The sequence below is a fragment of the Patagioenas fasciata genome, chromosome 22, assembly GCF_037038585.1.
Source record: "Patagioenas fasciata isolate bPatFas1 chromosome 22, bPatFas1.hap1, whole genome shotgun sequence".
Lineage (NCBI taxonomy): Eukaryota > Metazoa > Chordata > Aves > Columbiformes > Columbidae > Patagioenas > Patagioenas fasciata.
Genome location: NC_092541.1, coordinates 5,382,213 through 5,497,634, shown reverse-complemented (window position 1 = coordinate 5,497,634; position 115,422 = coordinate 5,382,213). Strand labels below are relative to the sequence as shown.

Below are 115,422 nucleotides of genomic sequence, written 5' to 3'. Positions count from 1 at the left end.
TCCCAATGGCATTGCTAGCAAGGATTGCAGGAAAGATGTTTTCTCTCTCATGGGAGTGCTGCAATGAAAAAATTTGCATATGGTGACGTTACAATTCAAGAACATGAGCGAGAGGATCATGAACTCAGTGACAGTCAGGAAGATGGGAAAACATCACAATGACTGTGCCCGGAAGCAGACAACATACATGATTTTCCTCAAGGCAAGGAAAGTCTCCATCATTTTTGACACAACAGTGGTGGTCTACCAGGTCTCCACCAAGGAAATATGAGGAGGAAGAAGAATGAAGGTCATTCTCTTCCAGGATTCGAAGATACATGGAGAAGATAATGGCACATGAGGGCATGTGCCCACCCGGGGAGGGATGAAAGGCCCAGGAGAATGAGATCAATTACAGGTGTCTTGTTCTCCATTGCCACGGTCCAGTACATGACCAGAAGGAATCAGCTGTCCAGACAAGAGGGAAGGAGCAAAGCCATGGTGTGTTAAATCTACTATTTTAATTCCTTTCAGAAGGACAAACCCCCTTTGTTTCTGACTGAGAGAAACCACTTACCCCATATAATGGTCTGACATACTAGGGCTCAGGTGTGGAAATGGACCACAGTAGAAAGAACCTGGCAGAGATTTGACCAACATTTCTGCTCTGCTGGAACTCACCATTGCCGTGAAATGACTGATTCCCATTACACGTAATTGCATGTGTGACAGTTCCTGGGTGCATTGGTTTCTTAATTGCCTCATTCTTAATTGTTTACTTTAAATGACCACAGTGCCTATTAGGTCTAACGTGGACCGTGGCTGGAGATTACATCAGGTGTGACTGGGAAGAGCAGAAAATGTTGGTGAAGAAATGCCTATGTCTATGCTCAAGGGAGCAAAGCAAGGCTGAGACACCCACTAAGTTGACTGTCCCTCACGAGCAACTCCACTCCATTTATTTATGAAAACATGGAATTGATTTACTGTGTTGCAAAGTGACAAAATCCACTGCAAAGAGTCTCACCCTCCCCTTCATTCACCTTTTCCCTGAGAAGACTGAAAGAGTTGCTGAAGAGCAAAAGAGGACTCGGAGGCCCAGGCTTGGATGAAGCACAACTTTAATGAGTCTCAAGAAGGAAAGGAGGTGTCTCAGAAGGAGCACCACATGTAGCCCCAAGGATGTGGTGAAACTCCTCAAGAGCGAGAGAGAAACAGGTCACTGCTAGGCTGGCCTTGGAGACAGAGTCAGCAAAGGAAAAAAACAGAGATACAAGTGGAAGAAGGAAACAATGGTTCAAAGCTCTGAATGCAATGCTGCGAAGCTCTCTCTCCTTTCAAGGACCATGTTCTAAGGTCTTGAGAGGTTCTTGCCCAAAGTAGTTGTCAGCAGCTTTAGCAGGGGCGACATCTGCTGCCACAGTAGCGGCTGGTAATGCAGGAGAGGTCAAAGCCCCCAGAGTTGATGGGTACTCCCTCACAGCTGAGGATGCTGCCAACAGCAGCAGAGGTGGAGGAGCCCACAACAGTGTTCTGTGGGAAGGAGCTGAGGATGGGGCCAGGCAGGGTCACCACCACGGAGGAGGGCTCAATGACAACGGTGGAGCTCTGGCACTGCCTGCAACAGGGCTCATTGCAGCTGTTGGCCAGCGGGGTCGGGCCACAGGGCTGGCAGGGCAGACATGGGTTGCAACAGGACATGTCTCTTGGCTAAAGGTTCACCTGAGAGAGAGGGCAGAAGGAAATAGAGCATGAGGCGTTGCTCTTGACAAGCAACACTGCACCAAAACACCTTGGAGCCAAGGCAGCTCCTGGCCCAGCATACGCTGCCCACCTCAAGTCCCAGAAACCACCTCCACTAAGCCCCAATCTCTCTCTTCAGAAGACCTTTCCTCCACTTCCCTCTTCCACGGGAAAAAGCTCCCATCAGGACAGACCCTTTCAGATGGCACACACATTGAGGAAAGACACCTGATCCAGAAGCAGGTGAAGAAGAGACCTCACACTCACCTGATTCCCAAGGAGAAGGAGGCGAAGGAAGTGGATGAGAGAGCAGGGTACTGGGCTGATTTTTATAGGAGTCCTGCACTGCCTCAGGCTCAGGCACCCTTTGTGGAAGTAATAATTTTCTGACAAGCTCATGGTGAATGCAAAACACACCAGCTAATAGTATGGACTGTGTCCTGGTTTCCTGCACTGCTGCCTTTCCATTTCCTGGTATCTGCCACATATTTTCCTATATGAAGGCTTTCTCTTTAAGTGCCGGGATTAGAGGCCTGAGGATTTCTGGGTTGGACACATGTTGGCATGTATTTCTTTTTAGTTCACGTCCATTCTGTCACAGACGCTTCTTTAGAAGGCTGGATGAGAAATCCCAGGATTTCCGGGGCGAGGATGAATCATTGTGTTCAGAAGACAGGGACTAAGAGCTGGAGGGTCCAGTGGAGGCAGGTGGTGTCATCCTGGGGAACTCTGCTGGGTTCTTTTGTATGATCTTGCTGACAGCAAGGGCCCCAGCTGCTCCCAGCACTGCAATCCTTGACTTGTACCCAAAGACTCCTGTGACTGTGTGCACTGCCCTCTGTCATTCTTCCTTGTCTCCTTCCACCAGTCTCTGGCTCTCATATTCCTAGGAGGGTGGGCTGCACTTCATGTTTTCATCTCTCTTTGACTCTAAGCTGCCCTCAGGAGGAAATTGCAACCTATTTGGCCTCCTCCTCTCTCTGGGCACTCCATGGATCCTTGAGACTCCTGAAGCAATGCTGCCAGTGCATTTGTCCTGCTTAGAGTGCCCCGTCCCTGCTCTGGAGGTGACGTCCCTGGCAGGTCTTCAGTCACGTCCATTTCTATGTGCTCATCTGTAAGAATGTGCCTATTAGCGTGACTGTGTGCCAGTCTGTTTGATTCCCTACATGCACATCTATGTGCTTGTCTGCCTAGCTGTGCACACACCTGTGTGCCGCTGGTGAGACCGTGTTTCTATTTTCCCGTACAATTCTTTGCACGTCTCTGGCCTCGTGCATATTTGGTTGTGTCTATGCATCTCTGAGATTCCTGTTGCACACGTGAGCATGTTGGATACGTGTTTAGTGCATGTGTGTGTGTGTGTACATAGTTGTGCCTGACCATTCTGAGTCCCGCCTTGGCACCGCAGTGTGTCAGTACCAGGCATTGACACAGTCTCAGCCCCTCATCTAAGAGGTCAGGGACAGTGCCACAGTACTCTGGTCTCAGTGAGGAGAAAGCCCAACCCTGGACAACTCATTTTATCTTGGCTTCAGGCAGCTTCAAAGAGCTGAGCTGTTTCCCAGGGTCTTTGCATCTGACTCTTGTAAATACTTTGATGTTACAGGATTCACCTGGCTCTGTGAATGAGACTTGCCCATAGCCAGGAGCTATAGGAAAAAGAATGAGAGCCTGGGGAGGCTGAGAGTAGGAAGATGGTGAACAAGAGGCATGTAGGCAAGGGCATCAGTAAAGAACACCAACGCTGGACAGAGCCAAGGATGCCAAGTGCCAGCAATACTAGATAAGTCCAGCAGTGCTGTAAGGTCTCTTTCCAAGCCTCTAATGAGACACTGACTCCAAACCGTTCTTACAAACTATTTGGTCGTGGCTGAGATGCAGGAGATGTAGCTTCTTGGTCCTATGGCCTGGAGAAGGAGAATGGGATTCAAACACCAGCTAACATCACCACGCAGAGGAAAGCAGCGGGTCTCCAGAGAAGGAGACTCCAGAACCTCTCTGGACAGCCTGTTCCGGTGCTCTGTCACCCTAGAAGAAGTTATTCCTCATGTTCAGATGGAAGCTCCTGTGCTTCAGCCTGTGCCCGTTGCCTATCATCCTATCACTGGCCACCCCTGAAAGGATTCTGGTAGCATCCTTTTGACATCCACTCATCAGATACTTGTAAACATTGATAAGATCACCTCTCAGCTTTCTCTTCTCCAGGCTGAACTGAAACAGCTGTCTCAGTCTCTCCTCTTCAGAAAGATGCTGTAGGCTCTGATTGTCTTCCTAGCCTGCCGCTGGACTCCATCCAGTAATTCCTTGTCATGCTTAAACCGGAGGACCAGAACTAGATGCTTTTCCTTAAATGCAGGCATTCTGGCCCACACCACAGTGGCTTTCCTCCTCCCCAAATGATGGAGAGAAACACCCTCCTCAGGGTCCTCAAAGTGTTCTGGGAGATGGCGCATCCCCTGCATAAGACAACTCTCAGCAGTAGACAGAGGAGGGGACCTCTGGACTGGCCTAGCTGGGGTTCTTGACTGTGCACTGCTCCACAGCTGCCTCCCATCAGGTAACTGTGCGGAAAGTGCTCTTCCGTTGTGGGATTTGGGGTCCACTGAGACACGTCAATGAGTTTTGAATGCTGCAGTGAGTGACCAGTGGTGTAAAGCCACATGGGAACGCTGCCTGCCTTGAAGAACCCTTCCCATACCACTTGTGCATCCGCAGGTCCAAATAAAAGCTTTTTCACTATGGAGGTGCTCAAACACTGGTAGAAGTAGTTCAAAGTGATCCTGGGGACCACTGTGCTAGAAAAGGATTCAAGTTCCAAATAGAAAACCAGGCGCCAAACAATCTCCTGGCATTTCCTGAGGACCTGCAGAGAGTATAAGGAGAGGACATGAGGCAAAGGAGCCCAGTAAAATCATCCTGAGAGCACTGTTAGTGTCGTAATAGTATCAGACACTCCTAGCAGAAGCCCACCTGAGTCCAACAATGAGCGACCATCAGAGAGGTGGAGGAAACAAGAGAAAAGGATATGGCATGTTGTCCCAAATGTCAGTCCTTGGTCAGCGGATGGGAAACATTACAGCGTTGCCCTTTTCCGGACAACTTTGCCACAAAGGAGCCCACAGTAATGACCCAGATGAAAATCACCTACCTGCACAGGATGCCACCAGCAGTTAGACTGAATCTTCTGCCCGCGCTGACGTCTGTCTACCCTGGAAATCCTCAGACATTTCATCCTGGCACTTACAGAAAAAGTCTTCATATGGGAAAGCACATAGCAGAAAACAGGAAATGAAAAGGCGGCAGTGCACGAAATCAGGACACAGCCCTTGCCATTAGCCTATGTGTTTTACATTCATCATGAGCTTGTCAGAAAATTATTGTTTCCACAAAGGGTGCCTGAGCCTGAGGCAGTGCAGGACTCCTATAAATGACCGCCCAACTCCCTGCTCTCTCATCCACTTCTCTCACTTCATTCTCCTTGGGAGTCAGGTGAGTGTGAAGCCTCTTGTCCTCCTGCTTCAGAATCTGGTGTCTTTTTTCAATGTGTGTCTCAGCTGATATGTTCTGTTCTTGCCCTGCGGTGAGAGCTGCTTCCGTTGTGGGATTTGGGGTCCACTGAGACACGGCAATGAGTTTTGAACGCTGCAGTGAGTGACCAGTGGTGTAAAGCCGCATGGGGGTGCTGCCTATCTTGAAGAACCCTTCCCATACCACTTGTGCATCCGCAGGTCCAAATAAAAGCTTTTTCACTGTGGAGGTGGCAGAAGTAGTTCAAAGAGGTTGTGGAGTTCAAGTTCTGGAGATACTCCAATCCTGTCTTGATAAAGAAAATGTGCTCTAGCTGACACTACTCTAGTAGAGGCACTGGGCGAGGTCATGTGCAGAGGTGCTTTCCAACCTCAACAGTTCCATGATTCTGTGAAATGCAGAGCACAAGGTGCAGCAGCAATACCAGGAAATTCAGGTTTCTCTCCAGGTCAACACACAGGGACCCTGAATTGAATTGCCCCCCATCACTGCAATGCTATCCTGGCCATATCTTCCTCAGGCCTATGCTGAAGTCCAGCAAAGCTCTTGCGATCACCCCTTCAGGAGACACCGCTGCAGCCCAGCCCTGTCCAAAATGTCTCTCCAGAGCTACTCTCACTTCTTAGCCAAGTACCCTTGATGGGGCACTCGGCGTGGGAAATCAAAGGCTGCATAAAGAGAAACAGCAGCACGTGTGATGTCATTACCTGCAAAATTACCATTCTTTAGGAGCATGCAGGAAAATTGTAGCTTATGCAGTGTGTGCCTTTTGGCCTGAGGCCATGTGAAGACAAAAGAAAAACTAGTTCAACTGGTCACTCCCTCAAACAGTTCAGTCACCTCCACATTAGGAACCAAGTGAATGAGAACTCCGTTGTCTCCTTGCCCTCCTCTTATAGGAAGAGGTCCAGCCTTCAAGGACAACTCACTTGATACCTTTCCCTTGGTCCCATGTTAGTGCTCTGAGATTGTGATTATGGGAGAGAGCAGAGGAGAGTTGGTTTGTCATGGAGAGGGGTTGAGACTGGGCTGAGGTGGCTTTGTGGCTACAGGCCATGCAGGAGGATCCCTGGCCTCAGGAAAATAAACCCATGCTCCCCACTGCACAGTATCTACCTCTCTTCCCTTCAGGTGCCCAGGGTTTTTTTTTGGTGGGGTTTCAGCCATTCCTTTGCTGTATCTCTGCTTAGAAATATTCCCGTTGGCCTCCGAGCATGCCTTAAGCATGGTGAACCCGACTTGTACTGTGTCCATGGGAAGACCCCAGTGCTTCAGGAGACCCTGGGATGACAGCAGCATCATAAGCATTCGAGGTCATTCCTCTTGGTCTGGATGGAAGTGGTCTTGGGCAGGAGGCTCAAATACAGAAGATGTCTGCACGGATGTAAGGAGAAGATTGTAGGAGAAATCGTTTTGGCCAGAGAGGCTCATCGTGAGCTTCCCAGCATCTCCAGAATGAGGGGGCATGGCAGGCAAAGAGATCGTATGTCCTGGGTACACGAGCACAAATATCAGTTGACATTACTGCTAATCAACCCTACAGCAGAGCAAGAGCAAGAGCAGGAAAAAGAGACTGGTTGTGATAGCACAGATAGAAAACATAAATAAAGCACGGAAATGACAGACACTCCTGGTCACTTTTAACTGCCGTAACTGTTGCAAATCCAAGAAGACCTTGGCGGGCTTCCAGGCACCCACCCTGCTGGCTACTGTCTCCTTCATCTACGGGACAGGTGGAAAACATAAGGTGAAAACCGTTATGGGTCCTGGTAAAGACAGGGGTATTACTCACCAATGATCATTAGGGGCAAAATAGGCCTGACTTGGAGAAGAATAATTTAAATTGGTAGCAATAAGAAATGAAGCAGGATGGTAAAAACCATCCAAAACAGCCTTAAGAATTTACCCACATTCCTTAACTCTTGTTAACAGATTCAACTTCAATCCTTCAATGCAGGATTCTCTATTTGATTCACTCTTAAACAATCCACTGGGATGCAGAATATGGGGTTGTGGTCAATACACAACAGTTCCTTCGTGATCGAACACTGACTTTGACTAACCTACCTGTGAAAACCATCAGAGTGTTTGTGGTTTTCCCTAATACACATGTCCCTGCATTCTCAGACACACCTGCTGGGCCCTCAGACTCAGTTCTTTTATGGGGATGTGGAAGCACTGGTGCTTGAAAAACAAAGGATTTGACTGAAAACTGTTGGGCTCTCCCTAATGCATGCAGAGACTTGGTCCTCCATGTCACAGCAGAGCTACACCTGGACCCCAGTCTAATACACATTTGATGAGAGCTGTCAGCCACTGCCTCACTCAGCACCAGGCTGACCAGCTGCAGAAATACATATAGCATTGTCATGGACATGAGGAACCTGTGTCCCACCCCAGTCACCAGCAACACTCCACCAGCAGGGTATCACCCCAGGGACAATGTCCTGCACTGCTAGCTAGGGTTTCTTGGACTTTCTCCCTGTTCTTACATTAAGAACGGGAGGGTGTAGGAGGCAGAGATTGCATTTCAGCTCTCTGAGAACCTCTCTGCCAGGACAAAAGCACCACCATCAGCTTCAGATGGGCTCCTTTTGGGAAAGGCAACCTGCTCCTCTACGGTGCTCTTGGACACACCAGGGAAGAGTCCCCTGCTACGAGATGTACGTGTCTTCATGATGAGGGTCACAGAGGTACAGAGGGACACAAGTGTGCTCGTGCAGGTCTGCATCAAACCATGCAACAATCTGTATGCTCACAGAAAGCCAGAAAGCCATCAGCAAGTGTGGACTTTGTTGAGGAGATCCTGGAGACCACTGTGCTAGAAAAGGATTCAAGTTCCAAAGGGAAAGCCAGGCCCCAAACAATCTCCTGGTATTTCCTGAGGACCTGCAGAGAGTATAAGGAGAGGACATGAGACAAATGAGACCAGCAAAATCATCCTGAGAACACTTTTAGTGTCGTAATAGTATCAGACACTCCCAGCAGAGGTCCACCTGCATCCAGCAATGAGCGACCATCAGAGAGGTGGAGGAAACAAGAGAAAAGGATATGGCATGTTGTCCCAAATGTCAGTCCTTGGTCAGCGGATGGGAAACATTACAGCGTTGTCCTTTTCCGGACAACTTTGCCACAAAGGAGCCCACAGTAATGACCCAGGTGAAAATCACCTACCTGCACAGGATGCCACCAGCACTTAGCCTGAGTCTTCTGCCCATGCTTACGTCTGTCTACCCTGGAAATCCTCAGACCTTTCATCCTGGCACTTACAGAAAAAGTCTTCATATGGGAAAGCACATGGCAGAAAACAGGAAATGAAAAGGCGGCAGTGCACGAAATCAGGACACAGCCCATGCCATTAGCCTATGTGTTTTACATTCATCATGAGCTTGTCAGAAAATTATTGTTTCCACAAAGGGTGCCTGAACCTGAGGCAGTACAGGACTCCTATAAATGTCCACCCAACTCCCTGCTCTCTCATCCACTTCTCTCACTTCATTCTCCTTGGTAGTCAGGTGAGTGTGAAGCCTCTTGTTGCCGTGTTTCTGGATCAAGTGTCTTTCCTGTATGTGTGTCTCAGCTGATGCGGTCTATCCTGGTCCTGGGGTGAGAGACATTTTCTATGGGAGAGAGAATGGGAGAGCAGGTCTTCTGCAGAGAGATGCTGGGACTTGATGATGGTGATTTGATCTGGGATTTGATGATGGGATTTGTTCTGGGTGCAGTGCTGCGCCTCATGTACACGTCATGCTTTGTTTCATCCTGTCTTCTCTGTCAGGTGAGCCTCTGTCCCAGAGACATGTCCTGCTGCAACCCGTGCGTGCCCTGCCAGCCCTGTGGCCCAACCCCACTGGCCAACAGCTGCAATGAGCCCTGTGTCAGACAGTGCCAGAGCTCCACCATCGCCATCCAGCCCTCCTCAGTTATTGTGACCCTGCCTGGCCCCATCCTCAGCTCCTTCCCACAGAACACTGTTGTGGGCTCCTCCACCTCTGCTGCTGTTGGCAGCATCCTCAGCTCTGAGGGAGTGCCCATCAACTCTGGGGGCTTTGACCTCTCCTGCATTACCAGCCGCTACTGTGGCAGCAGATGTCGCCCCTGCTAAAGCTGCTGGTAATATCCCTGGGCAAGAACCTCTCAAGACCTTGGAACATGGTCCTTTAAAGGAGAGAGAGCTTCACAGCACTGCATTCAGAGCTTTGAACTCTTGTTTCCTTCTTTGACTTACTCATGTCTCTCTGTCTTGCTTTTGCGGATTCTGTCTCCCAAGGGCAGCATGGCATGGACCTGTTTTTGTCCCTCCCTCTGCCGGGCAGGCAGACTGACACTCCGCAGGAGTTTCACTGCAATCTTATGGCTGTCCATGGTGCTCCCTCTGAGCCACCTCCTTTCCTTCTTGAGTCTCATTAAACTTGTGCTGCATCCCAGTCTGGGCCTCTGAGTCCTCCTTTGTTCTGAGGCAACTGTTCCAGTCTGCTCAGGGAAAATGTGGAGGAAGGGGAGGGTTGGACTCCCTGCAGTGGATTGTTTTATGGTCTTTTCTTTGGAGCTGAACAAGACATTAATGCATAATGCTACAGGCAATGGCCTTAAGTGAGTAAAGGGTTCCAGAGTGTGGCAGGAGTGGGGCTGCAAAACAGCAAGTCCTGGGGACAATCCACACTCTCATCTCTCTCATTCCTTCCCCTCCATTACCTGATCTGGTGTGCATGGTCAATGTACATGGGCACAGACAGTGAGACAGAGGAACCTCATGCAGTCCTTCAGCATCTGGCAGGGCCCAGTTGCTCTCCAGACACTGGTCTGCATCCAGATCATACAATAGCATAGAATAATTTTGCTCAGGGGTTCAATCAGATACCTCCCAGGAGTAGCTTGCACCTATTGCACCTCGTCTTTTCCATGTGATTACTTGAAAAAAGGGAGTCTGCATCTTCATTCCAGGCACTCTTATAATCCTGGAACATAGTGCTGAGGTCTCCCCTATGCTTCTCCAAGCTGAACAACTCCAGTTCTCTCAGCCTTTCCTTATGCTGCAGATTCTTATTGCATTGATCATCTTTGTGAGCCGTCACTGGAGTATTTCCAGTCCGTCCACATATTTGTTCCATACCAGTGACCAAAATTGAACACAAATTTAAGATTTGGCCTGACAAGCTCTGAGTAGAGTGTGATAATGACTTCTTTTGTCTCCCCTGGTGATGCCCTTGCCAATGGAACCCGGCATCCTGTTGGCCTTCTTGGCTACAGCAAGACATAATTCGCACCTATTGAGTTGCCTGTCCACTAGGACCCTTAGGTCCCTTTCCACAGAGCTGCTCCCCAGCCAGCTATATCCCAGCCTGTGCTGGGATTGTTTTCCTATGTGCAGCACCTTACACTTAGCTGAGATAATTCCCGAGTTGGGATTTGTATCGGCCACACAATGGAGTCCCCACTTCCTGTGAACCTAATGACCCTAAGGTCCACCGCAACCCCACGACAGCACTGAGTGTTGAAAGGCACATTTTCTGGCTATTATCCTGTCATGATTTCACAGAGAGTGACTGGGCAGATGGCTTGCATGCCAGGGTCTTCCCAGCAGTGCATTCCCTGGTCGTTGGAGAGCTGTCCTGCAAGAGACCCTGCATGCCCCTGGCAACCCCATGGGCACGCCAGAGTGCTTGGCCCTGCCTTCATGGTAGGACATCTCTCCCCCCACCAAGCTCTGCAGTGTTGGTGGTTATACTGTAAGGAAAAGTTTTGGTCCTCAACCCAAGAAGACAAACCCCTTGCATGGTGCCATGGATCTGTTCTGCCCCGAAGCCCAGGCAATGGACCCCAGAATGGAGCATCTCCATGCACATGGGAGCTGTTGCCATGAGATGGCTGATTCCCATTGCACATAATTGCATGTGTGACAGTTCCTGGGTGCATTGGTTTCTTAATTGCCTCATTCTTAATTGTTTACTTATACTGACCAAAGTGCCTATTAGGTCTAATGTGGACTGTAGCTGGAGATTACATCAGGTGTGAACGGGAACGGCAGAGAATGTTGGTTAAGAAATGCCTATGTCTTTGCTCAAGGGAGCAAAGCAAGGCTGAGACACCCGCTAAGTTGACTGTCCCTTACGACCAACTCCACTCAATTTATTTACGAAAACATGGAATTGATTTACTGTGTTGCAAAGTGACAAAATCCACCACAAGGAGTCCCACCCTCCATTTCATTCACCTTTTCCCTGAGAAGACTGGAAGAGTTGCCAAAGAGCAAAAGAGGACTCGAAGGCCAAGGCTTGGATGAAGCACAACTTTAATGAGTCTCAAGAAGGAAAGGAGGTGTCTCAGAGGGAGAACCACAGGCAGCCCCAAGGATGTGGTGAAACTCCAGAAGGGCGAGAGAGAAACAGGTCACTGCTAGGCTGGCCTTGGAGACAGAATTGGCAAAGGAAAAAGACAGAGACACAAGTGGAAGAAAGAAACAAAAGTTCAAAGCTCTGAATGCAATGCCGTGAAGCTCTGTCTCCTTTCAAGGATCATGTTCAAAGGTCTTGAGAGGTTCTTGCCCAAGAACTTTGCCAGTAGCTTTAGATCAGGTAATGGAGGGGAAGGAATGAGAGAGATGAGATTGTGGATTGTCCCCAGGAACTCCTGTTTTGCAGCCCCACTCCTGCCACACTCTGGAACCCTTTACTCACTGACTGCATGGTCAACACACATGGACACAGACAGTGAGACAGAGGAATCTCATGCAGTCCTTCAGCATCTGGCAGGGCCCAGTTGCTCTCCAGACACTGGTCTGCATCCAGATCATACAATAGCATAGAATAGTTTTGCTCAGGGTTTAAATCCGATGTCTCCCAGGAGTAGCTTGCACCTATTGCCTGGTCCTCAACCCAGGAAGACAAGCCCCTCACATGGTGCCATGGACCTGCTCTGCTCCGGGGCCCAGGCAATGGACCCCAGAATGGAGCGTCTCCATGCACATGGGAGCTGTTGCCTAGAAGACCTAGGCAATCAAGACAGTCCTCTGGATACATGCATCTGCCACTCTAGATGGAAGTCTCATATGGACCTTCTGACTCACATTTTGGGGGTTCTCATTTCTCTTGATTGTGACTGTCCTTCTAGAGAAGAAGATCAAAGGTTCGTGTCCCTCTTTGCTATTCCCTGCCTGCAGAGTATGTCTTTTACAGTGAAGAAGTCTCGGAAATGAAGAGGGCAATAACCGTGCACTATCCTATTTTCTCTGAAAAAGTGAATCTCAATTGCAATAAGCTCTTTTGGAATGAGGATTTTCTTTTTTTTTTTTTGTGATGGCAGTGATGCAGCAGAGTGGATGACATATTGTGACATAACGATTGAAGGGTACCACTGGGAGGGACAGGGAATCATAGAATATTGAATACTGGAAGTGACCTTGAATGATCACCTGGTCCAAACTTTCATGGCAGAGAGAGACAAGATGAGATTAGCTACCACCCTGTCCAATCACATCGTGAAACTTGCAGTGATAGGAACTCTACCACATCCCTGGGACGTCATTCCAGCGAAGGATTGGTCTTACTGTAGCAAAGGTATTTCTTATGTGAAACTGAAACCTCTCCCAGTGACCCTTGGACTCGTGGGCACTTGTCTTCTCCATGTGGCTCCTTTGAATGAGAGAGCTGCCATCCTCTCTGTAGATATTATTTAAGTACTAGAATAGGTTGTGGAGGTCTGCCCAAGCCTTCTGTTCATCCAGCAGAAAAAGACCTATCTCCTTCAGCCTTTCCTCAGAGATCAAGTTCTCCCACCCTTTGGTCCTATTAGATGCATAGACAAGAGTGGTGGTGGCTGTCAGATCAGGATCAGAGAAGGCTGAGTCGGGGGACTTGGATCCCAGCGGTGGCTTTCTTGATGCAGGAGGGCCAGTCAGCAGAAGTGGCAATGGTGTGAACATGACCACAATCCCAATGCCATTGCTACCAAGGCTTGCAGGAAAGAGGTTTTGCGTATGGTGACATTACAATTCAAGGACATGAGTGAGAGAATCATGAACTAAGTGATAGCCAGGAAGACTGGAATACATCAGAATGACTGTACCCAGAAGCAGGCAACATAAATGATTTTCTTCAAAGCAAGGAAAGTCTCCATCATTTTTGACACAACAGTGGTGGTTTATCGGGTCTCCACCAATGAAATATGAGGAGGAAGAAGAATGAGGCCATTCTCTTCTAGGATTCAAAGATACATTGAGTCAGCTGATCGGAGCCAGCGCAGCGAGAGCCAGAGCCGGCGAGGTTCAGTCGACTAAGAGGTTTAGCCGAGATTAGAAAGCCCAGAGGAAAACGTACAGGGACAGCGTGACTCCCGGCGGTCCCGATCCCTCCGAAGCCCCGGTAGCCATTGCGAGAGAGCGGCTGACGTGGCGGGGGGCGTTCCCACGGTGGCGGCGGGAGGTTTAAAAGCGGCTGAAACTCGAGACTAGCATTGAGTCAGCTGATCGGAGCCAGTGCAGCGAGAGCCAGAGCCGGCGAGGTTCAGTCGACTACGAGGTTTAGCCGAGATTAGAAAGCCCAGAGGGAAACGTACAGGGACAGCGTGACTCCCGGCGGTCCCGATCCCCCCGAAGCCCCGGTAGCCATTGCGAGAGAGCGGCTGACGTGGCGGGGGGCGCTCCCACGGTGACGGCGACCACACCTCCTCCTCTTGCCTTGAAAAAACCTTTGGGAGGGCAGCGACTAGTCACCAGGTGCAGAGAGGAGCAACTAGCTAGCGCAGCGGGTGTGGCAGCTAGCTCAGCGGGTTGCAGAGAGCACTTGTTGTTTGTCATTCCCACCGACTTATTGCCAGCGTCCCAGACCGCTGATGACCATGGTCGCCTCCAGAAGGAGAGCATGTCTCAAAAAGACTGTGGCAACGCAGACTGAAGTTCTGTCCCAAACGGTGGCTGTTCAGGTCTCCGGCTGCAAGGAGTGCCAGAGCCTGCTGCTGCCGGAGGAGGGAGGCCAGCACTCTACTTGTGTGAGGTGTGAGCAGGTGCAAGATCTGCTCGACATGGTTGTGAAGCTTAAGGAGGAGGTTGAGACGCTGAGGTCCATCAGGGAGTGCGAAAGGGAGATCGACTGCTGGAGTAACACCCTTACGTGCCGGTCGGAAAGGCCCCAGGGAGGTACCCCCGAAAAGGAGATGGACCTCCTGCCCTCCCGGACGGAGGCGGAGGTCCTGAGACAGCCCCACCCTTGTCGCTGTCGGGCAGAGGTAAATGACCTAAAAGAAGATGAGGGTTGGAAGCTTATTCCAGTTCGGCATCACAGGCAGCCCCCCTCCCTGCCTGATTTGCCTCCCCAGGTGCCCCTCCGTAATAGGTTTGAGGCCCTGGATCTTGAAGAAGAGGTAGGTGAGGAGGTGGTGCCAAGCCTGCCTACAAGATCACATAGGAAGAGGCGGTTGACTACACAACTGAAGACTACCTCTGATAGGAAAGATAGAAGGGTGATTGTAATAGGAAATTCCCTTCTGGAAGGAACAGAGGGCCCAATATGCAGGGTTGACCCTCATCTTAGGGAAGTCTGTAGTCTACCTGGAGCCCGGATCAAGGATATTGCTAGAGAGCTCCCCAGACTGGTGCACCTGACAGACTACTACCCGCTGCTGGTCTTCCAGACAGATGGGGAGGAAGTTGCTTCCCGTAGTCTGAGGGGAATGAAGAATGACTTCAAGGTCTTGGGAAGGATGGTGAAAGATTCAGGGGCTCAAGTGATCTTCTCTTCACTCCTTCCCTCTTCAAGTGACGATGTGGGGTGGAATGGGAAAATTCAATCTCTGAATGGTTGGCTCCAAGACTGGTGCTACAGGCAGGGCTTTGGTTTTTTTGATAATGGCTGGTTTTATAAGACTCCAGTCCGGACAGTGTTATGCAGGAAAGGCTTATCTCGCAGAGGCAAAAGGATGCTGGGGCAGGAATTAGCTGGGCTCATTTGGAGAGCTTTAAACTAGGCTCAAAGGGGGATGGGGTTGTAGTTGGGCTTGCCCCAGTGGGGCAGCATTCTAAAACAGATGAGGACCGGGTGGCCTCCTGTGCCCCTAGGGAGAAATTGGTGTGCTCTGTTCGCTCCCTGAAATGCCTGAACACCAATGCGCGCAGCATGGGGAATAAGCAGGAGGAATTAGAATCCTATGTTTGGTCGGGAGATTATGATCTGGTGGCAATTACAGAAACATGGTGGGACAGTTCACATGACTGGAAAGTGGTCATGGATGGCTATGCCCTTTTCAGGAAAGACAGGCCAGCCAGGCGTGGTGGTGGAGTTGCTCTCTATGTGAGAGAGCAACTGCAATGTACTAAATTCTGCCCAGGAGCGGATGAGGAACGAGTTGAGAGTGTATGGGTCGGGATCAAGGGACAGGCTGGCAGGGGTGATACTGTTGTAGGTGTCTATTACAGGCCACCAGATCAGACTGAGGAAGTTGATGAGGCCTTCTGTGCGCAGCTGAGAGTGGCCTCACAGTCACAGGCCCTGGTTGCTGTGGGTGATTTTAACTTCCCTGATGTTTGCTGGAAGGACCATTCAGCCAGCCAGCCACAGTCCAGGAGGTTCCTCCAGTGCATTGATGATAACTTCCTCATGCAGATGATGGAGGAGCCGACCAGGAGAGGTACACTGCTGGATCTCATCCTCACTAACAAAGAGGGTCTGGTCGAAGCAGTAAAGGTTGAGGGCTGCCTGGGTTGCAGTGACCACGAGATGGTGGAGTTCAGCATCTCGTGTGGCAGGAACAGAATAGCAAGTAGAATTGCAACCCTGGACTTTGGCAGGGCTAATTTCGGCCTTTTCAAGCAATTGCTGGGGGAAATCCCATGGGCAAGACTGCTTGAAGGAAAAGGGGCCCAAGAGAGCTGGATTGCATTCAGAGATTGCTTCTTCCATGCTCAGGATCAGAGCATCCCCACACGTAGGAAGTCGAGGAAGGGAGCCAGAAGGCCTGCGTGGTTGAATAGGGATCTGTTGGGTATGCTCAAGCAGAAGAGGCGAGTTTACAGGTCATGGAAGCAGGGACTGGCCACTTGGGAGGAATATAAGGCTGCTGTTAGAGGATGCAGGAAGGCAGCTAGGGTAGCCAAGGCCTCCTTAGAATTACAGCTGGCGAGAGGGGTCAAGGACAGCAAGAAGAACTTTTTCAAATACATAGCAGATAAAACTAATACCAGAGGCAATGTAGGCCCACTGATGAATGAGGTGGGTGCCCTGGTGGCAGAAGACACAGAGAAGGCAGAATTGCTGAATGCCGCCTTTGCCTCTGTCTACTCCGCTGGAGGCTGTCCTGGGGAACCCTGTACCCCTGAGACCCCGGATGAAGCCAGGTTAATGGAGGAGTTTGCTTTAGTCGATGAGGACTGGGTTAGGGAACAATTAAGTAGTCTGGACGTCCATAAATCCATGGGTCCAGATGGGATGCATCCGCGGGTGCTGAGGGAGCTGGCTGAAGTCATTGCTAGACCGCTATCCACCATTTTTGCCAAGTCTTGGGAAACGGGAGAGGTGCCCGAGGATTGGAGGAAAGCAAATGTCACTCCAGTCTTTAAAAAGGGCAAGAAGGAGGACCCGGGTAATTATAGACCGGTCAGCCTCACCTCTGTCCCTGGGAAAGTAATGGAACAGCTTATCCTTGGTGCCATCTCAAGGCACATCAGGGATAAGAGGGTCATTAGGGGCAGTCAGCATGGCTTTACCAAGGGTAAGTCATGCTTGACCAACCTCATAGCCTTTTATGAGAATGTAACAAGGTGGATGGATGATGGCAGAGCGGTGGATGTGGTCTACCTTGACTTCAGTAAAGCCTTTGACACAGTCCCTCACAGCATCCTCACAGCTAAATTGAGGAGGTGTGGTCTCGACAATAGAGTAGTGAGGTGGGTTGCAAACTGGCTTAAAGAGAGAAGCCAGAGAGTGGTGGTCAATGGTGCGGAGTCCAGTTGGAGGCCAGTATCTAGTGGAGTGCCTCAGGGGTCAGTACTGGGGCCAATATTATTCAATATATTCATTAATGATTTAGACGAGGGAATTGAGTGTACTATTGGCAAGTTTGCTGATGACACTAAGCTGGGAGGAGTGGCTGACACGCCAGAAGGCTGTGCCGCCATCCAGCGGGACCTGGACAGGCTGGAGAGTTGGGCGGGGGATAACCTGATGGAATTTAACAAGGGAAAGTGTAGAGTCCTGCATCTGGGCAGGAACAATCCCAAGTTCCAGTATAGGTTGGGGCATGACCTATTAGAGAGCAGTGTAGGGGAAAGGGACCTGGGGGTCCTGGTGGACAACAGGATGACCATGAGCCAGCACTGTGCCCTTGTGACCAGGAAGGCTAATGGCATCCTTGGGTGTATTACAAGGGGGGTGGTCAGTAGATCGAGAGAGGTCCTCCTTCCCCTCTACTCCGCCCTGGTGAGACCCCATCTGGAATATTGTGTCCAGTTCTGGGCCCCTCAGTTCAAGAAGGACAGGGAACTGCTGGAGAGGGTCCAGCGTAGGGCAACAAAGATGATTAAGGGAGTGGAGCATCTCCCTTATGAAGAAAGGCTGAGGGAGCTGGGGCTCTTTAGTTTGGAGAAGAGGAGACTGAGGGGTGACCTTATTAATGTTTATAAATATATAAAGGGTGAGTGCCACGAGGATGGAGTCAGGCTCTTCTCAGTGGCAAACAATGATAGGACAAGGGGCAATGGGATCAAGCTGGAACACAAGAGGTTCCACTTAAATTTGAGAAAGAACTTCTTCTCAGTGAGGGTGACAGAGCACTGGAACAGGCTACCCAGGGAGGTTGTGGAGTCTCCTTCCCTGGAGACATTCAAAGCCCGCCTGGACACATTCCTGTGCGACCTCACCTAGGCGTTCCTGCTCCAGCAGGGGGATTGGACTAGATGATCTTTTGAGGTCCCTTCCAATCCCAAACATACTGTGATACTGTGATACATGGAGAAGATAACGGCACATGGGGCCACGTACCCACCCTGGGAGGGTTGGAAGTCCCGGGGGAAAGAGATCAATTACAGGTGTCTTGTTCTCCATTGCCATGGCCCAGTACGTGACCAGAAGGAATCAGCTGTCCAGACAAGAGGGAAGGAGCAAAACCATGGTGGGTTAAATCTACTATTTTGGTTACTTTCAGAAGGACAAACCACCTTTGTTTCTGACTGAGAGAAACCACTTAACCCAGATAAGCCTCTGACCATACCAGGGCTCAGGTGTGGAAATGGACCAGAGCAGAAAGAACCTGGCAGAGTTTTGACCAACATTTCTGCTCTGCTGGAACTCACCATTGCCATGAAATGGCGGATTCCCTTTGCACATAATTGCGTGTGTGACAGTTCCTGGGTGCATTGGTTTTTTAATTGCCTCATTCTTAACTGTTTACTTTAAATGACCAAAGTGCCTATTAGGTCTAATGCGGACTGTGGCTGCAGATTACATCAGGTGTGACTGGGAAGAGCAGAGAATGTTGGTTAAGAAATGCCTATGTCTTTGCTCAAGGAAGCAAAGCAAGGCTGAGACACCCACTAAGTTGACTGTCCCTTACGACCGACTCCACTCAATTTAATTACCAAAACATGGAATTGATTTACTGTGTTGCAAAGTGACAAAACCCACTGCAAGGCATCCCACCTTCCCCTTCATCCGCTTTTTCCCTGAGAGGACTGGAAGAGTTGCCAAAGAGCAAAAGAGGACTCGAAGGCCCAGGCTTGGATGCATCACAACTTTAATAAGTCTCAAGAAGGAAAGGAGGTGTCTCAGAGGGAGAACCACAGGCAGCCCCGAGGATGTGGTGAAACTCCTGAAGGGCGAGAGAGAAACAAGTCACTGTGAGGCTGGCCTTGGAGACAGAATTGGCAAAGGAAAAAGACAGAGACACAAGTGGAAGAAGGAAATAACGGTTTAAAGCTCTGAATGCAATGCCGTGAAGCTCTATTTCCTTTCAAGGACCATGTTCCAAGGTCTTAGCAGGTTCTTGCCCAAAGTAGTTGCTAGCAGCTTTAGCAGGGCCGACAGTAGCGGCTGGTAATGCAGGAGAGGTCGAAGCCCCCAGAGTTGATGGGCACTCCCTCAGAGCTGAGGATGCTGCCAACAGTAGCAGAGGTGGAGGAGCCCACAACGGTGTTCTGAGGGAAGGAGCTGAGGATGGGGCCAGGCAGGGTCACCACCACAGGAGATGGCTGGATGGCGATGGTGGAGCTCTGGCACTGTCTGACACAGGGCTCATTACAGCTGTTGGCCAGTGGGGTTGGGCCACAGGGCTGGCAGGGCACGCACGGGTTGCAGCAGGACATGTCTCTGGGGCAGAGGTTCACCTGAGAGAGAGGGCAGGAGGAAATAGAGACTGAGGGGTTCCTCTTGACAAGCAGCACTACACCAAAACAAAACGGAACCAAGGCACCTCCTGGCCCAGCATACGCTGCCCACCTCAAATCCAAGAAGCCACCTCCACTAAGTCCCAAACTCTCTCTGCAGGAGACCTTTGCTCCACTTCCCTCTCCCACAGGAAGAAGCTCCCATCAGGACAGACCCTTTCAGATGACACACACATTGAAGAAAGACTCCTGATCGAGAAGCAGGAGAAGAAGAGACCTCATACTCACCTGATTCCCGAGGAGAAGGAGGCGAGAGAAGTGGATGAGAGAGGAGAGCGTTGGGCTGATTTTTATAGGAGTCCTGCACTGCCTCAGGCTCAGGCAGCCTTTGTGGAAGTAATAATTTTCTGACAAGCTCATGGTGAATGCAAAACACACCAGCTAATGGCATGGGCTGTGTCCTGGTTTCCTGCACTGCTGCCTTTCCATTTCCTGGTATCTGCCACATACTTTCCTATGTGAAGGCTTCTTCTTTAAATGCCGGGATTAGAGACCTGAGGATTTCTGGATTGGACACATGTTGGCATGTATTTCTTTTTAGGTCATGTCCATTCTGCCACCGACGCTTCTTTAGAAGGCTGGATGAGAAATCCCAGGATTTCCGGGGCGAGGATGAATCAGAAAGCCACCAGCAAGTGTGGAGTTTGTTGTGGAGATCCTGGGGACCACTGTGCTAGAAAAGGATTCAAGTTCCAAAGGGAAAACCAGGCCCCGAACAATCTCCTGGCATTTCCTGAGGGCCTGCAGAGAGTGCAAGGAGAGGTCATGAGACTCAGGAGCCCAGCAAAATCATCCTGATAGCACTGTTAGTGTCCTAATAGTATCAGACACTTCTATCAGAAGCCCACCTGCATCCAACAATGAAGAACCATCACAGCTGTGGAGTAAACAAGAGAAAACAGTATCGCATGTTGTCCCAAAGGTCATTCCTTGGTCACTGGATGGGAAACATTACAGCCTTGCCCTTTTCTGGACAACTTGGCTACAAAGAAGCCCACAGAAATGACCCAGGTGCACATCGCCCACCTGCACAGTATGCCACCAGCACTTGGCTCGAGTCTTCTGCTCGTGCTGACCTCTGTCTGCTCTGGAAGTCCTCAGTCTTTCCATACCAGCACTTACAGAAGAAGCCTTCATATGGCTCAGGTCCCTTTCCACAGAGCTGCTCCCCAGCCAGCAATATCCCAGCCTGTGCTGGGATTATGTTTTCCCATGCGCAGCACCTTACACTTGGCTGAGATAATTCCCAAGTTGGGGTTTCTATCAGCCACACTCAGGCTGCATAATGGAGCCCCCACTTCCTCTGAGCCCAACTACCTTATGGGCCACCACAACTACAGACAACACCAAGAGTCCCAAGACCAATTTTCTGGCCATCATCCCCTCCAGAGTAGGAACAGGGCACTGTAAGCAGGACAGATGCGCTGGCAGCATTGCTCTAAGTGTCTCAGGGATCCATGGACTATCCAGAAAGAGGAGGAGGCTAAAGAGGTTGCAATTTTCTCCTGGGGGCAGCTTAGGGTGAAAGAGAGATGAAAACGTGAAGTGCAGCGCACCTGCCTCTGAATTCAAACAACTGACCACTGGATCAAGCCGGGAGGGAACCAGAGAGCACATTGCCCATGCTAAGAGGAGCCCCTGGGGACAAGCCAAGGATTACAGGGCCGGGAGCAATTGCAGCCCTTCCTGTCAATAGGATTATGAAAAAGATTCACCGGATGTCCCCAGGCTGACATCACCTTCTTCCACCAGACCCCTCTGGTCTTCTGCCCACCTTGATGCAACCTTGCTCTGGAAATCCTGGGAATTCTCATCCCAGCACTCAGAAGAGGCATCCATGAGGCACTGGTCATGACATAACCATTTAATACATATGCAACATAGAGGGAAACAACAGCAGGTGCCATGTCATTATCTCAGATGTCTCCATTCAGTAGGAGCAGTCAGGAAAACTGTGGTTTTCTCCTCCCCCTTCTCTTATAGGATGGGATCCAGTCTTCAAGGATACTTGAGGTTATATCAGCTCCTCGGTTATTTGTTAGTGCTCTGAGATCATGGTCGTTCAATATGATAGAGGAGAGGCAATTTATCACTGAGAGAGGAAAATGGTGAGCTGATGTCACTTTGTGGCCACAGGCCAGACAGGAGGATCTCTGGGCCTGGCTCCTAACAGAGGGACCCTGCTGGGCTCAGTCAAAGAAGCGCTTGTTGCCCCTGCACAGCATCCTGCTCCCTACCCAGCAGGTGCCTTTGCTGTCAAACCTTAAGTAACGTCACAAGGTGATTGACATTGTTCATTTTTTTCCATCCCAGCTCACATGGGCTGCCCTGGGCAATGACACAGTTAGGAGGAGTTCAAGGTGAAATCAGGGGTGTCTCATTGTCCCAACTCACACTCTGGTCAAGACAAGAACAATGTTGTTGCTCTACAGTGCCCATGGTCAAATCAGGGGAGAGTCCCCAGCTGTGATCTCCACATGTCCGCATGATGAGGGTCACACAGGTACAGATTGAAACAGGTGTGCTCATGCAGGCCTGCATGGAACCACGCAAAAATCTGTACACTCACAGAAAGCCGAGAAAACATCAGCAAGTGGGGACTCTGTTGAGGAGATGTTGGGGACCACAGTGGCAGTATTCAAGCATCCCAGGTAAAACCAGGCCCCAAACATGATCCTGTCATTCCCTGAGGACCTGCAAAGAGTGCACAGAGAGGACATGAGGTAAAGGAGTCCAGCAAAATCATACTGAAAGCATGATTAATGTTGCTCTAGTGTCAGACACTCCCACCAGAGGACCACAAGCGTGCAACAAGGAGCAACTATGAAGAAGGTGACAGGAGCTACAGAAAAAGATAGGTCTTGTTGTCCCAAATGGCAGTCCTTGAGCACCAGATGGGAAACATAAGAGCATTGCCCACTTCCAGAAAACTTTGCCACAAAGAAACCCACAGGAATGACCCAGGTACACATCACCTGCCTGCGCAAGTTGCCACCAGAAATTCGGCTACAACTTATGCCTGTGCCTTTCATCCTGGCACTTACAGAAAACTTCACATGGGAAAGAAAGAATGTGCAGGATGCCAGGAAATGAAAAGGTGGTAGTGCAGGAAACTAGGACACAGCCCATACCATTAGCTGGCGTATTTTGCATTCACCATGAGCTTGACAGAAAATTATTACTTCCACAAAGGGTGCCTAGGCCTGAGGCAGTGCAGGACTCCTATAAAAATCAGCCCAACTCTCTGCTCTCTCATCCACTTCTCTCGCCTCCTTCTCCTCGGGAATCAGGTGAGTGTGAAACCTCTTGTTGCTGTGCTTCTGGATCAAGTGTCTTTCCTCTATGTGTATCTCAGCTGATGCGGTCTGTCCTGGCCCTGGGGTGAGAGACATTTTCCATGGGAGAGAGAAGGGGATACAAGGTCTTCTGCAGAGAGATGCTGGGACTTGATGATGGTGATTTGATCTGGGATTTGATGATGGGATTTGATCTGGGCGATGTATGTTGGGCCAGGAGGTGCCTTGGCTCCACTGAGGCTGGGTGCCATGCTGCTTCTCATGGTCAATTCCTCATGATATATTTCCTCCTGCCCTCTCACCCAGGTGAACCTCTGTCCCAGAGACATGTCCTGCTGCAACCCGTGCGTGCCCTGCCAGCCCTGCGGCCCGACCCCACTGGCCAACAGCTGCAATGAGCCCTGTGTCAGGCAGTGCCAGAGCTCCACCGTTGTCATTGAGCCCTCCCCCGTGGTGGTGACCCTGCCTGGCCCCATCCTCAGCTCCTTCCCTCAGAACACTGTTGTGGGCTCCTCCACCTCTGCTGCTGTTGGCAGCATCCTCAGCTCTGAGGGAGTGCCCATCAACTCTGGGGGTTTTGACCTCTCCTGCATTACCAGCCGCTATTGTGGCAACAGATGTCCACCCTGCTAAAGATGCTGGCAACATCCTCGGGCAAGAAACTCGGGCAAGATAAATCTCCATGACATTGCATTCGGAGCTTTGATCTGTTGCTTACTTCTTCAACTCTCATCTCACATTCTTTCCTCTGCTGATTCTGTCTGCAAGGCCAGCCTAGTAGGGACATGCTGGTATCCTATCCTCTGCAGGGTAGTAAGACTGACACTCTGCCAGAGTTTCACCGCATCCTTGGGGCTGCCCGTGGTGCTCCCTGTGAACCAGTTCCCTTTCTTCTTGACACTCATTAAAGTTGTACTGCATCCAAGCCTGGACATTTGAGTTTCCCTTTGTTCTGAGGCAACTCTTCCAGTCTGCTGAGGGAAAACAGTGGTGGAACGGGAAGGTGGGACTCCCTGCAGCAGATTTTATTTTGTGTCCTTTCTCTTGCATCTGAGGAAACATTCATGGCTAATCCATAGCCAGTGGCCTTAAGTGATGAAATGGCTCCAAAGGGTGGCAGGAGTGGGGCTGGGAAACAGCAATACCTGGGAAGAGACTACAGCCTCATCTGTCTCATTCCCTCCCCTCCATTACCTGACCTAGTGTGCATGGCCAGCACACCTGGGCACAGGTCGAGACATATCTCATATATTCCTTCAGCACCTGGCAGGGCCCTGCTGCTCTCCAGGCATGCATCTGCATCATCATCATAGAATACCAGGATGAAACAGACGAAAAGGATGTCCTGGACCAACCTTTCTTGGCAAAAGCACCGGCTAGACAAAATGGTCCAGTACCCTGTTTAACTGCATCGTATAGGTGTCCAAAGTTTCAGAATCCAGCACTTCCCTGGAGATAGTATACCAGTGTGTGCTTGTTCTCATCATGGATAATACTGCTCTGGTGTTCAGTCAGATTCCTCCCAGGAGTGGCTTGCACCTATTACCCATCATTTCTTCCATGTGACTGCTTGCAGAAAGGGAGTCTCCATTTGCTTTCTAGGCACCCGTGAAATACTGGAGCATGGTGCTGAGGTGCCCACTTAACTTCTCAAAACTGGGCATATCTAATTCTTTCAGCCTTTCATTACGCTGCGGATTCTTATTCCATTGATCGTCTTTGTGACCCTTCTCTCTTTAGTGCAGTCTTTGGCGGTTGTAGAGCTGTCCTGCAAGAGACCCTGCTCACCCCTGGGAACCGCATGGGCACACCAAAGTGCAGGGCTGTGCCCTCATGGTAGGACATCTCTCCCCACACCAGGCTCTGCAGTAAACAGCACCAGTCTTGGTGGTTACACTGGGAGGAAAACTATTTGTCCTAAGCCCAGGAAGCCAAGGCCCCTACATGGCGCCACGGACCCACTCTGCCCTGGGGCCCAGGCAATGGACCCCAGCATGGAGTGCCTCAGCGCGCAAAGAGAGCTGTCACCTAGAAGACCTGGACAATCAAGACACTCTTCTGGGTACCTGTATCTGCCACTCTAGATGGAAGTCTCTTGTGGACCTGCTGACTCATCTTTGGGGGTTCTCATTTCTCTTGATCATGATTGTCCTTCTAGAAAAGAAGTTCAAAGGTTCATGTCCCTCTTTGATATTCCCTGCCTGCAGACTATGTCTCTCGGTGAACAAGTCTTGGAAATGAAGAGGACAATAACCATGCATCATCCTATTTTCTCTGAAAAAAAAAAAAAAAAAGTGAATCTCAATTACAGTAAACTCTTTTGGAATGTGGATTTTCTTTGCAATGACAGTGGTGCGGTGGCATATTGTGACATCACAATTGAAGGGTATCACTGGGAGGGACAGGGAATCAAAGAATATTCCGTAATGGAAGTGACCTTGAAAGATCACCTCGTCCAATCTCTCATGGGAAAGAGTGACAAGATGAGATTATCTACCACCCTGTCCAGTCACATCCCAATTCCCGTGCTCCAGGGATTGCAAGAAGCAGATTTTCTCTCTCATGGGAGTGTTGCGACGGAGAAGTTTGCATATGGTGACATTACAATTAAAGGACGTGACTGAGAGGATCAAGCATCAAAATGACTGTGTCACCCAGCAGACAACACAAACTGTTTTCCTCATGGCAAGGAAAATCTACATCATTCTTGACACAACAGTGGTGGTGTATCAGGTCTCCACCAAGGAAATATGAGGAGGAAGAAGAATAGAGGTCATTTTCCACCAGGGTTAGAAGATACATGGAGAATGCAATGGCACATGGGGCCATGTGTCCACCCTGGGAGGGATGGGAAGCCCAGGGGAATGAGATCAATTTGCAGGTTTCTTGTTCTCGTTCGCCATGGTCCAGTACATGACCAGAAGGAATAAGAACCCAGACAAGAGTGAAGGAGCAAAGCTGTGGTGGGTTAAATCTACTATTTCAGTTGCTGCCAGAGGGATAAACTACCTTTGTTCCTGACTGAGAGAACCCGCTTACCCCAGATAAAGGCCTGACCATACCAGGGTGAGGTGTGGATATGGTCCAGAGCAGAAAGGACCTGACAGAGCTCTGACCAACACTTCTGCTCTGCTGGAACTCACCATTGCCGTGGAATGGCAGATTCCCTTTGCACGTAACTGGATGTGTGACAGTTCCTGGGTGCATTGGTTTCTTAATTGCCTCATTCTTAATTGCTTATTTTAAATGAGAAAACTCCCTTTTAGGTCTAATGCAGATTGTTGCTGGAGAATACATCAGGTGTAACTGGAAAGAGCAGAGAATGTTGGGTAAGAAATGCCTATGTCTTTGCCAAAGAGAGCTAAGCAAATAGACTGTCTAAATCATTAAGTTGACTGTCCCTCAAGAGCAACTCCATCCAGTTGAATTACGAAAACTTGAAACTGATTTACTGTGGTGTCAAGTGACCAATTTCCACTGCAGAGAGTCCCACCTTCCCCTTGATCCATATTTTTCCCTGAACAAAATGGAAGTGTTCTCTATGAGCAAAAGAGGACTCGGAGACTCAGGATTGGATGCAACACACCTTTAATGAGTTTCAAGAAGAAAAGGAAGCGGGTCACAGGGGGCACCATGGACACACACAAGGATGTGGTGAAACTCCTGCTGGGAGTCAGTCTGCCTGCCCTGCAGAGGGAGGGAGACCAACAGGTCACAGCTAGACTGGCCTTGGAAGACAGAATAAGCAGAGGAAAGAGTAAGAGACTTCAGTGGAAGAAGGAAACAGTGGTTCAAAGCTCTGAATGCAAAACCGTGGATCTCTGTCTCCTTTCAAGGACCATGTTCCAAGGTCTTGGGAGTTCCATGCCCGAGGATGTTGAGAGTATCTCTAGCAGGGGCGACATCTGCTGCCACAGTAGCGGCTGGTAATGCCGGAGAGGTCAAAGCCCCCAGAATTGATGGGAACTCCCTCAGAGCTGAGGATGCTGCCAACAGCAGCAGAGGTGGAGGAGCCCACAACAGTGTTCTGTGGGAAGGAGCTGAGGATGGGGCCAGGAAGGGTCACAATAACTGAGGAGGGCTGGATGGCGATGGTGGAGCTCTGGCACTGCCTGACACAGGGCTCATTACAGCTGTTGGCCAGTGGGGTCGGGCCACAGGGCTGGCAGGGCACGCACGGGTTGCAGCAGGACATGTCTCTGGGACAGAGGTTCACCTGGGTGAGAGGGCAGGAGGGAAATAGATCATGAGGAACTGATCATGAGAAGCAGCACTACACCCAACCACAGAGGACACAAGGCACCTCCTGGCCCAACATACACTGCCCAGATCAAATCCCGTCATCAAATCCCAGATCAAATCACCATCATCAAGTCCCAACATCTCTCTGCAGAAGACCTTCTATCCCCTTCTCTCTCCCATGGAAAATGTCTCTCACCCCAGGGCCAGGACAGACCGCATCAGCTGAGACACACATAGAGGAAAGACACTTGATCCAGAAGCACGACAAGAAGAGGCTTCACACTCACCTGATTCCCAAGGAGAAGGAGGTGAGAGAAGTGGATGAGAGAGCAGAGAGTTGGGCTGCCTTTTATAGGAGTCCTGCACTGCCTCAGGCCTAGGCACCCTTTGTGGAAGTAATAATTTTCTGACAAGCTCATGGTGAATGCAAAACACGCCAGCTAATGGTATGGGCTGTGTCCTGGTTTCCTGCACTGCCGCGTTTTCATTTCCTGGCATCTGCTACATACTTTCCTATATGAAATTCTGTTCTGTAAGTGCCGGGATTAAAGGCCTAAGGATTTCCAGGTTGGACTCATGTCACTATGTATATCTTTTTAGTTCATGCCCATTGCCTCGCAGATGCTTCTTTTGAAGACTGGATGAGAAATCCTGGGATTTCTGGGGCAAGGATGAATCATTGTGTTCAGAAGACAGGGACTAAGAGCCAGAGGGGTCCAGTGGAGGCAGGTGATGTCAGCCTGGGGAACTCTGCTGGGTTCTTTTGTATGATCTTACTGACAGGAAGGGTCCCAACTGCTCCAAGCCCTGCAATCCTTGACTCATCCCCAAGGGCTCCTGTGACTGTGTGCAATGACCTCTCTCATTCTCTCCTGGCTCCCTCCACCAGTCATCGGCTGTCATATTCCTGGGTGGGTGGGCTGCAACTCATGTTTCCATCTCTCTTTCACCCTAAGCTGCCCTCAGGAGGAAATTGCAACCTCTTTGGCCTTCTCCTCTCTCTGGGCAGTCCATGCATCCCTGAGACTCCTCAAGCAATGCTGCGAGTGCATCTGCCCTGCTTATAGTGCCCTGTCCCTCCTATGGAGGGGGTGTCCCCGGCAGTTCCTCAGTCACACCCATGGCTATGTGCTGATCTGCAATAATGCACCTGTTCGCATGATTGTGTACCAGTCTGTTTGATTCCCTACATGCACATCCATGTTCTTGTCTGCCTGGCTGTGCACACACCTGTGTACCTCTGGTGAGACCGTGTTTCTATTTGCCCGTACAATTCCTTGCGTGTCTCTGGCCTCGTGCATATTTGCTTGTGTCTGTGCATCTCTGAAATTCCTGTTGCACACATGAGCATGTTGGATACGTGTTTAGTGCATGTGTGTGTGGACATAGTTGTGCCTAACCATTCCAAGGCCCTCATTGACACTCCTCTGCTTCAGTGGCAGGCCTTGACATAGTCTCAGCCCCTTGTCTGAGAGTGAAGGGACAGGGCCACAGCACTCTGTTCTCAATGAGGAGAATGCCTAACCCTGGACAACTTATTTCATGTTGGCTCCAGGTAGCTTCAGAAGGGCTGATTTGTTTCCCAGGGTCCTTGCTCCGGACTCCTGTAAAAGCTTTGAAGTGACAGGATTCACCTGGCTCCATGACCGACCCTTGGCCAGAGCCAGCAGCTACAGGAAAGAGGATGAGGCTTGGAGAGGGTGGGAGGAGAAAGGTGGTGAACATGAGGTATGTAGCCAATGACACCCGTAAAGAGCATCAACGCTGGAAAGAGCCAAGGATCCCAAGTGTCAGCAACATTAGATAAGTCCAGCTGTGCCATAAGTTCTCTTTCCAAGCCTGTAGTGACATACTGACTCAAACCAGTTCTTACAAACCTTTAGCCATGTCTGAGATGCAGGAGATGTAGCTTCTGGGTATCATGGCCTGGAGAAGGATAGCGGAACTCCAGCATCAGCTAGCATCAGCACATAGGGGAAAACAGCCACTGGTGCTCCTCTGAAGAGATTTTGACAGAATCACAGTACGTTTGGAGTTGGAAGGGACCTCTGCACATCTTCTACTCCATCCCACTCTCTTAAGCAAGTACACCTATAGGAGATTGGACAGGAATGTGTCCAGGTGGGTTTTGTATTTCTCCAGAGAAGGAGACTCCACAAATTCTCTGGGCAACCTGTTCCAGTGCTCTGTCACCCTAGAAGAAAAGAAATTTTCCTCATATTCAAATGGAAGCTCCTGTGCTTTATTCTGTGCCCATTGCCTATCATCCTATCATTGGGCACCACTGAAAGGATTCTGGTACCATCATCTTGACATCCACATTTGAGACGTTTGTAAACATTAACAAGATCGTCTCTCAGCCTTCTCCAGGCTGAACTGACACAGCTGTCTCAGTCTCTCCTCGTAAGAAAGATGCTCTAGGCCTTGGTCATCTTCATAACCCACCGCTGGACTCCCTCCAGTAATTCCTTGTCCTGCTTAAACAGGGGGCCCAGAACTGGATGCTATTCCTTAAATGCAAGCACTCTGACTTACACCACAGTGCCTTTCCTTTTCCCCAAATGAGGGCAGAGAGACTCTCCTCAGCATCCTCAAAGTGTTCTGGGAGATGGTGCATCCCCTGCATAGGACACCTCTCAACGGCAGACAGAAGAAGGCACCTCTGGACTGGCTGAGGGTCTTGGCTGTGCACTGCTCCACACCTGGCTCCCATCAGACAGTTGTGGGGAAAGACCTCTCCCCTTGTGGGATTTGGGGTCACTGAGACACCCAGTGAGGCGGGAACTCTGCGGTGAGTGACCAGTGGTGGAACGGGGCACAGGGGTTCCGCCTGCTTTGCAGAACCTTACTGCTATGTCCCATCCCACTTGCTCATCCACAGGTCCAAAGAAATGCTTTTTCACTGTGGAGGTGCTCAAATTCGAAATAGGTTGTTCAGAGAGGTTGTGGAGTCTTAGCTGTGGAGATACTCCAATCCAGTCTCGACAGAGCTCTTTGCCCATGTGCTCGAGCTGACCTTACTCTAGCAGAGATATTGCGCAGGGTCATCTGCAGAGGTGCCTTCCAACCTCAACAATTTCATGATTCTGTGAAATGCAGAGCTCTAGGTGCAGCAGCAACACAAGGAAGTTCAGGTTTCTTTCAGGGCCAGCACACAGGGACCCTGAATTCAGTTGTCCCCCATCATTGTATTTCTCTTCTGTCCATGTCCTCCCCAGGACCATGCTGAAGTCCAGACAAACTCTTGTGCCCAGCCCTTCAGGAGACACCGCCGCAGCCCTGTCCAAAATGTCTCTCCAGAGCTACTCTCACTTCTTAGCCAAGCACCCTTGATGGGGCACTTGAGGCACTGTGAGACCCTGTCATATAGCGGGAAATCAAAGGCAGCATAAAGAGAAATAGCAGCACGTGTGATGTCATTACCTGCAATGTTACCATTCATTAGGAGCATGCAGGAAAATTGTGGCTTATGCAGTGTGTGCCTTTGAGCCCAAGGCCATGTGAAGACAGAAGAAAAACCAGTTCAACCGGTCACTCCCTCAAACAGTTCAGTCACCTCCTTCACCTTAGGAACAAGGTGAATGGGAACTGCCTTTAGACCAGGCAGGAGGATCCCTTGGTTCAGGCAAAGAATCTTTTTCAGCTTCCCAGCATCTCCAGAAAGCGGGGACATAGCATGCATCAAAGCAAAGCGATCATATGTCCAGGGTATAGAAGCACAAATGTCAATTGACATTATCACCCACCAACCCCACAGGGGAGCAAGAGCAGGAGAAAGAGACTGCTTGTGATAGAATATATAGAAAGCTGAAATAAAGCATGGAAATGACAGACACTCGTGGCCCTTCTAACTACCATAACTGTTGCAAATCCAGGAAGATCTTGGTTGGCTTCCAGGCACCCACTCACCTGGGTCTCTCGGACCACAAGCAAGATGCTGCTGCTGAGAGCCCCCCTCCCCAGGATGGAGACTCTGCTTGCCTTGCCACCATGTGTGTGAGTAAAACTTCTCGCAGGATTGCGAGTATATTTATACTTTCCGTTCACATATGCACGTGTAACTGTCCGTGCTCAATATGAGCACGGGTAAAATTAATCCTCGCATAATCGCAGGTGTATTTTCCTCCCATGCTTCCACATAAAGACGTGCAACTTTCCGTGCACATTTGCTTGCGTACTTTCTGTGCTTAATACAAGCACGTGTACTTTCCGTGTACATTTGCACGTGCAGCTTTCCCTGATCAGTGCGAGCACGTGTATAAATTATTTCCTCGCACAATCGCGAGTATATTTTCTTCCCGTGCTTCCACATAAGCACGTGTAATATTCCGTGTACATTTGCGCGTGTAAGTAAATTAACCCTTGCAGGATTGCGAGTGTATTATAAATTTACCCTTGCAGAATCGCGAGTGTACTAACTTTCCGTACTCACTACGAGTACGTGTGTCTCTTTAAGAATAATCCCGCACCGTGTTCAGGCAAGTGTGTATTCCTCCCAGACTCAGAGACGGTTCCGGCATTGTTTTGGTGAAGCCACGTGCATGCACTCTGTGGACTTCCTGTTGTATTAGTTGCTGCCCCTTAATAATTTTCCTTAACTGATATCCGAACCTGTATTTAAGTCACTTTTGGAGTGCTAAAATGCTGCTTGTCACTGGTATAATAAAAGTTGTTTTGGACCCCATTGTCCCTTAAACGAACCTCGGGGTGCCTCTGTGGCAGTATGTTTTCCTAAATGGCAGTCCTAGCAAACAGGTGGGAAACATACGAGTGTTGCCCATTTTCTGACAACTTTGCCACAAAGAAGCCCAGAGGAATGACCCAGGTGCACATCAGCTCCCTGCACAGGATGCCACAAGTACTTGGGCTTAAACTTTCGCCTGTGCTGACGTCTGTCTCCTCTGGAAATCCTGGGCTTTTCATCCCAACACTTACAGAAGCCTTCGTAATGAAAGCACGTGGCAGAAGCCAGGAAATGAAAAGGCGGCAGCGCAGGAAACTAGGACACAGCCCATACCATTAGCTGATCAGTTTTGCATTCACCATGAACTTGTCAGAAAATTATTACTTCCACAAAGGGAGCCTGGGCCTGAGGCAGAGCAGGACTCCTATAAAAGGCAGCCCAACTCCCTGCTCTCTCATCCACTTCTCTCGCCTCCTTCTCCTTGGGAATCAGGTGAGTGTGAAGTCTCTTGTCCTCCTCCTTCGGGATCAGGTGTCTTTCCTCAATGTGTGTCTCAGCTGATACGGACAGTTCCTGCCCTGGTGTGGAAGCTGCTTCTCATGGGAGAGGGAAGGGGGAGAGAAGGTCTTCTGCAGAGAGATGCTGGTACTAAGTGGAGGTGTCTCCTGGGATTGGAGGTGGGCAGCATATGCTGGGCCAGGAGATGCCTTGGCTCCATGGTGGTTGGGTGCCGTGCTGCTTCTCATGTGCCTCCTTGTTGCAATTCTCCCTGTCTTCTCTGTCAGGTGAGCCTCTGTCCCAGAGACATGTCCTGCTGCAACCCGTGCGTGCCCTGCCAGCCCTGTGGCCCGACCCCACTGGCCAACAGCTGCAATGAGCCCTGTGTCAGGCAGTGCCAGAGCTCCACCATCGCCATCCAGCCCTCCTCAGTTATTGTGACCCTGCCTGGCCCCATCCTCAGCTCCTTCCCACAGAACACTGTTGTGGGCTCCTCCACCTCTGCTGCTGTTGGCAGCATCCTCAGCTCTGAGGGAGTTCCCATCAATTCTGGGGGCTTTGACCTCTCCGGCATTACCAGCCGCTACTGTGGCAGCAGATGTCGCCCCTGCTAGAGATACTCTCAACATCCTCGGGCATGGAACTCCCAAGACCTTGGAACATGGTCCTTGAAAGGAGACAGAGATCCACGGTTTTGCATTCAGAGCTTTGAACCACTGTTTCCTTCTTCCACTGAAGTCTCTTACTCTTTCCTCTGCTTATTCTGTCTTCCAAGGCCAGTCTAGCTGTGACCTGTTGGTCTCCCTCCCTCTGCAGGGCAGGCAGACTGACTCCCAGCAGGAGTTTCACCACATCCTTGTGTGTGTCCATGGTGCCCCCTGTGACCCGCTTCCTTTTCTTCTTGAAACTCATTAAAGGTGTGTTGCATCCAATCCTGAGTCTCCGAGTCCTCTTTTGCTCATAGAGAACACTTCCATTTTGTTCAGGGAAAAATATGGATCAAGGGGAAGGTGGGACTCTCTGCAGTGGAAATTGGTCACTTGACACCACAGTAAATCAGTTTCAAGTTTTCGTAATTCAACTGGATGGAGTTGCTCTTGAGGGACAGTCAACTTAATGATTTAGACAGTCTATTTGCTTAGCTCTCTTTGGCAAAGACATAGGCATTTCTTACCCAACATTCTCTGCTCTTTCCAGTTACACCTGATGTATTCTCCAGCAACAATCTGCATTAGACCTAAAAGGGAGTTTTCTCATTTAAAATAAGCAATTAAGAATGAGGCAATTAAGAAACCAATGCACCCAGGAACTGTCACACATCCAGTTACGTGCAATGGGAATCTGCCATTCCACGGCAATGGTGAGTTCCAGCAGAGCAGAAGTGTTGGTCAGAGCTCTGTCAGGTCCTTTCTGCTCTGGACCATATCCACACCTCACCCTGGTATGGTCAGGCCTTTATCTGGGTAAGCGGGTTCTCTCAGTCAGGAACAAAGGTAGTTTATCCCTCTGGCAGCAACTGAAATAGTAGATTTAACCCACCACAGCTTTGCTCCTTCACTCTTGTCTGGGTTCTTATTCCTTCTGGTCATGTACTGGACCATGGCGAACGAGAACAAGAAACCTGCAAATTGATCTCATTCCCCTGGGCTTCCCATCCCTCCCAGGGTGGACACATGGCCCCATGTGCCACTGTATTCTCCATGTATCTTCTAACCCTGGTGGAAAATGACCTCTATTCTTCTTCCTCCTCATATTTCCTTGGTGGAGACCTGATACACCGCCACTGTTGTGTCAAGAATGATGTAGATTTTCCTTGCCATGAGGAAAACAGTTTGTGTTGTCTGCTGGGTGACACAGTCATTTTGATGCTTGATCCTCTCAGTCACGTCCTTTAATTGTAATGTCACCATATGCAAACTTCTCCGTCGCAACACTCCCATGAGAGAGAAAATCTGCTTCTTGCAATCCCTGGAGCACGGGAATTGGGATGTGACTGGACAGGGTGGTAGATAATCTCATCTTGTCTCTCTTTCCCATGAGAGATTGGACGAGGTGATCTTTCAAGGTCACTTCCATTACGGAATATTCTTTGATTTCCTGTCCCTCCCAGTGATACCCTTCAATTGTGATGTCACAATATGCCACCGCACCACTGTCATTGCAAAGAAAATCCACATTCCAAAAGAGTTTACTGTAATTGAGATTCACTTTTTTTTTTTTTTTTTCAGAGAAAATAGGATGATGCATGGTTATTGTCCTCTTCATTTCCAAGACTTGTTCACCGAGAGACATAGTCTGCAGGCAGGGAATATCAAAGAGGGACATGAACCTTTGAACTTCTTTTCTAGAAGGACAATCATGATCAAGAGAAATGAGAACCCCCAAAGATGAGTCAGCAGGTCCACAAGAGACTTCCATCTAGAGTGGCAGATACAGGTACCCAGAAGAGTGTCTTGATTGTCCAGGTCTTCTAGGTGACAGCTCTCTTTGCGCGCTGAGGCACTCCATGCTGGGGTCCATTGCCTGGGCCCCAGGGCAGAGTGGGTCCGTGGCGCCATGTAGGGGCCTTGGCTTCCTGGGCTTAGGACAAATAGTTTTCCTCCCAGTGTAACCACCAAGACTGGTGCTGTTTACTGCAGAGCCTGGTGTGGGGAGAGATGTCCTACCATGAGGGCACAGCCCTGCACTTTGGTGTGCCCATGCGGTTCCCAGGGGTGAGCAGGGTCTCTTGCAGGACAGCTCTACAACCGCCAAAGACTGCACTAAAGAGAGAAGGGTCACAAAGACGATCAATGGAATAAGAATCCGCAGCGTAATGAAAGGCTGAAAGAATTAGATATGCCCAGTTTTGAGAAGTTAAGTGGGCACCTCAGCACCATGCTCCAGTATTTCACGGGTGCCTAGAAAGCAAATGGAGACTCCCTTTCTGCAAGCAGTCACATGGAAGAAATGATGGGTAATAGGTGCAAGCCACTCCTGGGAGGAATCTGACTGAACACCAGAGCAGTATTATCCATGATGAGAACAAGCACACACTGGTATACTATCTCCAGGGAAGTGCTGGATTCTGAAACTTTGGACACCTATACGATGCAGTTAAACAGGGTACTGGACCATTTTGTCTAGCCGGTGCTTTTGCCAAGAAAGGTTGGTCCAGGACATCCTTTTCGTCTGTTTCATCCTGGTATTCTATGATGATGATGCAGATGCATGCCTGGAGAGCAGCAGGGCCCTGCCAGGTGCTGAAGGAATATATGAGATATGTCTCGACCTGTGCCCAGGTGTGCTGGCCATGCACACTAGGTCAGGTAATGGAGGGGAGGGAATGAGACAGATGAGGCTGTAGTCTCTTCCCAGGTATTGCTGTTTCCCAGCCCCACTCCTGCCACCCTTTGGAGCCATTTCATCACTTAAGGCCACTGGCTATGGATTAGCCATGAATGTTTCCTCAGATGCAAGAGAAAGGACACAAAATAAAATCTGCTGCAGGGAGTCCCACCTTCCCGTTCCACCACTGTTTTCCCTCAGCAGACTGGAAGAGTTGCCTCAGAACAAAGGGAAACTCAAATGTCCAGGCTTGGATGCAGTACAACTTTAATGAGTGTCAAGAAGAAAGGGAACTGGTTCACAGGGAGCACCACGGGCAGCCCCAAGGATGCGGTGAAACTCTGGCAGAGTGTCAGTCTTACTACTCTGCAGAGGATAGGATACCAGCATGTCCCTACTAGGCTGGCCTTGCAGACAGAATCAGCAGAGGAAAGAATGTGAGATGAGAGTTGAAGAAGTAAGCAACAGATCAAAGCTCCGAATGCAATGTCATGGAGATTTATCTTGCCCGAGTTTCTTGCCCGAGGATGTTGCCAGCATCTTTAGCAGGGTGGACATCTGTTGCCACAATAGCGGCTGGTAATGCAGGAGAGGTCAAAACCCCCAGAGTTGATGGGCACTCCCTCAGAGCTGAGGATGCTGCCAACAGCAGCAGAGGTGGAGGAGCCCACAACAGTGTTCTGAGGGAAGGAGCTGAGGATGGGGCCAGGCAGGGTCACCACCACGGGGGAGGGCTCAATGACAACGGTGGAGCTCTGGCACTGCCTGACACAGGGCTCATTGCAGCTGTTGGCCAGTGGGGTCGGGCCGCAGGGCTGGCAGGGCACGCACGGGTTGCAGCAGGACATGTCTCTGGGACAGAGGTTCACCTGGGTGAGAGGGCAGGAGGAAATATATCATGAGGAATTGACCATGAGAAGCAGCATGGCACCCAGCCTCAGTGGAGCCAAGGCACCTCCTGGCCCAACATACATCGCCCAGATCAAATCCCATCATCAAATCCCAGATCAAATCACCATCATCAAGTCCCAGCATCTCTCTGCAGAAGACCTTGTATCCCCTTCTCTCTCCCATGGAAAATGTCTCTCACCCCAGGGCCAGGACAGACCGCATCAGCTGAGATACACATAGAGGAAAGACACTTGATCCAGAAGCACGGCAACAAGAGGTTTCACACTCACCTGATTCCCGAGGAGAAGGAGGCGAGAGAAGTGGATGAGAGAGCAGAGAGTTGGGCTGATTTTTATAGGAGTCCTGCACTGCCTCAGGCCTAGGCACCCTTTGTGGAAGTAATAATTTTCTGTCAAGCTCATGGTGAATGCAAAATACGCCAGCTAATGGTATGGGCTGTGTCCTAGTTTCCTGCACTACCACCTTTTCATTTCCTGGCATCTTGCACATTCTTTCTTTCCCATGTGAAGTTTTCTGTAAGTGCCAGGATGAAAGGCACAGGCATAAGTTGTAGCCGAATTTCTGGTGGCAACTTGCGCAGGCAGGTGATGTGTACCTGGGTCATTCCTGTGGGTTTCTTTGTGGCAAAGTTTTCTGGAAGTGGGCAATGCTCTTATGTTTCCCATCTGGTGCTCAAGGACTGCCATTTGGGACAACAAGATCTATCTTTTTCTGTAGCTCCTGTCACCTTCTTCATAGTTGCTCCTTGTTGCACGCTTGTGGTCCTCTGGTGGGAGTGTCTGACACTAGAGCAACATTAATCGTGCTTTCAGTATGATTTTGCTGGACTCCTTTACCTCATGTCCTCTCTGTGCACTCTTTGCAGGTCCTCAGGGAATGACAGGATCATGTTTGGGGCCTGGTTTTACCTGGGATGCTTGAATACTGCCACTGTGGTCCCCAACATCTCCTCAACAGAGTCCCCACTTGCTGATGTTTTCTCGGCTTTCTGTGAGTGTACAGATTTTTGCGTGGTTCCATGCAGGCCTGCATGAGCACACCTGTTTCAATCTGTACCTGTGTGACCCTCATCATGCGGACATGTGGAGATCACAGCTGGGGACTCTCCCCTGATTTGACCATGGGCACTGTAGAGCAACAACATTGTTCTTGTCTTGACCAGAGTGTGAGTTGGGACAATGAGACACCCCTGATTTCACCTTGAACTCCTCCTAACTGTGTCATTGCCCAGGGCAGCCCATGTGAGCTGGGATGGAAAAAAATGAACAATGTCAATCACCTTGTGACGTTACTTAAGGTTTGACAGCAAAGGCACCTGCTGGGTAGGGAGCAGGATGCTGTGCAGGGGCAACAAGCGCTTCTTTGACTGAGCCCAGCAGGGTCCCTCTGTTAGGAGCCAGGCCCAGAGATCCTCCTGTCTGGCCTGTGGCCACAAAGTGACATCAGCTCACCATTTTCCTCTCTCAGTGATAAATTGCCTCTCCTCTATCATATTGAACGACCATGATCTCAGAGCACTAACAAATAACCGAGGAGCTGATATAACCTCAAGTATCCTTGAAGACTGGATCCCATCCTATAAGAGAAGGGGGAGGAGAAAACCACAGTTTTCCTGACTGCTCCTACTGAATGGAGACATCTGAGATAATGACATGGCACCTGCTGTTGTTTCCCTCTATGTTGCATATGTATTAAATGGTTATGTCATGACCAGTGCCTCATGGATGCCTCTTCTGAGTGCTGGGATGAGAATTCCCAGGATTTCCAGAGCAAGGTTGCATCAAGGTGGGCAGAAGACCAGAGGGGTCTGGTGGAAGAAGGTGATGTCAGCCTGGGGACATCCGGTGAATTTTTTTCATAATCCTATTGACAGGAAGGGCTGCAATTGCTCCCGGCCCTGTAATCCTTGGCTTGTCCCCAGGGGCTCCTCTTAGCATGGGCAATGTGCTCTCTGGTTCCCTCCCGGCTTGATCCAGTGGTCAGTTGTTTGAATTCAGAGGCAGGTGCGCTGCACTTCACGTTTTCATCTCTCTTTCACCCTAAGCTGCCCCCAGGAGAAAATTGCAACCTCTTTAGCCTCCTCCTCTTTCTGGATAGTCCATGGATCCCTGAGACACTTAGAGCAATGCTGCCAGCGCATCTGTCCTGCTTACAGTGCCCTGTTCCTACTCTGGAGGGGATGATGGCCAGAAAATTGGTCTTGGGACTCTTGGTGTTGTCTGTAGTTGTGGTGGCCCATAAGGTAGTTGGGCTCAGAGGAAGTGGGGGCTCCATTATGCAGCCTGAGTGTGGCTGATAGAAACCCCAACTTGGGAATTATCTCAGCCAAGTGTAAGGTGCTGCGCATGGGAAAACATAATCCCAGCACAGGCTGGGATATTGCTGGCTGGGGAGCAGCTCTGTGGAAAGGGACCTGAGCCATATGAAGGCTTCTTCTGTAAGTGCTGGTATGGAAAGACTGAGGACTTCCAGAGCAGACAGAGGTCAGCACGAGCAGAAGACTCGAGCCAAGTGCTGGTGGCATACTGTGCAGGTGGGCGATGTGCACCTGGGTCATTTCTGTGGGCTTCTTTGTAGCCAAGTTGTCCAGAAAAGGGCAAGGCTGTAATGTTTCCCATCCAGTGACCAAGGAATGACCTTTGGGACAACATGCGATACTGTTTTCTCTTGTTTACTCCACAGCTGTGATGGTTCTTCATTGTTGGATGCAGGTGGGCTTCTGCTAGAAGTGTCTGATACTATTAGGACACTAACAGTGCTATCAGGATGATTTTGCTGGGCTCCTGAGTCTCATGACCTCTCCTTGCACTCTCTGCAGGCCCTCAGGAAATGCCAGGAGATTGTTCGGGGCCTGGTTTTCCCTTTGGAACTTGAATCCTTTTCTAGCACAGTGGTCCCCAGGATCTCCACAACAAACTCCACACTTGCTGGTGGCTTTCTGATTCATCCTCGCCCCGGAAATCCTGGGATTTCTCATCCAGCCTTCTAAAGAAGCGTCGGTGGCAGAATGGACATGAACTAAAAAGAAATACATGCCAACATGTGTCCAATCCAGAAATCCTCAGGTCTCTAATCCCGGCATTTAAAGAAGAAGCCTTCACATAGGAAAGTATGTGGCAGATACCAGGAAATGGAAAGGCAGCAGTGCAGGAAACCAGGACACAGCCCATGCCATTAGCTGGTGTGTTTTGCATTCACCATGAGCTTGTCAGAAAATTATTACTTCCACAAAGGCTGCCTGAGCCTGAGGCAGTGCAGGACTCCTATAAAAATCAGCCCAACGCTCTCCTCTCTCATCCACTTCTTTCGCCTCCTTCTCCTTGGGAATCAGGTGAGTATGAGGTCTCTTCTTCTCCTGCTTCTCGATCAGGAGTCTTTCTTCAATGTGTGTGTCATCTGAAAGGGTCTGTCCTGATGGGAGCTTCTTCCTGTGGGAGAGGGAAGTGGAGCAAAGGTCTCCTGCAGAGAGAGTTTGGGACTTAGTGGAGGTGGCTTCTTGGATTTGAGGTGGGCAGCGTATGCTGGGCCAGGAGGTGCCTTGGTTCCGTTTTGTTTTGGTGTAGTGCTGCTTGTCAAGAGGAACCCCTCAGTCTCTATTTCCTCCTGCCCTCTCTCTCAGGTGAACCTCTGCCCCAGAGACATGTCCTGCTGCAACCCGTGCGTGCCCTGCCAGCCCTGTGGCCCAACCCCACTGGCCAACAGCTGTAATGAGCCCTGTGTCAGACAGTGCCAGAGCTCCACCATCGCCATCCAGCCATCTCCTGTGGTGGTGACCCTGCCTGGCCCCATCCTCAGCTCCTTCCCTCAGAACACCGTTGTGGGCTCCTCCACCTCTGCTGCTGTTGGCAGCATCCTCAGCTCTGAGGGAGTGCCCATCAACTCTGGGGGCTTCGACCTCTCCTGCATTACCAGCCGCTACTGTCGGCCCTGCTAAAGCTGCTAGCAACTACTTTGGGCAAGAACCTGCTAAGACCTTGGAACATGGTCCTTGAAAGGAAATAGAGCTTCACGGCATTGCATTCAGAGCTTTAAACCGTTATTTCCTTCTTCCACTTGTGTCTCTGTCTTTTTCCTTTGCCAATTCTGTCTCCAAGGCCAGCCTCACAGTGACTTGTTTCTCTCTCGCCCTTCAGGAGTTTCACCACATCCTCGGGGTTGCCTGTGGTTCTCCCTCTGAGACACCTCCTTTCCTTCTTGAGACTTATTAAAGTTGTGATGCATCCAAGCCTGGGCCTTCGAGTCCTCTTTTGCTCTTTGGCAACTCTTCCAGTCCTCTCAGGGAAAAAGCGGATGAAGGGGAAGGTGGGATGCCTTGCAGTGGGTTTTGTCACTTTGCAACACAGTAAATCAATTCCATGTTTTGGTAATTAAATTGAGTGGAGTCGGTCATAAGGGACAGTCAACTTAGTGGGTGTCTCAGCCTTGCTTTGCTTCCTTGAGCAAAGACATAGGCATTTCTTAACCAACATTCTCTGCTCTTCCCAGTCACACCTGATGTAATCTGCAGCCACAGTCCGCATTAGACCTAATAGGCACTTTGGTCATTTAAAGTAAACAGTTAAGAATGAGGCAATTAAAAAACCAATGCACCCAGGAACTGTCACACACGCAATTATGTGCAAAGGGAATCCGCCATTTCATGGCAATGGTGAGTTCCAGCAGAGCAGAAATGTTGGTCAAAACTCTGCCAGGTTCTTTCTGCTCTGGTCCATTTCCACACCTGAGCCCTGGTATGGTCAGAGGCTTATCTGGGTTAAGTGGTTTCTCTCAGTCAGAAACAAAGGTGGTTTGTCCTTCTGAAAGTAACCAAAATAGTAGATTTAACCCACCATGGTTTTGCTCCTTCCCTCTTGTCTGGACAGCTGATTCCTTCTGGTCACGTACTGGGCCATGGCAATGGAGAACAAGACACCTGTAATTGATCTCTTTCCCCCGGGACTTCCAACCCTCCCAGGGTGGGTACGTGGCCCCATGTGCCGTTATCTTCTCCATGTATCTTTGAATCCTAGAAGAGAATGGCCTCATTCTTCTTCCTCCTCATATTTCACTGGTGGAGACCCGATAAACCACCACTGTTGTGTCAAAAATGATGGAGACTTTCCTTGCTTTGAAGAAAATCATTTATGTTGCCTGCTTCTGGGTACAGTCATTCTGATGTATTCCAGTCTTCCTGGCTATCACTTAGTTCATGATTCTCTCACTCATGTCCTTGAATTGTAATGTCACCATACGCAAAACCTCTTTCCTGCAAGCCTTGGTAGCAATGGCATTGGGATTGTGGTCATGTTCACACCATTGCCACTTCTGCTGACTGGCCCTCCTGCATCAAGAAAGCCACCGCTGGGATCCAAGTCCCCCGACTCAGCCTTCCCTGATCCTGATCTGACAGCCACCACCACTCTTGTCTATGCATCTAATAGGACCAAAGGGTGGGAGAACTTGATCTCTGAGGAAAGGCTGAAGGAGATAGGTCTTTTTCTGCTGGATGAACAGAAGGCTTGGGCAGACCTCCACAACCTATTCTAGTACTTAAATAATATCTACAGAGAGGATGGCAGCTCTCTCATTCAAAGGAGCCACATGGAGAAGACAAGTGCCCACGAGTCCAAGGGTCACTGGGAGAGGTTTCAGTTTCACATAAGAAATACCTTTGCTACAGTAAGACCAATCCTTCGCTGGAATGACGTCCCAGGGATGTGGTAGAGTTCCTATCACTGCAAGTTTCACGATGTGATTGGACAGGGTGGTAGCTAATCTCATCTTGTCTCTCTCTGCCATGAAAGTTTGGACCAGGTGATCATTCAAGGTCACTTCCAGTATTCAATATTCTATGATTCCCTGTCCCTCCCAGTGGTACCCTTCAATCGTTATGTCACAATATGTCATCCACTCTGCTGCATCACTGCCATCACAAAAAAAAAAAAAGAAAATCCTCATTCCAAAAGAGCTTATTGCAATTGAGATTCACTTTTTCAGAGAAAATAGGATAGTGCACGGTTATTGCCCTCTTCATTTCCGAGACTTCTTCACTGTAAAAGACATACTCTGCAGGCAGGGAATAGCAAAGAGGGACACGAACCTTTGATCTTCTTCTCTAGAAGGACAGTCACAATCAAGAGAAATGAGAACCCCCAAAATGTGAGTCAGAAGGTCCATATGAGACTTCCATCTAGAGTGGCAGATGCATGTATCCAGAGGACTGTCTTGATTGCCTAGGTCTTCTAGGCAACAGCTCCCATGTGCATGGAGACGCTCCATTCTGGGGTCCATTGCCTGGGCCCCGGAGCAGAGCAGGTCCATGGCACCATGTGAGGGGCTTGTCTTCCTGGGTTGAGGACCAGGCAATAGGTGCAAGCTACTCCTGGGAGACACCGGATTGAAACCCTGAGCAAAACTATTCTATGCTATTGTATGATCTGGATGCAGACCAGTGTCTGGAGAGCAACTGGGCCCTGCCAGATGCTGAAGGACTGCATGAGATTCCTCTGTCTCACCGTCTGTGCCCATGTGTGTTGACCATGCACAGTAGATCAGGTAATGGAGGGGAAGGAATGAGAGAGATGAGATTGTGGATTGTCCCCAGGACTTTCTATTTTGCAGCCCCACTCCTTCCACACTCTGGAACCCTTTACTCACTTAAGGCCATTGCCTGTAGCATTATTCATTAATGTCTTGTTCAGCTCCAAAGAAAAGACCATAAAACAATCCACTGCAGGGAGTCCAACCCTTCCTTTCCTCCACATTTTCCCTGAGCAGACTGGAACAGTTGCCTCAGAACAAAGGAGGACTCAGAGGCCCAGACTGGGATGCAGCACAAGTTTAATGAGACTCAAGAAGGAAAGGAGGTATCTCAGAGGGAGCACCATGGACAGCCATAAGATTGCAGTGAAACTCCTGCGGAGTGTCAGTCTGCCTGCCCTGCAAAGGGAGGGACAAAAACAGGTCCCTGCCACGCTGCCCTTGGGAGACAGAATCCACAAAAGCAAGAGAGAGAGACATGAGTCGAAGAAGGAGACAAGAGTTCAAAGCTCCGAATGCAATGCTGTGAAGCTCTCTCTCTCTCAAGGACCATGTTCTAAGGTCTTGAGAGGCTCTTGCCCAAGGACGTTGCCAGCAGCTTTAGCAGTGTCGGTATCTGCTGCCACAGTAGCGGCTGGTAATGCAGGAGAGGTCAAAGCCCCCAGAGTTGATGGGCACTCCCTCAGAGCTGAGGATGCTGCCAACAGCAGCAGAGGTGGAGGAGCCCACAACAGTGTTCTGTGGGAAGGAGCTGAGGATGGGGCCGGGCAGAGTCACAATCACTGGGGAGGGCTGGATGGTGATGGTGGAGCTCTGGCACTGCCTGCAACAGGGCTCATTGCAGCTGTTGGCCAGTGGGGTCGGGCCACAGGACTGGCAGGGCACGCAGGGGTTGCAGCAGGACATGTCTCTGGGACAGAGGCTCACCTGAGAAGACAGGATGAAACAGAACATGACGTATGCATGAGAAGCAGCACTGCACCCAAAAACAGAGGACAAGAGGCACCTCTTGGCCCAGCATATGCTGCCCACATCAAATCCCAGGAGCCACCTTCGCTAAGTCCCTGCCTCTCTCAGCAGAAGACCTTCTCTCCCCTTCCCTCTCCCATAAGAAGCAGCTCTCACCCCGGGGCAAGGACAGACCCTGTCAGCTGAGACACATGGAAAAATGACACTGGATCCTGAAGCAGGAGGTCAAGAGGCTTCATACACACCTGACTCCCAAGGAGAATAAAGTGAGAGAAGTGGATGAGAGAGCAGGGAGTTGAGCTGCCATTTATAGGAGTCCTGTACTGCCTGAGGCTTAGGCACCCTTTGTGGAAGCAATAATTTTCTGACAAGCTCATGATGAATGTAAAACAGATAGGCTAATGGCATGGGCTGTGTCCTGACCTCGTGCACTGCCTCCTTTTCATTTCGTGTTTTCTTCCATGTGCTTTCCCATATGAAGGTTTTTTCTGTAAGTGCCAGGATGAAAGGCCTGAGGATTTCCCGGGTAGACAGACGACAGCGCAGGCAGAAGACTTCGGCCAAGTGCTGGTGGCATCCTGTGCAGGTAGGTCATTTTCACCTGGGTCATTACTGTGGGCGCCTCTGTGGCAAAGTTGTCTGGAAAAGGGCAACGCTGTAATGTTTCCCATCCGCTGACCAAGGACTGACAATTGGGACAACATGCCATATCCTTTTCTCTTGTTTCCTCCACCTGTCTGATGGTCGCTCGTTGTTGGATACAGGTGGGCCTCTGCTGGGAGTGTCTGATACTATTATGACACTAACAGTGCTCTCAGGATGATTTTGCTGGGCTCATCTGCTTCATTTCCTCTCCTTGCTCTCTCTGCAGGTCCTCAGGAAATGCCAGGAGATTGTTTGGGGCCTGGTTTTCCCTTTGGAACTTGAATCCTTTTCTAGCACAGTGGTCCCCAGGATCTCCTCAACAAAGTCCACACTTGCTGATGGCTTTCCGGCTTTCTGTGAGCATACGGATTGTTGCATGGTTTGATGCAGACCTGCACGAGCACACTTGTGTCCCTCTGTACCTCTGTGACCCTCATCATGAAGACACGTGCATGTCGTAGCAGGGGACTCTTCCCTGGTTTGTCCAAGAGCACCGTAGAGCAGCTGGTTGCCCTTGCCAAAAGGAGCCCATCTGAAGCTGAATGGTGGTGCTTTTGTCCTGGCAGAGAGGTTCTCAGAGAGCTGAAATGCAATCTCTGCCTCCTACACCCTCCCGTTCCTAATGTAAGAACAGGGAGAAAGTCCAAGAAACCCTAGCTACCAGTGCAGATCATTGTCCCTGGGGTGATACCCTGCTGGTGCAGTGTTGCTGGTGACTGGGGTGGGACACAGGTTCCTCATGTCCATGACAATGCTATATGTATTTCTGCAGCTGGTCAGCCTGGTGCTGAGTGAGGCAGTGGCCGACAGCTCTCATCAAATGTGTACTAGACCGGAGTCCAGGTGTAGCTCTGCTATGAGATGGAGGACCAAATCTCCGGGAGCATTAGGGAGAGCCCAACAGTTTACAGTCAAACTCCTTTTCCTTTCAAGTACCACTGTTGGAATGATAAAGGACTCGGCACTCCAATTCAATGTGAATCACGCAAAATCATTTATTACAGAAACATGTCTCCTTATATACAGAACTATTCTCTAATCACGAATCCACGCTCCAAGCATGGATTCGCTAAATGAACATCATGGGCAGTCCACACGCTGGAGCCCCACCGATGACAGGTCCGACAACTCACGCCATGCTGAGGTCCTGTTAATGAAAAAACGCCCCTCTTTCTCACAGCAGATTCTGTTCTCAGCTTCTTCAAGTGACCTTGAGATTCCTTTGGACCTGACTAATTCAACAACATATCTCCTTCTAACGAAACCCCTCCACAGTTCCCCCTTTTTGTTCTTGAACTAGTCAGGCCCCTAAAACAGCATATTGAATCATCTTTGAAATACACTGCAACATAGGACACGTGATTAATAACATAATTACAATTACATATAATGTAGCTAAACCTTCCTTAATAAGACTAAACAACTATCTGCTTATACTGAAACCTTCATATCATATGTAAGACCTTAATTCTACTTATGACAACCTTACCAATGCACTATTTTAGAATAGTCAGACAACTTAATACCATATATTCTCTTAAATTCCTAAAAGATCTATAACTGTGCAGTTTATAGAATAACATGCTTAATACCATCAGCATATGCTAATTATTGACTTAATATCTTAAAACTTATATTAACCTATTTAAAAGATCTATAGCTTAATCTTAATATCTCTTTTAAAACCTTACCAGTTGCTAAATTAGGTTACCATGGTAGAAATATCTTATACTTTTACCTTATCTATGCATAGATTATCTAATTGTAATATCACCCTTTTGGAACTCTTACTATCTGTTCAAATTAGCATTCTTGATGGAAGGTACCTTATCTGTTTACTAATAAGCTTCTAGACCACTGGGTTTAGGAGCATCTATAACACTGAATAAGAATTCACGGTTTACATTTGAGACAATTCTCACAACTTATCTCCCTCCTGTCCTTCCGCATCTGTCTAATCTTTGTTGTCTTTATTCAGCCATGGCTTGATCCATTTCGCAGGAATCCATTTTGATCCTCGGTCTGTAATGACACAAGCATAACCCTTTCCCCAAGTTATTAATTGGAAAGGACCCTCCCATTCACCAGTAACTCCATTGCGTATTTTGACCTGACATTGATTTTCTCTAAGGTCTGTCAAGTGTTCTTTTAAGCTTGTTCCATGACGAATCATAGGTAGAATGTCGAACCCTTGTGGAAGGTGTAAAAAGTTCAAGACATTTAATGCTTTGCTTAGTCTCTTATGTGGAGTAGTACAGTCAGTTCCCCCTTTTTGTTTGTCAAGCTGATGCTTGAGAGTTCGATTCATCCTTTCTACCAAGGCCTGACCAGTAGGAGAATTTGGTATCCCTGTAATATGCTTAACACCCCATAATTGAAAAAAGGTGACAGTAGCTTTGGTGATATAACCAGGTGCGTTGTCTGTCTTGACCTGTGCAGGAACTCCCAAAGCTGCAAGAGCAGAACGTAAATGTCGTTGCACATGTGAACTAGTTTCACCAATCTGAGCAGTGGCCCATATGGCAAAAGAATATGTATCAATAGACATATGCACATACTTTAGCCTGCCGAATTCAGGGACATGTGTGACATCCATTTGCCACAATTCCAAGGCTCCTAATCCTCTTGTATTGATTCCTGCACCCAGCCCTACTGAGATGCGCTGACAATCTGCGCAATTTTTAACAATACCTCGGGCTTCACTTTCGGACAATGAAAATTGCCGCTGTAAGACCTGAGCAGACTGATGGAGGAAACTATGAGAGCGTATTGCTTGCCCAAAATGGAGGTGGAACCCAGGCAGGAGATACAAGAAAATCAGCTCGGCGGTTTCCTTCAGCTAAATCGCCTTGAATTGTCAGATGACTACGGATATGTGTTATGAAGTATTGGTGTTGTCTGTCTTCGACCAACAACCATAATTGCTTGAACAAAGACATCAGTTGTGCATCCTGAACCTCTTTGAGCAATGATCTTTCAATGCGAGCTACCACACCTACCACATACAAAGAATCACAAACAATATTCACTGGGCTATGAGCAAATTTGATAAACACTTCTATTACAGCCCTGAGTTCCAAATGCTGAGTTGATCCTTTCAGGTCAGTTAGTATCACATCATGCCATTTTCCATCTGTTTTCCATGTAATTGCAGCTTTCTGCATTTTACCCCCTGCGTCAGTGAACACTGTGGGTCCTTTAACAGGAAATTCTGAGAGAAGAGGGGGACACTCCTCCATTGATCCCATATTCAAAACTGACATTAACTCGTGTGGAGGGGAAAATATCTTAATTAAAGCTTGAGAATCTAATAACACAATCTGAAAAGGTAAGGAGTTCTGCAAAGCCCACTGTAAATATTCTGAAACGAGGGGAACAATGATGTATGCAGGCTCAGCCCCTGAAATTTCAACTATTCTCTGCCTACCTTTCATTATAACCTGAGCAAAGACCTCAACCCTGGTTGTAATGGTTCGTTTGAGTTGAAAAGGCAAAAACACCCACTCTAAGATCTTTAACGGCTCCTTATCAGTTGTCCATTGCATTATGAGAGCAAAAGGATAGTTAGTATTGTTTACAATTAATAGTCCGATTACGTAATCTGGGTTCCACCTATGGCTGAAAGCTTTTACAAGTTTGGACATAATCTTTTCCAGAGCAGCTTCTGCCTCAGCAGTAAGCGTTCTAGGAGAGCTAATGTCACTATCCCCTTTTAGCAGTTTTACAATTAGAGCTAAATCCTCATTAGTGATCCCACAAATGGTCCGGACCCAATTCAGATCACCCACTAGTTTCTGCACATCATTTAAGGATTGAATGACAGGCCGACATACTATTTTCTGAGGTTTCACTGTGGACTGAGAAATTTCCCAACCAAGATATTTCCATGCTGGTTGAATTTGTACCTTTTCTGGAGCAATTTGCAATCCTCTATGCTGCAATGTATCAGATACTTCATTTATCAACAAATCAGTCGAAAAAGTTTCCCCAGCTATTAATATGTCATCCATGTAGTGGTAAATCACTAACTCAGGATGAGATTTTCTGATAGATTGCAAGGTCCAAGCTACATAAATTTGGCACATAGTTAGGGAATTTTTCATTCCCTGTGGCAAAACTACGCATTGATATCTTTTTGCAGATTCAGCCTTATTTACAGAATTTATGGAAAATGCAAAACATTTACAGTCATCAGGATGCAAAGCAATGATGAAAAAACAATCTTTTAAGTCAGTTATTAAGATCTGCCAATTTTCTGGAATCGTGACAGGGGATGGTAATCCCGGCTGTAATGCTCCCGTGTCTTCCATGGTATCATTAATTTTTCGAAGATCATGTAACAACCTCCATTTGTTTGATTTTTTCTGAATAGTAAACACAGGAGTATTCCAGGGACTTGTAGACGGCTCTAAATGCCCTTTTTCAAGCTGTTCCTGTACTAACTCTTCGACATGGGTGAGTTTTTCTTTACTGAGTGGCCATTGATTTACCCATACTGGATCATCATTTTTCCACTGTAATTTCAGTACTGGTCGCCCATCATCCATGGCCGCTTCTAGAAATGCTGCTGTTTTGTCACCAGAGTTGCTCCTAGTTGTCCTAACACATCTCGTCCTAATAGAGAAACGGGGATAGACATCACATTCATGCAGTAAAGAACTAAATTACTCATGTTCTTCTGTATTATCACAAAATGCACATTTTGAGTCAACGGAGTCTCATGATTTAACAGACTGTGAACTTATCGTACCATATAACAAAGACCTACCAAAATTGCAACATGCTTAAACAGATACCCACAAAGAAAACAGGTTAATAAGGAAAGCTTCTTGCAGACTTTAACAAGTTTTCTGACCTGTGTGTTATCAGTTAAGTCTCTCTCAGCTTGTTGAAGTTCAAATCGCCCCGCCTGTAAAACTGTCTGAAAAGATTAAATGATTTCTTGTCCGCGTGCTTTTGTATGTTTTAAAACACCTCCCAATACCGTTTTTTTTAGGAACACAACTGAAAACAATCATTCCTGACCCCATCTTGCAAGTAAAAACCTTGGTGGGGGGGAGGCGGGAGGGAAGCACAGGGCTGCTTGCAGCCTGAGTGGGAAGAGCAGGCAGAAGGTTTTATGGCGCACTTAAAAACAACTAGTAAAACAATTAACTCACATTCCTGACAAGCTGCTTGATTTTCAAAGAGACGGTACACAGGAGCACATAATATGTACTGTAAAACTCGCAAATAACATGCTGATAGCAAACATTAGCATTCTCTACTACTAATTTCAACACCAGTGCTTCCTTAATTTCTAAGTTTTCAACCTGCTTATTGATGGTCTCTTGAAGGTGGTCAATAAATTGCATGTAATTCTCAATGGGACCCTGATTAATAGTTGCAAATGATTTGACTGCTTTGTTGGTTTCAGGCACCTCTCTCATAGTTTGATATTGCTGACTGTTGGATTCACTCGCTAATAGCTGATCTGATCTTTCACACAGTTCTTTTGCCCAGTTCTTATCCGGCGACTCCTTCTGTTCTCTTGTAGGAGTTAGAAGGGTAGAAGGTGGTGAAGGCGGACACGAATCAGTAAAAGAATTGATACTACACTTATTTAGGACTTTAGCATTCTCAACTTTCACCAGTCCTTTTGGCAAATTATCTCACTCCAGTTCTTTGGGCTTTTTGGTCTCTCTAGGGTTGTGTGATGGTACAGGAGGCCATCCACTCGGTAATTTTCCTCCCTCCACCCAAGACTGTTGTATCATCAGGGGTGCCGAAGGCACAACAGGGCATGGAGCAGGAAGGGTATTGAAAACACAAACTGGGTAAGCTTCACAGTTATTTTTAGAGTTCTTATCAGGCTGCAACGCTGCAAAAATTCCAGTAACCGCAGCCCGTTCAGCCTTAAATTCTTTTAAGGTGGAAATTATAAGCTTCCATGTAGTCACTAATGATTTAGCTTCTTTATCTCCATCGCTAAGCTTATCCCATAATTTCTGCCCTATATTGTCCCAAAGTTCAATTTTAAAAGCTTTCTCAGCTTCTGTCGGGTAGCTGTTAGTTCTACACCAAACCAACAGTCTACGTATGTTACTTTCTTCATATTTAAGTCCTCTCATAGAATATGCAGGAGGAGTTAACTATAGCTTCTTTCTCAGAGGATATATTCTGCCCCATAACTTCACTCTTCCCTTCTCCTGCTCCCAGCCACTCACCTTTTCCGGGGCCTTCTTCAACAAAATTTATCTGTGGAACGTCCGTACGCCTCCGCCCGGTTCTCAGTCCAGCTGATCCGCCTCCGGCTGGGCCGCTCCAGGCTTTTCCCCGACCTTAGTGAGACGCTGTTCGGAGTATCACGTTGGGGTCACCATTTGTTGGAACGATAAAGGACTCAGCACTCTGATTCAATGTGAATCACGCAAAGCCATTTATTACAGAAACATGTCTCCTTACACACGCAACTATTCTCTAATCACGAATCCACGCTCCAAGCATGGATTTGCTAAATGAACATCATGGGCAGTCCACACGCTGGAGCCCCACCGATGATAGGTCCGACGACTCACGTCATGCTGAGGCCCTGTTAATGAAGAAATGCCCCTCTTTCTCACAGTAGATTCTGTTCTCAGCTTCTCGAAGTGACCTTGAGATTTCTTTGGGCCTGACTATTCAACAACATATCTCCTTCTAACGAAACCCCTCCGCACACCAGGGTTTCCACGTCCCCATAGAAGAACTGAGTCTGAGGGCCCAGCAGGTGTGCCTGAGAATGCAGGGTCATGTGTAGTAGGGAAAGTCACAAACACTCTGATGGTTTTCACAGGTAGATCAGTCAAAGTCAGTGTTCGATCACAAAGGAACTATTGTGTACTGACAACAACCCCATATTCTGCATCCCACTGGATTGTTTAAGAGTGAATCAAATAGAGAAGCCTGCATTGAAGGATTGAAGTTGAATCTGGTAACGAGTTAAGGAATGTGGGGAAATTCTTAAGGCTATTTTGGATGGTTTTTACCATCCCGCTTCATTTCTTATTGTTACCAATTTAAATTATTCTTCTCCAAGTCAGGCCTATTTTGCCCCTAATGATCATTGGTGAGTAATACCCCTGTCTTTATCAGGACCCATAACGGTTTTCACCTTATGTTTTCCACCTGTCCCATAGATGAAGGAGACAGTAGCCAGCTGCGTGGATGCCTGGACGCCCGCCAAGGTCTTCTTGGATTTGCAATAGTTACGGCAGTTAAAAGTGACCAGGAGTGTCTGTCATTTCACAGTATCACAGTATCACAGTATGTTTGGGATTGGAAGGGACCTCAAAAGATCATCTAGTCCAATCCCCCTGCTGGAGCAGGAACGCCTAGGTGAGGTCGCACAGGAATGTGTCCAGGCGGGCTTTGAATGTCTCCAGGGAAGGAGACTCCACAACCTCCCTGGGTAGCCTGTTCCAGTGCTCTGTTACCCTCACTGAGAAGAAGTTCTTTCTCAAATTTAAGTGGAACCTCTTGTGTTCCAGCTTGATCCCATTGCCCCTTGTCCTATCATTGTTTGCCACTGAGAAGAGCCTGACTCCATCCTCATGGCACTCACCCTTTATATATTTATAAACATTAATAAGGTCACCCCTCAGTCTCCTCTTCTCCAAACTAAAGAGCCCCAGCTCCCTCAGCCTTTCTTCATAAGGGAGATGCTCCACTCCCTTAATCATCTTTGTTGCCCTACGCTGGACCCTCTCCAGCAGTTCCCTGTCCTTCTTGAACTGAGGGGCCCAGAACTGAACACAATATTCTAGATGGGGTCTCACCAGGGCGGAGTAGAGGGGAAGGAGGACCTCTCTCGATCTACTGACCACCCCCCTTGTAATACACCCAAGGATGCCATTAGCCTTCCTGGCCACAAGGGCACAGTGCTGGCTCATGGTCATCCTGTTGTCCACCAGGATCCCCAGGTCCCTTTCCCCTACACTGCTCTCTAATAGGTCATGCCCCAACCTATACTGGAACTTGGGATTGTTCCTGCCCAGATGCAGGACTCTACACTTTCCCTTGTTAAATTCCATCAGATTATCCCCCGCCCAACTCTCCAGCCTGTCCAGGTCCCGCTGGATGGCGGCACAGCCTTCTGGCGTGTCAGCCACTCCTCCCAGCTTAGTGTCATCAGCAAACTTGCCAATAGTACACTCAATTCCCTCGTCTAAATCATTAATGAATATATTGAATAATATTGGCCCCAGTACTGACCCCTGAGGCACTCCACTAGATACTGGCCTCCAACTGGACTCCGCACCATTGACCACCACTCTCTGGCTTCTCTCTTTAAGCCAGTTTGCAACCCACCTCACTACTCTATTGTCGAGACCACACCTCCTCAATTTAGCTGTGAGGATGCTGTGAGGGACTGTGTCAAAGGCTTTACTGAAGTCAAGGTAGACCACATCCACCGCTCTGCCATCATCCATCCACCTTGTTACATTCTCATAAAAGGCTATGAGGTTGGTCAAGCATGACTTACCCTTGGTAAAGCCATGCTGACTGCCCCTAATGACCCTCTTATCCCTGATGTGCCTTGAGATGGCACCAAGGATAAGCTGTTCCATTACTTACCCAGGGACAGAGGTGAGGCTGACCGGTCTATAATTACCCGGGTCCTCCTTCTTGCCCTTTTTAAAGACTGGAGTGACATTTGCTTTCCTCCAATCCTCGGGCACCTCTCCCGTTTCCCAAGACTTGGCAAAAATGATGGATAGCGGTCTAGCAATGACTTCAGCCAGCTCCCTCAGCACCCGCGGATGCATCCCATCTGGACCCATGGATTTATGGACGTCCAGACTACTTAATTGTTCCCTAACCCAGTCCTCATCGACTAAAGCAAACTCCTCCATTAACCTGGCTTCATCCGGGGTCTCAGGGGTACAGGGTTCCCCAGGACAGCCTCCAGCGGAGTAGACAGAGGCAAAGGCGGCATTCAGCAATTCTGCCTTCTCTGTGTCTTCTGCCACCAGGGCACCCACCTCATTCATCAGTGGGCCTACATTGCCTCTGGTATTAGTTTTATCTGCTATGTATTTGAAAAAGTTCTTCTTGCTGTCCTTGACCCCTCTCGCCAGCTGTAATTCTAAGGAGGCCTTGGCTACCCTAGCTGCCTTCCTGCATCCTCTAACAGCAGCCTTATATTCCTCCCAAGTGGCCAGTCCCTGCTTCCATGACCTGTAAACTCGCCTCTTCTGCTTGAGCATACCCAACAGATCCCTATTCAACCACGCAGGCCTTCTGGCTCCCTTCCTCGACTTCCTACGTGTGGGGATGCTCTGATCCTGAGCATGGAAGAAGCAATCTCTGAATGCAATCCAGCTCTCTTGGGCCCCTTTTCCTTCAAGCAGTCTTGCCCATGGGGTTTCCCTCAGCAGTTGCTTGAAAAGGCCGAAATTAGCCCTGCCAAAGTCCAGGGTTGCAATTCTACTTGCTATTCTGTTCCTGCCACACGAGATGCTGAACTCCACCATCTCGTGGTCACTGCAACCCAGGCAGCCCTCAACCTTTACTGCTTCAACCAGACCCTCTTTGTTAGTGAGGATGAGATCCAGCAGTGCACCTCTCCTGGTCGGCTCCTCCACCATCTGCATGAGGAAGTTATCATCAATGCACTGGAGGAACCTCCTGGACTGTGGCTGGCTGGCTGAATGGTCCTTCCAGCAAACATCAGGGAAGTTAAAATCACCCACAACAACCAGGGCCTGTGACTGTGAGGCCACTCTCAGCTGCGCATAGAAGGCCTCATCAACTTCCTCAGTCTGATCTGGTGGCCTGTAATAGACACCTACAACAGTATCACCCCTACCAGCCTGTCCCTTGATCCTGACCCATACACTCTCAACTCGTTCCTCATCTGCTCCTGGGCAGAATTGAGTACATTGCAGTTGCTCTCTCACATAGAGAGCAACTCCACCACCACGCCTGGCTGGCCTGTCTTTCCTGAAAAGGGCATAGCCATCCATAACCACATTCCAGTCATGTGAACTGTCCCACCACGTTTCTGTAATTGCCACCAGATCATAATCTCCCGACTGAACATAGGATTCTAACTCCTCCTGCTTATTCCCCATGCTGCGCGCATTGGTGTACAGGCATTTCAGGGAGCGAGCAGAGCACACCAATTTCTCCCTAGGGGCACAGGAGGCCACCCGGTCCTCATCTGTTTTAGAATGCTGCCCCTCTGGGGCAAGCCCAACTACAACCCCATCCCCCTTCGAGGCTAGTTTAAAGCTCTCCAAATGAGCCCAGCTAATTCCTGCCCCAGCATCCTTTTGCCTCTGCGAGATAAGCCTTTCCTGCATAACACTGTCCGGACTGGAGTCTTATAAAACCAGCCATTATCAAAAAAACCAAAGCCCTGCCTGTAGCACCAGTCTTGGAGCCAACCATTTAGAGATTGAATTTTCCCATTCCACCCCACATCGTCACTTGAAGAGGGAAGGAGTGAAGAGAAGATCACTTGAGCCCCTGAATCTTTCACCATCCTTCCCAAGACCTTGAAGTCATTCTTCATTCCCCTCAGACTACGGGAAGCAACTTCCTCCCCATCTGTCTGGAAGACCAGCAGTGGGTAGTATTCTGTCGGTTGCACCAGTCTGGGGAGCTCTCTAGCAATATCCTTGATCCGGGCTCCAGGTAGACTACAGACTTCCCTAAGATGAGGGTCAACCCTGCATATTGGGCCCTCTGTTCCTTTCAGAAGGGAATTTCCTATTACAATCACCTTTCTATCTTTCTTATCAGAGGTAGTCTTCAGTTGTGTAGTCAACCGCCTCTTCCTATGTGATCTTGTAGGCAGGCTTGGCACCACCTCCTCACCTACCTCTTCTTCAAGATCCAGGGCCTCAAACCTATTACGGAGGGGCACCTGGGGAGGCAAATCAGGCAGGGAGTGGGGCTGCCTGTGATGCCGAACTGGAATAAGCTTCCAACCCTCATCTTTTTTTAGGTCATTTACCTCTGCCCGACAGCGACAAGGGTGGGGCTGTCTCAGGACCTCCGCCTCTGTCCGGGAGGGCAGGAGGTCCATCTCCTTTTCGGGGGTACCTCCCTGGGGCCTTTCCGACCGGCACGTAAGGGTGTTACTCCACCAGTCGATCTCCCTTTCGCACTCCCTGATGGACCTCAGCGTCTCAACCTCCTCCTTAAGCTTCACAACCATGTCGAGCAGATCTTGCACCTGCTCACACCTCACACAAGTGGAGTGCTGGCCTCCCTCCTCCGGCAGCAGCAGGCTCTGGCACTCCTTGCAGCCGGAGACCTGAACAGCCACCGTTTGGGACAGAACTTCAGTCTGCGTTGCCACAGTCTTTTTGAGACATGCTCTCCTTCTGGAGGCGACCATGGTCATCAGCGGTCTGGGACGCTGGCAATAAGTCGGTGGGAATGAAAAACAAGTGCTCTCTGCAACCCGCTGCGCTAGCTGCCACACCCGCTGCGCTAGCTAGTTGCTCCTCTCTGCACCTGGTAGGCAGCGACTAGTCGCTGCCCTCCCAAAGGTTTTTTCAAGGCAAGAGGAGGAGGTGTGGTCGCCGTCACCGTGGGAACGCCCCCCGCCACGTCAGCCGCTCTCTCGCAATGGCTACCGGGGGTTCGGGGGAATCGGGACCGCCAGGAGTCACGCTGTCCCTGTACGTTTCCCTCTGGGCTTTCTAATCTCGGCTAAACCTCGTAGTCGACTGAACCTCGCCGGCTCTGGCTCTCGCTGCGCTGGCTCCGATCAGCTGACTCCGTGCTTTATTTCTGTTTTCTATCTGTGCTATCACAACCTGTCTCTTTTTCCTGCTCTTGCTATTGCTCTGCTGTAGGGTTGATTAGCGGTAATGTCAACTGATATTTGTGCTCACATACCCGGGACATACAATCCCTTTGCATGCCACGCCTCCTCATTCTGGAGATGCTGGGAAGCTCAAGATGAGCCTCTCTGGCCAAAGCAATATCTCCTACAGTCTTCTCCTTGCATCCATGCAGCCATCTTCTGTGTCTGAGCCTCCTTCCCAGGACCACCTCCATACAGACCAAGAGGAATGGCCTCGAGTGCTTATGATGCTGCTGTTATCCCAGGGTCTCGTGAAGCACTGGGGTCTTCCCATGGACACAGTATGAGTCGGGATCACCATGCTTAAGGCATGCTCGGAGGCCAACGGGAATATTTCTGAGCAGAGATACAGCAAGGGAAAGGCTGAAACCCCACCAAAAAAGACCCTGGGCACCTGATGGGAGGGGAGTTAGATGCTATGCAGCGGGGAGCAAGGGTTGATTTTCCTGAGGCCAGGGATCCTCCTGCATGGCCTGTAGCCACAAAGCCACCTCAGCCCAGCCTCAACCCCTCTCCATGACAAACCAACTCTCCTCTGCTCTCTCCCATAATCACGATCTCAGAGCACTAACATGGGACCAAGGGAAAGGTATCAAGTGAGTTGTCCTTGAAGGCTGGACCCCTTCCTGTGAGAGGAGGGCAAGGAGACAAAGGAGTTCTCATTCACTTGATTCCTAATGTGAAGGAGGTGACTGAACTGTTTGAGGGAGTGACCAGTTGAACTAGTTTTTCTTTTGTCTTCACATGGCCTCAGGCCAAAAGACTCACACTGCATAAACTACAATTTTCCTGCATGCTCCTAAAGAATGGTAAATTTGCAGGTAATGACATCACACGTGCTGCTGTTTCTCTTTATGCTGCCTTTGATTTCCCGCTCCGAGAGCCCCACCAAGGGTGTTTGGCTAAGAAGTGAGAGTAGCTCTGGAGAGACATTTTGGACAGGGCTGGGCTGCAGCGGTGTCTCCTGAAGGGGTGATCGCAAGAGCTTTGCTGGACTTCAGCATAGGTCTGGGTCAAGATATGGCCAGGATAACATTGCAGTTGATGGGGGGCAATTCAATTCAGGGTCCTTGTGTGTGGGAGACTACGGTGGGTCCGTGGATTCCGTGACGGAGGGCATGGGAACAGAAATTAGCCTTGAAGATATGAAGGCCTACCTGTGAGAAAGATGGGAGTAAAAGAGTATCTGGAGATATTAAGGATGTACCCGTGAGAGAGAAGGGAGTAGAAGAGTAACACTGATGATAGCAAAATTAGCCAATGAGATGTTACTGCTGTAACTTGTAACCAATAGTGAAGAGACACATGAATTGGTAAAACTGTATAAAGATGCACTTGTGGCAATAAATGGCATCTACTACTTTCATCCTGGAAGAACGTGGTCTATGTCGTTTGTCCGTCTCAACCACAACGCTTGTGTGTTGACCTGGAAAGAAACCTGAATTTCCTGGTATTGCTGCTGCACCTTGTGCTCTGCATTTCACAGAATCATGGAACTGTTGAGGTTGGAAGGCACCTCTGCACATGACCTCGCCCAATGCCTCTACTAGAGTAGTGTCAGCTAGAGCACATCGGCTAAGAGCATATCAAGACAGGACTGGAGTATCTCCAGAGCTAGAACTCCACAACCTCTTCGAACTACTTCTGCGAGTGTTTCAGCACCTCCAGAATGAAAAAGTTTTTATTTGGAGCAGCAGATACACAGTGCTATGGGAAGGGTTCTTCAAGGTAGGCAGCGTCCCCAGGCGGCTTTCCACCACTGGTCACTCACTGCAGAGTTCCCAACTCACTGGTGTGTGTCAGTGGACCCCAAATCCCACAATGGCAGAGGACCCTGAGGAGGGTCTTTCTCTCCATCATTTGGGGACGAGGAAAGGCACTGTGGTGTGGGCCAGAATGCCTGCATTTAAGGAAAAGAACCCAGTTTTGGGGCTCTGGTTTAAGTGGGACAAGGAATTACTGGATGGAGTCCAGCGGCAGGCTAGGAAGACAATCGGAGCCTACAACATCTTTCTGAAGAGGAGAGACTGAGACAACTGTGTCATTTCAGCCTGGAGAAGAGAAATCTGAGAGGTGATCTTATCAATGTTTACAAGTATCTTAAGAGTGGATGTCAAAAGGATGCTACCAGAACCCTTTCAGGGATGGCCAGTGATAGGATGATAGGCAACGGGTACGGGCTGAAGCACAGGAGCTTCCATCTGAACATGAGGAATAACTTCTTCTAGGGTGACAGAGCACCGGAACAGGCTGTCCAGAGAGGTTCTGGAGTCTCCTTCTCTGGAGACCCACTGCTTTCCTCTGCGTGGTGATGTTAGCTGGTGTTTGAATCCCACTCTCCTTCTCCAGGCCATAGGACCAAGAAGCTACATCTCCTGCATCTCAGCCACGGCCAAATAATTTGTAAGAACAGTTTGGAGTCAGTGTCTCATTAGAGGCTTGGAAAGAGACCTTACAGCACTGCTGGACTTATCTAGTATTGCTGGCACTTGGCATCCTTGGCTCTGTCCAGCGTTGGTGCTCTTTACTGATGCCCTTGCCTACACGCCTCATGTTCACCATCTTCCTCCTCTCAGCCTCCCCAGGCTCTAATTCTTTTTCCTATAGCTCCTGACTATGGGCAAGCCTCATTCACAGAGCCAGGTGAATCCTGTAACATCAAAGCATTTACAAGAGTCAGATGCAAAGACCCTGGGAAACAGCTCAGCCCTTTGAAGCTGCCTGGAGCCAAGATAAAATGAGTTGTTCAGGGTTGGGTTTTCTCCTCACTGAGACCAGAGTACTGTGGCACTGTCCCTGACCTCTTAGATGAGGGGCTGAGACTGTGTCAATGCCTGTTACTGACACACAGTGGTGCCAAGGCGGGACTCAGAATGGTCAGGCACAATATGTACACACACACACATATGCAGAAATCACATATCCAACATGCTCACGTGTGCAGAAGGTATTTCAGAGATGTACAGACACAAGCAAATATGCACAATGCCAGAGATGTGCAAAGAATTGTACAGGCAAATAGAAACACGGTCTCACCAGAGGCACACAGGTGTGTGCACAGCCAGGCAGACAAGCACATAGATGTGCATGTAGGGAATCAAACAGACTGGTACACAATCACGCTAACAGGCACATTCTTACAGATGAGCACATAGAAATGGACGTGACTGAGGACCTGCCAGAGACCTCCCCTCCAGAGCAGGGACGGGGCACTCTAAGCAGGCCAAAAGCACTGGCAGCACTGCTTGAGGAGTCTCAGGGTTCCATGGACTGCCCAGAGAGAGTAGGAGGCCAAATAGGTTGCAATTTCCTCCTGAAGGCAACTTAGAAAGAGAGATGAAAAAGTGCAGTGCACCCTCCTAGGAATATCAGAGCCAGAGACTGGTGGAGAGAGCCAAGGAATAATGAGAGAGGGTAGTGCACACACTCACAGGAGTCCTTGGGGACAAGTCAAGGATTGTATTGCTGGGAGCAGCTGGGGCCCTTCCTGTCAGTAAGATCATACAAAAGAACCCAGCAGAGTTCCCCAGGATGACACCACCTGCCTCCACTTGACCCTCCTGCTCTTAGTCCCTGTGTTCTGAACATGATGATTCATCCTTGACCTGGAAATCCTGGGATTTCTCATCCAGCCTTCTAAAAAAGCGTCCGTGGCGGAATGGACATGAACTAAAAAGAAATACATGCCACCATGTGTCCAATCCAGGTGTCATGGGAGAGGGAAGGGGATAGAAGGTCTTCTGTGGAGAGATGCTGGGACTTGATGATGGTGGCTCCTGGGCAGTGTATGCTGGGCCAGGAGGTGCCTTGGCTCCACTGTGGCTGGGTGCCATGTTGCTTCTCATGGTCAATTCCTCATGATCTATTTCCTCCTGCCCTCTCACCCAGGTGAACCTCTGTCCCAGAGACATGTCCTGCTGCAATCCATGCATGCCCTGCCAGCCCTGTGGCCCGATCCCACTGGCCAACAGCTGCAATGAGCCCTCTGTCAGGCAGTGCCAGAGCTCCACCGTTGTCATTGAACCCTCCCCCGTGGTGGTGACCCTGCCTGGCCCCATCCTCAGCTCCTTCCCTCAGAACACTGTTGTGGGCTCCTCCACCTCTGCTGCTGTTGGCAGCATCCTCAGCTCTGAGGGAGTGCCCATCAACTCTGGGGGCTTTGATCTCTCCTGCATTACCAGCCGCTACTGTGGCAGCAGATGTCCACCATGCTAAAGACACTGGCAACATCCTCGGGCAAGAAACTCCCAAGACCTTTGAAAATGGTCCTTGAAAGGAGATAAATCTCCATGACATTGCATTCAGAGCTTTGATCTGTTGCTTACTTCTTCAACTCTCACCTCTCATTCTTTCCCCTGCTGATTCTGTCTGCAAGGCCAGCCTAGTAGGGACATGCTGGTATCCTATCCTCTGCAGGGTAGGAAGACTGACACCCTACCAGAGTTTCACCGCATCCTTGGGGCTGCCCGTGGTGCTCCCTGTGAACCAGCTCCATTTCTTCTTGACACTCATTAAAGTTGTACTGCATCCAAGCCTGGACATTTGAGTTTCCCTTTGTTTTGAGGCAACTCTTCCAGTCTGCTGAGGGAAAACAGTGGTGGAACAGGAGGGTGGGATTCCCTGCAGCAGATGTTATTTTGTGCCCTTTCTCTTGCATCTGAGAAAACATTCATGGCTAATCCATAGCCAGTGACCTTAAGTGATGAAATGGCTCCAAAGGGTGGCAGGAGTGGGGCTGGGAAACAGCAATACCTGGGAAGAGACTACAGCCTCATCTGTCTCATTCCCTCCCCTCCATTACCTGACCTAGTGTGCATGGCCAACACACCTGGGCACAGGTCGATACATATCTCATATATTCCTTCAGCACCTGGCAGGGCCCTGCTGCTCTCCAGGCATGCATCTGCATCATCATCATAGAATACCAGGATGAAACAGACGAAAAGGATGTCCTGGACCAACCTTTCTTGGCAAAAGCACCGGCTAGACAAAATGGTCCAGTACCCTGTTTAACTGCATCGTATAGGTGTCCAAAGTTTCAGAATCCAGCACTTCCCTGGAGATAGTATACCAGTGTGTGCTTGTTCTCATCATGGATAATACTGCTCTGGTGTTCAGTCAGATTCCTCCCAGGAGTGGCTTGCACCTATTACCCATCATTTCTTCCATGTGACTGCTTGCAGAAAGGGAGTCTCCATTTTCTTTCTAGGCACCCGTGAAATACTGGAGCATGGTGCTGAGGTGCCCACTTAACTTCTCAAAACTGGGCATATCTAATTCTTTCAGCCTTTCCTTACGCTGCGGATTCTTATTCCATTGATCGTCTTTGTGACCCTTCTCTCTTTAGTGCAGTCTTTGGCGGTTGTAGAGCTGTCCTGCAAGAGACCCTGCTCACCCCTGGGAACCGCATGGGCACACCAAAGTGCAGGGCTGTGCCCTCATGGTAGGACATCTCTCCCCACACCAGGCTCTGCAGTAAACAGCACCAGTCTTGGTGGTTACACTGGGAGGAAAACTATTTGTCCTAAGCCCAGGAAGCCAAGGCCCCTACATGGCGCCACGGACCCACTCTGCCCTGGGGCCCAGGCAATGGACCCCAGCATGGAGTGCCTCAGCGCACAAAGAGAGCTGTCACCTAGAAGACCTGGACAATCAAGACACTCTTCTGGGTACCTGTATCTGCCACTCTAGATGGAAGTCTCTTGTGGACCTGCTGACTCATCTTTGGGGGTTCTCATTTCTCTTGATCATGATTGTCCTTCTAGAGAAGAAGTTCAAAGGTTCATGTCTCTCTTTGATATTCCCTGCCTGCAGACTATGTCTCTCGGTGAACAAGTCTTGGAAATGAAGAGGACAATAACCATGCATCATCCTATTTTCTCTGAAAAAAAAAAAAAAAAGTGAATCTCAATTACAGTAAACTCTTTTGGAATGTGGATTTTCTTTGCAATGACAGTGGTGCGGTGGCATATTGTGACATCACAATTGAAGGGTGTCACTGGGAGGGACAGGGAATCAAAGAATATTCCGTAATAGAAGTGACCTTGAAAGATCACCTCGTCCAATCTTTCATGGGAAAGAGAGACAAGATGAGATTATCTACCACCCTGTCCAGTCACATCCCAATTCTCGTGCTCCAGGGATTGCAAGAAGCAGATTTTCTCTCTCATGGGAGTGTTGCGACGGAGAAGTTTGCATATGGTGACATTACAATTAAAGGACGTGACTGAGAGGATCAAGTATCAAAATGACTGTGTCACCCAGCAGACAACACAAACTGTTTTCCTCATGGCAAGGAAAATCTACATCATTCTTGACACAACAGTGGCGGTGTATCAGGTCTCCACCAAGGAAATATGAGGAGGAAGAAGAATAGAGGTCATTTTCCACCAGGGTTAGAAGATACATGGAGAATACAATGGCACATGGGGCCATGTGTCCACCCTGGGAGGGATGGGAAGCCCAGGGGAATGAGATCAATTTGCAGGTTTCTTGTTCTTGTTCGCCATGGTCCAGTACATGACCAGAAGGAATAAGAACCCAGACAAGAGTGAAGGAGCAAAGCTGTGGTGGGTTAAATCTACTATTTCAGTTGCTGCCAGAGGGATAAACTACCTTTGTTCCTGACTGAGAGAACCCGCTTACCCCAGATAAAGGCCTGACCATACCAGGGTGAGGTGTGGATATGGTCCAGAGCAGAAAGGACCTGACAGAGCTCTGACCAACACTTCTGCTCTGCTGGAACTCACCATTGCCGTGGAATGGCAGATTCCCTTTGCACGTAACTGGATGTGTGACAGTTCCTGGGTGCATTGGTTTCTTAATTGCCTCATTCTTAATTGCTTATTTTAAATGAGAAAAGTCCCTTTTAGGTCTAATGCAGATTGTTGCTGGAGAATACATCAGGTGTGACTGGAAAGAGCAGAGAATGTTGGGTAAGAAATGCCTATGTCTTTGCCAAAGAGAGCTAAGCAAATAGACTGTCTAAGTCATTAAGTTGACTGTCCCTCAAGAGCAACTCCAGCCAGTTGAATTACGAAAACTTGAAACTGCTTTGCTGTGGTGTCAAGTGACCAATTTCCACTGCAGAGAGTCCCACCTTCCCCTTGATCCATATTTTTCCCTGAGCAAAATGGAAGTGTTCTCTATGAGCAAAAGAGGACTCGGAGACTCAGGATTGGATGCAACACAACTTTAATGAGTTTCAAGAAGAAAAGGAAGCGGGTCACAGGGGGCACCATGGACACACACAAGGATGTGGTGAAACTCCTGCTGGGAGTCAGTCTGCCTGCCCTGCAGAGGGAGGGAGACCAACAGGTCACAGCTAGACTGGCCTTGGAAGACAGAATAAGCAGAGGAAAGAGTAAGAGACTTCAGTGGAAGAAGGAAACAGTGGTTCAAAGCTCTGAATGCAAAACCGTGGATCTCTGTCTCCTTTCAAGGACCATGTTCCAAGGTCTTGGGAGTTCCATGCCCGAGGATGTTGAGAGTATCTCTAGCAGGGGCGACATCTGCTGCCACAGTAGCGGCTGGTAATGCCGGAGAGGTCAAAGCCCCCAGAATTGATGGGAACTCCCTCAGAGCTGAGGATGCTGCCAACAGCAGCAGAGGTGGAGGAGCCCACAACAGTGTTCTGTGGGAAGGAGCTGAGGATGGGGCCAGGCAGGGTCACAATAACTGAGGAGGGCTGGATGGCGATGGTGGAGCTCTGGCACTGCCTGACACAGGGCTCATTGCAGCTGTTGGCCAGTGGGGTCGGGCCACAGGGCTGGCAGGGCACGCACGGGTTGCAGCAGGACATGTCTCTGGGACAGAGGTTCACCTGGGTGAGAGGGCAGGAGGGAAATAGATCATGAGGAACTGATCATGAGAAGCAGCACTACACCCAACCACAGAGGACACAAGGCACCTCCTGGCCCAACATACACTGCCCAGATCAAATCCCATCATCAAATCCCAGATCAAATCACCATCATCAAGTCCCAACATCTCTCTGCAGAAGACCTTCTATCCCCTTCTCTCTCCCATGGAAAATGTCTCTCACCCCAGGGCCAGGACAGACCGCATCAGCTGAGACACACATAGAGGGAAGACACTTGATCCAGAAGCACGACAAGAAGAGGCTTCACACTCACCTGATTCCCAAGGAGAAGGAGGCGAGAGAAGTGGATGAGAGAGCAGAGAGTTGGGCTGCCTTTTATAGGAGTCCTGCACTGCCTCAGGCCTAGGCACCCTTTGTGGAAGTAATAATTTTCTGACAAGCTCATGGTGAATGCAAAACACACCAGCTAATGGTATGGGCTGTGTCCTGGTTTCCTGCACTGCCGCGTTTTCATTTCCTGGCATCTGCTACATACTTTCCTATATGAAATTCTGTTCTGTAAGTGCCGGGATTAAAGGCCTAAGGATTTCCAGGTTGGACTCATGTCACTATGTATATCTTTTTAGTTCATGCCCATTGCCTCGCAGATGCTTCTTTTGAAGACTGGATGAGAAATCCTGGGATTTCTGGGGCAAGGATGAATCATTGTGTTCAGAAGACAGGGACTAAGAGCCAGAGGGGTCCAGTGGAGGCAGGTGATGTCAGCCTGGGGAACTCTGCTGGGTTCTTTTGTATGATCTTACTGACAGGAAGGGTCCCAACTGCTCCAAGCCCTGCAATCCTTGACTCATCCCCAAGGGCTCCTGTGACTGTGTGCAATGACCTCTCTCATTCTCTCCTGGCTCCCTCCACCAGTCATTGGCTGTCATATTCCTGGGTGGGTGGGCTGCAACTCATGTTTCCATCTCTCTTTCACCCTAAGCTGCCCTCAGGAGGAAATTGCAACCTCTTTGGCCTTCTCCTCTCTCTGAGCAGTCCATGCATCCCTGAGACTCCTCAAGCAATGCTGCGAGTGCATCTGCCCTGCTTAGAGTGCCCTGCCCCTCCTATGGAGGGGGTGTCCCCGGCAGTTCCCCAGTCACACCCATGGCTATGTGCTGATCTGCAATAATGCACCTGTTCGCATGATTGTGTACCAGTCTGTTTGATTCCCTACATACACATCCATGTTCTTGTCTGCCTGGCTGTGCACACACCTGTGTACCTCTGGTGAGACCGTGTTTCTATTTGCCCGTACAATTCCTTGCGTGTCTCTGGCCTCGTGCATATTTGCTTGTGTCTGTGCATCTCTGAAATTCCTGTTGCACACATGAGCATGTTGGATACGTGTTTAGTGCATGTGTGTGTGTACATAGTTGTGCCTAACCATTCCAAGGCCCTCATTGACACTCCTCTGCTTCAGTGGCAGGCCTTGACATAGTCTCAGCCCCTTGTCTGAGAGTGAAGGGACAGGGCCACAGCACTCTGTTCTCAATGAGGAGAATGCCTAACCCTGGACAACTTATTTCATGTTGGCTCCAGGTAGCTTCAGAAGGGCTGATTTGTTTCCCAGGGTCCTTGCTCCGGACTCCTGTAAAAGCTTTGAAGTGACAGGATTCACCTGGCTCCATGACCGACCCTTGGCCAGAGCCAGCAGCTACAGGAAAGAGGATGAGGCTTGGAGAGGGTGGGAGGAGAAAGGTGGTGAACATGAGGTATGTAGCCAATGACACCCGTAAAGAGCATCAACGCTGGAAAGAGCCAAGGATCCCAAGTGTCAGCAACATTAGATAAGTCCAGCTGTGCCATAAGTTCTCTTTCCAAGCCTGTAGTGACATACTGACTCAAACCAGTTCTTACAAACCTTTAGCCATGTCTGAGATGCAGGAGATGTAGCTTCTGGGTATCATGGCCTGGAGAAGGATAGCGGAACTCCAGCATCAGCTAGCATCAGCACATAGGGGAAAACAGCCACTGGTGCTCCTCTGAAGAGATTTTGACAGAATCACAGTACGTTTGGAGTTGGAAGGGACCTCTGCACATCTTCTACTCCATCCCACTCTCTTAAGCAAGTACACCTATAGGAGATTGGACAGGAATGTGTCCAGGTGGGTTTTGTATTTCTCCAGAGAAGGAGACTCCACAAATTCTCTGGGCAACCTGTTCCAGTGCTCTGTCACCCTAGAAGAAAAGAAATTTTCCTCATATTCAAATGGAAGCTCCTGTGCTTTATTCTGTGCCCATTGCCTATCATCCTATCATTGGGCACCACTGAAAGGATTCTGGTACCATCATCTTGACATCCACATTTGAGACGTTTGTAAACATTAACAAGATCGTCTCTCAGCCTTCTCCAGGCTGAACTGACACAGCTGTCTCAGTCTCTCCTCGTAAGAAAGATGCTCTAGGCCTTGGTCATCTTCATAACCCACCGCTGGACTCCCTCCAGTAATTCCTTGTCCTGCTTAAACAGGGGGCCCAGAACTGGATGCTATTCCTTAAATGCAAGCACTCTGACTTACACCACAGTGCCTTTCCTTTTCCCCAAATGAGGGCAGAGAGACTCTCCTCAGCATCCTCAAAGTGTTCTGGGAGATGGTGCATCCCCTGCATAGGACACCTCTCAACGGCAGACAGAAGAAGGCACCTCTGGACTGGCTGAGGGTCTTGGCTGTGCACTGCTCCACACCTGGCTCCCATCAGACAGCTGTGGGGAAAGACCTCTCCCCTTGTGGGATTTGGGGTCACTGAGACACCCAGTGAGGTGGGAACTCTGCGGTGAATGACCAGTGGTGGAAAGGGGCACAGGGGTTCCGCCTGCTTTGCAGAACCTTACTGCTATGTCCCATCCCACTTGCTCATCCACAGGTCCAAAGAAATGCTTTTTCACTGTGGAGGTGCTCAAACTCTGAAATAGGTTGTTCAGAGAAGTTGTGGAGTCTTAGCTGTGGAGATACTCCAATCCAGTCTCGACAGAGCTCTTCGCCCATGTGCTCGAGCTGACCTTACTCTAGCAGAGATATTGCGCAGGGTCATCTGCAGAGGTGCCTTCCAACCTCAACAATTCCATGATTCTGTGAAATGCAGAGCTCTAGGTGCAGCAGCAACACAAGGAAGTTCAGGTTTCTTTCAGGGCCAGCACACAGGGACCCTGAATTCAGTTGTCCCCCATCATTGTAATTCTCTTCTGTCCATGTCCTCCCCAGGACCATGCTGAAGTCCAGACAAACTCTTGTGCCCAGCCCTTCAGGAGACACCGCCGCAGCCCTGTCCAAAATGTCTCTCCAGAGCTACTCTCACTTCTTAGCCAAGCACCCTTGATGGGGCACTTGAGGCACTGTGAGACCCTGTCATATAGCGGGAAATCAAAGGCAGCATAAAGAGAAATAGCAGCACGTGTGATGTCATTACCTGCAATGTTACCATTCATTAGGAGCATGCAGGAAAATTGTGGCTTATGCAGTGTGTGCCTTTGAGCCCAAGGCCATGTGAAGACAGAAGAAAAACCAGTTCAACCGGTCACTCCCTCAAACAGTTCAGTCACCTCCTTCACCTTAGGAACAAGGTGAATGGGAACTGCCTTTAGACCAGGCAGGAGGATCCCTTGGTTCAGGCAAAGAATCTTTTTCAGCTTCCCAGCATCTCCAGAAAGCGGGGACATAGCATGCATCAAAGCAAAGCGATCATATGTCCAGGGTATAGAAGCACAAATGTCAATTGACATTATCGCCCACCAACCCCACAGGGGAGCAAGAGCAGGAGAAAGAGACTGCTTGTGATAGAATATATAGAAAGCTGAAATAAAGCATGGAAATGACAGACACTCGTGGCCCTTCTAACTACCATAACTGTTGCAAATCCAGGAAGATCTTGGTTGGCTTCCAGGCACCCACTCACCTGGGTCTCTCGGACCACAAGCAAGATGCTGCTGCTGAGAGCCCCCTCCCCAGGACGGAGACTCTGCTTGCCTTGCCACCATGTGTGTGAGTAAAACTTCTCGCAGGATTGCGAGTATATTTATACTTTCCGTTCACATATGCACGCGTAACTGTCCGTGCTCAATATGAGCACGGGTAAAATTAATCCTCGCATAATCGCAGGTGTATTTTCCTCCCATGCTTCCACATAAAGACGTGCAACTTTCCGTGCACATTTGCTTGCGTACTTTCTGTGCTTAATACAAGCACGTGTACTTTCCGTGTACATTTGCACGTGCAGCTTTCCGTGCTCAATACGAGCACGTGTATAAATTATTTCCTCGCACAATCGCGAGTGTATTTTCCTCCCGTGCTTCCACATAAGCACGTGTAATATTCCGTGTACATTTGCGCGTCTAAGTAAATTAACCCTTGCAGGATTGTGAGTGTATTATAAATTTACCCTTGCAGAATCGCGAGTGTACTAACTTTCCGTACTCACTACGAGTACGTGTGTCTCTTTAAGAATAATCCCGCACCGTGTTCAGGCAAGTGTGTATTCCTCCCAGACTCAGAGACGGTTCCGGCATTGTTTTGGTGAAGCCACATGCGTGCACTCTGTGGACTTCCTGTTGTATTAGTTGCTGCCCCTTAATAATTTTCCTTAACTGATATCCGAACCTGTATTTAAGTCACTTTTAGAGTGCTAAAATGCTGCTTCTCACTGGTATAATAAAAGTTGTTTTGGACCCCATTGTTCCTTAAACGAACCTCGGGGTGCCTCTGTGGCAGTATGTTTTCCCAAATGGCAGTCCTAGCAAACAGGTGGGAAACATACGAGTGTTGCCCATTTTCTGACAACTTTGCCACAAAGAAGCCCAGAGGAATGACCCAGGTGCACATCAGCTCCCTGCACAGGATGCCACAAGTACTTGGGCTTAAACTTTCGCCTGTGCTGACGTCTGTCTCCTCTGGAAATCCTGGGCTTTTCATCCCAACACTTACAGAAGCCTTCGTAATGAAAGCACGTGGCAGAAGCCAGGAAATGAAAAGGCGGCAGCGCAGGAAACTAGGACACAGCCCATACCATTAGCTGATCAGTTTTGCATTCACCATGAACTTGTCAGAAAATTATTACTTCCACAAAGGGAGCCTGGGCCTGAGGCAGAGCAGGACTCCTATAAAAGGCAGCCCAACTCCCTGCTCTCTCATCCACTTCTCTCGCCTCCTTCTCCTTGGGAATCAGGTGAGTGTGAAGTCTCTTGTCCTCCTCCTTCGGGATCAGGTGTCTTTCCTCAATGTGTGTCTCAGCTGATACGGACAGTTCCTGCCCTGGTGTGGAAGCTGCTTCTCATGGGAGAGGGAAGGGGGAGAGAAGGTCTTCTGCAGAGAGATGCTGGTACTAAGTGGAGGTGTCTCCTGGGATTTGAGGTGGGCAGCATATGCTGGGCCAGGAGGTGCCTTGGCTCCACGGTGGTTGGGTGCAGTGCTGCTTCTCATGTGCCTCCTTGTTGCAATTCTCCCTGTCTTCTCTGTCAGGTGAGCCTCTGTCCCAGAGACATGTCCTGCTGCAACCCGTGCGTGCCCTGCCAGCCCTGCGGCCCAACCCCACTGGCCAACAGCTGCAATGAGCCCTGTGTCAGACAGTGCCAGAGCTCCACCGTTGTCATTGAGCCCTCCCCTGTGGTGGTGACCCTGCCCGGCCCCATCCTCAGCTCCTTCCCACAGAACACCGTTGTGGGTTCCTCCACCTCTGCTGCTGTTGGCAGCATCCTCAGCTCTGAGGGAGTGCCCATCAACTCTGGGGGCTTTGACCTCTCCTGCATTACCAGCCGCTACTGTGGCAACAGATGTCGACCCTGCTAATCTGCTGGCAACATCCCTGGGAAGAACCTCCCAAGACCTTTGAATATGGTCTTTGAAAGGAGATAGAGCTTCATGGCGTTGCATTCAGAGCTTTGAACCATTGTTTACTTCTTCCACTGAAGTCTCTTACTCTTTCCCCTGCTTTTTCTGTCTTTCAAGGTCAGCCAAACAGGGACCTGTTTTTCTCCCTCCCTCTGCAGGGCAGGCAGAATCACTCCCTGCTGGATTTTCCCCACATCCTTGTGGCTGCACATGGTGCTCTCTGTGAGCCATCTGTTTTCTTCTTCAGTCTCATTAAAGTTGTACTGCATCCAAGTCTGGGCCTGTGAGTCCTCTTTTGCTCTTCTCTAACTCTTCCATTTTGCTCAGGGAAAAATGTAAATGAAGGGGAGGGTTGGACTTGCTGCACTGTATTTTCTCACTTTGCAACACAGGAAATAGATTTCATATCTTAATGAATAAACTCTGTCACGTTCTTTCTGCTCTGGTCCATATCCCCACCTCACCCTGTTATGGTCAGATCTTTATCTGGGGTGAGTTCTCTCAGGCAGAAACCGGGGCTGGTTTGTCTATCTGAAAGCAACAGAAATAATAGATTTAACCCACCATGTCTTTGTTTCTTCCCTCTTGTCTGGGTTCTGATTCCTTCTGGTCATGTACTGGGCCATATCAAAGGAGAACAAGACACCTGTAACTCATCTCATTCCCCTTGATTTCCATTCCTCCCAAGGTGGACTCATAGCCCCATGTGTCATTATCTTCTCCATATATGTTTTAACCCTGTTGGAGAATGACCTTCATTTTTCTGCCTCCTCATATTTTCTTTGTGGAGACCTGATACACCACCACTGTTTTGTTAGATGTTATGTAGGCTTATTTACCGTGAAGAAAATAATTTGTGTTGCCTGCTGACTGGCACAGTCATTTTGATGTTTTCCTGTCTTCCTGGCTATCACTGATTTCATGATTCTTTCAGTGATGTCCTTTAGTTTTGATGTCACCATGTGCAAACTTATCCATTTCCAAATTCTCATGAAAGAGAAAATCTCTTTCCTGCAAACCCTGGTAGCATGGACACTTGGATTGTGGTCATCTTCACACAGGTGCCACTTCTGCTGCTGACCCTTCCTCATCAAGAAAGCCACCGCTGGGGTCCCACAGCTTTGATTCAGCCTTCACTGATCCTTATCCAGGAGCCACCACCACTTTTGTATATGTGTCTAATTGGATCAAAGGGCGGGAGAAACTGTCCTCTGAGGGAAGACTGTAGGAGATGAGTCTTTTCTCACGGAAGAACAGAAGGCTCAGGGGTCCACATCTCAGTATTCCAGTGCTTAATGGGTATCTGGAAAGAGGGCAGAGGCTCTTTCATTCACAAGGAGCCACATGGAGAAGACAAGGGCCAGTGAATACAGGTTGCAATAAAACAGGTTTTATCTTGAGAGAAGAAATACCATTTTTATAGTAAGACCAATCATTCACTGGAATTACATTCCAGCAATGTGGCACACTCCCCATCACTGGAAGTTTCCAAGATGTGATTGCACAGGGTAGTTGTTAATCTCATCTTGTCTCTCTTTCCCATGAAAGATTGGACTGCATGATTTTTAAAGGTCTCTTCCGGTATGGAGTATTCTGTGATTCTGTGACCTCTCAATGATGTCCTTCAGTCATGATGAATTTAACTGAATGCTGGTGCCTTTGTCATGGCAAAGAGGTGCTCAGAGAACTGAGATGCAGTATCTGCCTTGTGCACCATCCGTTTCTTGCTTTACAAACTGAGAGAAAGACCAAGAAACCCTGCCCACTTGGGCGAATCATTGTCGCTGCAGTGAAACCCTGATAATGCAGTGTTGCAAAGGATATTTTCAACATAGGATATGGACAGAATAGTATTACAGTGATGAGGGACAATTGAATTCCGGGTCCCTGTTTGCTGACCCTGAGAGAAACCTGAGTTTTCTTGTGTAACTGGTGCACATTGTGCTAAGCCTTTCACGTAATCACGGAACAGTTGAGGTTAGAAGTCAGCTCTGCAGATGACCTCACCCAATTTCTCTGCTAGAGTAAGGTCAGCTAGAGCACATTGGCTAAGAGCTCTATTGAGACAGGATTGTAGTATCCCTGCAGACAGGTCGTCACAAACTCTCTGAACAACCTGTTCAAGAGTTTGACCACCTCCACAGTTAAAAAGCATTTATTTGAAGCTGCAGATACACAGTGGGATGTGACACAGTGGTAAGGGTTCTTCAAGGCAGACAGAGACCCTGTGTTCCCTTTCCACCACTGGTCACTCACTGAAGAGTTCCCACCTCACTGGGTGCCTCAGTGACCCCAAATCCCACAAGGGGAGAGGTCTTTCCCCACAGCTGTCCGAAGGGAGCCAGGTGTGGAGCAGTGCACAGCCAAGACCCTCAGCCAGTCCAGAGGTGCCTTCTTCTGTCTACCGCTGAGAGGTGTCCTATGCAGGGGATGTGCCATCTCCCAGAACACTTTGAGGACCCTGAGGAGGATCTTTCTCTCCATCATTCGGGGAGGAGGAAAGGCACTGTGGTGTGAGCCAGAATGCTTGCATTTAAGGAAAAACATCCAGTTCTGGGCTCCTGGTTTAAGAAGGATGAGTAAATAGCGGATGGAGTCCAGTGGCACACAACAAAGATCATCAGGGCCTATTACGAGGAGAAACTGAGAGAGTTGTGTCCAGCCTGGAGAAGGCTGAGAGACGATCTTGTTAATGTTTACAAACATCTCAAATGTGGATGTCAAGATGATGGTACCAGAATCCTTTCAGTGGTGCCCAATGATAGGATGATAGGCAATGGGCACAGAATAAAGCACAGGAGCTTCCATTTGAATATGAGGAAAATTTCTTTTCTTCTAGGGTGACAGAGCACTGGAACAGGTTACCAGGAGAATTTGTGGAGTTTCCTTCTCTGGAGAAATTCAAAACCCACCTGGACACATTCCTGTCCAATCTCCTATAGGTGTACTTCCTTAAGAAAGTGGGTTGGAGTAGATGATGTGGAGAGGTCACTTCCAACTCCAAACATACTGTGATTCTGCCAGTGGCTGCTTTCCTCTATGTGGTGTTGCTAGCTGAACCTGGAGTTCTCCTTTCATCCTCGAGGTCATAGGGCTGAGAAAGCTACATCTCTTGCATCATAACCATGGCCAAATGACCACATCCATATGTTGAAAAAGCAGTTCAGTGAGTCCCTACTTCTGCATTCTTCTTGCTTTCTCCCTGAGCAAAATGGAAGAGTTAGAGAAGAGCAAAAGAGGACTCACAGGCCCAGACTTGGATGCAGCACAACTTTAATGAGACTGAAGAAGAAAACAAATGGCTCACAGGGAGCACCATGCGCAGCCACAAGGATGTGGGGAAACTCCAGCAGGGAGTGATTCTACCTGCCCTGCAGAGGGAGGGAGAAAAACAGGTCCCTGTTTGGCTGACCTTGAAAGACAGAAAAAGCAGGGGAAAGAGTAAGAGACTTCAGTGGAAGAAGTAAACAATGGTTCAAAGCTCTGAATGCAACGCCATGAAGCTCTATCTCCTTTCAAAGACCATATTCAAAGGTCTTGGGAGGTTCTTCCCAGGGATGTTGCCAGCAGATTAGCAGGGTCGACATCTGTTGCCACAGTAGCGGCTGGTAATGCAGGAGAGGTCAAAGCCCCCAGAGCTGATGGGCACTCCCTCAGAGCTGAGGATGCTGCCAACAGCAGCAGAGGTGGAGGAACCCACAACGGTGTTCTGTGGGAAGGAGCTGAGGATGGGGCCGGGCAGGGTCACCACCACAGGGGAGGGCTCAATGACAACGGTGGAGCTCTGGCACTGTCTGACACAGGGCTCATTGCAGCTGTTGGCCAGTGGGGTTGGGCCGCAGGGCTGGCAGGGCACGCACGGGTTGCAGCAGGACATGTCTCTGGGACAGAGGCTCACCTGACAGAGAAGACAGGGAGAATTGCAACAAGGAGGCACATGAGAAGCAGCACTGCACCCAACCACCGTGGAGCCAAGGCACCTCCTGGCCCAGCATATGCTGCCCACCTCAAATCCCAGGAGACACCTCCACTTAGTACCAGCATCTCTCTGCAGAAGACCTTCTCTCCCCCTTCCCTCTCCCATGAGAAGCAGCTTCCACACCAGGGCAGGAACTGTCCGTATCAGCTGAGACACACATTGAGGAAAGACACCTGATCCCGAAGGAGGAGGACAAGAGACTTCACACTCACCTGATTCCCAAGGAGAAGGAGGCGAGAGAAGTGGATGAGAGAGCAGGGAGTTGGGCTGCCTTTTATAGGAGTCCTGCTCTGCCTCAGGCCCAGGCTCCCTTTGTGGAAGTAATAATTTTCTGACAAGTTCATGGTGAATGCAAAACTGATCAGCTAATGGTATGGGCTGTGTCCTAGTTTCCTGCGCTGCCGCCTTTTCATTTCCTGGCTTCTGCCACGTGCTTTCATTACGAAGGCTTCTGTAAGTGTTGGGATGAAAAGCCCAGGATTTCCAGAGGAGACAGACGTCAGCACAGGCGAAAGTTTAAGCCCAAGTACTTGTGGCATCCTGTGCAGGGAGCTGATGTGCACCTGGGTCATTCCTCTGGGCTTCTTTGTGGCAAAGTTGTCAGAAAATGGGCAACACTCGTATGTTTCCCACCTGTTTGCTAGGACTGCCATTTGGGAAAACATACTGCCACAGAGGCACCCCGAGGTTCGTTTAAGGAACAATGGGGTCCAAAACAACTTTTATTATACCAGTGACAAGCAGCATTTTAGCACTCCAAAAGTGACTTAAATACAGGTTCGGATATCAGTTAAGGAAAATTATTAAGGGGCAGCAACTAATACAACAGGAAGTCCACAGAGTGCACGCACGTGGCTTCACCAAAACAATGCCGGAACCGTCTCTGAGTCTGGGAGGAATACACACTTGCCTGAACACGGTGCGGGATTATTCTTAAAGAGACACACGTACTCGTAGTGAGTACGGAAAGTTAGTACACTCGCGATTCTGCAAGGGTAAATTTATAATACACTCACAATCCTGCAAGGGTTAATTTACTTAGACGCGCAAATGTACACGGAATATTACACGTGCTTATGTGGAAGCACGGGAGGAAAATACACTCGCGATTGTGCGAGGAAATAATTTATACACGTGCTCGTATTGAGCACGGAAAGCTGCACGTGCAAATGTACACGGAAAGTACACGTGCTTGTATTAAGCACAGAAAGTACGCAAGCAAATGTGCACGGAAAGTTGCACGTCTTTATGTGGAAGCATGGGAGGAAAATACACCTGCGATTATGCGAGGATTAATTTTACCCGTGCTCATATTGAGCACGGACAGTTACGCGTGCATATGTGAACGGAAAGTATAAATATACTCGCAATCCTGCGAGAAGTTTTACTCACACACATGGTGGCAAGGCAAGCAGAGTCTCCGTCCTGGGGAGGGGGGCTCTCAGCAGCAGCATCTTGCTTGTGGTCCGAGAGACCCAGGTGAGTGGGTGCCTGGAAGCCAACCAAGATCTTCCTGGATTTGCAACAGTTATGGTAGTTAGAAGGGCCACGAGTGTCTGTCATTTCCATGCTTTATTTCAGCTTTCTATATATTCTATCACAAGCAGTCTCTTTCTCCTGCTCTTGCTCCCCTGTGGGGTTGGTGGGCGATAATGTCAATTGACATTTGTGCTTCTATACCCTGGACATATGATCGCTTTGCTTTGATGCATGCTATGTCCCCGCTTTCTGGAGATGCTGGGAAGCTGAAAAAGATTCTTTGCCTGAACCAAGGGATCCTCCTGCCTGGTCTAAAGGCAGTTCCCATTCACCTTGTTCCTAAGGTGAAGGAGGTGACTGAACTGTTTGAGGGAGTGACCGGTTGAACTGGTTTTTCTTCTGTCTTCACATGGCCTTGGGCTCAAAGGCACACACTGCATAAGCCACAATTTTCCTGCATGCTCCTAATGAATGGTAACATTGCAGGTAATGACATCACACGTGCTGCTATTTCTCTTTATGCTGCCTTTGATTTCCCGCTATATGACAGGGTCTCACAGTGCCTCAAGTGCCCCATCAAGGGTGCTTGGCTAAGAAGTGAGAGTAGCTCTGGAGAGACATTTTGGACAGGGCTGCGGCGGTGTCTCCTGAAGGGCTGGGCACAAGAGTTTGTCTGGACTTCAGCATGGTCCTGGGGAGGACATGGACAGAAGAGAATTACAATGATGGGGGACAACTGAATTTAGGGTCCCTGTGTGCTGGCCCTGAAAGAAACCTGAACTTCCTTGTGTTGCTGCTGCACCTAGAGCTCTGCATTTCACAGAATCATGGAATTGTTGAGGTTGGAAGGCACCTCTGCAGATGACCCTGCGCAATATCTCTGCTAGAGTAAGGTCAGCTCGAGCACATGGGCGAAGAGCTCTGTCGAGACTGGATTGGAGTATCTCCACAGCTAAGACTCCACAACTTCTCTGAACAACCTATTTCAGAGTTTGAGCACCTCCACAGTGAAAAAGCATTTCTTTGGACCTGTGGATGAGCAAGTGGGATGGGACATAGCAGTAAGGTTCTGCAAAGCAGGCGGAACCCCTGTGCCCCTTTCCACCACTGGTCATTCACCGCAGAGTTCCCACCTCACTGGGTGTCTCAGTGACCCCAAATCCCACAAGGGGAGAGGTCTTTCCCCACAGCTGTCTGATGGGAGCCAGGTGTGGAGCAGTGCACAGCCAAGACCCTCAGCCAGTCCAGAGGTGCCTTCTTCTGTCTGCCGTTGAGAGGTGTCCTATGCAGGGGATGCACCATCTCCCAGAACACTTTGAGGATGCTGAGGAGAGTCTCTCTGCCCTCATTTGGGGAAAAGGAAAGGCACTGTGGTGTAAGTCAGAGTGCTTGCATTTAAGGAATAGCATCCAGTTCTGGGCCCCCTGTTTAAGCAGGACAAGGAATTACTGGAGGGAGTCCAGCGGTGGGTTATGAAGATGACCAAGGCCTAGAGCATCTTTCTTACGAGGAGAGACTGAGACAGCTGTGTCAGTTCAGCCTGGAGAAGGCTGAGAGACGATCTTGTTAATGTTTACAAACGTCTCAAATGTGGATGTCAAGATGATGGTACCAGAATCCTTTCAGTGGTGCCCAATGATAGGATGATAGGCAATGGGCACAGAATAAAGCACAGGAGCTTCCATTTGAATATGAGGAAAATTTCTTTTCTTCTAGGGTGACAGAGCACTGGAACAGGTTGCCCAGAGAATTTGTGGAGTCTCCTTCTCTGGAGAAATACAAAACCCACCTGGACACATTCCTGTCCAATCTCCTATAGGTGTACTTGCTTAAGAGAGTGGGATGGAGTAGAAGATGTGCAGAGGTCCCTTCCAACTCCAAACGTACTGTGATTCTGTCAAAATCTCTTCAGAGGAGCACCAGTGGCTGTTTTCCCCTATGTGCTGATGCTAGCTGATGCTGGAGTTCCGCTATCCTTCTCCAGGCCATGATACCCAGAAGCTACATCTCCTGCATCTCAGACATGGCAAAAGGTTTGTAAGAACTGGTTTGAGTCAGTATGTCACTACAGGCTTGGAAAGAGAACTTATGGCACAGCTGGACTTATCTAATGTTGCTGACACTTGGGATCCTTGGCTCTTTCCAGCGTTGATGCTCTTTACGGGTGTCATTGGCTACATACCTCATGTTCACCACCTTTCTCCTCCCACCCTCTCCAAGCCTCATCCTCTTTCCTGTAGCTGCTGGCTCTGGCCAAGGGTCGGTCATGGAGCCAGGTGAATCCTGTCACTTCAAAGCTTTTACAGGAGTCCGGAGCAAGGACCCTGGGAAACAAATCAGCCCTTCTGAAGCTACCTGGAGCCAACATGAAATAAGTTGTCCAGGGTTAGGCATTCTCCTCATTGAGAACAGAGTGCTGTGGCCCTGTCCCTTCACTCTCAGACAAGGGGCTGAGACTATGTCAAGGCCTGCCACTGAAGCAGAGGAGTGTCAATGAGGGCCTTGGAATGGTTAGGCACAACTATGTACACACACACATGCACTAAACACGTATCCAACATGCTCATGTGTGCAACAGGAATTTCAGAGATGCACAGACACAAGCAAATATGCACGAGGCCAGAGACACGCAAGGAATTGTACGGGCAAATAGAAACACGGTCTCACCAGAGGTACACAGGTGTGTGCACAGCCAGGCAGACAAGAACATGGATGTGTATGTAGGGAATCAAACAGACTGGTACACAATCATGCGAACAGGTGCATTATTGCAGATCAGCACATAGCCATGGGTGTGACTGGGGAACTGCCGGGGACACCCCCTCCATAGGAGGGGCAGGGCACTCTAAGCAGGGCAGATGCACTCGCAGCATTGCTTGAGGAGTCTCAGGGATGCATGGACTGCTCAGAGAGAGGAGAAGGCCAAAGAGGTTGCAATTTCCTCCTGAGGGCAGCTTAGGGTGAAAGAGAGATGGAAACATGAGTTGCAGCCCACCCACCCAGGAATATGACAGCCAATGACTGGTGGAGGGAGCCAGGAGAGAATGAGAGAGGTCATTGCACACAGTCACAGGAGCCCTTGGGGATGAGTCAAGGATTGCAGGGCTTGGAGCAGTTGGGACCCTTCCTGTCAGTAAGATCATACAAAAGAACCCAGCAGAGTTCCCCAGGCTGACATCACCTGCCTCCACTGGACCCCTCTGGCTCTTAGTCCCTGTCTTCTGAACACAATGATTCATCCTTGCCCCAGAAATCCCAGGATTTCTCATCCAGTCTTCAAAAGAAGCATCTGCGAGGCAATGGGCATGAACTAAAAAGATATACATAGTGACATGAGTCCAACCTGGAAATCCTTAGGCCTTTAATCCCGGCACTTACAGAACAGAATTTCATATAGGAAAGTATGTAGCAGATGCCAGGAAATGAAAACGCGGCAGTGCAGGAAACCAGGACACAGCCCATACCATTAGCTGGTGTGTTTTGCATTCACCATGAGCTTGTCAGAAAATTATTACTTCCACAAAGGGTGCCTAGGCCTGAGGCAGTGCAGGACTCCTATAAAAGGCAGCCCAACTCTCTGCTCTCTCATCCACTTCTCTCGCCTCCTTCTCCTTGGGAATCAGGTGAGTGTGAAGCCTCTTCTTGTCGTGCTTCTGGAACAAGTGTCTTTCCTCTATGTGTGTCTCAGCTGATGCGGTCTGTCCTGGCCCTGGGGTGAGAGACATTTTCCATGGGAGAGAGAAGGGGATAGAAGGTCTTCTGCAGAGAGATGTTGGGACTTGATGATGGTGATTTGATCTGGGATTTGATGACGGGATTTGATCTGGGCAGTGTATGTTGGGCCAGGAGGTGCCTTGTGTCCTCTGTGGTTGGGTGTAGTGCTGCTTCTCATGATCAGTTCCTCATGATCTATTTCCCTCCTGCCCTCTCACCCAGGTGAACCTCTGTCCCAGAGACATGTCCTGCTGCAACCCGTGCGTGCCCTGCCAGCCCTGTGGCCCGACCCCACTGGCCAACAGCTGCAATGAGCCCTGTGTCAGGCAGTGCCAGAGCTCCACCATTGCCATCCAGCCCTCCTCAGTTATTGTGACCCTGCCTGGCCCCATCCTCAGCTCCTTCCCACAGAACACTGTTGTGGGCTCCTCCACCTCTGCTGCTGTTGGCAGCATCCTCAGCTCTGAGGGAGTTCCCATCAATTCTGGGGGCTTTGACCTCTCCGGCATTACCAGCCGCTACTGTGGCAGCAGATGTCGCCCCTGCTAGAGATACTCTCAACATCCTCGGGCATGGAACTCCCAAGACCTTGGAACATGGTCCTTGAAAGGAGACAGAGATCCACGGTTTTGCATTCAGAGCTTTGAACCACTGTTTCCTTCTTCCACTGAAGTCTCTTACTCTTTCCTCTGCTTATTCTGTCTTCCAAGGCCAGTCTAGTTGTGACCTGTTGGTCTCCCTCCCTCTGCAGGGCAGGCAGACTGACTCCCAGCAGGAGTTTCACCACATCCTCTTGCGTGTCCATGGTGCTCCCTGTGACCCGCTTCCTTTTCTTTTTGAAACTCATTAAAGTTGTGTTGCATCCAATCCTGAGTCTCTGAGTCCTCTTTTGCTCATAGAGAACACTTCCTTTTGTTCAGGGAAAAATATGGATCAAGGGGAAGGTGGGACTCTCTGCAGTGGAAATTGGTCACTTGACACCACAGCAAAGCAGTTTCAAGTTTTCGTAATTCAACTGGCTGGAGTTGCTCTTGAGGGACAGTCAACTTAATGACTTAGACAGTCTATTTGCTTAGCTCTCTTTGGCAAAGACATAGGCATTTCTTACCCAACATTCTCTGCTCTTTCCAGTTACACCTGATGTATTCTCCAGCAACAATCTGCATTAGACCTAAAAGGGACTTTTCTCATTTAAAATAAGCAATTAAGAATGAGGCAATTAAGAAACCAATGCACCCAGGAACTGTCACACATCCAGTTACGTGCAAAGGGAATCTGCCATTCCACGGCAATGGTGAGTTCCAGCAGAGCAGAAGTGTTGGTCAGAGCTCTGTCAGGTCCTTTCTGCTCTGGACCATATCCACACCTCACCCTGGTATGGTCAGGCCTTTATCTGGGGTAAGCGGGTTCTCTCAGTCAGGAACAAAGGTAGTTTATCCCTCTGGCAGCAACTGAAATAGTAGATTTAACCCACCACAGCTTTGCTCCTTCACTCTTGTCTGGGTTCTTATTCCTTCTGGTCATGTACTGGACCATGGCGAACGAGAACAAGAAACCTGCAAATTGATCTCATTCCCCTGGGCTTCCCATCCCTCCCAGGGTGGACACATGGCCCCATGTGCCATTGTATTCTCCATGTATCTTCTAACCCTGGTGGAAAATGACCTCTATTCTTCTTCCTCCTCATATTTCCTTGGTGGAGACCTGATACACCGCCACTGTTGTGTCAAGAATGATGTAGATTTTCCTTGCCATGAGGAAAACAGTTTGTGTTGTCTGCTGGGTGACACAGTCATTTTGATGCTTGATCCTCTCAGTCACGTCCTTTAATTGTAATGTCACCATATGCAAACTTCTCCGTCGCAACACTCCCATGAGAGAGAAAATCTGCTTCTTGCAATCCCTGGAGCACGGGAATTGGGATGTGACTGGACAGGGTGGTAGATAATCTCATCTTGTCACTCTTTCCCATTAAAGATTAGACGAGGTGATCTTTCAAGGTCACTTCTATTACGGAATATTCTTTGATTCCCTGTCCCTCCCAGTGATACCCTTCAGTTGTGATGTCACAATATGCCACCGCACCACTGTCATTGCAAAGAAAATCCACATTCCAAAAGAGTTTACTGTAATTGAGATTCACTTTTTTTTTTTTTTTTTTTTTCAGAGAGAATAGGATGATGCATGGTTATTGTCCTCTTCATTTCCAAGACTTGTTCACCGAGAGACATAGTCTGCAGGCAGGGAATATCAAAGAGAGACATGAACCTTTGAACTTCTTCTCTAGAAGGACAATCATGATCAAGAGAAATGAGAACCCCCAAAGATGAGTCAGCAGGTCCACAAGAGACTTCCATCTAGAGTGGCAGATACAGGTACCCAGAAGAGTGTCTTGATTGTCCAGGTCTTCTAGGTGACAGCTCTCTTTGCGCGCTGAGGCACTCCATGCTGGGGTCCATTGCCTGGGCCCCAGGGCAGAGTGGGTCCGTGGCGCCATGTAGGGGCCTTGGCTTCCTGGGCTTAGGACAAATAGTTTTCCTCCCAGTGTAACCACCAAGACTGGTGCTGTTTACTGCAGAGCCTGGTGTGGGGAGAGATGTCCTACCATGAGGGCACAGCCCTGCACTTTGGTGTGCCCATGCGGTTCCCAGGGGTGAGCAGGGTCTCTTGCAGGACAGCTCTACAACCGCCAAAGACTGCACTAAAGAGAGAAGGGTCACAAAGACGATCAATGGAATAAGAATCCGCAGCGTAAGGAAAGGCTGAAAGAATTAGATATGCCCAGTTTTGAGAAGCTTAGTGGGCACCTCAGCACCATGCTCCAGTATTTCACGGGTGCCTAGAAAGAAAATGGAGACTCCCTTTCTGCAAGCAGTCACATGGAAGAAATGATGGGTAATAGGTGCAAGCCACTCCTGGGAGGAATCTGACTGAACACCAGAGCAGTATTATCCATGATGAGAACAAGCACACACTGGTATACTATCTCCAGGGAAGTGCTGGATTCTGAAACTTTGGACACCTATACGATGCAGTTAAACAGGGTACTGGACCATTTTGTCTAGCCGGTGCTTTTGCCAAGAAAGGTTGGTCCAGGACATCCTTTTCGTCTGTTTCATCCTGGTATTCTATGATGATGACGCAGATGCATGCCTGGAGAGCAGCAGGGCCCTGCCAGGTGCTGAAGGAATATATGAGATATGTATCGACCTGTGCCCAGGTGTGTTGGCCATGCACACTAGGTCAGGTAATGGAGGGGAGGGAATGAGACAGATGAGGCTGTAGTCTCTTCCCAGGTATTGCTGTTTCCCAGCCCCACTCCTGCCACCCTTTGGAGCCATTTCATCACTTAAGGCCACTGGCTATGGATTAGCCATGAATGTTTTCTCAGATGCAACAGAAAGGGCACAAAATAATATCTGCTGCAGGGAATCCCACCCTTCCGTTCCACCACTGTTTTCCCTCAGCAGACTGGAAGAGCTGCCTCAAAACAAAGGGAAACTCAAATGTCCAGGCTTGGATGCAGTACAACTTTAATGAGTGTCAAGAAGAAATGGAGTTGGTTCACAGGGAGCACCACGGGCAGCCCCAAGGATTCAGTGAAACTCTGGCAGGATGTCAGTCTTCCTACCCTGCAGAGGATAGGAGACCAGCATGTCCCTACTGGACTGGTCTTGCAGACAGAATCAGCAAAGAATGAGAGATGAGAGTTGAAGAAGTAAGCAACAGATCAAAGCTCTGAATGCAATGTCATGGAGATTTATCTCCTTTCAAGGACCGTGTTCAAAGGTCTTGGGAGTTTCTTGCCTGAGGATGTTGCCATGTCTTTAGCAGGGTGGACATCTGCTGCCACAGTAGCGGCTGGTAATGCCGGAGAGTTCAAAGCCCCCAGAGTTGATGGGTACTCCCTCAGAGCTGAGGATGCTGCCAACAGCAGCAGAGGTGGAGGAACCCACAACGGTGTTCTGAGGGAAGGAGCTGAGGATGGGGCCAGGAAGGGTCACCACCACAGGAGAGGGCTGGATGACAATGGTGGAGTTCTGGCACTGCCTGACACAGGGTTCATTGCAGCTGTTGGCCAGTGGGGTCGGGCCACAGGGCTGGCAGGGCACGCACGGGTTGCAGCAGGACATGTCTCTGGGACAGAGGTTCACCTGGGTGAGAGGGCAGGAGGAAATAGATCATGAGGAACTGATCAGGAGAAGCAGCATGGCACCCAACCACAGTGGAGCCAAGGCACCTCCTGGCCCAACATACACTGCCCAGATCAAATCCCGTCATCAAATCCCAGATCAAATCACCATCATCAAGTCCCAACATCTCTCTGCAGAAGACCTTGTATCCCCTTCTCTCTCCCATGGAAAATGTCTCTCACCCCAGGGCCAGGACAGACCGTATCAGCTGAGACACACATACAGGAAAGACACTTGTTCCAGAAGCACGACAAGAAGAGGCTTCACACTCACCTGATTCCCAAGGAGAAGGAGGCGAGAGAAGTGGATGAGAGAGCAGAGAGTTGGGCTGATTTTTATAGGAGTCCTGCACTGCCTCAGGCCTAGGCACCCTTTGTGGAAGTAATAATTTTCTGACAAGCTCATGGTGAATGCAAAATACGCCAGCTAATGGTATGGGCTGTGTCCTAGTTTCCTGCACTGCCACCTTTTCATTTCCTGACATCTTGCACATTCTTTCTTTCCCATGTGAAGTTTTCTGTAAGTGCCAGGATGAAAGACACAGGCATAAGTTGTAACCGAAGTTCTGGTGGCAACTTGTGCAGGCAGGTGATGTGTACCTGGGTCATTCCTGTGGGTTTCTTTGTGGCAAAGTTTTCTAGAAGTGGGCAATGCTTTTATGTTTCCCATCTGGTGCCCAAGGACTGTCATTTGGGACAACAAGACCTATCTTTTTCTGTAGCTCCTGTCACCTTCTTCATAGTTGCTCCTTGTTGCACGCTTGTGGTCCTCTGGTGGGAGTGTCTGACACTAGAGCAACATTAATCGTACTTTCAGCATGATTTTGCTGGACTCCTTTACCTCATGTCCTCTCTGTGCACTCTTTGCAGGTCCTCAGGGAATGACAGGATCATGTTTGGGGCCTGGTTTTACCTGGGATGCTTGAATACTGCCACTGTGGTCCCCAACATCTCCTCAACAGAGTCCCCACTTGCTGATGTTTTCTCGGCTTTCTGTGAGTGTACAGATTTTTGTGTGGTTCCATGCAGGTCTGCATGAGCACACCTGTTTCAGTCTGTACCTGTGTGACCCTCATCATGTGGACATGTGGAGATCACAGCTGGGGACTCTCCCCTGATTTGACCATGGGCACTGTAGAGGAGCATGTTGCCCTTGCCAGTTGGAGCCCATCTGCAGCTGAATGGTGGTGCCTTTGCCCTAGCTGAGAGATACTCAGGGAACTGAAATGCAGTCCCTGCCTCCTGCACCCTCTCTTTCTTGCTTTACAAACAGGGAAAAAGGCCCAGAATCCTGCTCACCTCTGCAGACCATTATCCCTGGGGTGATACCCTGCTGATGCAGTGTTGCCGGTGACTGGGATGGGACACAGGCTCCTCACATCCATGCCAGTGTCAGATGCATTTCTGCAACTCATTATCCTGGTGCTGAGTGAGGTAGCAGTGAAGAGGTCTCACCACATGGGTATTGGACTATATGGAGCAGGGTTCTAGGTATTGCTCTGCAGGTCAGTCACAGTTCCCACTTGATCAGAAAGGAACTTTTGTGAATTGACCACACCCCCCTATTCTGCTTCCCACTGTGCTGCTTAGGAGTGGAGCAAATAGTTGGAAGATGAGTCTGTGAAAAACAGTTACCAGTACCGTGAACATACTTGAAATTCTTTTGGCTGTTTCTCACCACCCTGCTCTATTTTTTATTGGTAATAGATTAAATGAATCTGCCTCAAGAGAAATATATTTTGCCTCTGGCATTAGTTGGTAAGAAATGCCTGTGTCTGTTCCTGGAGCCATGACAATTTTCACCTTATGTTCTCCTTCTGTTCCATAGAGGAGGAACAGGGCATTGAGCTGGGTGGGTTCCTGGAAGCCAGCTAAGGTCCTCTTGGTTTTGTAACACCTGTGGAAATAATGGTAAAAATTGTTTGCCACTTCCATACTTGATTTCTGCTTTCTATCTGTGCCAAGAGCAGTCTCTTTCTCCTGCTGTTGTTCCCCTGTGAGGATGGTGGCCAATTACATCAGCTGGCCTTTGTGCTCGTGTACCTGGGAACTAGTGGCAGGCTTACAGCTTTTCTTTCCCTAACTATTTTTCCCTCATTGCCTCTCTCTTCTGGCCTATCATCTCTCAAAGTTACAGAGAGAGGTCAGTACACAGCATCTGGACTGTCTTTCTAGTCCCAAGTTTCTGAGGTGAAAGCACCAAACGTTCTCTATGAGCTGTAGACATCAGGAGAGGAGGGAGCTGGCAGGAGGATCATAGTACAGGTCTCCTCTCCTGGCATCCTGGTTGGTGGTCCTTCTGTGCAAGGCTGAGCACTGGGAAAGTGCCCTCAGTTCTTCCCTGGCAGCTTTATTTTCCCTGTGCACCCAGAGATCTTCCAACAAAGATCCTCTTCCTGTGAGGGGCTGGGATTAGTGGCCGGAGGGAAAAGCAGAAGGTGGTGAGAGAGCTTCCACCATAGAACTGTTCTACCCCTGTATCCCACGATGGGATTGAACTAGTCCATGAACTGCAAAGAGAGAGCAAGGGCTGTTCATATCTGTGCTCTCGCTACAGTATCGTCTGCATCATCTTGCAGACCTATGTGAATAACCTTCTATCTTGGAGGTGACTGTTTGATGGAATTGGGGGTGTGCATTCCACAGAACACATCAATCCTACAAACCTGTGTAATGTGGCACTGAGGCTGCACAGGGCACTGTGTGGCTGTGTTTGGTGGTACAGATCCACCCCACCAGGCTGCCTGGTGATTTCTACCAAGATGCCTTGGCGTACTCACTTGGGTTACAAGTGTTCTTACCTTAATCACAGGTGCAGTGAGCAGAAATGAAGTGGCGTTCCTCACATGGTGATCATTAGATAGTCCAGAATTATGTGTCTCTTCTTGTCTTGGTTGAAGGGTGTAGCGAGCTTAGACAATTAAGCACTCCTTGCTTGGTGACCACAAGAATGGCCAACATTACTCGTCTTGACCAGAGAGTGAGTTGGCACAGCCAGACACCCCTGATTTCACCTTAAAATCCTCCTAACTGTGTCATTGCCCAGGGCAGCCCATGTGAGCTGGGATGGAAAAAAACAAACAAAGTCAATCACCTTGTGACCTTACTTAAGGTTAGACAGCATAGGCACCTGCTGGGTAGGGAGGAGGATGCTATGCAGGGGCAACAAGAGCTTCTTTGACTGAACCCAGCAGGGTCCCTCTGTTAGGAGTCAGGCCCAGAGATCCTCCTGCCTGGCCTGTAGCCACGGTGACATCAGCTCACCATCATCCTCTCTCAATGATAAACTGCCTTTCCTCTGCCATATCAAATGACCACAATCTCAGAGGACTAACAAATGACTGAAGAGCTGATATAACCTCAATTACCCTTGAAGACTGGATCCCATCCTATGTGAGAAGGGGGAGGAGAAAACCACCATTTTCCTGAATGCTCCTACTGAATGAAAACATCTGAGATAATGACATGGCACCTGCTGTTGTTTCCCTCTATGTTGCATATGTATTAAATGGTTATGTCATGACCAGTGCCTCATGGACACTTCTTTTGAGTGCTGGGATGAGAATTCCCAGGATTTCCAGAGCAAGGATGCATCAACGTAGGCAGAAGACCAGAGGGGTCTGGTGGAAGAAGGTGATGTCAGCCTGGGGACATCCGGTGAATTTTTTTCATAATCCTATTGACAGGAAGGGCTGCAATTGCTCCCAGCCTTGCAATCCTTGGCTTGTCCCCAGGGGCTCCTCTTAGCATGTGCAATGTGCTCTCTGATTCCGTCCCGGCTTGATCCAGCAGTCAGTTGTTTGAATTCAGAGGCAGGTACGCTGCACTTTATGTTTTCACCTCTCTTTCACCCTAAGCTGCCCTCAGGAGAAAATTGCAACCTCTTTAGCCTCCTCCTCTTCCTGGATAGTCCATGGATTCCTGAGACACTTAGAGCAATGTTGCCAGTGCATCTGTCCTGCTTAGAGTGCCCTGTTCCTGCTCTGGAGGGGTTGTCCCCGGCAGCTCCTCAGTCACATCCATTGCTATGTGCTCGTCTACAATAATGTGCCTGTTAGTGTGATTGTGTACCAGTCTGTGTGATTCTCTGCATGCACACTCATGTTCTTGTCTGTCTGGTTGTGCACACACCTGTTTGCCTTTGGTGAGACCATGTTTCTATTTGCCTATACAATTCTTTGCACATCTCTGGTCTTGTGCACATTCACTTGTCTCTGTGCATCCTAGTGCACACTTGAGCGTGTCGGATATGTGTTAGAAAAATCCAGTTGTGCCATAAGGTCTCTTTCTAAACCTCTAATGAGACACTAATTTGAAACAGGGGTTCCTAACCATTTGGCCATGGCTGAGATGCAGGAGATGTAGCTTCTGGGCTCCATGGCCTGGAAAAAGAGAGGGGAACTTGAGCATCAGGTAGCATCACCACCCAGAGGAAACCACACACTGGCTCTTCTCTGAAGAGCTTTTCATTAAATCAAGCATTCTGGCTCATACCAGAGTGCCTTTCCTCTTCCCCACACAATGACAGAGAGACCCCCTCAGGATCCTCAGAGTGGCCTGTGAAGTGACCCATCCCCTGCACAGAACATCTCACAGCAGCAGAGGAAACATCTGGACAGGGTGGAATGGGGGTCTTGACTGTGTGCTGCTCCATATCTGACTCCCATCAGGCAACTGTGGGGTTTTTGGTTCCACTGAGACACCTTATGAGCTGTGAACTCTCCAGTGAGTGACCAATGGTGGAAAGGGGCACAGGGGTTCTGCCTGCCTTACAGAACCCTTACTGCTGTGTCTTATCCCAGTTGTGCACCTGCAGCTCAAAAAAAATCCTTTTCACTATGGAGGCGGTCAAACACTGGAACAGGTAGTTCAGAGAGGTTGTGCAGCCTTATCTATGGAGATACTCAAAACATGTCTCGATAGACCTCTTAGCTAGTGTGCTCGAGCTGACCCTACTCTAGCAGAGGTATTGGGCGGGGTCATCTGCAGAGGTGCCTTCCAGCCTCAACAGTTCCATGATTCTGTGAAATGCTTAGCTCAAGGTGCAGCAGCAGCACAAGGAAATTCAGGCTTCTCTCAGGGTCAGCACACAGGGACCCTGAATTCAGTTGTCCCCCATCGCTGTAATTCTCTTCTGTCCGTATCCTCCCCAAGCCCATGCTGAAGTCCAGACAAACTCTTGTGCCCACCCTTTCAGGAGACACCGCTGCAGCCCTGTCCAAAATGTCTCTCCAGAGCTACTCTCACTTCTTAGCTAAGCACCTTTGACAGGACACTGTGAGGCCCTGTCATAAAGCGGGAAATTAAAGGCAGCATAAAAGGAAACAGCAGCACGTGCCATGCAGGAAAATCATGGCTTATGCACTGCGTGCCTTTGGACCTGAGGCCACATGAAGAAAAGCCAGTTCAACTGGTCACTCTCTCAAGCAGTTCAGTCATCACTTTCACCTTATAAACCAGATGAATGGGAACTCCCTCTTCTCCTCCCCCTTCTCCAGGACAGGGTCCAGCCTGTCGTACATTATGTATGGTCATACATTAGTGCTCTGAGATTTGAATTGTAGGAAAAGGAAGATGAGAAATTGTTGGTCATGGAGAGAGGCTGAGGCTGGGCTGAGGTGGCTTTGTGCCCATGCAGGAGGATCCCTGGGCTCAGGCAGAGAAATCCTTTTTCTCTGCTACACAGCATTCATCTCCCCCCCCAGCAGATGTCTTGGCTTTCTTTTGGTGGGGTTTCAGCCCTTTCCTTGCTGCATCTCTGCTTGGAAATTTCCCCCTTGGCCCCTGAGCATGCCCTAAGGATAGTGATCCCAACTTGTGCTGTCATCATGGGAGGACCCCAGTGCTGCAGGAGGCCCTGAGAGGTCAGCAGCCTCATAAGCACTCAAGGTCATTCTTCTTGGTCTGGATGGAGCTGTTCATTGGCAGGAGGCTCAGACACAGAACATGGATATGAGAATGTAAGTAGGGGATTTTAAGAGAAATGACTTTGGCTAAAGCCCAGAGCTTCATCTTGAGCTTCTCACGATGTCCAGAATGAGGGGACCTGGCATGCATCAAAGGGAAGGGATTGCATATCTGGGGTACACAAGCACAAATGTCAATTGTCATAATGGCTCACCGCCCCCACAGGGGAGCAATAGCTGGAGAAACATCTTGTGATGGCAGAAAGAGAAAACAGAAATAAAGCATGGAAATAACAAACACACATGGATCTTCTGATTACTATAAGTGTTGCAAAACTAAGAAGACCTTGGTTGGCTTCCAGGGAATCACCTAACTGGATGTTCTCTCCCTCCTCTACAGGACAGGAGGAGAACTTAAGGTGGAAGTAGTCATAGGTCCTGATAAAGACAGAGGGATTATGTGCAAGTTATCATCAGAGGCAAAAGAGCATCAACTTGGGAAGATTCATGATGCTGAAAAACATCCAAAATACCATCAAGTACTTTCCCCACATCCCCAAATCTTTTCACGGACTCCAATTCCCTCTTTCATTCCAAGTTTTTCTCTTTGCTCCACTCTTAAACAGCACATTAGGAGGCAGAATAGGGGGTTGCAGTCAGTACACAACAGTTCCTTTCTGATCAAGTACAGACTTTTACTGACTTACTGATGAAAAAGCATCACGGTTTTGGTGCTTGCCTGGAATCCACATCTACCTGTATTCCTAGACACAGCTGCTGGGGCTTCAGACTCAGTCTTTTTATGTGACATATGGAAGTCCTGGGGTTCGAACATCAAAAGAAATTTCACTCAAAGCGCTTTGACTCCTCACAATCCACCCAGAGATTTTCTCCTCCATCTCACAGCAGAGTTACATCTGGACCCCTGTTCCTTTATTTCAAAAGCCATTTAGTGCAAGCTGTTGGTCACTATCTCACTGAGCTCCAGGCAGACGAGCTGCAGAAATACTTCTGCCATTAGCATGGACATGAGGAGCCTGTGTCCCACCCCAGTCATCAGCAACACTGCATCAGATGGGCATCATCACCACATGGATAATGGCCTGCACAGGTGGGTAGGGATTCTTGGACTTTTTCCCTGTCTGTAAAGCAGAAAGGGAGGGGGCAGGAGGCAGAGACTGCATTTCAGTTCTCTGAGCACTTCTCTGCCAGGACAAAGGCACCACCATTCAGCTGCAGATGGGCTCCTTCTGGCAAGGGCAACTTCGTGCCCTGTGGTGCTCAAGAACACACCAGGAGAGAGTTCCCTGCTGTGACCTGCACGTGCCCTCATGATGAGTGTCACAGATGTACAGACTGACACAGGTTTGCTCATGCAGGCCTGCATGGAACCATGAAGCAATCTGTACACTTACAGAAAGCCATGAAAACATCAGTGGGGACTCTGCTGAGGAGATGCTGGGCTTCACTGTGGTAGAAAAGGATTCAAGCATCCCAGGGAAAATGAAGGCCCCAAATATTCTCCTGGTTTTGTAGGAGGACCTGTGAAGACTGCACAAAAGCAGGGAATGAAACAAAGGAGCCCAGCAAAATTGTCTTGAAAGCACTGTTAGTGTTTCTGTAATGTGAAATACTCCCAGTAAAGGCCCACCTGTGTGCAGCAAGAAGCAATGATCAGAGAAGTGTTGGGATGACAAGAGAAAAGGATATGACATATTGTCCTAAATGGCAGTCCCTGGGCACCATATGGAAACATAAAACTGTTGCCCATTTCTAGGAAACTTTGCCACAAAGAAGCCCACAGGGATCACCCAGGTGCACATCATCTGATTGCACAGGATGACACCAGCACTTGAGGTGAGGTTTCTACCCATGCTGACTTGTGTTCCCTCTGGAAATCCTCAGGCCTTTCATCCTGGCACTTACAGAAGAAGCCTTCATATGGGAAAGCATGTGGCAGAAGCCAGGAAATGAAAAGGTGGCAGAAGCCAGGAAATGAAAAGGTGACAGTGCAGGAAACCAGGACACAGCCCATACCATTAGCTGGAGTGTTTTACATTCATTGTGATCTTGTCAGAAAATTATTACTTCCACAGAGTGCCTGGGCCTGAGGCAGTGCAGGACTCCTATAAAAGGTAGCCCAACTCTCTGCTCTCTCATTGGCTTATCTCGCCTCATTCTCCTTGGGAATCAGGCGAGTATGAAGCCTCTTCTCCTCCTCTTCAGGATCAGGTGTCTTTCCTCAATGTGTGTCTCAGCTGAAAGGGTCTGTCTTGGCCCTGGTGTGGGACCTTTTTCCCATGGGAGAGATAAGGAGAGAGAAGTTCTTCTGCAGAGAGATGCTTGGACTTAGTGGAGGTGGCTCCTGGGATTTGATGTGGGCAGTGTATCTTGGGCCAGGAGATGCCTTGGCTCCACTGTGGTTGGGTGCAGTGCTGCTTCTCATGATCAACCCCTCATGCTCTGCTTCCTCCTGCCCTCTCTTCCAGGTGACCCTCTGTCCCAGAGACATGTCCTGCTGCAACCCGTGTCTGCCCTGCCAGCCCTGTGGCCCAACTCCACTGGCCAACAGCTGCAATGAGCCCTGTTGCAGGCAGTGCCAGAACTCCACCGTTGTAATTGAGCCCTCCCCTGTGGTGGTGACCCTGCCTGGTCCCATCCTCAGCTCCTTCCCACAGAACACTGTTGTGGGCTCCTCCACCTCTGCTGCTGTTGGCAGCATCCTCAGCTCTGAGGGAGTGCCCATCAACTCTGGGGGCTTTGACCTCTCCTGCATTACCAGCCGCTACTGTAGCAGCAGATGTCCACCCTGCTAAAGCTGCTGGGACCATCCCTGGGCAAGAACCTCCCAAGACCTTGGAACATTGTTCTTGAAGGAGACAGAGCTTCATTGCATTCAGAGATTTGAACCGTTGTTTACCTCTTCCACTTTCATCTCTCATTCTGTCCTCTGCTGTTCCTATCTTTCAAGGCCAGCCTAGTGGGGACCTGTTGGACTCCCTCCCTCTGTAGGGCAGGCAGACCGACACCCTTCAGGAGTTTCAACACATCTTTATGACTCTTCCTGGTGTTTCCTTTTCTTCTTGAGTCTCATTAAAGTTGTTTTGCATCCAAGCCTGGGCCTCTGAGTTCTTCTTCCTTCTGAGGCAACTGTTCCAGTCTGCTGCATGAAACAGGTGGAGGAATGGGAGGGTGGGATGTCCTGCAGTGGATTTTTTTTTCTGTCCATTCTCTTGGATCTGAGGAACAGTTTCATGGCTACTCCACAGTCAATGTCCAAAAGTGAGGAAAGGGTTCCAAAGTGTGGTAGGAGTTGGGCTTGGAAACAGCAATTCCTGGCAACAATCCATACCTTCAGGTGTCTGCTTCCTTCCCTCCATTACCTGAATAGTGTGCATGTCCTACACACATGAGCACAGGCAGAGAGACAAACGAATCTCATAGCATCCTTCAGCACCTGGTAGTCCCCAGGTGCTCAGTAGACATGCATCTGCATCACCATCATCATAGAATATCAGGTTAGAATACCAAGTTGGAAGGGACCACAGGGATCACATGGACCAACCTTCCTTGTCAAAACCACAGGAGAGACAAGGACGGCCCAGCACTTTGTCCATGTGAATCTTAATTGTGTCCAGTTGATAGAAAAGGAAACTACAGACCAGTCAGCCTCACCCCCATCTCTGTAAAAACGATGAGAACAAATAATTATGGATGTCATTGCCTGTGGGCTCCTGGGGGCAGAAAATCAAATCCTGAAGGCACTACTGGGCTCAAAATGATGGCTCAGGCACACAACACTCCATGGATAAGGTGAAGTTGCCGACATGTTCAACCTGTCCACACTTCATGGCAGAGCCATCATCATTATCCATCTCATTGGGCACTGGGCATCTGCAGTTGTACAGGACAGGTGCCAACCCAAACACAGCTGAGACACAAGAGATGACCCTTCCCTCCCTTGGGTTCCTAAGTGCTCTGAGTCAGGGCCAGATCAAACTCTGCTCATATCACCACTGCTCCTCACTTACAGGCCAGGATCTTTTCAGCGGTGCAGTCCCTGGCCACTGTAGAGCTCTCCTGCAAGAGACCTTACACACACCTGGGAAACACATGGGCACACTACAGTGAAGGGTAGGGCCCTCTTGGTAGGTCACCTCTGCCCACACCAGGTTCTGCAGTAAACAGCATCAGTCTTGGCAGCTACACTGGGAGGAAAAGTACTGATCCTAAGCCCAGGAAGGCAAGTCCCCAGCATGGTCCTGTGGCCCTGCTTCTACCCTGGGCCCAGGCAATGGACCCCAGCATGAAGCCTATCCCTGCACAAGAGGGCTGTCGCCTAGAAGACCTGGACAATCAAGACTCTCCTCTGTGTACATGTGTCTGCCACTCTAGATGGAAGTCTCATATGGACTTGCTGACTCAACTTCGTGGGGTTCTCATATCTCTTGATCATGACTGTCCTTCTAGAGAAGAAGTTCAAAGGTTCATGTCCCTCTTTGCTATTCCCTGCCTGCAGAGTATGTGTCCAGGTGAACAAGTCTTGGAAATGAAGAGGATATTGGCCATGCAGCATCCCATTTTCTCTGCAAAATAATACCAATCCCAATTGCAATAACCTCTTTTGGAATGAGCATTTTCTTTGAGATGAAAGTCCTGCAGTAATTTGGTTGACATATCATGACATCATGACTGAAGGAACTTATTGTGAGAGTCATAGTGTACTCCATATTGAAAGTGACAATAAAGTATCGTATGGTTCAGTCTTCCATAGGAGAGACTAGATGAGATTATCTACCACCCTGTCCAATTGCATCTTGCAAACTTGTGGTGACAGGCACTCTACCACATCCCTGGGGGGTCATTCCCATGAAGGATTGTTTTAATGTAAAAAAGGTATTTCTGATTTCAAGATGAAACCTCTCCCAGTGACGCTTGTACTTGTTGGCCCTTCTCCCTCTGGCTTCTTGTGATGAGAGAGCTCCCAACTTCTCTGAAGACTAGAATTACTAGAATACTATGATGAGCTCCCCCCAAGACTTCAGTTCTTCTAGGACAAAAGACCTGTTTCCTTCAGTCTTCCCTCAGAGAACAGGTTCTCCAGCCCTTAGGCACAGTTAGATGCATACACAAGAGTGGTGGTGGCCCCTGGGTCAGGATCAGCAAAGGTTGAGTCACGGAACTTTGATTCCAGCCACGCTTTTTTGATGCGGAATGGCCAGGCAGCAGAAGTTCCACCTGAATGAAGATGACCACACTCCCAATGCCCATGCTACCAGGGTTTGCAGGAAGCAGATTTTCTCTCTAATGGGAGTATTGCAATGGAGAATTTTGAGTATGGTGACATCCCATTTAAAGGACACCACTGAGAGGATCATGAACTCAGTGAAAGCCAGCAGCAGCCAACACAAAAGATTTTCCTCAGGGCAAGGAAAGTCTCCATTATTTTTGACACAACAGTGATGGTGTATGGTGAGGAGGAAGTAGAATGGAGGCCATTCTCCACCAGGGTTAGAAGGTAATGGCACATGGGGTCATGTGCCCACCTTGGGAAAGATGGGGTGCCCAGGGGAATGAGATGAGTTACAGCATCTTGCTCTCCTTTGCCATGGCCCAATACATGACGAGATGGAATCAGCTGCCCAGACAAGAGTGAAGGAACCAAGTTGTGGTGGGTTAAATCTATGACTTCTGTTGCTGTCAGAGGAACAAACCAGCCCTGGTTTCTGACTGAGAGAACCCACTTACCCCAGATAAATTTCTGACCATAGTTGGGGTGAGGTGTTATTGTAGAGCAGAGCAGAAAGGACCTGGCATCATTCGGACCAATGTTTCTGTTCTGCTGGAACTCACCATTGCTGATTCCTCTTGCAACTCACTGGATGTGTGGCAATTTCTAAGTGCTCTGTTCTCATAACTACTTTGTTCTTCATTTCCTATTTCAAATGCCCAAGGTGACTCTTAGGTCACATCAGGGGTTGTTGGGAAAGGAGAGAATGCTGGGTGAGAGTGAAAGCTGCCAATATCTTTGCCCAAGAGAGCTAAGATGGGGGGAGACACCCACTCAGCAAAGCATTCCTCAGAATCAACTCCAGTCATTCATTAAAATAAGTGATTAAATATACTTTGTTTCCAAGTGAAAAACCCACTGCAGAAATCCCCACCCTCCTCTTCCTTCATCTTTTTCCCTGAGAAGACTGGAAGACTTGCCTTAGAACAAAGGAGGACTCAGCAGCCCAGGTATGGATGCAGAACAACTTTAATGAGACTCAAGAAGAAAAGGAGGTTACTCACAAGAAGCACCATGGGTAGCCACAAGGATGCAGTGAAACTCCTGCAGGGAGTCAGTCTGCCTGCCCTGCAGAGGAAGGAGGCCGATAGGTCCCCACTAGGCTGGTTTTGGAAGACAGGTTCAGCAGAGGAAAGAGAGATACACAAGAATGGAAGAAGGAAACAATGGCTTGAATGCAATGCTGTGAAGAACTGTCTTCTTTTAAAGAACCATGATCCAAGGTCTTGTGAAGTTCTTGCCCGATGACATTCCCAGCATCTTTAGCAGGGTCGGCATCTGCTGCCACAGTAGCGGCTGGTAATGCAGGAGAGGTCAAAGCCCCCAGAGTTGATGGGAACTCCCTCAGAGCTGAGGATGCTGCCAACAGCAGCAGAGGTGGAGGAGCCCACAACAGTGTTCTGAGGGAAGGAGCTGAGGATGGGGCCGGGCAGGGTCACCACCACGGGGGAGGGCTGGATGACGACGTTGGAGCTCTGGCACTGTCTGACACAGGGCTCATTGCAGCTGTTGGCCAGTGGGGTTGGGCCACAGGGCTGGCAGGGCACACATGGGTTGCAGCAGGACATGTCTCTGGGACAGAGGGTCACCTGGAAGAGAGGGCAGGAGGAAGCAGAGCATGAGGGGCTGATCATGAGAAGCAGCACTGCACCCCACTGTAGCTGAGCCACAGCACCTCCTGGCCTGAAATACGCTGCCTACCTCAAATTCCAGGAGATACCTCCACTATGTCCCAGGTTCTCTCTGCAGAAGACCTTCTCTCCCCTTCCCTCTCCCATGAGAAGCAGTTCTCAACCCAGGGCAAAGACAGACCCTATGAGCTGAGATGCACATTGAGGAAAGACACCTGATCCTGAAGAGGAGGAGAAGAGGCTTCACACTCACCTGATTCCCAAGGAGAATGAGGCAAGAGAAATCAATGAGAGAGCAGAGTTGGGCTGCCTTTTATAGGAGTCCTGCACTGCCTCAGGCCTAGGCTCCCTTTGTGGAAGCAATAATTTTCTGACAAGCTCATGATGAATGTAAAACGCACAAGCTAATGGTATGGGCTGTGTCCTGGTTTCCTGCACTGCCGCCTTTTCATTTCCTGGCTTCTGCCATATGCTTTCCCATATGAAGGCTTCTTCTGTAAGTGCCAGGATGAAAGCCCTGAGGATTTCCAGAGGGAACACAAGTCAGCATGGGTAGAAGCCTCACCTCAAGTGCTGGTGGCATCCTGTACAGGCAGGTGATGTGCACCTGCATTATTTTTGTTGGCTACTTTGTGGCAAAGTTTCCTAGAAATGGGCAACGCTTTTAAGTTTTGCAACTGGTGCCCCAAGGACTGTCATTCAGGACACCATAGCATATCCTTTCCTTTTGTCATCCCACCTCTCTCTGATGGTTACTCAGTGTTGCATGCCAGTGGGGCTCTGTTGGGAGCGTCTAACACTATTGCAACACTAACAGTGCTTTCAGGACAATTTTCCTGGGCTCCTTTTTTTCATTCCCTGCTTCTGTGCAGTCTCCACAGATCCTCAGGAATCACCAGGAGAATATCTGCAGCCTAGTTTTCCCGTGGGGTACCTCAGTCCTTTTCTGCCAGTGTGGTCCCCAGCATCTCCTCAGCAAAGTCCCCACTTGCTGATGGTTTCCTGACTTTCTGTGGGCATACAGATTTTCACATGGTTCCATGCAGGCCTGCATGAGCATACCTGTATCATTCTGTACCTGTGTGACCCTCATCATGAGGACATGTGGAGGTCACAGCAGCGGACACTCTCCTGGTATGTCCATGAGCATTGTAGAGCAGCAGGTTGCCCTTGCCAGAAGGAGCCCATCTGCAGCTTAATGGTGGCATCCTTGTCCTGACAGAGAGATGCTCAGATAACTGAAATGCAGCCTCTGCCTCCTGAACCCTCCAAGAAACCCTGCCCACATGTGCAGGCCATTGTCTCTGCGGTGATACCCTGTTCATGCAGTGTTGCTTGTACTGGGATAGGACACAGGCTCCTCATGTCCACGCCAATGCCTGATGCATTTCTGCAACTCATCAGTCTGGTGTTGAGTGAGATAGCTGCCAAGAGGTCTCACCAAATAGGTGTTGGACTAGAAATACCAGGGGACCAGGTGTTGCTGTGAGAAGGAGCTGAGGATGGGTCCAGGAAGAATCACCACCACAGAAGAGGGCTCAGTGATGACATTGGAGAGATGCAGGAGATGTAGCTTCTGGACACTATGGCCTAGGGAAGGAGAGGGGAACTCCATCATTAGCTAGCATCACCATACGGGGGTAACCATCCACTCCTTTGAAAAGCTTTTAGTTAAAAGAAAGCATTCTGGCTTACACCACTGTGCCTTTCCTCTTCCCCACACGATGACAGAGAGAACCCCCCTCAGGATCCACAGAGTGGCCTGGGAGATGACCAATCCACTGGATAGAACACCTCTCAGCAGTAGACAGAAGAGGGCACCTCTGGACTGGCTGGGCTGAGAGTCTTGACTGTGCCTTGCTCCACACCTGGCTCCCATTAGGCAACTGTGGGGAAAGGCATCTCATGGAATTTGGGTCCCACTGAGACATCCTGCAACTTGGACACTCTGCAGTGAGGGACCAGTGCTTGTGCTCACCACCTTTTCTTTTTCCCTCAGGCCACTAACTCTAGCCTCTCACAGAAAGATCTTCACTGGTAGATCTCTGGGTGCAGATGGGAAATACAGGTGCCAGGTGAGAACTGACGGCCCTTTTCCCACAGCTCAACCTTGCACAGAAGGGCCTCCTCCCAGGATTCCGAGAGAATAGAACTGTACTGTGCCCCTCCTGCTATCTCTGTCCTTCCCTGAAGTCATGGAGAGCAGCCTTTGGTGGTTACACCTCAGAAATTTAGGACTACAGAGACAGCTGAGATCTTCTGCACTGACTTATCCGTGAAACACTGAGAGTGGATAGGCCAGAAAAGAGAGGCAATGCATGGTGCAGGGAAGAAAAGATGTGTAATTGTCACTAGTTCCCAGGTGCACAAGCACAAAAACCAATTGACATAATTGGCCACCATCCTCTGAGGGGACCAAAAGCCGGAGAAAGAGACTGGTCATGATGGCACAGATAGAAAGCAGAAGAAAGCATTGAAATGACAAACACTTATGGCACTTCTAATTACCACAGTTTCTGAAAAAAACAGGAAGACCTTGGCTGGCCTCCAAGCAATCACACAGCTGCTTGTTCTCTCCCTCTCCCTCTGTAACAGTATAGGTGGAGAATGTAAGGTGAAAAAGTTTACTGGTGGAGGTAAAGGGATTACTTACCAATTACCATCACAGGCAAAATAAACTTGTCTTGGGGAAAATCCCTTTAACATATTGCCAAGTAAAAGCAGAGCAGGATGGAGTGAAACAGCCAAAATAATCTAGAATACCTTCACCCATCCCCACCATTTTCACAGAGCCTCAACTTCCCTCCTTCATTCACAGCTCCTCTACTATGTCCATCCCCAAGCAGCGCAGTGGGATGCAGTCTGGGGTCTTGTGGTTAGTACACAACAGCTCCATTCTGCCACAGTTTCCTCCTCACACTTTTCCTCTGCTGCAGCAGGAGCCTTTCCCATAGGCTACAGTCTTTCCAGACAGGCTCCAGAGTGGAACCTGTCCATGGGCTGCAGTCCTGTCAGACAAGAATGCAGCAGTGTGGGTTGTCCAGGAGCCACAGTTCTGCCAGTAGTGTGCTCCAGCATGAGCTCTGTGCAGGTCACAGGTCCTGCAGGGGTCTTCCACATGGTCTGGCATGGGCTCATCCAGGGGCTGCAGTGTGGATATCTGCTCCACCACGATCTTTTTCTCAAGCTGCCCAGGAATCTCTGCACCATTGGGTGGAGCACATCCCCCTCCTTCCAATTCTCAAGCCTCGGTGTTTGTAGGATTGTATCTCACACTATTTTTTAGTTCATTGTGCACTTTCTGTGCAGTGGTTTGCCCTTTCTCCAATATGTTCTCATGGAAGGGCGACCAGTATTGCCAATGGACTTGGCATTGGGCAGCAGCAAGTCCATTTTGGAGGTAGCTGGAACTGGCTCTGTCAGGCCTGCGGCCAGCTGTCACGGATGAGTGATTTAGGGTCCCAATTGCTGAAGAAAAGTGTTTGGGTCAGTTATACAGAGGTGCAACTTAACAGAGTTTGATAACAAGGTTCACTCTATTTTTTACTGCATGGAGGAAACATGCAAAAATGATTGGGTGAGAGTTGGATTATAGTTATTTCTATGGGGACAGAAGATGCAAAAGGGTAGAAGGAGGCCCTCCCATTGAGTCATGAGGTTCTGAATGGACCTCCTTGCTTTCTAAAATCCTTCTTAGAGAGGAGTGCAGGTGTGGCTGGATCCAAACTTAGTCCCAGAATTGGTCAATGGTTTATGTCAAAGAGACATAAAGGGTAAAGGTAAAAAGGTAAGAATTATATGTATTTATGGCCAAAGGATTATATGTGTGCACCCAATTATTTTTCATGCTTGGCTAGGATTTCAATGTTTTATCATGTTGCCTCTCAACTTCCTTACCTCCCCTGCAGGAGTCTGGTGCCAGGTCTCTGTGAAGTATGGATCCCAGGTCTCTCAAAGTAAGCTCTCAGGTATCACTGTTCATAGAAATAAATAATTAGTTTAATTGAGTAGTACAGCAGCAGGGTTGGCTCGAGCTGGTACCTTCGAAGAGATATCAAAACAAGCATAGAAGTCCCTAGGTAATTATACCCTCACAGTCTATTTACCTGGCCCTCACATGATGATTCAGTCCAAGAGTAATATTTGAATCTGGGGTCTTCTTGCTTCTCATCAGATCCTTTCACTGTCTTCAGACTGACCCTTGTCTTGTTTAGCTGCAGGTGTTGTTGATTGTAGCTGCTTTGTGCTGGCCTTGAGGGCATCATTTTGCTTGAGTGGATCCTGTTTTGCTCAATAGGGTACAAAACAGGCCTTATTATACAGGTGGTGTTGATGGTCTGTAGCTGCTTTATTTTGCTCAAGTAGCCACAAGTTTGGTAAATGTCAGCAGAACTTTACAACATGCAGTTTACAATTTCAGCAAATTTATCTACTAAGTAATGCTAAGCAGACAGAGTACTAAAATTCACACGCCCTTATAATTCTAAGGGATTCATTCTTTAAGGCAAACTATTAATATAAAACTTTAATTGGGCTCATTCAGTGATCAGTAAAAGATCATTGCCAAACAGTCACATTTGTCTAGCAGGCAGAGTTCAAGTAGGCTCACCCAGGCTGTCATATTTATGGAATAAAGTGGTTGGCTCATAGTCAAATCACATACAGCGGGAAAGGTCTGCACGAGACTTCTTGCAGCCACAACTTACTGGTGTTTAGTGTGCCATTCTGCTTCCCTGTGGGTTTCCTAAAAGGAGTTCTTGGCCTGGCTGCAGCTCAGACCTTTCCCTTCTTTGGAACCCGAACCCAACTGCTACTGGCTTGGTTGGGCAAGGACAATTGAATCTGTCACACTCCAACCGAACCAGGTTAAAGCACTGTGCCATGCTTCCTGTGGACTTGTTGGTGGACTCAGATGCATCCATCACGGCATCCCCTGGATTCTTTTCCCAGAGACTATCTCTGCAACCTTCTTCCCCCCACTACCAGAGCCTTGCCATGTCAGCCCAATGGGGTGGGTCCGACAGAGTACAAGGCACAATTAGGTGAATGAAAATGTTAACAGAAAACAACCACTCCAGGTTTCATTAGGGACACATGCAGCTTTGAATAATCTTGAGAAAAAATGTTCACCCTTAAAGATTTGGAGTAAATAATCCAAGAACACAGTCATCTAATGTCCTTGGTAGATCCTTCAGGAAGTAGAATAGATGAAGATAATTCATAGAATCATAGAATATTTTGGATTGAAGGGACCTTCAAAGGCCATGTAGTCCAACCCCTTTGGAATAAGCAGGCACATCTTCAGCTGCATCAGGTTGCTCAGAGCCCCGTCCAGCCTGGCCTGGGATGTCTCCAGGGATGGGGCACCCACCACTCCTCTGGGCAACCTGGGCCAGTATTTTACCACCCTCATGGTAAAAAAATTTTCTTCCTCTTGTCCAGTCTGAATCACCCCTTCTTTAGTTTAAAACCATCGAATTGTCCTGTTGTAACATGCCCTTCTAAGAAGTCTGTCCTTATTTTTCTTATTGGTCCCTTTTAAGTGCTGAAAGGCTGCAATAAGGTCTCCCAGAGATTTCTCTTCTCCAGGCTCAACAACTCAAACTCTCTCAGCCTATCCTCACAGCAGAACTGTTGCATCCCTCTGATCATCTTGGTGGCCCTCTTCTGGACCGTCTCTCACAGGTCCAAGTCTTTCCTGTACGGAGGGCTCCAGAGCTGGACACAGTACTCCAGGTGAGGTCTCACCAGAGTGGAGCAGAGAGGCAGAATCATCTCACTCAACCTCCTGACCACACTGATTTTGAGACTGCCCAAGATACTATTTGCCTTCTTGGCCTCAAGTGCACATTGCCAGCTCATGTCCAATCTTTTATCCACCAGCACCCCCAAGTCCTTCTCCATAGGGCTGCTCTCAATCCCTTCATCCCCATTGCATTGTGTGTTTACCCAGCCGTGTGCAGGCCATGTTGTCCAGGAGGATATTGCGAGAGACAGTATCAAAGGCTTAACTGAAATCCAAAAAAATCATGTTGACTGGCTTCCCCTTGTCAATTAGGTGGGTAACCTTGTTATAGAAAGAACTCAAGTTTGTCAAGCAAGACTTCCCCTTCATAAACCTGAGCAGCCCAGGACCAATGACTGTGTTGCCATTTAGGTGTTTTTCAACAACTTCCAGAAAAATCTTCTCCATAATTCAGCCCTCTTATAGAGGGCAGGGTTGCAATTTTTGCCTTCTGTTTTGCACAGCCATTGCATACGCCAGACATGAGAACTATCCCAGTTTTTCCAAAACCCCAGGAAGAACATAGGTCTGCATGTGCGCACACAGGTTTCAGTTGTCCTGCTTGTGTTCTGGCTCAGGCTCCAGTCTCAGATATGTCTGGAGTCAAGCCGGAAAGGCAAGTAAGTGAGTGTATTGGTTTTGCCTGGGACAGAGTTAAGATTCTACAAAGTAGCTTGTAAGGGACTGTGTTCTGGATATGTGCTGAAAATAGAGTTTGTAATACCGGGATGTTTGAGCTATTGCTGAGCAGTGCTTATATAGCATCAAGGCATCTTCTGCTCCTCACACTCCAACTCAGATGGGCACCGAGCACCAGAACTTGAGCTTGAAATCTGCTGCCATGGGAAGGGGAGATGGCTCTGGCTGAAGCCTCCCAGCAGCATCATCTGGCAACGATCATAGCATGGCCAAAAAATGGAAGGGAGCAGCTCTCAGCTACTGGGCCTCTAAATTTTGTTGGCAAAACTATCCTCACCTTACAGCAGAGCACCATCTGGACCCTGGTCCCTTTGGTAAAACACCCATTTGGTACAAGTTCTCAGCTCCTGCTTCATTCAGCATCAGGCTGACAAGAGGTATAAATGCATCTGGCATTAGCATGGACATGAGGAGCCTGTGTCCCATTCCAGTCACCAGCAACACTGCATCAGACGGGTATCACCACAGGGACAATGTCCTGCATAGGCGGGCAGGGTTTCTTGGCCTTCCTCCCTCTTCATAAAGCAAGAAAGGGAGGGTGCAGGTGGTAGAGACTGCATTTCAGTTCTCTGAGCACTGCCCTGCCAGGACAAAGGCACCACCATTCAGTTGCAGATGGGGTTCCTTCTGGAAAGGGCAACCTGCTGCTCTGCAGTGCTCTCAGACACACCAGTGGAGAGTCCCCCGCTGTGACCTGCACATGCCCTCAAGATGAGGGTCCCACAGGTACAGACTGACACAGGTGTGCTCATGCAGGTCTGCATGGAACCATGCAAAAATGCGCACACTCACAGAAAGCCAGGAAAACACCAGCAACTGTGCATCCTGATGAGGAGATGCTGGTGACCACGCTGGCAGAAAAGGAGAAAAGTAACACATGGAAAAAACAGACCCCAAATATACTATACAGACCTGTGGAGACTCCACAGAGAGGTGATGAGAAAAAGGAGCCCAGCAGAATTTTCCTGAAAGCACTGTAAGTGTTCCAATAGTATTAGACGCTCAAAGCACAGGCCCATGTGCGTAAAACAACGACCAACCATCAGAGAGATGGTGAGAGCAAGAGAAAAAGATTTGTCACGTTGTCCTGAACAGCACACCCTGGACACTGGATTCAAAGCATGAAAGTGTTGCCCATTTCCAGACAACTTTGCCACAAAGAAACCCACAGGAATGACCCAGGTGCACATCACCTGCCTGCACAGGATGCCACCAGCACTTCAGCTATGTCTTCTGCCTGCTCTCACTTGTGACATGGGGCCTCTCATCCCGGCACTTAGAGATACCTTCATATGGGAAAGCACATGACACAAGCAAGGAAATGAAAAGGCAGCACTGCAGGAAGCCAAGACACAACCCATACCATAGGCTGATGTGTTTTTCATTCAGGATGATCTTGTCAGAAGATTATTAGTTCCACAAAGGGAGTCTAGGTCTGAGGCAGTGCAGAACTCCTATAAAAGGCAGCCCAACTCTCTTCTCTCTCCTCCACTTCTCTCACCTCCCTCTCCTTGGGAATCAGGTAAGTTTGAAGCCTTTTCTCCTCCTTCAGGATCAGATCTTTCCTCAATGTGTGTCTCAGCTGATAGGGACTGTCCTGGCCCTGGGGTGGGAGCTGCTTCTCATGGGAGAGGGAAGGGGAGAGAAGGTCTTCTGCAGAGAGGACCTGGGACTTAGTTCAGGTGGCTCCTGGGATTTGATGTGGGCAGTGTATATTGGGCCAGGAGGTGTCTTGGCTCCACTGTGGTTGGGTGCAGTGCTGCTTCTCATGATCAAGCCCTCATGCTCCGCTTCTTCCTCGCCTCTCTCCCAGGTGAACCTCTGACCCAGAGACATGTCCTGCTGCAACCCGTGCGTGCCCTGCCAGCCCTGTGGCCCAACCCCACTAGCCAACAGTTGCAATGAGCCCTGTGTGAGGCAGTGCCAGAATTCCACTATTGTCATTGAGCCCTCCCCCGTGGTGGTGACTCTGCCCGGCCCCATCCTCAGCTCCTTCCCTCAGAACACTGTTGTGGGCTCCTCCACCTCTGCTGCTGTTGGCAGCATCCTCAGCTGTGAGGGAGTTCCCATCAATTCTGGGGGCTTTGACCTCTCCTGCATTACCAGCCGCTACTGTGGAAACAGATGTCAACCCTGCTAAAGGTTTTGACAACATCCTTGGGTGAGAATCTTCCAAGACCTTGGAACATGGTCCTTGAAATGAGATAGAGCTTCCTTGCATTGCATTCAGAGTTTTGAGCCATTGTTTTTTGTTTTTTTTTTTTTTTCCTGTCTCATCTCTTTTAATTTCCTGTACTGATTCTGTCTCCAAGGCCAACCTGGTGGGGACCTGTTGACTTCCCTCCCTCTCAAGTGCAGGCAGAATGACACCCTTCAGGAGTTTCACCACATCCTTGTTTCTCTTCCTGGTGACATTCCGTGATTCTGTGTGATTCTGTGTTCCCTTTTCTTCTTGAGATTCATTAAAGTTGTGCTGCATCCAAGTCTGTACCTCTGAGTCCTCTTTTGTTCTGAGGCAACTCTTCCAGTCTGCTAAATGGAAAAGGTAGAGAAAGGAGAGGGTGGGACTCATAGAATCACAGAATTTTAGGGATTGCAAGGGACCTTGAAAGATCATCCAGTCCAATCCCCCTGCCAGAGCAGTAGCACATAGATCAGGTTACACAGGAAGGCGTTCAGGCAGGTCTTGAATGTCTCCAGAGTAGGATACTTCACAACCCTCCTGACCAGCCTCTTTTAGTGTCTGTCACCCTCACTGTGAAGAAGTTTCTTCTCACATTTGAGTGGAACCCCCTATGTTCCAGTTTGCACCTATTGCCCCTTGTCCTGTCATTGGTTGTCACCGAGAAGAGCCTGGCTCCATCCTCCTGACACTCACCCTTTATATATTTATAACCCTCCTCTATTCCAAGCTAAAGAAACCCAGTTCCCTCAGTCTTTCCTCACACTCCATCACCTTTGTGGCTCTGTGCTGGACTCTCTCCAGCAGTTCTATGTCCTTCTTGAATTGAGGGCCCAGAACTGGACACAATATTCCAGATGCAGTCTCACCAGGGCAGAGTAGAGGGGCAGGAGAACCTCTCTCAACCTACTAATGACCCCCCTTCTAACACACCATAGGATGCCATTGGCCTTCTTGGCCACAAGGGCCACAAGGGCACAGTGGTGGCTTATGGTCATCCTGCTGTCCACCAGGATCCCCAGGTCCCTTTCTCCTACACTGCTCTCTAATAGGTCATTCCCCAACTTATACTGGAACCTGGGGTTGTTCCTGCCCAGATGCAGGACTCTACACTTTCCCTTGTTCTATTTCATTACATTTTTCACCGCCCAACTCTCCAGCCTGTCCAGGTCTTGTTGTATGGCAGCAGAGCCTTCTGGCATGTCAGCCACTCCTCCCAGTTTTCTGTCATCAGCAAACTTGCTGACAGTGCACTCTATTCCCTCATCCAAGTAGTTGATAAATATATTGAATAGTACTGGTCGCAGTATCTACCCTTGAGGGACTCCACTAGATACAGGCCTCCAGCTAGACTCTGCACCATTGATCACAACTGTCTGGTTTCTTGCCTTCAACCAATTCACAGTCCACCTCACTACCCGATCATCCAGACCACACTTCCACAGTTTAGCTGTGAGGATGCTGTGGGAGATGGTGTCAAATACTTTACTGAAATCAAGATAGACCACATCCACTGCTTTACCATCATCTATCCACCTGGTTATGTCCTCCTTAAAGGCTCTGAAGTTGATTAAGCATGACTTCCCCTTAGTGAAGCCATGTTGACTGCCCCTAACGACACTCTTATCCTTGATATTTCTTGAGATAGCACCAAGAATAAGTTGTTCCATCACCTTTCCAGAGATGGAGGTGAGTCTGACTGGTCTATAATTACCTGGGTTCTCCTTCTTGCCCCTTTTGAAGACTGGAGTGACATTTGTTTTCCTCCAGTCCTCAGGCACCTCTCCCATTTCCCAAGGCTTAGCAAAGATGATGGAGAGTGGCCTAGCAACGACTTCAGCCGGCTCCCTCAGCACCTGAGGATGATGCATCCCATCTGGACCCATGGATTTATGGATGTCCAGATGGCTTAATTGGTCCTTAACACAGTGCTCATCAACAAAGGCAAATGCCTCCATTGTCCTGACTTGCTCTGGGGCCTCAGGGGTATGGGGCTACTCAGGACAGCCTCTGGCAGAGTAGACAGAGACAAAGAAGGCAGTCAGTAACTCTGCCTTCTCTGTATCTTCTGTCACCAGGGCACTCACCTCATTCATCAGTGGGCCTACATTGCCTGTAGTGTTAGTTTTATTTACCATATATTTGAAGAAGCTCTTTCTGTTGTCCTTGACCCCTCTCGCAAGGTTTAATTCTATGAAGGCCCTAACTTTCCTAGTTGCCACCCTACATCCCCTGACAACAGCCTTATGTTCTTCCCAAGCAGCCAGCCCTTCCTTCCATGATCTGTAGACTCTCCTCTTCCACTTGAGTTTGCCCAGCAGTTCCCTGTTTAACCAAGCAGGTCTCCTGGCTCCCTTCCTTGACTTCCTGCTTGTTGGGATGCTCTGATCTTGAGCTTGGTAGAAGCAGTCCCTGAACACTAACCAACTATCTTGAGCCCCTTTACCTTCAAGTACTGTTTCCCATAGGATTTCCCCTAGCAATTGTTTGAAAAGACTGAAGTTGGCCCTGCTGAAGTCCAGGGTTGCAATTCTGCTTGATATTCTGCTCCTGTCCCATGAGATCCCGAACTCCACTACCTCATGGTCACTGCAACCAAGGCAGTCCTCAACCTTTACTGCTTCAACCTCCTTGTTAGTGAGAATGAGATCCAGCAGTGCTCCTCTCCTAGTTGACTCATCCACCATTTGGAGGAACCTTCTGGACTGTGGCTGGCTGGCTGAGTAGTCCTTCCAGCAAACATCAGGGTATTTAAAATCCCCTATGATAACCAGGACCTGTAATTGAGAGGCTGCTCTCAGCTGCCTGAAGAAGGCCTCATCAACTTCCTCACCCTGACCTGGTGGCCTGCAATAGACACCCACAACAGTATCACCTTTGCCAGCCTGCCCCTTAATTCTCACCCACAGACTCTCAACTCACTCCTCATCCACCGCTGGACAGTGCTCAGTACATTTTAGTTGCTTTCTCATGTAAAGAGCAACTGCACCACCTTGCCTGGCTGGCCTGTCTTTCCTGAGAAGGACATAGCCATCCATGACCATATTCCAGTCACATGAGCTGTCCCATCATGTTTCTGTAATTTCCACCAGATCATGATCTGCTGACTGGAAACAGGTTTGTAGCTCCTCCTGCTTACTCCCCATGCTGCCTGCATTGGTGTACAGGCATTTCAGGGAATGAGCTGAGCACTCCGATTTTACCCTAGGGAGATGGGAGATCTCCCAGTCTCCATCAATACTAGAACATTGCCTCACTGATGCAAGCCCAACTGCAATTCCATCCCCCTTCAAGTTTAAAGCTCTCCAAATGAACCCTCCTAATTCCTGTCCCAGCATCCTTTTGCCCCTGTGAGATAAACCTTTCCCACGTATTACTATCCAGACCGTTATCAAAGAACCCAAAGCCCTGCCTGTAGCACCAGTCTTGTAGCCAAGCATTTATATACTGGATTCTTCTATTCTGTCCCATGTCATCCCCAAAAATGGAAGGAGAGAAAAATAACTTTCACCCCAGACTCTTTCACCAACCATCCCAAGGCCTTGAAGCCTTTCTTGATTCCCCTCAGACTACAGGATGTAGCTTCCTCCCCACCTGTCTGGAAGATCAGTAGCAGGTAGTAGTCTGTCAAGTGCACCAGATTAGGGAGTGCCCTGGTGATATCCCTGACCCAAGCTCTAGGTAGACTGCACACTTCCCTATGATGAGGGTCAACTCTGCATATTGGGCCCTCTGTTCACCTCAGAAGGGAATCGCCTACTACAATTACCCTTCTTTCTTTATTATCGGAGATAGTCTTGAGGTGTGGAGTCAACTGCCTCTTCCTATGTGACCTCATAGGTGGGCCTTGCACCACATCCTCATCTACCTCTTCTTCAAGATCCAGGGCCTCACACCTATTACGGAGGGGCACCTGGGGAAGCAAGGCACACAGGGAGGAGGGTTGCCAGCAATCCTGAACTAGGACTTGCTTCCAAGCCCCCTCGTCTTTTTGTTCCCCTACCTCTACTCAACAGTAACAGGGCAGCAGTTGTCTCGGGTCTCCCCTCTCTGCCTGACCAAGTGGGGGTTCCATCACCTTTTGGAGAGTATCTCCCTGGCACCTTTCTTGACTCTCTGCAGTGGATTTCTTTTCTGCCATTTCCCTTGGAGCTGAGAAAGACAATCATGGATACTCCAGGCCAATGGCTTTAAGTGAGGAAATGGTTCCAAAGGGTGGCTAGAGTGGGGCTGGGAAACAGCAATTCCTGAGGACAATGCACAGCCTCATCTCTCTGTTTACTTCTGGTCTATTACCTGGTCTATTGTGCATGGCCAACACACATGGGCACAGGCAGATGAGACAGAGGAACCTCATATATTTCTTCAACACCTTACAGGGCCCAACTGGTCTCTAGACACACATCTATATCATCATCAAAGAATATCAAGTTGGAAAGAACCACAAGGATCACTTGGACCAACCTTTCTTGTCAAAAGCACAGGCTAGACAAGATGACAGCACTCTGTCCAGTTGAATCTCAAATGTGTCCAACGGATGACCCAGGAAACTACAGATGAATGAGCCTACCTCCATTCTGGGTGAAGAAAAACAAGTCCTGAAAGCACTACTGGGCTCAGAAAGATTGCTGAAGCACACAGCACCCCATGGACCATGTGAGGTTCCCCTTATTTTCATCCTGTCCACACTTTAGGGCAGAGACATCATCATTACCCATCTCACTGGGCACTGGGCGTCTGCGGTTGTACAGGACAGGCACCAATCCAAACACAGCTGAAACACTGGCAAGGATCCTGCCAGTACTTAGCTTCCCAGGCTCCCCAAGAGCTCTGAGGCAGGGCCAGCCTGAACTCTGCTCATGTCACCACTGCTCCTCACTGGCAGGCCAGGGTCTTCCCAGCAGTGCAGTCCCTGGCCCTTAGAGAGCTGTCCTGCAAGAGACCCTGCAGACACCTGGGAACCACATGGGCACACTAAAGTGCAGGGCTGTGCCCTCGTGGTAGGACACCTCTCCCCACACTGGGCTCTACAGTAAACAGCATCAGTCTTGGCAGTTACACTGAGGGGAAAAGTACTAGTCCTAAAGCCAGGAAGGCAAGCTCCCAGCATGGTGCCATGGCCCCACTCTGCCCCGGTCCCAGGTAATGGACCCCAGCATGGACCCTGTGCACGCACAAGAGAGCTATCACTGAGAAGACCTAGACAATTGAGGCAGTCCTTTGGGTACATGTATATGCCACTCTAGATGAAAGTCTCTTGTGGACCTACTGCATCTCCCTTTGGGGGTTCTTCTTTGTCTTGATCTTAGTTGTCTTTCTAGAGAAGATGTTCAAAGTTCATGTCCCTCTTTGCTATACCCTGCCTGCAAAGTATGTCTCTTTAGGTAAACAAGTCTTGGAAATAATGAGGACATTAGCCATGCAGCATCCAGTTGTCTCTACAAAAAATGTGAACCTTAATTGCAACAGTCTTTTTTGGAATGAGGATTTCCAATGTGATGACAGTGGTGCAGTAGAGTGGATGGCAAATTGTGACATCACAATTGAAGGGTATCACTGAGAGGGACAGGAAATCAAAGAATAGTTCATATTGGAAGTGACCTTGAACGATCATCTGGTCTAATCTTTCATGGGAAAGATAGACTAGATAAAATTTTCCATCAACCTGTTCAATCACATCTTGGAATCATGCAGCAATGGGAACTCTACCATATCCCTGGGAGGTCATTCCTGTGAAGGAATTGTCTTAGTGTAAAAAGGTATTTCCTATGTCAATATGAAACCTCTCCCAGTGACACTTGGACTCAATGGCCCTTCTCTTCTCCATGTGGCTCCTTGTGATAAGAGACCCTTGAGTTTATTTGCAGACATGCTTTAAGTACTAGAAAAGTGTCTTCAGGTCACCCTAAGATTTTTTTTCTCCAGGGAGGAAAGACATGCCTCCTTCAGTCTTCTCTCAGAGGACAGGTTCTCCAGGCCTTTGGTCCGATTAGACACATGCACAAGAGTGGCAGTAGCTGCTGGATCAAGATCAGCGAAGACTGAGTCAGGAGACATACATCTCAGCTGTGGTTTTCTTCACACGGAATGGCCAGTCAGCAGAAATGCCATCTGTTTAAAGATGATAAGCATCCCCAAACCCATGCTATCAGGGCTTGCAAAAAGCCAATTTTCTCTCTCATGGGAGTATTGCAATAGAGAAATTTGCGTATGGTGACATCACAATTAAAGGACACCACTGAGAGGATCATGAACTCAGTGACAGACAGGAAGACAGGAAAAAATGAAATTGACTACGCAAGCCAGCAGGCATACAAATTATTTTCCTCATGGCAAGGAAAGTCTCCATCATTTTCAACACAACAGTGGTGGTGCACCAGATATCCACAAAGGAAAACTGAGGAGGAAGATGAATGGAGGGCATTCTCCATCTCATGTGCCCATATTGGGAGGGATGGGAAATCCAGGAGAATGAGATCAATTACAGGTGTCTTGTTTTATTTGCCATGGTCCAGTACATGACCACAAGGAATCAGCTGCCCAGATAAGAGAGAAGGAGCAAACCTGTGGTGAGTTAAATCTATTGCTTCTGTTGCTATTAGAGGGACAAACCAGCTCTTCTTTTTGAGTGAGAGAACTTACCTGAGATAAAGTTCTGACTATACCTGGGCTAGAGGTGTGCGTTGTAGAATGGACCTGGCATTGTTCAGGCCAAAATTTCTGCTCTGCCAGAACTCACCATTACCATGGAATGTGTGAATCCCATTGCAACTCATTAGATGTGTGGTAATCCCTGGGTGCACTGGCTATGGAATTAGCTCATTCTATATTGTTTATTTCAAATGCTCATGGTGCCTGTTAGTCCTAATACAGACAGTGGTTGGAGATTTCATTAAGTGTGATTGGAAAAGGAGAGAATGTTGGGTGGGAGTGAGAGCTGCCAATGTCATTGCCAAGGAGAGCTAAGATAGGGTGAGACAACCACTAAGCTGAGCATCCCTCATAAGCAACTCCAACCACTTGATTTGTGAACTCATTAAATCGATTTACTGTGCCTCCAAGTGACAAAATCCACTGCAGGGAGTCCCACTCTCCACTTCCTCCACCTTTTTATTGGAGCAGATTGCAGAACCAAAGAGGACTCGGAGGCCCAGTCTTGGATGCAACACACCTTTAATGAGTCTCAAGAAGAAAAGAAGGTGGATCACAGGGGACACCAGGGGCAGACGCAAGGATGCAGTGAAACTCCTGCAGAGAGTCACTCTGCCTGTCCCACAGAGAGAGACCAACAGGTCCCCACTAGGCTGGCCTGGGGAGACAGAAGGAACTGAGGAAAGAGAGAGAGACACAACTGGAAGAAGAAAACATTGATTCAAAGCTCTGAATGCAATGCCATGAAGCTCTATCTCATTTCAAGGACCTCCAAGTTCTTGGGAAGTTCTTGCCCGATGACGTTCCCATCAGCTTTAGCAGGGTCGGCATCTGTTGCCACAGTAGCGGCTGGTAATGCAGGAGAGGTCAAAGCCCCCAGAGTTGATGGGCACTCCCTCACAGCTGAGGATGCTGCCAACAGCAGCAGAGGTGGAGGAGCCCACAACAGTGTTCTGAGGGAAGGAGCTGAGGATGGGGCCGGGCAGGGTCACCACCACGGGGGAGGGCTGGATGACGACATTGGAGCTCTGGCACTGCCTGACACAGGGCTCATTGCAGCTGTTGGCCAGCGGGGTCGGGCCACAGGGCTGGCAGGGCACGCACGGGTTGCAGCAAGACATGTCTCTGGGACAGAGGGTCACCTGGGAGAAAGGGCAGGAGGAAGCAGAGCATGAGGAGTTGATCATGAGAAGCAGCACTGCACCCAACCACAATGGAGCCTAGGCATCTCCTGGCCCAAGATACACTGCCCATCTCAGATCGCAGGAGTCACCTCCACTAAGTCCCAGCATCTCTCTGCAAAAGACCTTCTATCCCCTTCCCTCTCCCATGAGAAGCAGCTCTCACCCCAGGGCAAGGACAGACCCTTTCAGCTGAGACACACATTGAGGAAAGACACCTGTTCTTGCAGCAGGAGGAAAAGAGGCTTCACACTTACCTGATTCCCAAGGAACAGGAGGAAAGAGAAGTGAATGAGAGAGCAGAGAGTTGGGCTGCCTTTTATAGGAGTCCTGCACTACCTCAGGCCCAGGCTCCCTCCGTGGAAATAATAATTTTCTGACAAGCTCATGATGAATGTAAAACACACCAGCAAATGGTATGAGCTCTGTCTTGGTTTCCTGCACTGTCGCCTTTCCATTTCCTGGTCTCTGCCACATAGTTTCCTATATGAAGGCTTCTGTAAGTGCCAGGATTAGAGGCTCTGGGATTTCCAGGTTGGACACATGTCAGCATGTATTTCTTGTTAGTTTATGTCCATTCCCTCATGCATGTTTCTTTTCAGTGCTGGGATGAGAGGTCCCCGGATTTCCAGGTGAGGGATGTGTCAGAGTAGGCGGAAGTGCCAGAGGGGTCCAGTGGAGGCAGGTAATTTCAGCATCAGGAATTCTGATGGCTTTTTTAAATTTAATGATCTTACTTACAGGAAGAGCCTCAGATGCTCCCAGCCCTGCAATCCTTGGCTCATCCCCCAATAGCTCCTCTGAGTGTGTGTACTGTCCTCTCTGATTCCCTCCCAGCTTGTTTCGGCAGTCAGTGGTTGTCTGAATTCCCACACAGCTGGGCTACATTTTACGTTTTCATCTCTCAGCCTAAGCTGCCCTCAGGAGGACATTGTGAAACTCTCTGGCACCCTCCTCTCTCTGGGCAGTCCATGGATCCCTGAGGCTCCTCTATCAATGTTGCCAGTGCATCTGTCCTGCTTAAAGTGCCCCATTCTTGCTCTGGAGGGGACATCTCCAGCTGTTCCTCAGTCACATTCATTGCTATGTGCTTATCTGCAATAATGTGCCTGTTAACATGATTGTGCACCAGTCTGCGTGATTCTCAGCATGCATATCCATGTGCTTGTCTGTCTGGCTCAGCACACACCTGTTTGCTTCTAGTGAGACCATTTTTCTGTGTACATGTGTGTTTCTTTGCATGTCTCTGGCCTCGTGCACATTTGCTTGTCTTTGTGCATCTCTGTATATCCTGGTGTCCACGTGAACATGTTTGCTTATGTGTTAGTTCATGTGTGTGTACATAGTTGTGCCTGACCATCCCAAGGCCATCATTGACACCCCTCTGTGTCAGTCCCAGTCTCTGGCACAGGCTCCATCCCTTGTTATCCAAGAGGGCAGAGTCAGGGCCACAGCATTCTGGTCTCAATGAGGAGAATGCCCAATTCTGAACAACTTATTTCATGTTGGCTGAGCTGTTTCACAGGGTTCCTTCTCCTGACTCCTGTAAAAGCTTTGAGGTGACAGGATTCACCTGGCTCCATGACTGATCCTTGTCCAGACCCAGGAGCTATACGAAAAGGAATGAGAGTCTCAGGAGCCTTGGAGGAGGAAGATGGTGAACGTGAGGCATATAGACAATGGCACCAGTAAAGAGCACCGACACTGGAAAGAACCAAGGATCACCAGTGTCAGCAGCACTAGAGAAGTCCAGCTGTGCCATAAGGTCTCTTTACAGGACTCTAATGAGACACTGACTCAAAACACTGGTTCCCAGCCATTTGGCCATGGCTGATGTGCAGGAGATGTAGCTTCTGGGTCCCAAGGCGTAGGGAAGGAAAGGGGAACTCCAGCATCAGCTAGTATCACCACAGAGGGGAAACCATCTACTGACTCTCCTCTGAAAAGCTTTCCTGAAAAGCAAGTATTCTGGCAAAACGGATTGGCATTTATCAGACAAAGCCTTTCATCATGACAAGTTGCAGTTTCATGTGCTGACCACGAGGCTTTTGCCAAGTTCAGTTGGTTGTTGCCAGTCTTTACAGGCTACCCCTGGTATTCCTCTCTCAGGAGATTTAGTTTCTTAGAAACACCAGTGACACTGTTTTTTGCTCCCTCAGCCTTGCTGCCTCTCTGCTCTGACAACACTGAGATGCACTCCACAAGCTCACACCACGGTGCACTTCCTCTTCCCCACACGACGGCAGGGAGACCCTACTCAGGTTTCCCAGTGTGACCTGGGAAATGGTCGATCCCTCCTCAGCAGCATAGGATGGCACATCTGGACTGGCTGGGTTGGGGCTCTTGACTGTGCCCTGCTCTGTACCTGGCTCCCACCAAGCAACTGTGGGGAAAGACCTCAAGGTGCAGCAGCAACATCAGGAAATTCAGGCTTGTCTCAGGGCCAGCACACAGGGACCCTGAATTGAATTGCCCCCATCACTGTAATGTTC

At 49.1% G+C, this 115,422-nt stretch overlaps 16 protein-coding genes and 2 pseudogenes across 20 annotated transcripts; 9 read left to right on the top strand and 9 right to left on the bottom strand.

Annotated features, from left to right (window-relative positions):
* Positions 1 to 1,374: 1,374 nt before the first annotated feature.
* On the bottom strand, positions 1,375 to 4,957 carry LOC139825475 (feather keratin Cos2-2-like; annotated as a pseudogene).
* Positions 4,958 to 5,064: 107 nt separating this feature from the next.
* On the top strand, positions 5,065 to 9,358 carry LOC139825477 (feather keratin Cos1-2-like). The gene is made up of 2 exons (XM_071798182.1): positions 5,065 to 5,214; positions 9,032 to 9,358. The coding sequence occupies exons 1-2, from the start codon at positions 5,065 to 5,067 to the stop codon at positions 9,356 to 9,358; spliced, it is 477 nt and encodes a 158-aa protein (XP_071654283.1).
* A 9,888-nt stretch (positions 9,359 to 19,246) lies between these two features.
* On the bottom strand, positions 19,247 to 19,981 carry LOC136111808 (feather keratin Cos1-2-like). Its single transcript, XM_065856215.2, has 2 exons — positions 19,850 to 19,981; positions 19,247 to 19,561 (listed from the first exon to the last, which is right to left on the bottom strand). The coding sequence occupies exons 1-2, from the start codon at positions 19,979 to 19,981 to the stop codon at positions 19,247 to 19,249; spliced, it is 447 nt and encodes a 148-aa protein (XP_065712287.2).
* Positions 19,982 to 22,779: 2,798 nt separating this feature from the next.
* On the top strand, positions 22,780 to 23,550 carry LOC136111612 (feather keratin Cos1-1/Cos1-3/Cos2-1-like). Its single transcript, XM_065855904.2, has 2 exons — positions 22,780 to 22,911; positions 23,224 to 23,550. The coding sequence occupies exons 1-2, from the start codon at positions 22,780 to 22,782 to the stop codon at positions 23,548 to 23,550; spliced, it is 459 nt and encodes a 152-aa protein (XP_065711976.2).
* A 3,256-nt stretch (positions 23,551 to 26,806) lies between these two features.
* Positions 26,807 to 27,578, bottom strand: LOC136111836 (feather keratin Cos1-2-like). 2 transcript variants are annotated; one of them, XM_071818145.1, is made up of 2 exons: positions 27,447 to 27,578; positions 26,807 to 27,133 (listed from the first exon to the last, which is right to left on the bottom strand). In XM_071818145.1, the coding sequence occupies exons 1-2, from the start codon at positions 27,576 to 27,578 to the stop codon at positions 26,807 to 26,809; spliced, it is 459 nt and encodes a 152-aa protein (XP_071674246.1). The 2 variants fall into 2 exon arrangements, with proteins under 2 accessions (XP_071674246.1, XP_071674247.1); XM_071818146.1 differs by having other exon boundaries at positions 26,807 to 27,114; positions 27,447 to 27,519.
* Positions 27,579 to 32,265: 4,687 nt separating this feature from the next.
* LOC136112017 (feather keratin Cos1-2-like) lies at positions 32,266 to 32,955 on the top strand. The gene is made up of 2 exons (XM_071798175.1): positions 32,266 to 32,335; positions 32,648 to 32,955. Exon 2 carries the CDS (start codon positions 32,650 to 32,652, stop codon positions 32,953 to 32,955), a length of 306 nt encoding a protein of 101 aa, XP_071654276.1. The 5' UTR covers positions 32,266 to 32,335; positions 32,648 to 32,649.
* Positions 32,956 to 36,210: 3,255 nt separating this feature from the next.
* On the bottom strand, positions 36,211 to 36,516 carry LOC136111807 (feather keratin Cos1-1/Cos1-3/Cos2-1-like). Its single transcript, XM_065856214.2, has one exon. The coding sequence runs from the start codon at positions 36,514 to 36,516 to the stop codon at positions 36,211 to 36,213; it is 306 nt and encodes a 101-aa protein (XP_065712286.2).
* Positions 36,517 to 39,779: 3,263 nt separating this feature from the next.
* LOC139825476 (feather keratin Cos1-2-like) lies at positions 39,780 to 40,514 on the top strand. Its single transcript, XM_071798177.1, has 2 exons — positions 39,780 to 39,911; positions 40,200 to 40,514. Exons 1-2 carry the CDS (start codon positions 39,780 to 39,782, stop codon positions 40,512 to 40,514), a joined length of 447 nt encoding a protein of 148 aa, XP_071654278.1.
* Positions 40,515 to 44,570: 4,056 nt separating this feature from the next.
* On the top strand, positions 44,571 to 60,770 carry LOC139825462 (feather keratin Cos1-2-like). The gene is made up of 2 exons (XM_071818052.1): positions 44,571 to 44,654; positions 60,444 to 60,770. Exons 1-2 carry the CDS (start codon positions 44,571 to 44,573, stop codon positions 60,768 to 60,770), a joined length of 411 nt encoding a protein of 136 aa, XP_071674153.1.
* A 3,280-nt stretch (positions 60,771 to 64,050) lies between these two features.
* On the bottom strand, positions 64,051 to 64,822 carry LOC136111839 (feather keratin Cos1-2). The gene is made up of 2 exons (XM_065856253.2): positions 64,691 to 64,822; positions 64,051 to 64,377 (listed from the first exon to the last, which is right to left on the bottom strand). Exons 1-2 carry the CDS (start codon positions 64,820 to 64,822, stop codon positions 64,051 to 64,053), a joined length of 459 nt encoding a protein of 152 aa, XP_065712325.2.
* A 4,430-nt stretch (positions 64,823 to 69,252) lies between these two features.
* Positions 69,253 to 70,199, top strand: LOC136111837 (feather keratin Cos1-1/Cos1-3/Cos2-1-like). Of its 2 annotated transcripts, XM_071818035.1 has the most exons (3): positions 69,253 to 69,269; positions 69,498 to 69,579; positions 69,873 to 70,199. In XM_071818035.1, the coding sequence occupies exons 1-3, from the start codon at positions 69,253 to 69,255 to the stop codon at positions 70,197 to 70,199; spliced, it is 426 nt and encodes a 141-aa protein (XP_071674136.1). The 2 variants fall into 2 exon arrangements, with proteins under 2 accessions (XP_071674136.1, XP_071674137.1); XM_071818036.1 differs by lacking the exon at positions 69,253 to 69,269 and having other exon boundaries at positions 69,436 to 69,579.
* A 3,613-nt stretch (positions 70,200 to 73,812) lies between these two features.
* LOC136111674 (feather keratin Cos1-1/Cos1-3/Cos2-1-like) lies at positions 73,813 to 84,011 on the bottom strand. Of its 2 annotated transcripts, none has more exons than XM_071818048.1 (2): positions 83,880 to 84,011; positions 73,813 to 74,139 (listed from the first exon to the last, which is right to left on the bottom strand). In XM_071818048.1, the coding sequence occupies exons 1-2, from the start codon at positions 84,009 to 84,011 to the stop codon at positions 73,813 to 73,815; spliced, it is 459 nt and encodes a 152-aa protein (XP_071674149.1). The 2 variants fall into 2 exon arrangements, with proteins under 2 accessions (XP_071674149.1, XP_071674150.1); XM_071818049.1 differs by lacking the exon at positions 83,880 to 84,011 and adding an exon at positions 74,433 to 74,576.
* On the top strand, positions 79,191 to 79,962 carry LOC136111668 (feather keratin Cos1-2). Of its 2 annotated transcripts, none has more exons than XM_065855988.2 (2): positions 79,191 to 79,322; positions 79,636 to 79,962. In XM_065855988.2, the coding sequence occupies exons 1-2, from the start codon at positions 79,191 to 79,193 to the stop codon at positions 79,960 to 79,962; spliced, it is 459 nt and encodes a 152-aa protein (XP_065712060.2). The 2 variants fall into 2 exon arrangements, with proteins under 2 accessions (XP_065712060.2, XP_065712062.2); XM_065855990.2 differs by having other exon boundaries at positions 79,250 to 79,322; positions 79,655 to 79,962.
* LOC139829624 (feather keratin Cos1-1/Cos1-3/Cos2-1-like) lies at positions 83,241 to 83,546 on the bottom strand. The gene has a single exon (XM_071818097.1). The coding sequence runs from the start codon at positions 83,544 to 83,546 to the stop codon at positions 83,241 to 83,243; it is 306 nt and encodes a 101-aa protein (XP_071674198.1).
* Positions 84,012 to 92,021: 8,010 nt separating the features above from the next.
* Positions 92,022 to 92,327, top strand: LOC136111672 (feather keratin Cos1-1/Cos1-3/Cos2-1-like). The gene has a single exon (XM_065855995.2). The coding sequence runs from the start codon at positions 92,022 to 92,024 to the stop codon at positions 92,325 to 92,327; it is 306 nt and encodes a 101-aa protein (XP_065712067.2).
* Positions 92,328 to 96,063: 3,736 nt separating this feature from the next.
* On the bottom strand, positions 96,064 to 96,815 carry LOC136111671 (feather keratin Cos1-2-like; annotated as a pseudogene).
* Positions 96,816 to 104,365: 7,550 nt separating this feature from the next.
* On the top strand, positions 104,366 to 105,056 carry LOC136111873 (feather keratin Cos1-1/Cos1-3/Cos2-1). The gene is made up of 2 exons (XM_065856295.2): positions 104,366 to 104,438; positions 104,749 to 105,056. Exon 2 carries the CDS (start codon positions 104,751 to 104,753, stop codon positions 105,054 to 105,056), a length of 306 nt encoding a protein of 101 aa, XP_065712367.2. The 5' UTR covers positions 104,366 to 104,438; positions 104,749 to 104,750.
* Positions 105,057 to 112,564: 7,508 nt separating this feature from the next.
* LOC136111595 (feather keratin Cos1-1/Cos1-3/Cos2-1) lies at positions 112,565 to 113,319 on the bottom strand. The gene is given in 2 exon segments (XM_065855879.2): positions 112,565 to 112,891; positions 113,188 to 113,319. Coding segments are annotated over 2 exon segments (459 nt in total).
* Between the last annotated feature and the right edge of the window lie 2,103 nt (positions 113,320 to 115,422).

Excerpts from the sequence above, each read along its gene's own strand:
- LOC139825477 (XM_071798182.1), top strand. The coding sequence starts at position 5,065 with ATGTGTTTTACATTCATCATGAGCTTGTCAGAAAATTATTGTTTCCAC. Across the intron at positions 5,215-9,031 it reads TCATTCTCCTTGGGAGTCAG|GTGAGCCTCTGTCCCAGAGA; the intron begins GTGAGTGTGAAG and ends CTTCTCTGTCAG.
- LOC136111808 (XM_065856215.2), bottom strand. The coding sequence starts at position 19,981 with ATGAGCTTGTCAGAAAATTATTACTTCCACAAAGGCTGCCTGAGCCTG. Across the intron at positions 19,562-19,849 it reads TCCTTCTCCTCGGGAATCAG|GTGAACCTCTGCCCCAGAGA; the intron begins GTGAGTATGAGG and ends CCTCTCTCTCAG.
- LOC136111612 (XM_065855904.2), top strand. The coding sequence starts at position 22,780 with ATGAGCTTGACAGAAAATTATTACTTCCACAAAGGGTGCCTAGGCCTG. Across the intron at positions 22,912-23,223 it reads TCCTTCTCCTCGGGAATCAG|GTGAACCTCTGTCCCAGAGA; the intron begins GTGAGTGTGAAA and ends CCTCTCACCCAG.
- LOC136111836 (XM_071818145.1), bottom strand. The coding sequence starts at position 27,578 with ATGAGCTTGTCAGAAAATTATTACTTCCACAAAGGGTGCCTAGGCCTG. Across the intron at positions 27,134-27,446 it reads TCCTTCTCCTTGGGAATCAG|GTGAACCTCTGTCCCAGAGA; the intron begins GTGAGTGTGAAG and ends CCTCTCACCCAG.
- LOC136112017 (XM_071798175.1), top strand. The coding sequence starts at position 32,650 with ATGTCCTGCTGCAACCCGTGCGTGCCCTGCCAGCCCTGTGGCCCGACC.
- LOC136111807 (XM_065856214.2), bottom strand. The coding sequence starts at position 36,516 with ATGTCCTGCTGCAACCCGTGCGTGCCCTGCCAGCCCTGCGGCCCGACC.
- LOC139825476 (XM_071798177.1), top strand. The coding sequence starts at position 39,780 with ATGAGCTTGTCAGAAAATTATTACTTCCACAAAGGCTGCCTGAGCCTG. Across the intron at positions 39,912-40,199 it reads TCCTTCTCCTTGGGAATCAG|GTGAACCTCTGCCCCAGAGA; the intron begins GTGAGTATGAGG and ends CCTCTCTCTCAG.
- LOC139825462 (XM_071818052.1), top strand. The coding sequence starts at position 44,571 with ATGAAAGGCCTGAGGATTTCCCGGGTAGACAGACGACAGCGCAGGCAG. Across the intron at positions 44,655-60,443 it reads GCTGGTGGCATCCTGTGCAG|GTGAACCTCTGTCCCAGAGA; the intron begins GTAGGTCATTTT and ends CCTCTCACCCAG.
- LOC136111839 (XM_065856253.2), bottom strand. The coding sequence starts at position 64,822 with ATGAGCTTGTCAGAAAATTATTACTTCCACAAAGGGTGCCTAGGCCTG. Across the intron at positions 64,378-64,690 it reads TCCTTCTCCTTGGGAATCAG|GTGAACCTCTGTCCCAGAGA; the intron begins GTGAGTGTGAAG and ends CCTCTCACCCAG.
- LOC136111837 (XM_071818036.1), top strand. The coding sequence starts at position 69,448 with ATGAACTTGTCAGAAAATTATTACTTCCACAAAGGGAGCCTGGGCCTG. Across the intron at positions 69,580-69,872 it reads TCCTTCTCCTTGGGAATCAG|GTGAGCCTCTGTCCCAGAGA; the intron begins GTGAGTGTGAAG and ends CTTCTCTGTCAG.
- LOC136111668 (XM_065855988.2), top strand. The coding sequence starts at position 79,191 with ATGAGCTTGTCAGAAAATTATTACTTCCACAAAGGGTGCCTAGGCCTG. Across the intron at positions 79,323-79,635 it reads TCCTTCTCCTTGGGAATCAG|GTGAACCTCTGTCCCAGAGA; the intron begins GTGAGTGTGAAG and ends CCTCTCACCCAG.
- LOC139829624 (XM_071818097.1), bottom strand. The coding sequence starts at position 83,546 with ATGTCCTGCTGCAACCCGTGCGTGCCCTGCCAGCCCTGTGGCCCGACC.
- LOC136111674 (XM_071818048.1), bottom strand. The coding sequence starts at position 84,011 with ATGAGCTTGTCAGAAAATTATTACTTCCACAAAGGGTGCCTAGGCCTG. Across the intron at positions 74,140-83,879 it reads TCCTTCTCCTTGGGAATCAG|GTGAGCCTCTGTCCCAGAGA; the intron begins GTGAGTGTGAAG and ends CTTCTCTGTCAG.
- LOC136111672 (XM_065855995.2), top strand. The coding sequence starts at position 92,022 with ATGTCCTGCTGCAACCCGTGTCTGCCCTGCCAGCCCTGTGGCCCAACT.
- LOC136111873 (XM_065856295.2), top strand. The coding sequence starts at position 104,751 with ATGTCCTGCTGCAACCCGTGCGTGCCCTGCCAGCCCTGTGGCCCAACC.